General features: G+C 46.1%; 2 protein-coding genes and 1 pseudogene across 4 annotated transcripts; 1 reads left to right on the forward strand and 2 right to left on the reverse strand.

Moving 5' to 3' along the window:
- The first annotated feature begins 19,799 nt into the window (after positions 1-19,799).
- CMTR1 (cap methyltransferase 1) lies at positions 19,800-72,206 on the forward strand. 2 transcript variants are annotated; one of them, XM_044250308.1, is made up of 25 exons: positions 19,800-19,931; positions 21,906-22,043; positions 30,187-30,338; positions 32,160-32,318; positions 34,988-35,080; positions 36,482-36,553; positions 37,709-37,803; positions 37,912-37,984; positions 42,720-42,918; positions 43,936-44,054; positions 46,053-46,149; positions 46,458-46,590; positions 47,259-47,438; positions 58,168-58,224; positions 58,989-59,046; positions 59,544-59,612; positions 60,595-60,726; positions 61,809-61,931; positions 62,578-62,669; positions 63,483-63,551; positions 64,766-64,813; positions 65,651-65,763; positions 66,367-66,475; positions 70,567-70,728; positions 72,022-72,206. In XM_044250308.1, the coding sequence occupies exons 2-24, from the start codon at positions 21,911-21,913 to the stop codon at positions 70,712-70,714; spliced, it is 2,523 nt and encodes an 840-aa protein (XP_044106243.1). In that variant the 5' UTR covers positions 19,800-19,931; positions 21,906-21,910; the 3' UTR covers positions 70,715-70,728; positions 72,022-72,206. The 2 variants fall into 2 exon arrangements, with proteins under 2 accessions (XP_044106243.1, XP_044106245.1); XM_044250310.1 differs by lacking the exons at positions 70,567-70,728; positions 72,022-72,206 and adding an exon at positions 67,266-68,681.
- On the reverse strand, positions 27,965-28,293 carry LOC122907525 (annotated as a pseudogene).
- On the reverse strand, positions 68,678-87,937 carry CCDC167 (coiled-coil domain containing 167). 2 transcript variants are annotated; one of them, XM_044250345.1, is made up of 4 exons: positions 87,846-87,937; positions 72,232-72,326; positions 71,976-72,028; positions 68,678-68,787 (listed from the first exon to the last, which is right to left on the reverse strand). In XM_044250345.1, the coding sequence occupies exons 1-4, from the start codon at positions 87,885-87,887 to the stop codon at positions 68,678-68,680; spliced, it is 300 nt and encodes a 99-aa protein (XP_044106280.1). In that variant the 5' UTR covers positions 87,888-87,937. The 2 variants fall into 2 exon arrangements, with proteins under 2 accessions (XP_044106280.1, XP_044106286.1); XM_044250351.1 differs by lacking the exon at positions 68,678-68,787 and adding an exon at positions 70,050-70,399.
- Between the last annotated feature and the right edge of the window lie 54,862 nt (positions 87,938-142,799).

Here is a 142,799-nt window from a genome sequence, read left to right on the forward strand (position 1 = left end):
TTCCTCATCTGTAAAGTGGGGATAATAATACCTACCTTGTGGGGGGTGTTATGAAGATTAAGTGAAATGGTAAGTATGTAGCCTGTAGCATAATGCCTGGTGTGAGCTCTTGCTATTATTGTCATTTATTGTTACTATAAAGGACTTATATTGCTCGTGTTGCAAAACAACCACGTGCTCTGGAGGTCATGAGCCCTTGCTAAGGAGTCAGACACACCTGGGTTTTAATTCCAACTCTAACACCTTTACCACCCAGATGAATTCAGGTAAGTAAACTAATCTATCTTCTGATTTTCTTTCCATAAAATGAGCATAATAAAATATTTCCTCCCAGGGTTTTTGTGAGGGTGAAGTGAGATTACATAACCCTATCAGAATTAGGTTAGGCTACTCCAGGGCCCTAAATGATCCATTTGCCCTCGATAGAAAGGGAGCTAAAGGGAAACTCTATTGTTATTAAGGAATCAGGCTCTTTCTTTTTCCTTCACTGTCTTTAGTGGTTGCTTGATAGTCCAGGACAGCAAATACCTGGGAAGTTTTGAGACTTCTCAGAGGTTCCACTCAACAACTTCTACTTACACATCATTGGTTAGAACCTAGTCATAGTCATACCTAGCTGCATAGGAAGCTAGCATTATGATTTTTTTCAGCTGGACAGATTGCCACCCAGAATGACATAGTGTTCATAGGGGAAGTGAGGCTTGGACCAACAGCTACATGAGTGAGCTTGGACATGGATCTTTCAGCCCAGTCAAGCCTTTATATGGCTGTAATCTTGGCCAGTTGCTCGATTTCAACCTCATGAGAAACTCCAAGCCATACCCACTGAGCTAAACTGCTCCCAGATTCCTAACCCCTAGACACAGTTTGAGATAATCAGTGTTGTTTTAAGCTACTAAATTTGGGGGGCAATTTGTTATGCAGCAGTGGGGAAACTAATGCAATAGGTAACAAACCTATTAATAATAGCGTAATAGCATAATAGCTTAATAGCGATTATCTAGGACTTTATCACCAATAGAAACCACAACTATTTTCCTTTTTTTGGTTTTTGCTTTCTTTTTGTTTCTTTGTTTAAGTTCTTATTTTAAAAGTAGTTAGTTAACATATAGTGTAATTTTGTTTCACGTGTACAGCATAGTGATTCAACACGTCCACCCATCACCCATTGTCTGTTTCTCCCATCCCCTCACCTTACTCCCCTCTGGTAGCCATCTGTTTGTCCTCTGTAGTTAAGAATCTGTTACTTAGGGGCGCCTGGGTGGCTCATTCGTTGGGCATCTGCCTTCGGGTTGAGTTAGGATCCCGGAGTCCTGGGATCGAGCCTCACATTGGACTCCTTGCTCAGTGGAAGGCCTGCTTCTCCCTCACCCACTCCTTCGGCTTATGTTCTCAATCTCACTGTCTCTCTCTCTGTCAAGTAAATAAATAAAACTCTTTAAAAAAGAATCTGTTCCTTAAAAACAAAGAAGTCTGTTTCTTGAAACCATAACTATATTCATATCACATCAAAGTTGCTGTAGACATTTCAAAATATTATTTCTACTTATCTCAACTTCAGAAGTGCAGTATCATTAGATCTGCCACTAGATAATACATGATTACAGTCTTCCATCTACTTACATTTGTCTGCTGGTGCTGGCCAGCCATTGTGCAACTCTGCCTCTAGAACACAGTCTAGAAATGTGGATGAGCCACTTGAACACATGTCTAATAGTTTAGGTAACAGTTACAGAATATTCTTTGAGATTATTATTGTGAACACATGATACAGGTGTATACAGTAACAAATTCTGAGGTAGCAGAGGTTTTTTTCTTTTTCTTTTCTTTTTCTTTTTTTTTAAACTCCCTTTTTGTATATTGTTTATGTTTTGAAATAAAGGCATGAACACACAGTATGTTGTACAGGTGGTATTTGTATACTGTTCTCCTTAGAAGATACTGAACATTTAAAATAAGAAAACTGGAGGGTCCCTGTGTGGCTCAGTCAGTTAAGCTCCTGCCTTTGGTTAAGCATCTGCTTTCTGCTCAGGTCATGATCTCAGGGTCCTGGGATTGAGTGCCATGTTGGGTTCCCTGCTGTGGGGATTCTGCTTCTCCCTCTCCCTCAGCCCCTCCACCAGCTTGTGCTCTCTCTGTTGCGCTCTCTCTCACTCTCAAGGAAATAAATAAAATCTTTTTTTAAAAATGACCTAATCTGAAGATTGGAAAAAAATGGAAGAAAAAAAATAAATAGTGCTCTGAGACCTGTGGGGCAACATCAAGATTGCCAACATACACCGAATGTTTGTGTCCAAAGAAGGAAAGGAGGGGAGAGGGCTAAAAGGGAAGGCTTTTTATTTATTTTTAAATTTTATTTATTTTTAAGATTTTTATTTATTTATTTGACAGAGAAAGAGAGACATAGTGAGAGAGGGAACACAAGCAGGGGGAGCTGCAGAGAGAGGGAAAAGCAGACTTCCCACCGAGCAGAGAGCCCTACGGGGCCCGATCCCAGGACCCTGGGATCATAACCCAAGCTGAAGGCAGACACTTAATGACTGAGCCACCCAGGTCCCCCAAGGGAAGACTTTTTAAAAGAAATACTTGTCAAAAACTTTCCAAATCTGATGAAAACATGAATCTATATATGCAAGAATATAGCAAACCTCAAGTAAGATTAATGCAAAGAGATCCATTCTGAGACGCATCATAGTCTAACTGTTGAAATACAAAGGAAAAAATCTGAAAGCAGAAAGGGAAAAATTATCACATACAGAGAGCATCAGTACCACTGTTGGCTGACTTCTCTTCCAAAACAATGGGGGCCAGAAGACTGCGGGATGACATATTCAATGGGCTGAATGAAAAATTCTCTACCTGGCAAAACTCCCCTTCAAAAAGGAAAGTCACATAAAGACATTTCTAGATAAAGACAGAAAATTTATTGCTAGCAGAGCTGCCTTTAAGTTACACTAAGGGAATTTGTTCTGACCGAAAAGAAATGACACCAAAAATGACTCGAATCCACAAGAAGAAATTAGGAGCACCAGAAATGGTTAGTATGTGGGTTAATGTAAAAGATGAGAAACAGATTTTCCTCATTTCCTAACTATCATAAAAAACAGATGATAAAAAACAATTATTAAAACACTGTATTACTGTTGATGTGACATATATGATAATAAAAATCTTATAAAAAGCTGAATGATATAAAAAACAAGAACCATTATTTCTAGGAAGTCACAGAGAGCTATTCAACACCATGTGGAACAAAAACCAGATTCTTGGGAGGATAGAATTCTTGACCTTTGTTGCTATAATCCATATGCCTCTCTGAGACTTAAAAGTCCATAAAGGTGATAAAACCAGATCAAGTAGAAAATGTGCCTTGTTTTATAACTTATACAAATCTCTTGAACATCATTTTACTTAACATACAAATTACTTATTTCTCCCTAGTTCATGAAAAACAATTTACTTAAAAATCATACAAAAACTGAGTTTCAAAAATGTCACTTGGAGCCTTAAAATAAATAACAGTAGTGCATAATAACTGAATTCAATTATAACCACATACATACATACATACATACATACATACATACAGAAGGAAAACTTCTTACAATAGAATACCAGCCATTAAAGTCAGAAGGAATGATGTAGTTAGAAAGTCACCATTTAGGGGTGCCTGGGTGGCTCAGTCTGTTAAGCACCTGCCTTCGGCTCAGTTCTTGATCTCAGGGTCCTGGGATTGAGCCCTGCATCTGGCTCCTTGCTCAGTAGGGAGTCTGCTTCTCCCTCTCCCTTCACCCCTCTTTCTGCTCATGCTCTCTCTCTCTCTCTCTCCTCCCAAATAAATAAATAAAATCATTAAAAAAAGGAAAGTTACCATTTAGTAGCTATCATAGTAAAAGTTGATTTAACCGAGTCATCATCAGATGCTAGAACTGGTTAGTAAAAGTTTGATGAGAACACGGATATAGTTTCCAAATACTTGTTAATTGCAAAGGGAAAAATAGTAACTTTACAGTGGAGAAACTTGACAGACACCCTCTTAAACAGGCGATCAAAGTTACCATCACTAGTAATGATACAAATTGACATCATGTTCCGCACCATTCCATACCATTTCTACCGTATTCTTGTCGGAAGTATATAACTCCAATTCCGTCATAAAGAAACATTAGACAAATTCCAACTGAGAAGTATTCCACAAAATGACTTTTTAAAAATGTCAAGATTATGAATGACAAAGATTTAGGAACTGTTCCAGATTAAAGAGGACTAAAGTGACATCATATAATTTGACAAATGATCCTGGATAGGACCAGAAAGGTTTTTTTTTCTAACTTTCCTGAGGTATGATTGACAAATAAAATCACAAGATATTTAAAGTATGTGATGTGATGATTAGATATAAATATACATTGTGAATGGATTCCCCCATAATTAACACATCCATCACCTCACATATTTACCTTTTATTTTGTGAGAACATTTAAGTTCTATTCTTTTAGTAATTCCAATTATACGATACAATATTATCCAGTATAGTCACCATGCTATACATTAGATCATCAGAACTTATCCATCTTATAACTGACAATTTCTATCATTTTAACAACCTCTCCCTCTCGCTCCCACCTCCCAGGCCCTGACAATCACTTTTCTACTCCCCGTTTTTATGAGCTTTTTTTTTTTTCCCCTTTCTTTCAGAGTTCCCACATAAGTGATAACCTGTAGTATTTGTCTTTCTCTGCCTGGCTTCCTTCTTTCTTAATTTCTTTCTTTCTTTCTTTCTTTCTTTCTTTCTTTCTTTCTTTCTTTCTTTCTTTCTTTCTTTCTTTCCTAAGATTTTATTCATTTATTTGAGAGAGGGAGAAAAAGAGAGAGAGAGCATGAGAAGGGTGATTCAATCCTGGGACTCCAGGACCATGCCGGAGTGGGAGGTAGTTGCTTAACCAACTGAGCCATCCAGGCAATCCCCTGGCTTATTTCATTTAGCATAATGCCCTCCAGGTTCATCCATGTTGTTGTAAATGACAGGATTTCCTCATTCCATCGTGTGTGTGTGTGTGTGTGTGTGTGTGTATGTGTGTGTGTGTGTGTATGTAGAGCGCATTTTTTTTATTCACTCCCCAAAATTATTATTTACTATAAAGGATTATGGGACAATTGGTGAAATATAAATAAGGTCTGTAGATTAAAGTAGCATATCAATGGTAACTTACTGATTTTGATCATTATACTCCAGTTAAGTAAAAGATTACCCATATTCTTTTTTTTTTTAAGATTTTATTTATTTATTTGACAGACAGAGATCACAAGCAGGCAGAGAGGCAGGCAGAGAGAGAGAGGAGGAAGCAGGCTCCCCGCGGAGCAGAGAGCCTGATGTGGGTGGGGCTCAATCCCAGGACCCCAGGATCATGACCTGAGCTGAAGGCAGAGGCTTTAACCCACTGAGCCACCCAGGCGCCCCCAGATTACCCGTATTCTTATGAAATAAATACTTCAATATTTAGGGATAAAGAGGTAATGTGTCTGCAACTTGCTTTCAAATGGTTCAAAAAATACTTATTTCCATAGATATAAATGTGTATGTATTTTTGTATGAAATGATGAAAGAGAAAACTACATATGTATGAAGAGAAGTATAGGTGTCAAAAATATATAGAGAGAATGATAAACTAAACGTGGTAAAATGTGAACAATTGGGGGATATAGTCCAAGGTCTATGGCAATTCTTTGTATCATTCTTGAAAGTTTCCTATAAGTCTTAGATTATTTCAAAAATTAAAAAGAGGAAGCAAAGTAGATCAAATTTTTTATTTTAGCTTTATTTTTGTTATTGACAAACCCAATTTAAAATGAAATGTCAAAGAAAAGGACAGATGATGAAGACCATGTATTGTATTTCTTACTTGTATTTTGAATGTGTTGGAACACAAAGGCCAGAGTGGGGCATGTATATGCATACAAGTTAATGTGAATTGAGGTAGAATGTCAGCAAAATTCAAAGAGCATCTCACATGCGTCCAGCCTGGAAGGGCATATAAATGAGTTGGTGTCTCTCCACAGATATTTCTCAGTACAGCCAGCTCCCTCTCTGTTTACTGTACACATGCGGGTACCATCAAGGAAGAATTCTTATTTTGTGAGTCCTTCTGGAAGCTCTAAAGGCTTTGGACATTTTGAGAATGGTAAAAATATTTTTTGCCAAATAAAACTTGGGAAAGAAAACCTTCACTTTCTGCACAGATGGAGGCCCTGAGATGCTTGGTAATGCATCTAATTTTGCTACTCTCAGGAGAAAGGAAACTTTTCACATCCCTCATTGTCTTTTTTATGCAGACATACACTGACAACAAGATTTTTCTCACAACCCTGAAAAAGAAGGTTTATCCGTAGCCCTAAATGTCACCAACTTGGTCAGAGGCAGATCTTTGAGTCAAATGCATTTTAAAATTTGCCATAAAGATGAGAGCGAAAGATGAATTCTTTCTCTACCAGAGAGAAATTCACTGGCCTTCATGAGAATATGCCGCTCAAGTGCTTTTTTCAACTAAGAGCAGAAGTTTTTTGTTTTTGGTTTTTTTAAATTTTGATTTAAATTTTAGTTAACATACAGTGCAATATTGGTTTCAGTAGAATTTGGTGATTCGTCATTTACATACAATACCCAGAGCCCATCACAAGTGCCCTCTTTAATACCCATCCCCCATCTCGCCCATCCCCCACCCACCTTCCTCCATCAACCCTGTTTGTTCTGGATCCTTAAGAGTCTTTTATGGTTTCTTTCCCTCTCTCCTTTTTCTTTCCCCCCTTCTAAGGGCAGAAGTTTTAATTTAACTGAAATTGTAAAAAGAGAGGAAAAAAAATCTACCCTTGGAACTTGAGAAAAGGAATTTTATCTATGTATTGGCTTACCTGGCATCTACTTTTAACCGCGTGAATGAAACCTTTCAATTCAATGCTATGAAGTCAACAATACAGATGCTTCCTAAAAAATTTAAAACATACCTGGTTAAGTAATTGCTAAAGAAGAAACTAGAGGACGTGCTTGTCTAAGATGGAGTTGTGATACAAAATTCTGGCAATTTCTTTGGAAAGAGAAATCTGCAAATTTCTGGAACACCTCAGAAGTCCTTCAAAGTTATTTCTACCTTGATGGCTCCTAAATTGAACCATAGATATGCAATCCATTTCTTTCTTATATAAGCTGAATCAAAGATGTTAAGATGTTGACCTAACTGAAGATGAATTCATTGATCTTAGACCAAAAAAAATAATTGAAATTTAACTCAAACACACTTGAAGAACTCTAGTATTCCTTGAGATAGGATTATTCTTGCCTTGATTTTAAAAAACACTCTAGAAGCTTTAATTCCATTTGTAGCAATACATCTTTATGAATCTGCAAGTGGGGATTTTCAACACTTCTGACTATCAAAAACAAAAATTAAAAATTGATTAAATGTTCAACAAAACATGAGTGTAAAGACCGGCTTGCAATTCAGTTTTCTTATTTAAGCTGGATAACAGCTTTCTCACTGACTTACAAATATATGTTGTGTATGATATATATGGTAATTTTTTATAGAGATAAATTTTATATCCAGTTAAATCACAGCACTAAGTGTGAACAGTTTACGAATTTTGACAATGTATGTCCCTGTGTGACCATCAGTTCAATCAAAATGTAAAATATTTCTAGCACCTTAGAAAGTTCCTTCACACCCCTTTTCAGTCAGTTCTTCTGTTCCAGAGCCAATCACTGTTCTGATATCACCATTGATTAGTTTCAACTCTCTTGAACTTCAACTGCTTGGTTTCTTTTGCATAGTATTTTATGTTTGAGGTGATTACCAATACAGCTGCTATGCACATTCATATACAAGTCTTTTCATGTGCATATCTTTTTATTTCTCTTGTAATACCTAGAGGTGAAATGGTTGGGTCATAGAATAAGTTATGTCTAACTTCATGAGAAATTGCCACAGTGATTTCCAAGCAATGTACAAGAGTCCTGGTTGCTCCATATCCTTGTCAACATTTGCTTCTGTCTGTGCCATGTATTTTTTAGCCATTCTAGTGGCTTTAAAGTGGGTGTAAAGGGGTGTTTCATTATGGGTTTTTTGGTTGTTTTTTAAAGATTTTATTTATTTATCAGAGAGAGAGAGAGAGTGAGCACAAACAGGGGAAGTGGCAGGCAGAGGGAGAAGTAGCCACCCCAGCGAGCAAGGAGCCCAAAGCGGGACTCAGTCTCAGGATCCTGGGATCATGACCTGAGCCAAAGACTGACACTTAACCAACCAAGCCACCCAGGCATCTCAGTTTTTGTTTTGTTTTTGCTTTTTTAGAGAGGGAGAGGCAGAAGGCGAGGGAGAGAGAGAATCTTTTTTTTTTTTAAGATTGTATGTATTTGAGAGAGTTCACGAGTGGGGGAGGGGCAGAGGGTGAGAGAGAGGGGAAGCAGACTCCCTGCTGAGTGTGGAGCCCATCAGGAGCTCTATCTGACGATCCTGAGATCACGACCTCGCCAAAACCAAAAGTCAGATACCCAACTGACTGATCCACCCAGGCACCCCTCATTATGGTTTGAATTTGTGCGTTCTTGATAACTAACAACATATAGTCAAATTGGGTCTTTGGTGTATGGTCCTATTAAGTTTTAACCCATGTAGATCTGCATAACCACCACCACAATCAGCATATAAAATAGTTTCATCATCCTAAATAGTCCCTCGTGGATCCCATTTTGTTTTATGATCAAACCTTGCTCCCCATCCCCTTCCATTCCTAACTCCTAACAATCACCTATCTATTCTTTATCCCTATAGTTTTGTCTTTTCCAGAAGTTTATGTAGATGGAATCATACAGTATGTAATCACTGGAGTCTGGGTTCTTTTACTCAGCATTTAAAATTCTTTCATGTTATTCCCTACATCAATAGTTCTTTTTTATTGCTTGCATGGCATTCTATTATATTGGTATATCATAGATTGTTTACCCATCCTCCTTGAAGAACACCTCAGTTCTTTCCAGATTTTAACAATCATGAATAGAGCTACTCACTATATAAACATTTGTATTTGGTTTTTGTGTGAACATAAGATTCCTTTATACAGGGGTGCCTTGCTGGCTCAGTCGGAAGAGTATGTGACTCTTGATCCTGGGGTTGTAAGTTCAGGTCCCAGGTAGGATGTAGAGGTTACTTAAACATAAAGTCTTACAAAGAAAGATTCATTTATATAGGGTAAATAGATAAGTGTGACTGCTGGGTAATAAGGTGTGTATATATATTAAATTTATAAGATTCTGCCAAACTGCCAAATGAAACTTATTGAGATTGCTTGTGCCATTTTATACACCCACCAGCAACATATAAAAGAGTTTCAGTTGCTTTGTATCTTCACCACACTTAGTATTATGAGATTTTTTTTTTAAATTGTAGGCATTCTAATAGGTGTGGATCTAACTGTGGTTTTAATCTGCATTTCCCTAATGGCTAATGATGTTGAGTATCGTTTCAGGTGTTTATTTGTGATCCATATTTTTTTATTAACATATAATGTATTATTAGGCCCAGAGGTGCAGGTCTGTGAATCAACAGGCTTACACACTTCACAGCACTCACCATAGGACATACCCTCCCCAATGCCCATAACCCAACCACCCTCTCCCTACCCCCCTCCCCCCAGAAAGCCTGTTTGTTTTGTGATATTGAGTCCTTTATGGTTTGTCTCCCTCCTGATCCCATCTTGTTTCATTTTTTCCTTCCCTACCCCCCAAAGCCCCCACTTTACCTTTCAAATTCCTCATATCAGGGAGACCATATGATAATTGTCTTTCTCTGGTTGACTTATTTCGCTCAGCATAATACCCTCTAGTTCCATCCACGTTGTTACAAATGACAAGATTTCACTTCTTTTGATGGCTGCATAGTATTCCATTGTGTGTGTGTATGTGTGTGTGTGTATCACATCTTCTTTATCCATTCATCCGGTGATGGACATCCAGGTTCTTTCCATCGTTTGACTATTGTGGACACTGCTGCTATAAACATTCGGATGCATGTGCCCCTTCTATGGATCATCATGATTTGGTGCCATTATCTATGAACTCATTGCCTAAACTAACATTATGAAGATTTCCTCCTATTTTTTTTCTAAAAGTTTTATAGCATTAGAGTTTATGTTTAGATCAGTGATCGGTTTGAGTTTAATTTTTTTTAAAAAAAGATTTTATTCAGGGGCGCCTGGGTGGCTCGGGGTTAAAGCCTTTGCCTTCGGCTCAGGTCATAATCTCGGGGTCCTGGGATCGAGCCCCGCATTGGGCTCTCTGATCAGCAGGGAGCCTGCTTCCCCACCCCCTCTTTCTCTGCCTGCCTCTCTACCTACTTGTGATCTCTGTCAAATAAATAAACAAAATCTTTAAAAAAAAGATTTTATTCATTCGTTTGATAGACAGAGATCTCTGTCAAATAAATAAATAAAATCTTTTAAAAAAAGATTTTATTCATTCGTTTGATAGACAGAGATCACAAGTAGGCAGAGAGGCAGGCAGAGAAAGAGGGAGTGGGGAAGCAGGCTCCCTGCTGAGCAGAGCGCCCAATGCGGGGCTCGATCCCAGGACCCCGAGATCATGACCTGAGCCGAAGGCAAAGGCTTTAACCCACTGAGCCACCCAGGTGCCCCGAGTTTAATTTTTGTATTAAGTTGCAGTTTAGTTCAAGATGATGATAATGATGATTCTACATATGGTATTTAATTGGTGTTCTAACACCATCTCTTGAAAAGACAACCTTCTTTCCATTGAGCTGCCTCTGTCAAAAATCAATTGGCTTGTTTGTATGAGTTCATTTATTATCTTTATATTCTGTTCCATTGATTATGTGTCTATTTCTATATCATTGCTACCCTGCCTTGATCACTAAAGCTTTTTAGTAAGTCTTAAAATCATGGAGTATGAACTCTCCACCTTCTTCTTTTTGAGATTGTTTTTGTCTACCCAATTTCTTTGCTTTTGCACATAAATTTAAAAATCAATGTGTCTATATCTAGAAATTTTTCTGCTGGAATTTTTATCAGAATTGCTCTATATTGATAGATCATTTAAGGATAATTGATATCTTAATTACAGAGAGTCATCCAGCTCATGAATGTGGCATTTCTCTCTACATAAATTCTTTGATTTATTGCATCAGTACTTAATATTTGTTTGTTTGTTTTTGTTTTTGTTTTAGTAGACATACCTTGAACAAGGTTTGTTAGAATATTTCATTTTCTTGAAACTTTTGTAGATGGTGTTTTTAAAAATTTGATATCCAATTGTTAATTGCTAGTACCTAGGAATGCCAATTTATATCTGTTGACACTGAATTCTGCAAACTTACAAAACTCACTTATTAATTTAGGAAGTGTTTTGTAGATCCCTTGGAATTATCTGTGTAGATATTGTGTTGTGTGTGATTAAGATCCTCTTATTCCTTCCTTTCCAATTATGTCTTTTTTCTCTTGCCTTATTACACTGGCTAGGACTTCCAGTATGATTTGAATATGTGTGTTTTCCTTGTCTTGTTTTTGACCTTAGGTAAAAAGCATTCAGACTTTTAAATTGTTAATTAGGATACTTAATATACATAATAAGTAATATATAATAATATATCACTACGTTATATTATGATAATTGATATATGGTATATATTTACATATATATGTATATCATTTTAAAATTAGATTTTAGTAATAAATGAGTGCTGAATTTTGTTAAATACTTTTTGCACCAATTATTATCATGTGGTTTGATTTTTAAGTCTGTTAATATGATGGATTACATTGACTTTTTTTTAAAGATTTTTTTGTTTATTTGACAGACAGAGATCACAAGTAGATAGAGAGGCAGGCAGAAAGAGAGAGAGGGAAGCAGGCTCCCTGCTGAGCAGAGAGCCCGATGCAGGACTTGATCCCAGGACCCTGAGATCATGACCTGAGCCGAAGGCAGCGGCTTAACCCACTGAGCCACCCAGGCACCCTACCTTGACCTTTTTAATATTTAATTATTGTTGCATTCTTGGAATAAACCCTACTTGCCATGGTGTAGGATTTTTTTTAATACATTGGTAGGGGTGCAATAAAATGCAATAAAATTTACCTAGATGCATGGTTTAACTGCATCTTGGAAATTATTTTATGTTGCATTTTTATTTTGTTATTTTGTTCAAAATATTCTCTAATTCCACTTGCAATTTCTTTTTGATCCATAGATCACTTGGAATAATTAAAATAACTACCAAGTATTTGGAGATTTTTAAGTTACCTTTCTGTTATTGATTTCTACTTTAATATTACATAGAGAGCTTACTTTGTATGATTTCAATTATTTTAAATTTATTAAGGTTTGTTTAATGATCCAGAATATGGTCTATCTCAGTGCACATGTGTACTTGAAATGTATTCTGCTGTCGTTGGATGAAGTGTTCTCTAAGTGTTTGTTAGATCCAGTTGGTTGATGAAGCTGTTCAGTTTTTCTATATCTTTGCTGATTTCTGTCTCCTGTCCCACTGATTACTGAGAAATGAAGTCACCAACCATAATTGAGGAGCTGTCCATTTTCCCTTTCATTTCCATCTGTCTTCACTTTTATTTTGAAGCTCTGGTACATACATACATGTTTAAGATTGTTATGTCTTCTTGATGAATTTGCCCCTTTATCATTATAAAAAGTCTTTATTTATTTATTTAGATAGTGTGTATGTGTGTGTGTGTGTGTGTGTGAGCATGGGGAGGGGCAGAGGGAGAGACAGAGAATCTCAAGCACTCCATGCTCAGCACAGAGCATGATGTGGGTCTCAGTCTCAGGACCCTGAGGTCATGACCTGAGCAGAAATCAAGAGTCATATCCTTAACCAACTGAGCTATCCAGGTGCCCCATGCAATGTCTTTCCTTATTCCTGATAATTTTCCTCACTCGGAAGTCTACTTTGACAGATATTATTCTAGATCTTTCAGCTTTCTTTTGGTCAGTGTTTGCTTGGTATATTATTTCTTGATTCTTTTAATTTTAACTGACTCTTTAGTGAATTTTTATAAATAGTGTCTAAGTTGGTTCTTGATTATTTTATCCTCTATAATTGATGTATTTAGACCATTGAGACTAAATACAATTATGATTTGTTTAGCTCTAGGTCTGCCATTTTGTTATTTATATTCTGTTTGTTCTATTTTCCATCCCTCTGTCTCACCTCTCCTGACTTTTTGGATTATTTGATTATTTGAAATTTTGAAAGATTCCATTTTGTGAGAATAATAAGTCAATCAGAGAAAGACAATAATCATATGGTTTCACTTATATGTGGAATTTAAGAAATAAAACGGATGATCATAGAGGAAGGAAGGAAAAATAAAATAACACGAAATCAGAGAAGGAGACAAATAATAAGAGACTTTTAACTCTAGGAAACAAGCAGAATTGCTGGAGGGGAGGTGGGTGGGGGATGGTGTACTGGGTGATAGGCATTATGGAAGGCACTGGGTGTTATGTAATGGATAAATAACTGAACTCTTCATCTGAAACTAATGATACACCATGTTAATACATTGAATTTAAATTATAAATTTGAATTTATTTGAATTAAATTATAAAATTGAATTTAAATTATAAAAATTTTAAAAGTTTCCATTGTAATTGATACAGTGACTTTTTAAACTTTAGCTCTGTGTATACTTTAAAAATTCATATTATAGGGGGCACCTGGGTGGCTCAATCATTGAGCGTCTGCCTTCAGCTCGGGTCATGATCCTGGGATCGTGGGATAGAGCCCCACATCGGGCTCCCTGTGTGGCGGGAAGCCTGCTTCTCCCTCTCCCACTCCCTCTGCTTGTGTTCTCTCTCTCGCTGTGTGTCTCTCTCAAATAAATACATAAAATTTAAAAAAAAATGCATATTATATATTTTTTAAGTAAGAAATAAAAGTACATCCTCTCAAGTTACTTCTGACTTTGTTTTCTGATTAAGTGACAGTTATAAATACAGTAGGAAATATAAGACAGAGAACTCTGAATGTAATTTATTTACTGTTTTTTTTTTGAAAATTTTTTTTAAAGATTTTATTTATTTATTTGTCAGAGGGAGAGCGAGAAAGCAAGCACAGGCAGGCAGAGGCAGAGGGAGCAGCAGGCTCCCTGCTGAGCAAGGAGCCCGATGTGGGACTCGATCCCAGGACGCTGGGATCATGACCTGAGCTGAAGGCAGCTGCTTAACCAAATGAGCCACCCAGGCATCCCTATTTACTGTTTTTCATTTGTCTACTCCCAAAATGGGTTTGAGGTAAACTTTACTGGTGTTATACATTTCTTTGCATGCATTCAACTTCTATCTAGTGTCCTTTCTTTCAGCTTAAAGAATTCATTTCAGTATTTCTTGCAAGGCAGGTCTGATAATAATAAATTCTGCTTTTGTTTATCTTGGAATGTCTACATTTCTTCTTTATGACCCCCAACCCCCCAGTTTGGTTTTTTTTTGCTATTTTTTTAAAAGTTTTGCTGGGTATAGAATTCTTGGTTGACCGTCTTTTTCTTTAAACATTTTGAATATGTCATCCTACTGCCTTCTGGCCTCCATGATTTCTGATGCAAAGTCAGCTGTTAATATTATTGAGGCTCCCTTATGATCCCAGTTAACCTTAGTTACCTCATAAAAGCCCTATTTCCAGATGCAGTCACATTGGGAGTTAGAGCTTCAACATATAAATTTTATAGGAGACACAATTCAGTCCATATTATTATGGCAACAGTGAAATTGTCATGTCAGTTGTTGTACTTTTCAGTGCTGGAATTTCTACTTTATTCTTTATTAATGTTCTCTATTTGGTGAGACACTTTCCTCATAGTTTCATTTAATTCTTTGGACATAATTTCCTTTAATTCTTTGAACATATTAGAATAGATGATTTAAAGTCATTGTCTACTGGGTTCACTTCTGGGCACTCACTGGTATAGTTTCTATTGGCTGCTTCTCCTCCCCCTTGAAGGAGTCATACTTTACCATTTCTTTGTGTGTTGAAAACTGAATTTTGAAAATAATGTGACACCCCACCCAACTAATTTGGTTTTGTTGCTATTTTTTGGCGGTTTCCCTGAATTAATTCTGTAAAGTTTGCACTCTTTGTCATGGCCACTAAAGTCTCTGCATGGTTAGTTTAATTGTCAGCTAATGATTGGACAGATTTCCTTAAATGCCTTGAACCAATAAATCTAGCCTTTGTTGAGGTCTGTGTGTGCATGGCTTCAGTGCTCTGACAGGCAGTTTACAACTAAGTCTCCCTTTATCTTCACTTCCTGCTGTGAAGAACCTCAACAGTAGGTCAGAGGTGAGGACTAGGGCTTTCTCAGGTCTTTCCTAGGCAAGTGAACAGGCCTGCATATCCCTGTAGCCTTCTAGATACCTAGGAATATTCTAGGGCTTTTTATTTATCTTATATATTTTTATTTTTTAAATATTTTACCTCTTTATTTGACAGAGAGATAGAGAGCACAAGTAGGCAGAGCAGCAGACAGAGGGAGAGGGAGAAGCAGGCTCTCTGCTGAGCAGGGAACCCAATGTGGGGCCAGATCCCAGGACCCTGGGATCATGACCTGAGCTGAAGGCAGCTGCTCAACCAACTGAGCCACTCAGGTGCCCCATTTTAGGGCTTTTTAGAGATCCCTTTGGGTAACTCATTCCCAGATATTTTATTTTTAGATTTTGTTAGCTCCAACTGGTAATGCTGCCTCAGGTAATAGTTGTTGCTTATTATTTTTGATAATGCTTTGCAAACAGAATTGTTCACAGAGTAAGCTCTGGATCAGATAAAATAAAGACATGCTCTGAGAAAGGAATTTTTGGCAAACTGCCAGACAGTTAAAATAGAGATAATTTTCTGGGGGGTGGGGCTTTGAAGGAGTTCCAAACCTGTTTTGTACTGCTACTTGCTGTTAGATTTGTGGTTTTCATAGCTACCATAGTGGTGATGTTGTTGGTTTTCAAGTCTACCATGGAGTTGGTGATAGGGAAGTAGGAATGGGGCAAGTTAAAATGTCACAAATCTCATTGTTCTTACTGAAATCTTTTTTTCCTGAGGAAAGCCTCCTTCAATTGTTCTAAGACTTTGGTTAATTTCCAGAGTTCTGAAAAAATTGATTTTGACAAGTCTGCCTGTGTTTTCTTTGCTTTTATGAAGACTGTATTTTTAGAAGTCCTTATTATGCCATTCCAGAAATTGGAATTCCTAAATCTTTTTGAAGGGGTTGTTCTAGGGATTACAATATGTGTACTTAACTTTTCATAGTCTATTTATAATTAATATATTACAACTTTCAGTGAAATATAGAAACCTTATAGGTTACATTGCCCTCCCCCATTTATGTTATAATTGTGATACATAGAGTACACCTACATCCCTTGAAAACTCCACCAGACAATGTCATATATTTTGCTTTCAACTCTCATGTGAATTTTAAAGAACTTAAAAAGAGAGTTTCTATTATTTATCTAAATATTTGCCATTTTTATCATTCTTCCTTCATTCCTGACATTTCTGATGTGAAATTCACAGTTACTCTAATTGTCCTTTCTCTATGTGTGATACTCAGTTTTTCTCTGACTGTTTTCAAGATGTTTTCTTTGCCTTTGGTTTTCAGCAGTTCGATTATGATGCGTTTGGGAATAGATTCCTTTGAGTTTTTCTTGTTTGGAGGGTGAGCTTCTGGAATCTGTAAGCTTATGGGTTTTCCCCCATCTTTTGGAAGTTTTCAGCCATTATTTCTTCAAATATCTTTTCAGCACCAAATATTTTTTTGAAGATTTTATTTAATTGTTTGAGAGAGAGTGTGTGTGAGCGTGTGAGCATGTACGAGTGATGCAGAGGTAGAAGGAGAAGACAACTCCCCACTGAGCAGGGAGCCTGTGGTGGGGTTTGGTCATAGAACCCCAGGATCATGACTTGAGCTGGAAGCAGATGCTTACCTGACTAAGACACCCAGGTGCCCCTGTTTTTCTTTTATTATTGAGTATTATATATTTTTTGGGTGTAAGTCTTTTGTCAGATGTACATATTGTGAATGTTTTTCTCTCAGTCTGTGGCTTGCCTATTCAATTTCTTAATGGTGTCTCCTGATAAGCAAAGCCTTTTATTTTGGTGAAGCCTATTTTAACAATTTTCTCTTCTGATTAATGCTCTTTGGGTCTTTTGTGAAAAAATCTTTGTCTACTCCAAGTCTGCAAGGATATTCTCCTATGTTTTCTTTTTTAAACTTCCTTTTTCCCCTGTTAGTGGAGATATAATTGACATACAGTATCAGTTTAAAGTGTATAACATAATGACTTAATATATGTGTATACTGTGAAATGATTACCATAAATATGTTAATATCTATCACCTCACACCTCTATAATTTTTTCTTGTGATGAGAACTTTTAATATTTACCTGTAACTCTCAAATATACAATTATTATTGTTCACTATAGTTGCCTAATTTTTTTATTACAAGCTTTATCATTTTTGCTCTTATGTTTAGGTTTGATCTATTTGATTTAATTTTGCATATGATGTAAGGTAGAAATCAAGGTTCACCTTTTCTCTATAAATTTATCTAGTTGTTCCAGCACTATTCATTGATTTTACTCTTATGTATTAAAAACTAGTTTTATTTTTAATTTTTCTATTTTTAAATGCATTATTTAATGCTTTACATTAAAATTACCAAAAAAATCACAAAATTTGTTAAATAATTCTTTTTCAATATAATTGATTTCCTTTGTAATTCTATATATTGTATTTTATGCCCTTCAAATTATTATTTTGAGAATGGGGCCATAAGCTTTAAGATTACCAAAGTTTTCCAAAAGATACATATTTTAAGAGCCCCTGGTGAGGTAGAAAAACGTTTAGCTTTAGAATCAAAGAGACCTAGGTTTAAATGCTCATTTGCTGCTTCCTAGTTCTGTGACCTTGGGCACATCATTTAGCCTTAATTCACTTTCTTTTTTTTTTTTTTTTTTTAAAGATTTTATTTATTTATTTGACAGAGAGAGATCACAAGTAGGCAGAGAGGCAGGCAGAGAGAGAGAGGAGGAGGAAGCAGGCTCCCTGCCGAGCAGAGAGCCTGATGCGGGACTCGATCCCAGGACCCTGAGATCATGACCTGAGCCGAAGGCAGCAGCTTAACCCACTGAGCCACCCAGGCGCCCCCTTAATTCACTTTCTATACTTCCACAGATTCCATAAAGATTCCATAAATGTCTATTGAACACCTACTACTAGCCACTGTATTAAATCTTGTGAATCTTATGGATTTAATACAAACAGATGGAGATAACCTTTCTTGTATAAAGTTTACAGCTGATGGGGCACCTGAGTGGCTTAGTGGTTTAAGCCTCTGCCTTCAGCTGGGGTCATGATCCCATGGTCCTGGGATGGAGCCCTGCACTGGGCTCTCTGCTCAGCAAGGGGCTACTTCCCCCCTCCCCCTACTTGTGATCTCTCTGTCACATAAATAAATAAAATCTTAAAAAAAATAAAGTTTACAACTGAGTGGGGGAAACAAATGAGTCAAGGGGTCATTACACAACACTGAGATAAGTACTTTGATAGCAGAAGGACAGAACTATGGGAACTCAGGCATGGGATTCCCAACTCAGACTTACAGAGTCAGGAAAGATTTCCAGATAAGGTTGCTAAACACATCTCACAGTTAAGTGGGGATTAGCCAAGCAAAAGGGAAGAAGAGCTATCCAGGTTGGGGGTGGGGAAGGGTGAACCCTTAAGAGTCATGGGGATGGGGAGAAAGTACCAGTAACACAAGGCAAGGACTGCAGACCTTGTCCCCATCTTAGAGACAACCTAAGAGAAATGGGAAGTCATTGATGGGTTTTAATCATTGACAGGTTGTGAAAGAATCAGAATAAATTTTTAAAAAAATTTTACACTACAGGCATCACCACTGGAGACAGGAACAATGATTTGGAGATTATTGGGGAAATCCTGTCGAGAGAAGGCGAGTGCATGGGTTGTGGCAATGGGGATGGAAAAGAATGTATACATTTGACAGACAATTAGGCGGTAAACTCAATGAAGTGTATATTGGAGGCTCTAGGAAATGAGGGAGATGGGGCCATCTCAGATTTCCGGTTGGACCAATGTATTAACGGTGGTGCCATTCACTGGAAAAAGAGCAGGCTTACAGGAAAACATAAAATCAGATTTTAATTTATCGGTGTGAGTGACTAAGTGAGGATGTTCAGCAGACTTTTGGCCATATTGGCCAGAAAATTTGGGATGGGAAGCCATCTGTTTCCATATGGTAAGATGGCAAAGGCAGCATTCCTTCTCTCCTCCCGACCTTCGTTCAACATCTGTTGAGGATGTACTATACGCACGATGTTGGGGATACAGCAGTGAACAAGGGGACTGGGTTTCTGACCTTAACCAGTTCACCAGTTACCTCTCTCAACTTGCTCTTAATCTGTAAAATGAAAATAATAATGAGATCAGGTGAAACGTGACGACACCCGCTTTTTAAAATTTTTTTCTCGTGCCTAGAGCGGGAAAGAAGATAACTCGGTTACTTTTGCTTTTGTACCCTTCCTCCTAGGCTCTTGCGCGCAGGCGCCCTGGACGGCCCTGGCTGGGGGTGGGGCGGGCCCGAACCCGTGTCTTCTTCCCTGGGGCCGGGACCCGGCCGCGCAGAAGGTGCGGGCTGCCCGTGACGTCATCAAGCTGCGCAGGCCGCAGGGCGGGACCCGAGCGCGACTGCGCGGCCGGCGGACCGGGCTAGCGGTGGGGAAACGAAACTGAGGGAGTAGGCGGCGGCTCTGGCAGCGGCAGGGCCAGGCCTGGTGGCGGCGGCGGCAACGGCAGGCTGAGCCCCCCCCCTCTCCGCTCCCAGGCAGCTCACCCTCTCCCCTCAGCGTGAGTGCCGACGCGCGGCCTGGGGGGAGCGAGTGGGAGGGCGGGCGCGCGGGCGAAGCATCCCTCTCCCCTCCACCGCCGCCTCGGCCGCGCACTGGCGGTGGTGACCCTCGCCGCCCCTACTCTCTCCCCGGCTTCCTTCAACCCTCCTCCGCCCCCGACCTGCCCCTCCAGCTCCTAGCAGCTTGAGTTGCCGCTGACAAACGTCTCTGCACACACATTCACACACTCACGTTGTTTTCAAATGAAAAGACTGGCCGGGAGAGAGAGGTGCTCATCTCCCTCAGTGAATAAGGGTGGCGAAACCGACACCCTGGGAGAGAAGACTGGAGAGGGGATTTGAACCCTTTCCTTGGGGAGCAGCAGATACAACCAGGCCTTTTGCCTTACATGTAGAAGTTCCCTGCCTAGGCGCATTCTTCTGGCCTGTGTCGTTCTCTTGAGCGGGGCACTGGTTAAGGTGTGCGGCCTTCCCTCTCGGGCGTCGGTTCTATCCAGTGGAAAATGAGAGGGTTGGAGTAGATGATTCGGAAGGCCTGAATCTAAGGTGGTTTGGGGAGGAGCATCAGTATCTCCTGCCTTTCACACAACTATCCACTCTCCTTCTTTTGCATCCACCCCAACGCAGTCCACATTGAGTTTCCCGTGCTTGCAGTCTCCCAGAGTCGCTAAGAATCAGATGGCCCTTTTTGCTGACGTTATGGGCATTTTTGGGGGGCATTTAAGAAGGTGGTTTAAAGTGAAACGTGGTTTTGCTTTCTCTTTGTTCAAGGTTCCCCGTTCTAACTTCCCCAGGATAGCCCCGGCCTGTGGCTAGTAAGAGGCTGCCTCCTTAGGATAAGATAATGCATTGGGTTGACAGGCTCAACCTTGAGCTGCAGAGAAGTGAAACATGTGATTCAGGGTTTTGTGCGGTTGAGGGGATCAGTGGTATCGTTGCATTCATTGCTCTTGCAGCTGTGATCCAGTTAAAAGTGTTTTGTACCTCTGCACCTCCCCTTCCTCAGGGAATTGCAGCTCAGCTGGCCACCCACCTGTTTGCTTATATGTTTTGAGTTCTCTTTTCTGAGTTTCCTTATAGCCCATCAGTTGTGTGTAAACCACATTGTATTCACTACTACTCTCTCTTGTTCTTTAACTGGATCATTTCTTAAGGTTTCAGGATGGCATAATCACTTCATTCCATCTCATTTCCCGCTGGCCCCAATCATGCTTACCTCTCCTATACCTACCAGTGGGCATGGATGATGGTGACATGGTGCCTAATCATCTCCATTCTTTTTTCATGGAGATGTATTGGTGTTGTTAAAATTATTTTTACACCAGCGTTCATGATGTGGCTATCCCCAGTTTGAATAATTTTCCCACTCTTCTATTTCCTTGGTCCTGAGTCAACCACTGCTTCCATTCCTTATTCTCATTAAAATTTTTCCCAGTTCTTTCATGGTTTCAAACATCCTGAAATAAACCAAAACCAGCATTTGTATCACATTATGTAATCTCCGAATTGGTAAAATAATGATGGTGATGGAGCTATAATTCTGGGCTGGCCCCTTCACCTTGCAAATATTGGTTGATATTCACTAGGTTTCATAATGTCCAGTGTACACTGTTGTCACACATGGCCAGTGTTGCATGAAAATTATAGAATAATAAGTACCTAAGGCTTTTTCTCCCCTGTGGCTTGTAGAGTTGATCCATGACGTTTTGGTATGTGAAATCAAGGCCCTGAGGTCTCTGGGTCTGTGAGCACCACACATTTTCCAGTAAAACTAACAGCTATTATTGAAGACTAGAGGCTGGCTAGCATCCTTCCTGGACCTCAATTTGAGAAAAAGGCTATTCAAGTGCTGGCATTGGAAGCTGTTTGGAATTGCCAAATCCCATCCCATTGATGATTTACATTTTGGAATCCCTGCTCTGATCCTAGTGGCTCTAACAGGGGCAGCTGACTATCTGGATTTATGGTTGCAGTAACAATGAAGAGGAGAAATGATCCAGAATGCACTGCCCCTATCAAGAAACAGAAGAAAAGAGTTGCAGAGCTTGCCCTGAGCCTCAGTTCTACATCTGATGATGAACCTCCCTCTTCCGTCAATCATGCAGCAAAAGGTATGCTTGCCCACATGATGTGAGGCCGCTGGCCATCTGGTTGTTTGACTCCCTGGTGCCTGAATTGGGCAGAACACAGGCATCTGCCCCCTAAGGGAAGTTAGGCAAGTTCTACAGAGAGATGTTGACTATAGCCTCTTTTTCCTTCAGCCCATTCTACTAGGAATGGGCAACTTGTTTTAAATAATTGGAATTTTTACAGTAGTACCTTAATTCTTTGGCTGGTCTTTCAGTAGGTGGCACTCTTTTGCTGCCTTAAACCAATTGGATGTAGTGGTGAGTGCTGAGTGCCCTGTGCTCTTAATTGCTGTTAATGATCCTGGGGCTCTTTCACAGGGGATAGGCTCTTTGCTGCAGTGATCTGGCCTAATTCCCCTCAGGTTTTTGCATTCTGATTTTTCAATTCCCTCAACTGTTGTGATCAGAAACACCCATATGAATTGGAGCATCTCTGTGTTCACTGTTGACATTAAGCTCTAAAGAGTTCACTGATCTGGTTGAAACTAACGTTTTGCTTTCCCTGTTTTTTAGGGTTATGGACATATGCAGTGTCCATAGATGGCTTTCTGTGAAAGAAATTGTAGAGTGCCTAGAAGCTTGCCTCAAATATCAAGCAGCTTCATTTGCATTTACCTTGACTTGCCAGCTGTATTCAATTCCTAGGGGTGCTGCAACAAAGTACCACAAACTGGGTGGCTTAAAACAACAGAAGTCTGTTTTCCATAGTTCTGGAGGCTACATATCTGAAATCCAGCTGTCAGCAGGGCCATGCTTCCTTTGAAGGCTCTTGGAAAGATTCCTTCCTTGCTTCTTCTAGCTTCTGGTGGTTGCTGGCAATCCTTGGTGTTCTTGGTTTATAACAGCATAACTCCAGTCTTTGCCTCTGTCTTTCCTGTGTATGTGTCTGTTGCAAATATTCCTTTTCTTAAAAGGGCATGAGTCATTGAATCAGGGCCCACTGTAATCTAATATGACGTTTTAAAAATTTGATTACATCTGCAAAGACCATATTTCCAAACATCATATTCCCTGGTGCAGAATGGACATAGCTTTTTAGAGGGACACTATTCAACCTGGTATGCCAGCAGTCTTGCCTTTTGGAGCCTTTGCTGGATCACTGATCAATTAGAATGAAGTTTGGTAATAGATTGGTGACTGAAAGGGTGTAAAGCATCCTTTGAGAGTGGTAGGAAATAAAATTTACAAGTGGTAGGCAGTTGTAATTGAAGGGCAGTTACTCATCAGTTGTACTGAGAAGCTGGTTCAGAAAGGAGAAGGCAGTACAGCTGAAGGGTTTGGTGCAGCTGTGGTCTGGTTCAGTAAGAGACTGTCTTATAACCTTGTGTGTGGAGATATGAGTCTCTTTAAAGTTGTCACAGTGGATTACAGAATAGCTGAGAAAGGCTATCTGTAATTGAGGTACTAAGTAGGAAGGCAAAAACATAGTGGGTGTACTGGTTCTAGGGACTATGGAAGAAAGGGAGTTTTGCTTTTCACCTGGGATTTGAGCAGCTTGGTGAAGGTAGAGTCTCCTTCGGTAGAGCTCTGGATTATTGGGAGAGATGGCCTATAAGGAAAAAAAAGGGAGAGCATGTCTGGGAGTATAAATGTACTCAGGGGCTGGAGGTATCTAGTTCTAAGTGGATCTCAGGGGGCGTATTCTTGTGGTAAAGAGAGGGCAGCTGACAGGTAGAGGGAGTCATATGGTTAAGGGTCTTTTAAGGGAACCAGTCTGATTTAAATTTCAAGCTTTTAAAATTGACTGAATTGAGATTGTCCACCGCCCCCTGCATTTCCCTTAATTGTACCAAATAGCTTTAACCTTTTCTGGAAGTAGCACCATGTGATTCAGTTAGGATTGACTTTCTATTGTGTGTACAGAATGGAAATCTAAATGGCCAGTACCTTATATGCGTTTGGCAATAGGCCATGTGGTACTTTTTTTTTGTTTTTTTAGAATGTGAAAGGGAGAGGGGCAGAGGGAAAGAGACTCTTAAGCAGGCTCCACGCGGAGCCTGACATGGGGCTCAGTCTCATGACCCTGGGATCATGACTGGAGCTGAAATCAGGAGTTGGACACTAAGCCTGCTGAGCCACCCAGGTGCCCCTCGTCCTTTTTATTTTTCCGAAAATGAGGCAAGAGGCAGAGGCAAATAAACAATGCTAGATTTCCCTGTTTTAGCTTACTTTAGCTTTTTGTTGTCATAAAAACTGAGGACTGGAGTCTGATGTCTTTATCAGCAAGATTGCTCTCTGTGCCACTCCCCCTCACCCCATACCTGGCATAGAATAAATACTCGATAGAAGGCAACAGTAGTATCTTTTCCAAGAAGCTTAAAATGCTTTACCTCTTTGATTTTGCCTATCCCTCCTCCATTCTATAGAAGATCATTTCATTAAGTAATTAGCATTTATATCATCTCTGTTCTGAATTGGCTTTTCTTTCTTTCTTTTTTTAAAATTTTATTTATTTGAGAGCGAGAGAACACGAGCTGGGGTTGAGGGGAAGGGCAGAGGGGCAGAGGGAGAGGGAGAAGCAGACTTCCCGCTGAGCAGGGAGCCAGACAAGGGGCCTGATTTCAGGATCCTGGAATCATGACCTGAGCCAAGGGCGCCCCTGGAATTGGCTTTTCTTAGGTGTCCCCTGGACAGTGTGCCCTGGTAATTTACTGTCTCACCAGAAGATATATATCTGCTGAGATTTATATGCAGCTTTCCTAGTCAAGTCATTGCAGTAAAGCAAATGTGTTCCCTTTTGCTTCAACCACTTCTACTGTTGAATAAGTGATTGAAAAACGCTCTTTAGGGAGTGCAAATAGAAAAACAAAAAAAATAGTAATTACTATTTCTGTCTTTCTGAGCCTTATTTGTGCTTTCTCTGCTAGATCAGTGTGATGCCTCATTAATAGATCTATTTAGTTTAATCAGTTTGTTTGTTTTACTTTATCGACAAGGTAAGTGCGGTGCCAGGTCAGAGATTGACATCTGACCAGAGTAACGAAAAAAAGGGATGTTGTTGTGATGGCCACTGTGGGATCATGTGTTCTTTTGAGTATTTTAAGAGGAGTTTAAAGGCATTTTTAAGCCTAAATAAACTCTTAGAAATTTGCTATTAAGTAACAACCTTTTGAAGTAAAAAGAGGCAGATGGGGTCATTTTTTTCTTTTTGGTTGTTTCTCTCAGGAAAACTGTGATCTAGTTTCCAAGACAATTTTCTTTTCTCCTTTTCTCTTTTCTTTCTTTCTTTTCTTTTCTCCAGTGTGGGCTCCTGGCCCTCCTATAGCGTGTTGCTTTGGAAGTTGCCAGGCCCTTTTGCAGGTACCACACTAGTAGTGCCTTTCCCTCTACCAGGTTTAATTCTTTGCTAAATAGGCTATTCTCCCTGAAACACCATTGCTTTACTGTCAGCCCAGATTCATGACCTTAATCAAAAACTTCCTTTATCGGTATCTGTTTAAATTGCTCTAACGAGTTACCATTTGTCTGGCATGAAGGAGAAATTGAGTCTTTAAACAGGAATGAGTATATTCCACAGCAGTTGTTAGGCAGGTTGTGATATTTATTAAAACCCATAATGTATTCCTCCGTATCTGTGTGCTGCTTACCTTGGCCATTAGTGGTTGGAGCTGCCTCTCCGTATGTGTTGTCACTGTCATTTTTAATGTTGGCATGTTTGCCCTACTGTTCTGTTGCCATGTAAAAAATTTTTGCCCTGCTGTTCTGTTCCTATGTGAAAAATTTTGAACTTTTCTTCTTTAAAATGACTTAAGAGTAATGATTTCTATCAGGTAGAGAAGAAGTCTTAAATGAAAACTCTAAATAATGTTTTGGGCTGTCTTAGGTTTTAGAAGGGAAGCTCCTGGGGAGGTAAATGGGAACGCCACCCAGCTTTGGCAAGTTCTTAATGAAACTAATCATTTTAATAGACTGACCTTATTACTCCTGTTAATTTATATCTTCAATACAAAATTGTCTGCTCAGTGTTTGCTGAATTCTTACCAGTCTTTGGAGATGAAATCTCCCCTTTAGTTATTGCTGCAGCCACAACAGTTGTCTTCTTTCCACCTGAAAAGCATGGCCCCAAAGGCCCAGGCGTGAAAATGGGCAGTGGCTGTGGCTGTGTGTGGACATCAGGACTAGTCTAGGCAACTTTGTCTTAATCATCAGACTAAAAACTTGCTTCAAATACCACATGAAATAAAAGACAAATAAGGCTTATCCAGCACACTTCTTGATCTCACAAAGAAATGCTTAGTGGGATGCATTTTAGCTTTCATTTACCTCACTCTCAGAACCTGTACAGACATCTGTATGCTGGGTAACTCCTAGGGAAGGGGATGGAGAGGAAACATCTCTGTCCCGGAGTCTGGTGCTGGTATTTTGCATTTAGGCACCACTGATTTGCCTAATGAGCCCTCCACCCAAATTTGGTTCTCCTTGTCATTTTGCTCCAAGAATGGTATGAAGACAAAGAAAACAAAAGATTTCTCTTTGTACCCTGCATGCGGAGGAATGATGTTCATACCATTGATGAGTGCCCACTACTGTGTCCTTAGGCAAACCTGACAACCTGGCAACTCCACCTAGAGCTGGACCAAGGGCACGCTCTCCTTTGATAAGGATACCAGGTTTTCCTAATCTTTTTGGAGGTTCACCTGTGAATCCCCAGAAAGCCGGTGAAAGGGATAGTTATTGATCTAACATTGTAGCTTCTGGTGAATCAGGACCCCAGGTCCCTGGGCTGCACAGAAAGAAACTTTGGGACTGTGTTCAGGGAACCACCCACATTCTTGGCACCCCCCTTTTTCTGTACCAGTCAATATGGAAGTGACTGAGTGAAGAGAGGCTACATCTTTGGAAGTACGGTTCTTTAGCATGTAGGCCCTCTTTTTAGAACGTGCCTCTTTCTCTTGCATGGGAGGTAAGAGAGGAGAGACCCGGGGATAGTCTCGAGCCACTTAAGAGGTCTTTTCCCTTAGATCTGCTGTCCTCTCAAGCTTGGTCTGGAAGGGAACCAAATTCTTCTCAAGGAATGGTACTTTATTTCTTTATAGCTGTATTTTTTTTTACTCTAATTTTCAAATGAATATATTCTTCTCACACAGAAAATGAAGAAAAGTGCAAAACAGAAAATAAATATAACCTCACCTCACAGTTTCCATGGTTACTCATTATTAATGTTCTGGGTCTTTCCTTCTGAGTGGCATTCTCTGGCACTCTGTGACATGTGCTGCGTTGGTCTGTGTAAGTAAGTCAGCTCCTTAGGGAACTGGATAGCTTTCTAAGAGGAAAGGGGTAGGGGTGCCTGGGCGGCTCAGTCAGTTAAGCATCTGCCTTCTGCTCATGTCATGATCCCTGCATCAAGCCCCACGTTGGGCTCCCTGCTCAGTGGAGAGTCTGCTTGTCTGCCCCTCCCTGCTTCTCATGCACGCATGCTCTCTCTCTCTCAAATAAGTAAATAAATAAATACCATCTCTATAAAAAGAAAAAGAGGAAGGGGTAGATTTGGTTCCTCTCATATGAGGTTATTCTCAACCAAAATTTCTCCTTGCTAACTGTTTGGGAGCCAGAATGTTGGTTTTAAGTTTATTCTAGTTTTTTCAAATATGTTTGTAAGCCTTTTCTTTCTTCTGCAAAATGTTATATCACTAAAAGGAAAAAAAATGTTTATTTTAGCTGTCTGATTATTGTGTTTTTAAAAAATTTTTATTATTTTAATACTTTCTTCATGGACCAATCTAAGTTATTTATTTAAGCCATCTCCTGCCATAAACAAAAGGATGGAAGATCAGTATTCTGGTCATCATTTGACACAAGTAAGGAAGGTGAGCTTGAGGTCCCATATACTTTTCTGGTCCTCATGCAGAGTCATGGTCCAAACCAGTGCTGTGGTCCCCGCTGGGTAGTGGTCCAGGTTCTCCTTACTCATTTTCATAGGTGGTTGGAAGTGGATTCATGTGAGAGTTATGGAATAGAGTGTGACTATCATCTCGCCTGGGAAAGGGCTTGGACCTGGTGCAGGAATGAGGTAGGCGACGAACTTGGGGCTCTCCATGCTCTCTGTGATGTGACTTCAGGAAGACGTTTAGCATACTCCCACATCGGGGAGCGCTATGAAGTAGGGGAGGGCCTTCCACATCTGAGCAGAGCCCTCCTCACCGCCATGGGTGCCACTGAACATGGACTGCCCCACATGTGGCCCTGACTGACTTAGCAGCTCAGAAACCCAGGACCCACCAGCCATCACCATTTTCAATCTGGACCTTAGTTATCTGGTTTTTAAACTCTCTGATAGTAGGATTATTTCTGTAGGAGAGAGGCCCATTGTATATACCATGGACCTTTTTATAGAACATGGCCTGTCCTGGGGTGCCTGGGTGGCTCAGTGGGTTAAGCCTCTGCCTTCGGCTCAGGTCATGATCCCAGGGTTTTGGGATAGAGCCCCGCATTGGGGGGGGGGGTCTCTGCTCAGCAGGGAGCCTGTTTCCTTCTCTCTCTCTCTGCCTGCCTCTCTGACCACTTGTGATCTCTGTCTGTCAAATAAATTAAAAAAAAAAAAAGAAGAAGAAAGAAGAAAGAACATGTCCTGGGCAAAAGTTTTCTGATCAATTAAACAATACCAGTGTTTTATTCCCTTTACAGGTCTGACAGATATCGTATTTCAACCTACTGGCTGGAGGCATGGGGGAATGGGAGTTCTTAAATAATAGTCCAAGGAAGGCCCGATTCTCTGTTAAGATACAGGCATTTCATACTCATGCTTAAACTCTTTGTTATTGTTTAACCTTTTTAACAAAAGTTTAAAGACTTAAAATTTCTTTTTAATGGCACCAGGTTATAAAGCTGCTTTATTTAAAACCGTCTTTGTCAAAGTTTTAACACTGGAACAGAGTTAAATGTACCTAAATGAGACTTGAAGCTATTTTTGGTAGTAGTACAAATTTCGTCCAATGGGTATTACTATTTTCAAGTGTTTTCTTGTATATGAAACTGTTGAAAGGAAAATTTATGTTTCAATTCCTAGATTACTTTGTACATGCCTCCCTCTATAAACAAATGTATTAGTAATTAATATATTAAGGCCGTCAATCAAGACTTAAAATTTAAAAAAAAATCACTGTAATGAGTACTTAATTTTTTGTCAAATAGGAAGACTCGATCCAGGTGTTGGAGATGGCAAGTTGAGTGTGACACAGTTCTTGCTCTCCAAGAGTGACCCTGGCCAGTGGGATGGCATTTGTGCTGGATGCTGTGCTGATGGTGCTGCTGCCCCTGGAGCACAGTGTGAAGGAGAATTGGGCCTGGGGGGCTGGGGAGAGCATTTTGCTCTTCTCAAATGCTAACCCTGAACAAGTTTATGTTCTCATGGGGAAGTGGATGAATCAGTGCAGATAGGCTTTAGAATTATGATGCCATTGCAAGTTATGAATACCTGAATAGTGACTTTCATGGATCTTTGAAGAGTTGTTTTACACTGCTGCCTTTCCTCAACACCTCCCACAAGCAGCCAGTCTTTGACTCATCAACACGGAGAGTTTAGTGTGTAGGCAAGGGTGGTGATGAAAAGAGAACAGTTACTTCTATAAAATGTCACAGCTCATCTGCGAGCCAGCTCTTCTCTGGGGCAGACATACCCTCTTACCTGTGACTTTGAAGGACCGTGAAAACAAAGGAATCTAGGAGATTAAACAATGAGACTGTTAGTCCCGTGACAAAATTTTAAAAATGGTACTAAGTATGCATGTTTGGAAGGTGATGTTCAAATAATAAGCAGCAGAAATAACAATCATATCTTTAATAAACACATTTTATATTTGACAGTGTTCTTTCAGACACATTATTTCATTTATCTTCATATAAGTCCATGCGGTAGGTAGTGTCCTCTCAGTTTTGTAGGGAAAAAATTGAAAGAATGGGAAAGGACACCTGATATTTTGAGCTCCCATCATCTGTCAGGTACCATTAGGAACTTTCAGTGACTTGCCCAAGATAACACAGTAAGAAGTAGAGAATACATTTAACCCTGGCTCATTTATGTGTATAGTGCATATATTGAACACTAGTTGAATAAATGAAACTTGGACTTTTAGAGGCTACTTGGTGCCATAAATTCACCTGAGTGTTTTCTTTTTTTCTTTTCCAGCTTCTACCACGAGCCTTAGTGGGTCTGACAGTGAGACCGAGGGGAAGCAACACAGCTCTGACTCTTTTGACGATGCATTTAAAGCAGACTCCCTTGTGGAGGGAACTTCTTCTCGCTATTCCATGTATAATAGTGTCTCCCAGAAGCTTATGGTATGTCAGTGCTTGGGTTGGGTTTCTAAAGCTTTACCAGTGGAGTAAGAGAAGGGAAATTGTATTGATGTGAAAAGAAGAAAAGCTAGGGCATGAGTTTTTCCTTTGCTTTCTAGTGGAGATTTAGTAGAGAGTGTGGCCCCTTTTTTTAACAGAAGTATCTGTCACATTTGAGTCACCCATGGGAAGTGGCTGTGCAGGCCGCTTGTCCTGTCCTATCCAAAGCTGGATCACCCTTTGGTCTCTTAGTAATGAAAGCTTATTATGAGTACATGTGAATGTACTTCCCTACACATGGACGTGTGTGGTTGGGTAAAGAGGCTTCATCATGTGAGTTTTTGCTCTAGTGAGTGATCTCAAGAGAATGACTAAAATCCTGCTCACTCCATGTGCCCAAAAATAAATGAGAGTAGTACAGTCTTTAATATGACTTTGAAAAGAAGGTCCAGTTTTCCTTCCTAGCTTCTTTACCCCATTGATATACCAGAAGAAGAAAAATGACTAGGAAGACCTGCTGGCTTTCCTGATAAAACTTCAGTATGAGTGCACAAAGGTTAGGGAAATCCAAGTTTTCTTTCTGGCTAGCTTTAGTATTACAGGTATTAACTCCTCCGTTTTCATTTGGATTCATTAAGGAATGGGAACTGCCACTTCTCAGGTCATAGTCAGGATTCTAGTTGGGGGGCTGTAGATTTGGGGAAGTGGACAATGGGGAGGTTTGTGACTGAGTCAGCCTTTTTGTTTTGTTTTTAAAGATTTATTTATTTATTTATTTGAGAGAGAGTGTGGGAAGGGAGAGGGACAAAGGGAGAGGAAGATAGGGTACCCCTCAGTCAACCTTTTTGACCTGGGGAATTCTATAGGCTACTATAGGAATTCTCTCCAGCTCTTGAGTTGGTAATACCCCTTCCAAAGGGAATATAGACCTTCAGGAGGGGATTACATTTTCTTAGGGTTAGAGTTATTTTATTAGACAAGGGTCCTTGGGCTTTGGGATTTAGGTCTCTGATTTTGGGGGTATATATCTGGGCCTAGTGACTCTAGAGTTTATGTGAGCTTATGGAAAGTTGTGACACTTAAAAAAATATTCCCAGGGCACCTGGTTGGCTCAGTCAGTTGAGTGTTTCAGTGCAGGTCATGATCTCAGGGTTGTGAAATTGAGCCCCTCATTGGGCCCTGCACTGGGCATGGAGCCTGCTTGGGATTCTCTCTCTCCCTGCTCTCTCTTTAAGGGAAAAAAAAAAAAAAAAAAAGGCCCTGTCTGGTGTCTTATGGTACTTATGGGTCCATACCTCAGTTTTACATGAAGTGAGTTCAAGTGGGCTCCTGCAAGCCCTCACTGCCTTTACATAATAAGGCTATTTGAGTGGCTGCGGGTAAGGTCGAGTTGCTGCTTGAAGCAGTTCCATTGTAAATTATGTTCTCTTTACCAACTGAACTCTAGATCTACTTTTCACTTAATCAGAGAAATTAGCTGGAAGGGTAGTTGTGCAGATGTCCAGTGAAATTCATTAAGTGCTTTTGGTGCTTTTAATTACAGCTATGAGGTGCCTTCTCATTTATCCAAGTTCTGGTTGCCCTAGACTTTCACCTCCAGAGTAAATAGCCACTGCATGCACAGATAAACTGTAGTTACTTACTTATGCTTATTTTCTTCATTAGGCTAGAAGGAAAACTTTCAGCCTTACTTATCTGTGTTTCTCAGAGTTTAGCATAATGTCTGACACATGGTAGGGGGTGAGTAAATGTCTGTTGGTTTATGCAAGTGCTCTGTTATTATCTCTTTATTTATATTAATGCTCTATTTTGTCTCTTTTTCAGGCCAAGATGGGCTTCAGGGAAGGTGAAGGATTGGGTAAATACAGCCAGGGTCGGAAGGACATCGTTGAGGCCTCTAATCAGAAAGGCCGAAGAGGCTTAGGTCTGACACTGCAGGGCTTTGATCAAGAGCTGAATGTGGACTGGCGAGATGAGCCAGAGGTAACTGGTGAGGGGAGGAGGAGACTGGAAGACCAGCTTGTGTTTTCATGTGCATGGCTCTAAGTAGCCATGTTAACAAACTAGAAGTCTCCAGAGGCAGTGGGAATTGGAACTGAGATTTTACGTGGAAGGTACTGGGGGTGTCCAGAATGGAAACAGAAGAGATCTACTGAGCGAGATATGCTAGGCTGTGGATTTATTTTCTGTTAACGACTGTGAGTAGAAGATTCTGGAAGGCAGAGTTTGGTTCCACAAAGAACTTTAACAGATATGCCTTTCCACTAGTGGCTAAGGTACCTCGTAAGGCAATGAGTTCCCTCTGCTGAAAGGATTCAAAGCAGTTGAGTGAGGACCTGCTCCTCCATTGGGTGAGTGACTGGATTAGGTGCCCTTGAAGGTCCTATACACCTCTACGACTTTATGACACCCGAGCTCTGTGTAGGTGTTTATTTATACTGTGTAGCTTTCCTGGTGTGGCTTTAGTCTGCTTATCTGCTTGGGTACCAGTTTGTTTGGACCTAACTACCAAAAGAGACTCCTGTCCTTTTTCATGGCACAGATGATGTTGAGATTTTACTTTTATTCATTGGTATATGTCCTGTCTTATTTCACAGAGAATTCCAAGTAGGTATAGTCAAACAACTAAAAATAATGATGAAATATTGCCATTATAGAGTTGAAGCTAGAGAGAATAGAACACAAATGTCTAGTCTTCTATGTAGCTGGTGTAGTTGAGCTTCACATGTGGCTGTGAACTCTGGAGAATTGATATTTTATTTGTCTGTCTGATGTTCCAGTTCAGGAAAGAATTCCCGTGAATTGCACATGATAAAATCCTAATAAGGCTTCAGAGTAAGATGCTGACAAGCCAAAAGCTAATGGCTTCTGGGGGTGGTCCTGCTGTGTTGCCTTGTAGTTTTAAGGAGATGAGACCAGCAGAATAGCAGATGAGACAGTGAAGAATAGGGTAAATATTTGTAATTGGGTCTTAGATGTAGGTTTTTACCTCAGAAATTCTTGGTGCTTTTTGGGTCCTCATTTGTATGAAAACCAGTAAAGAGTCCCCATCCTCATAGTGGGGCAGAATTAGAACTTAGCTAAACTCAAAGTCTCAAATTTGCCCGTAAAAATCTCTATTTTTCATGGAGACAGGCTATTGAAATTCCTTTTTGAGACAAGGCTGTCCTAATTGTCATTTACCGGGTATTAATTTTTCTCCAACAAAAGATGCTCTATTTCTTGGCTAAGAGTTTGTCTTAACTATTAGTTGGTATCCACTTCTTCGAGGGAGAGGAATCTGTGTTGCCTCAGGTGACTGTCCAGTCACTGCAGAGGAAGTGCCTGGTGGCTTCTACAGCGCAGGTTTATAGAGGGTAAAGTTTGACCCTTCACAGACAGCACTTTGCAGTCCATTTTTGCTCCTAATGTTCATGCTTCTGTGGAGAAGTTGAGTCTGCTTACTCTCTCCAAAGGGACATACCAAGTTTCCATGAGCTCTTTTTCCCATAGAGTATATAACTTCTAACCATTTATAAATGGTTAAAGGTGATAGATTTGACTGGGGGAGGGGGAGCCATGATTCATTGCCAGATTCATTGACGAAAGGGCTTCTGTAAATTTTCTTTTAAACTTTTTCTGTGTTGTTGATGGTTGGCTTGCCCTCAAGACCTTGCATTGTGTTACCATTTTATGCCTTTCAGAGCATGTAATATTACCTTTAATCACATTGCTTCAGTTTGCAACAGTGAATCTCTTCTCCATACTTGCTTGGGAGGCAGTGGGTAGAGCTGCCATGCAGGTTAGCCACCTGTTTAGGTTTTATAATCTGTGTCTCTAGCTCAATGAACATAGTCCTGGCTGCACATTAGAATCATCTGGGGTCTTCTAAAAAAAAATGTGATTATACCAAGTTTCTGCCTCAGACTGACAGAATCGTATACTCTGAGGGTGAGGCCTTGTTATCAGTATTTTTTAAAGGACTGCGGAGGGGTATTTGGCTTGCTAAGTTGGTGGAGCGTGCAATTCTTGATCTTGGAGTTGTAAGTTCGAGCCCCATATTGGGTGTAGAGATTACTTAAAAATAAATAAAATCTTAAAAAAAAAAAGACTGCAGGTATTTCTTATGTATAATGTAATTCAAAAATTAAGAGAAAGCACCATTGAGATGCCAGTTTCTGCTTTGGGATTGAATAGGCAAGGAATCCTATTTGGGAATAACACTTTAAAGGGCATTGGAGATAAGGCTCCTTGCCATTGGGTCTTCCTGGTATAATTACCTTTTCATAGACTTATATCCTGTGTGTACTTCTCTGTATCCCTAGTAGTCTGATTGTAGGTCCTTTCAATCAAGGATCATATCATTTTAACTGCATTCTGAGTACTTAGCCCATAGTACATATTTATGAAATAATACTGGAACAAATGAAAAAAACTTTGAAGGTTTGGGAAGTTTCTTAAGATTCAAACTAGAATTGTAGCTGGCCTTCTAAAGTTAACCCTCAGTCTCCTGGCTCAGTTCTCAGGTCTGACCAGTACATTTGGCCTCAGCTTCCCAGACCCTTCCATCTGTCTGAATCCCTTTTGATTGTTTTTGGGGAGGCCCTTGCAAGTTGGAGCATAACTCTGATGGGCCATCTTCCTCAACTTACTTTCCTCTTTTCTGTTTGTAGCCCAGTGCCTGTGAGCAGGTGTCATGGTTTCCAGAATGTACCACTGAAATTCCTGACACTCAGGAAATGAGTGATTGGATGGTTGTTGGAAAGGTAGGACTTCAAGAAAATGTACCCTGAATTCTTGACACTTACCTCCTGACTTTTCTCCTTGAGTCCAGTGTGTGTGTATGTATACTCATAGTGTAAGAAAAATGTGAATCTGACATTACTGGCAAGAATAAAGTTTTGTCAAGGTGGTGTGTCAAGGGGTTTATAGGTATGCCCCTGGGAGATGTGACAGCGTTTTTTTTCTCCTAGTCATTTAACTTGCAAGGTAGCACAAAATGCATAACTTCTGTCTTTCTCATGGATGCTTTTTAGAGTAGCTTATTATACATTTGTGTATTTTCTGATCACTGCTGGGCACTGTTCCAGGTAGATGAAAAGACACTGTCCCTGTCCACAGAAAAATAATGAGGGAGTTGTTACAGAGGGAATTTGTTTAATCTCCTTCTGGAAAACTACGAATAAAGTACATAGCTACCAAATCAGTATGGTCTAGAGAGCAATTCTCCAAGTGTAGGGCCCCCTGGGGATCTCCCAAGACCCTTTCAGGGGCTCTACAGGGTCAAAGTTATTTTCATAATGATACTGGAAATTTACGTGCTTTTTTTCACTCATTCTCTCAAGTTCCAGTGGCGTCTTCTAGAGGCTGTATCACAACCAGTTGAACGCAAATGCAGAGAGGAGAGTCTGGCCATCTTACATTAAGCCAAATAGTAAGAGATTTGTAAAAATGAAAAAGAGTGCTGCTCTTCTCATTAAAAGTTTTTTGGGAAATATAGTTATTTTTCATAAAAATATTTATGTTAACATAGTGTGTTCTTTTACACTGAATAAATTGTCTTAGTTTCTAATAATAAATGTTGCTGTGTATATTATCCCCCACATAAACAAAAGCTCTTTGGGGTCCTTAGTGGTTTTGAAATGTGTGAAACCTGAGAACACCCAAGTTTGAGCATCGTTGGTTTAGAGATAGCCTCACTGAACCATGAGGTTTGATTTGACACCCCTGTGAGGATCTCTTGAGCCCTCGTTATCTCTGATGCTACCAGGTCAGTGCAGTTGTACCCCTTACAGATCAAGAGGCTTCCTGGTTGAAGGACGGGCTTCTGTCATTTAAGGGCAGTCCCCATTCTTCTGCCTCCATGCTCTGGGGGCAGACAGCTTGAATGTATCCTTCCTGTGTGCTTTCTCAGCCTCAGCATTCATGAGTCTTGTATCCATATGGTGCTCTAGTCAGAGCGCCCAGGGGGCTGCTTCATCTCCCAGCCGTCTGGAGTACAGCCAGAGGGGTTTAGGATTTTCTCTTTCCTTCCCCTCAAGGATTGATGTTCTTGGCAGAGACTCAAGTCCCTTCTTGCTCTACTCACTTAGAACCCTCATTTCTCCATTCATTCCCCCAACTGCAGTCATATGTAGTCATTATCGATTATTTTCTTCTTTCTGTAGAGAAAGATGATTATTGAAGATGAGACAGAGTTTTGTGGGGAAGAGCTGCTTCACAGTGTGTTGCAGTGTAAGGTAAGGCCTGTGGTGCTGGAATACCTTGTGTGAGGGCATGTGCTGGGCGCTTACAGTTCTTTTGAATTGGTTGGGGGTGGGGGACTGAAGTTTAGCTAAGATTTTTCTTGGAGATGAGATGTGTGGCTTGCCACATTTCTCCAGTGTATCCTTTTCCTGGGGCCTTGTAGTATTGTGCTCTTCCTGTGGTCAGTAGCCAGGAAAGGTTCCACTTAACTTCATTGGGTCGGTCCATCACAGTCCTGAGGGGGTGTGGTGTAGTGAAAAATTTGGAATGATTCTTTAGTGTCAGTAGACCTGAATTCACATCCTTGTGAATTTAGGCCCTTTGCAGCTTTCTTGCTGTGTAACCTTGGGTCAGTTGCTTTAGCTGCTCTGACGTTTCCTCATCTGTAAAATGGGGAGAAAATACTTCCCGGGATTGTTTTGAGAGTTAATTTGGATAGTCAGTGTGAAGCTCCTAACATACTGGGCAAATGTTAGTCTTTCCTTGATAGCTTTCGGTGTGAGTTTGTGTCAGGAAATACATGGCCCAGGGCAGGATGAGCCAGGGAAGCTCTGAGGAAGAAATGGGTTAGAGAAGAAGCCTCAGACCAGCCTCACAAAATTTTTTTGTAGGCAGAGGGTTGGGAATATCCTTAAGGTGACTGGAACTCTGGTGAAGTGAGGCTTTTTTTTCTCAGGGAGAAAATAGAAGAAGGGAGAAGGAATCCCTACGGTGTGGGTAGGTGCCATCACAAAACACTGGTTTTGGTTTGCTTTGCCCTCTGAGTGAGCCTTACTATCAGTACTCTGGTCCCTTGGAAAGTTGCTGCTGGACTGGAGAAACAAATTTGTTCTGAGGATTTGTGATGCCAACAGGTGGCTTTGTGCCTACCCACAGGTGCCATTTATTAACCATTTTGCAGGGATGTATAAATAAATGATAAATACATTTTATTTATCATTTATTTTTTACCACTTCACAGGTGAGGTAGTTGAGGGTCTGAGAGATTGAGCAGTTTGTCTGGGATCACACAACTGGTCATTTCAGAGCTGGGATGCGGCAGTATTGTAGCTCTTCCAAGGGCTGAGATGGGCTCCTTAAGCTCTTAAGTCCCCTATCCCTTCCTGGAGGGTGATGCTCACCTTAAGGTTCTGACTCTCCCTGGGCAGAGTGTGTTCGATGTCCTAGATGGGGAGGAGATGCGGCGAGCTCGGACCCGGGCCAATCCCTACGAGATGATCCGAGGAGTCTTCTTCCTAAACAGGTTTGCTGACATTGCCCCTCTCCCTTCCCCTGACATCCACTGTTCCACCTTTTCATGGCTTTCCATACATCTGGTATATTGAGTTTTGCTTTTCTGTCTTTATTGCAGGGCAGCCATGAAGATGGCTAACATGGATTTTGTGTTTGATCGCATGTTTACAAATCCACGGGACTCTTGTGGGGTGAGAACAAAATTCTTTGTCTGAATTCATAGTGCTAAATGGGCTTATGCTTCAGTGGCCTAGAAATTGCCATTTGTGCAATGTCAGGAGACTATTCCTGCTATGTGAGAGAGATTTTGCTTTGATTTTCTCAAATTAGGTCCCATGGTGCATCCTATGGTCCCAGGGATGCTCCAGTAAGCAGTTGTCTCTAGGGCTTCAGGCTCAGAATTGTAGCCCCCAACTCTGCAGATCCTGCTGCTCACCCCAGGTGGAGGAGGGTAGGGCTTACAGCAGCGGCAAAGGGACATTACTGGGCAAAATCAGCAGTTGTGACATCTGTAGGCCTAGGGAGCAGGGAGGAGGAGGGTAAGAGATAGAGCGTGGGCCCTCCTTCTGCATCCATCAAACATGTATCCAGCTCCTACCATGTGTCGGGCACCAGGAATATAATTTTGAATGAGATAGATGGGATCCCTTCCCCTGTGGCATTTAGGTTCTGGAAGTTCTGGTGGATTCAAGAACTGGCAAGGGTGTGGGGTGGGGATGTTTGTAAAGCCTTTCTGTGGAGGCCAGTTGCTGCCAGGATGAGTATGTAGTCTTTACAGTGAGCTTGTTTTCCAAATTCAAACCTGTGACATCATCTGATTTGTGTGCTGTGGCTGGAATGAGAAGGGAGTGCTTGGGGAAATGTGACGTGAGTATTGAATGAAATGTAAGCATCTGGGTCCTTTCACTGGTCCATTTAAAATCGGTATCCTGTCTGAAAATCTAGGCTGTGTTGTTCAGTGATGGGTTGTGGGGCAGGAAGTATAGCACTTACATTGTAGGTGGTGTCACTTAAGTTCTCCCTTTTTTGGGCTTCAGCTGCCTCATCCCTGAAATTAGCCCTACTATCACGTCAGAGGGTTGAGGTAGCACCAGAGGCCTTTAGGATCTGTTCCAGTTCTAAGATCTGTGATTTCAGATGTGACCACTTTCCCTTTCTGCCATTCTGAACCAGCTTCGTATCGGATCATAATTATTAGATTTTGGCCCTTCTCAAGAAGTGGTGGAGCAAAATGATTTTCTACTGTGCTCCGTCTCATTTCTCTGAACACAGACACACCATAATGATAGAGAAAAAAGGAAATTTCATTCTAGCATTCCCTTCAGGGTTTCAAAGCACTTTCACTCAGTCCTAAAAGTTAGTTCTCTTTGACAGTGACGGGCTAGGAGCCCGCTGTTCCCAAACCTGTTTCTGCTTCACTCTACTTCCACTAGGCCCGTGATTATCCACCCGCTAAAGGAACTTATTTTCCAAGTTCTTTAATGTTTCAGTTCCACCTCCCTTACTGCTTCCCTCCATGCTGGCAAAACTGGCATGTGGACCCCTCCAGCCCATAGTTATTTCTCTCCCCCAGGTCTCCCTCCCTGTTTTTCAGGACCAGCAGGCAGCACAAAAGGCCTCTTGGAGTTAGCATCTTGAGAAAATTAGGTTGATATAATGTTGGTTTAATTTTCTGAGCTCCAAATGATTTCCTTTAAACCCCTGCCTGGCAGAGGAGCTCTGTCAGGCTGCTGGGAAGCCACATCATTTTGGGCTTTTGATTGTAAACGCCTCCAGCAGCTGGGATCTGGTTATTGTCTTTTGCTGTCAGGAAAGCGAAGGAGGCACCAGGGTTGTACCGTTCAGGTCAAGGGTGGACATGTTAGTTACATAGGAAAAGGCAGCTGTGTTTGTAATGCTTCAGGCACCTTCTGGACCTGAACTGATTGTTACTGGCCATGGAGAATTGCCCTTTCAGAGATGTTTCTCTGCACTCCACTATAGGAAGTGATTTCTCTCCAGCCCCTACTCTTTTCTTCTCTCTTTTCATCTCTGTTTTCCCCTGAGGACCAGAGTGTGTTTTTCAGGTGAGCATCGTGCTCTAGCACAGTCACCTGCAGAGACGGGAGTAGCTGAAGGGTTTGCTAGGGTCTCAGTAGTTCTTGGATCAGGCAAGTTTTAGAAGAACATGGAGAACTTGAAGCCTGGGCAGTGTGGGGAGGTGGGAGGTGGGGGACTATGAAGTTTTTCACTGGCATTCTGGTTCTGTGGGTTGTGATAAAAGGAGAGAAGAGACTATGTAGGGAAACGTGTTATAAACAAGAATTGAAAGAGACAAGGGAAAGAAGGGAGTTTAGATTCTTTGGGGGTATGCTAGCCTATAATAAACCATAACATTATGTGTGGGCTTTGTGTGCTTGGGAATGTTGCTGAGGTAAGTAGATGTTGTCCGTGAAGCCTTACAGGAGACGAAAACTGAATGTGGATCTTAGAATTGCAGTGGTATCTTAGAAGAAATTAGACAGCTCTTACAAAGTACCCACTGAGCATGAGTACTGCATGAGGTGATGGAAAGGGACAAGAATTTTGACTCCAAGGAATTTGATATAGTTGAATATTATATCATCTTATGTTTGTTTAGTATTTAATTTTTATAACCATCTTTGACATATGGTATTTTAATCCCTCAGTAGCCTTGAGAACTTACATTAGTCCCAATTTATAGTTGAGGGAGCTCAAGCTTAAAGGTGTAAATTGTATGCTGTCTTTAACTGCACAGCCTGTAAGTGGCAGAGGTGAGAACTCCAGCTGTCCTTTCTATGAAAAGACCTTCTGATCATGACCTGTGAGGGCCACATGTCTTGAAATCAAAGAATGAAATCATACTTCTGCCCTCTTTTTGGAGGTAATATTCTTTCATTGATTCATTTTCCTTCCTTCGCCCAGCCTTCCTGAGCCAGCTGCTCGCTGGGAAAGCCTACAGCCTGGGCTAGGTATGGCCAGTGGTGAGGAATGTTGTTTTTCCTCTTCCCAGTGTGTGCAGGCCTTAAACTTGTGACTCTTGCCTCCTTGGCACTGTGCTGCCTAGAAAATGCTATGTAATGTTCTCAGTAAATGCCGTTAGATCTTTTTTTTTGTGTGCAAATGAATATAATCCAAAAATATGAATAATTGGTGGCTCAGGAACAAAGAATACTGGGCTAGATTGGTGGGAAAGAAGAGCAAGAACTGATATATCTCTGCATGCCTGGGTGGGCTTGTCATAGGATGATGAAGTTTATTTTTAGCTAAAGTCAGTTTCTCCAGAGACTTCTTCACTGTTTTGATGAAGCTGGATAGCTATCATCAGAGGCAGGGCCCTTTTCACCCAGAAAGTGATGAGATTGTGAACATTAGTATTTTCCATTTATTAATTTTTTTTTTTTAAGGATTCTATTTATTTGTTTGACAGACAGAGATCACAAGTAGGCAGAGAGGCAAGCAGAGAGAGAGGGAGATGCAGGCTCCCTGACGAGCAGAGAGCCCGATGCGGGGCTCGATCCCAGGACCCTGAGACCATGACCCGAGCCAAAGGCAGAGGCTCAACCCACTGAGCCATGCAGGCGCCCCTTCCATTTCTTTCTTAAAACCTCCCCCTAAAGCTTTCTGATCTTTATCTAGCAGTTACAGAACTCTGGACAAGTACTCAGCCATGACAAACCTATGGAGAGGGAGGGCTGAGCTGCCTAAGCTCCTTCTCGCTGGATGTTCCTCAGGGTCCTTTTTAGTCATTTGCTCTAGAGCTCAGCCTCTTCTTGTCACCAGTGCAGATGGCATATCCTCTGTGCCTTGGAGCCAGGTTGGGACAAGTAGAATTCACCGTCTACGACCAGGTATATAGAAGGGAAACAGTATGGGCCAGTGCTGGGTTCAACTTAAATTTCAGATTAAGAGTTAAAAGGTACTGGAGTCACCAAACCTGTAATCCAGTAAAAATTTAAGTGATGATTGTAATGTAGTTATTTCTGAGGTGGGCAGGCCCTCTGGGGGCTGCACACCAGTGTCTCCTTCACCCTCTCCCTTGTCGGCCTCCAGCTCTGCACCGCTGCCCCATGCACATGGCCCGCAGAGGGGCAAAGGCAGGAGAAGGGACTGCAAAAAGGAGGAGACTCAGTGCACTGTGGTATCTTGGATTGGATTCTGGGACAAAACAAAGACTAATAAAGCCCGAATCAAGTCGAATTTAGTTAATAGTGTACCAATGTTGGTTTCTTAGTTTTGACAAATGGCCAGGTAAGATGTCAACAGAATTGGAGTCTGGATGAAGAGTATATGAGAACTCTGTCTTTGCAGCTTTTCTGTAACTCTAAAATTATTCCAAAATAAAAAGTTAATTGGAAAAAAGTAGGGAGAGTCGAGAAGGAAGAGAAGGGAAGCAAAGGCTGTGGTTTGGAAAGGTAGGCCCTGTGATTGGGAGGGGGAGATGTTCGAGCCTTTCAGGCTTTTGATGGGAAGACCTGAGTCTAGCAGTCAGGCTCACTGGATTCTGAATAGGCTTTCTTGCATGCAGGCTATGAACAGGTTGCTTTGTGTCTTGGTGTCTTTTTTTCTCTGTAAGTGGGGGATACAGCATCTAGTCTACTCAGTGGGACTCTTGTAAGGCAGGATATGGTAAGGAAAAGACTCTGAGAAATAAAAATGCATGCTCAGATTCCTATTCAGATGCTATTATTAGGAGTCTGAGCTGGGCCCTATGGTTGAGGGCACCAGGGGTATTTTGAAGTAGGGATGGGCAACTCCAGAGGGCAGGGACTGCAGAGGGTACATCTCCTGGGTGTTGCGGCCCTGGCGGGAGCTCTACACTGTACTTGTTGAAAGGCTCATTTTACTCCCCCTGCATTCTCCTTCCTGTTCCCCATTGAGCCAGACTTTTTCCCTTCCTCCCTTGTCCTCCACTTGCCTTTGCAGAAACCACTGGTAAAGGACCGGGAAGCTGAGCTTCTATACTTTGCTGACGTCTGTGCAGGCCCAGGCGGTTTCTCGGAGTATGTGCTATGGAGGAAAAAGTGGCATGCAAAGGGCTTTGGAATGACTCTGAAGGGCCCTAATGACTTCAAACTGGAGGACTTCTACTCAGCCTCCAGTGAGCTCTTCGAACCCTACTACGGTAAGGACACGGAGGAGGAGGTCCTGGGGGCAATGGGAGACTGTCCTCTGTGGGGACTCTAGGTCAGAAGCAGTTATTATCCACTGGGCATGTTTCCTTTACTGGGTCCCTCAGCCTGGGGTTTCCAGTCCATGTCTTGAAGATCTTGGTTCCCTCTAGACGGTCTCTTTTTACCCCAGGCCTGTAGGATGCAGGTTAAACACTCCACAAGGCAAACTCTCATCAAAACCATATTAAATCCTCTTTTCTTCTCTTGTGGTGACAGGAGATAATGAAACTGCCTGATCTCCGGCTGAGAATTGGCAGAGTTATTAACAAATACAAACCCCATGCCCGTCTCCGGCACTGTGCACCGGGTGTGGAACGCACTGGGTAACAGACAGCTCAGCAGCCCCACGCAGTCCCCTCCACTCTTTCTTGATTGCTGTGATTTGGCAGCAAATCCCAAGTTCTTTCGTAACAGTTCTTATTTAAAAATTGATACTTGTTTCTAAATGTCGGTGCTTTATTATTTTATTTATTTATTCATTAATTAAAAGATTTTATTTATTTGACAGACAGAGATCACAAGTAGGCAGAGAGGCAGGCAGAGAGAGAGGAGGAAGCAGGCTCCCTTCTGAGCAGAGAGCCGGATGCCGGGCTCAATCCCAGGACCCTGGGATCATGACCCGAGCTGAAGGCAGAGGCTTAACCCACTGAGCCACCCAGGTGCCCCCATGTTGGTGCTTTAAACACAACTTCAGTCTTGGAAAGGAAGTTCCTCTGTTTCAGTTGGTGACTCTTCACTGGACAACTCTTTTTGAATTCTGTTCTATTATAGCTGAGCCCTGTTTTTGCCTCTTGGTCCGTCACTACAAGGCAGCTTGGCAGGACAGATCCTGCAGTGAGTTGCTCCCCACAGGGCCTTTTCTCCTGGTCCTCAAGAAGAACCTGTGTTCCCAGCCCCAGAGCGCTTATGTCCCAGCTCCTGGGATGCAGGGGGTGGATGAGCTGAATGTGAATCTTGTGCCCTGCCAGGTGAAGGTGGGATCGATGGAGATGGAGATATCACCCGCCCGGAGAATATCACTGCTTTTCGGAATTTTGTCCTGGATAACACAGATCGCAAGGGTGTCCACTTTCTGATGGCCGATGGGGTAGGTGGTCTTTTTTCCATAGGGTGTTGCTTTAGGGATTTATCATGTTAGAGGCTTGTTTTGTTTTATTTGGTCCTTTGCTGCCCCAGAGGGTGGTGGTTCACTATTCAGATAGTAGGGATGTGTGATGTATGTTTTTATTCTTTTTGCACACATTTTCAGTGATTCTTTTGTTAACATTGTAATGTTGTGGACATCTTTGCTTGGAGCAAGTGGATTCTTAGCTCACTTCCTCAGAGGGCCTTGGTTGGCTGTAAGAGATGGTAGGTGAAAGCTGTGACCACAATGGACTAGGCAAAAATGATTGGGAAGAACATTTCCATCATTTGTCACCTGGGTGTGTTTCCTGGTAGAGGCTGTCCTTACACCCCTAAGCCTCTGGATGGCTGACAGATGACCAGAAAACCAAAGGCAGCAGCTCGGGGGAACCCACAGGAGGCTCTGGTTGGAGGTCAGTGGTTGGGCTCAAGTGAATATTCAGGGAGCCTTGTTCTTTGGGCAGCTGCTTGAGGTACAGAGGGCATCCCATTATGATGCTGCTGGAAATCTTTTCTCCAGAGGGCTACTACTTTCTCTAAGAGGAAGGACAGAGAATGTGGCAACTGCTCCAGTGTCACATGGCTAGAATTGAGAAGAACCTCAGAGGTCCTTGGGTGGCCTCTCAAGCAGTAACAATGTGGAAAGGTGAAGGAACGGGCAGGATGCCAGCACAGGATCTGAAGATGCCCTGTCTTACCAAAGCATTATGCATAGCAGGGAACAGCAGAGAGACAGGCTTGGGGGATAAAGGGAAGGGGGGCTGCTGCCGCTGAGCAGATGTGGGGGCCTAATTGTGCTTTTGAGGCCATTAGTGCCATGTGGCTGGCAGCCAGAGTGCAAACTCGAGGGTTGTCTTTCTGCTTAGGCAATATAGACTGGTGACATGGGCTTTTTTTTTTTTTTTTGACCCTACAAATAGACATACATTTTGAGAAAAATTTATAAATCTGGAGGACATGGCTGAACAATTTTGGACTCTGGGTCAGTTAGCTATTACCGTTGTAGGACTGAGTGAGGGAGACCTGGTCTGGCAGGAGCTAGCTTAACAGAGGTCAGCCTCCTTTACTTTTTAAAAAAATTGTGATAAAAAACATACACAGTGTTTCATCTCAGCCATTTTTAAGTATACAGTTTAGTAGTTAAGTATGTCCCCCATTTTTTGAAACAGATTACTCGCTTTTTTTCTTTTTGTGAAATTGAAACTCTGGCCAGTAAACCGCAGCTCTCCTCTCCCCAGCTCCTCCAGCCACTGGCCTCATTTACTTCTGTGTGAGCTTGACTCTCTGCTCCTGTTGGTATCTCACAGGCAGGGAGACCACTCGAGGAACAGGAAGGCACATTCTTTGAACAAACACCCTGGCCAGAGGCCCTGCCAGCTGGAGGGAGAGAGGCTCCATGGTCTTGAGACAGGAAGGGGGTTTTGGTCAGCAGAGAAAGAGAGATTACTGTGACAAGAGTTGAGCTAACTTTTCTTTTGTCACCATACTGGGGCCTGATCGGTGATCAGCACAGTGACTGAGTTAAGCCCAGGCAGAGCTATCACACCACTCCGTGGCTCTTGGGATGAACAGGGTATTCTGTTTCCTAGCTTGTAGTTGGCCTATGACCAGCCAGTATTTTGCCTCCGTCCTCCCTTACTCTTCCCCTGGATTCCCACACGGGTTTTACACTTTTTTGGACCGTCTCCTTGAAAAAGTAGACTTGGTTCTATCCCCTGGGAGAGATGAAGCAGAAGGAAGGCCCTGTTCTAGTAGTCAGGCCTGGGTCCTAGTGCTGACTTCACCCATGAGGTGCCATACAACTGTGCCAAAATAAATTAAACGCTGAGCTGTGTCTGTATCAGTCAGATGGTGGAAGTCAATGAAAACGCTTGAAGACGTCTCAGAGAGGATGGGGTAGGGATGAATGAAGTCCTCATTGTGTCTCTTTCCTACTCCGCTTCTTACCCTCTCATTTCAGGGTTTCTCCGTGGAGGGGCAGGAGAACCTGCAAGAAATCCTCAGCAAGCAGCTGCTGCTCTGTCAGTTCCTCATGGCGCTGTCTGTTGTCCGAACAGGTGACACTTCTCAGCTGTCTCCCTGGCCTAAGATCCATTAGAGGCCCGGTGGGACAAGAGCATGTACAGGGCTTGGGAGTAAAACAAACAAAAAAACCCAGCTTAGCTCAGGTGACTAAATGAGGCTAAATGAGGAATTTAGGGGAGTGCATGCTATAGAAGCCCCAGAAGCCCCTCGAAAGCTGAGTCTTCCCCTTAAATTGCCTCCTTTAATGGGCCCAGGCAGTGGGTCCTTGACTTTGTCATATTTATTCCCTGAGGTTACCTAGAACCCACTGACTGCTGTTGGTGTTTTTGCTCGACTCTAGGAGGCCACTTCATCTGTAAAACCTTTGACCTATTCACACCCTTCAGTGTGGGGCTCATCTACTTGCTCTACTGCTGCTTCGAACGAGTGTGTCTCTTTAAGCCAATTACCAGCCGTCCTGCCAACTCAGAGAGGTGAGGCTTTCCTCTCCCTTCTAATCAGACTAGTTGACTCTCAAGCTTCATTAAAACCCTGATTTTTTAAGGACATATTTAGAACCAGTAGGAGTCCGGATTCTAACCCTTATGGTTCTGTGGTGTGCCACTTCAGCCTCTGCCTCCTTCTCCACAAGCCTGATTCCGCACACTTAGGTGGGTGATCCTGGGCTTGGTCCAGGAAGGAGAAGGTGACCAGAAGAAAGGGCACTTGGAGAGACATGGGCTGGGCAAGGTAAAGCAGGCTGCCAACCAGAGGCACTGCTGTTATCCCAGTGGGGATACAGTACGCAGTGCTCCTGCATGATGGGAGAGAAGTTGTGGCCAGTCGGAACTGCTTGTTAAAAACACAGGTGTCTGGGCTCCATTCCTGGAGAGTCTTTTAAGTAAGTCTGTAATTTAACAGACTCCCTGGTGATGGTGATGCAGCTGGCCTGGCATAGGTCAGGAACCGCTGCTGCAGAGGGTAGAGATACAGCCCAACATAAAAAGGAAAGAATTGAACTGAACTTTTGCAGCAGAGTCTGTGCTGTTCTTTGTGCATGGACTTAAGTCTCTTTAGCTTTATGACTCAGCAGGGAGTTTGGGGAGGAGGAATGTGGGGGAGAAGCCCTTGCTCAGTGGACTGACAGGGTCTCTTCCTCCAGATATGTGGTGTGCAAGGGCCTGAAGGTGGGCATAGATGACGTGCGGGATTACCTCTTCTCAGTCAATATTAAACTCAACCAGTTGCAGAACACCGATTCTGACGTCAACCTTGTGGTCCCCTTGGAGGTGATCAAGGGAGACCATGAATTTACTGACTACATGATACGATCCAACGAGAGGTAAGCAAGACCGGGTGTTTTTTGCTGACACCACTGGGGTATCAAGGAAGACCAAGAACGAAGGACTGAATGACTGGCTCTTAGTATCACTTGGTCAGTCCTAAAAAATTGGTAACTAGGATAGGTCTGCTTGTTCCAGAGCTCCTTGGACTTTGAGGAGTTGGGGGACCCTCATCCTGCTCCCATGCCCTGTTCCAGTGTGGCCAGTGGGAACCTGGTTGGTACAGCCCTGCCCATGGGAGCCTGAGGATGACAGTGAAACCTGACAGAGCAGCCTTGTCCTGTGTCCCTGGAGACAGGAGCGACTGCTCTTGAATTGCTTCTGTTTGTGAAAGGCTGTCATGGTTGTTGCCTTGTGAAGCTCCCTGTTTGGAGACAGGAGGTGGCTAGGAAGCAAGGATGCAGCATGCTTTGGAAGTTTCTGGTATTAAAGCTTTTTTGCCAGTTCATGAATTCCCCAGTTGGGTGATCTGAATGTTGTTCTGCTTTGTTTTTTTTAAACATTCTTTGATTCCCACTCTCCGTCCCTGCTTCTTGTTACTGGTAGTAATTTAAAGTAGTGACAGTTGGCTCAGTCTTCTAAGTGGGCAAGCTTGAGAGAAAAATTTTTGGAGGTATGTTGGAGAGTTGTATAGTAGCAGTGAATCAGTACAGGTGCTTTCTCACAGAGCAGACAGGTGTTGGAAAGGTCATTTCTAAGGGTACAGTCCCTTCTCCCAGAGAAGTCTAAAGCTGTGGGTGGCCTTGGAGAATCACAAAAGAGGAAGTCTTTACCCATTTATCCATCATCCTGCAGTATTTTAACTCTCCACAGTACTGCCACCAAAGTGCTCTCATCTTGATGGTAATGAGGTACCAAGGTGGAGCAGATGCTGAGCTTCAGCATGTTATATATGAGGAAGCAGGCTGAACTGGTCTAGAGTCAGCAAAACCACGGCTTTGTAACATTTCTGGACTTCTTTTTGCTGAGCTGTGTTGTCGTCTGCTATGAGCGCATGTGGACGCACGGCAGAGTTGGGACTTCTCAGGGGAGCCTGGGAGGCTCTGTCGGTTAAGTGTCTGCCTTCGGCTCAGGTCCTGGGATCATTCCGCTCCCTGCTCAGTGGCAAGTCTGCTTCTCTCTCCCTGCCCCCTCCACTCCACTCATGTTCTCTCTCTTACCCACTCTCTCTTGAATAAATAATCTTTAAAAAAAAAAAAAAAAGGAACTGGACTTCTCAGTGCTCCCAAAAGTTCAGTGTTTAAGCAATCCAATATCAAATCTGTTCTCTTTTCTTTCTTTCTTTCTTTTTTAAAAAATTTTATTTATTTAGTTGACAGAGAGAGACAGTGAGAGGGAACACAAGCAGGGGGAGTAGGACAGGGAGAAGCAGGCTTCCTGTTGAGTGGAGAGCCTGAAGCAGGGCTTGATTGCAAGACCCTGGGATCATGACCTGAGCCAAAGGCAGCTACTTAACAACTGAGCCATCCAGGTGCCCCAGTTCTCTTTCTTTTCTTAAAAAGATTGATGTATACTTCCATAATTGAAATGTAGATCTTTATGTGGACACTTCAGTCATTTTTGACAAATGCATATATTAATGTAGCCTACATTTCTATTAAGATTAAAAAAAAAACCAACATTACTGTAACCTCAGGAAATTCCTTTGTGTTCCTGTCCATCAATCCTGAAGTAACCACTCTTATTTTTATCATCATAGGTTAGTTTTGGCGTTCTAGAACTTTGTATAAATGGAATCATACATAGACACTTTTGTGTCCATATTTTTTTCTCCCTACCATTGTGTTTCTGAGATTCTTTCTTGTAATGTTTGTTCCTTTTCATTGCTGAGTAGTATTCAATTGTATGGACTAACCAAATTTATTCTCTCTTGATGGACACATACTATATTTCTAGTTTGGGGCTGTTATGAATAAAGCTGCTAAAACACTTGCGAAGGGCTTTTGATGGACAAATGTTTTCATTTCTCTTAGATAAATATCCAAGAACAGAAATTCTAGATCATAAGTTAGATGTGTATTTAACTTTTTAATAATACCATGCAGTTTTCTAAAGTGCTTATACCAGTTTGTACACCCTCCAGCAGAGTGTGAAATTCTGATTGCTCTACGTCTTTGCCAACATTTGGTATTGTTAGTCTTTTTCATTTTTGCCATTCTGGTAGAGGTGTAGTGTTTGACTGTTGCAGTTTTTTTAAAAAATATATTTTTAAAATTGAATAGTGTATTAGTTTCAGGTGTACAACATAGTGATTCAGTGTTTATATACATATATGAAATGGCCACTACAGTAAGTCTAGTTACCATATGTCACCATACAAAGTTGTTACAGTATTATTAGCTGTATTCCTTATGCTGTACTTTATATTCCTATGTGTTATTTATTTAACTGGAAGATTGTACCTCTTAATCCCCTTCACCTATTTTGTTCATTCCCCCCCCAATTCCTTTCCCTCTTTCAACCATCAGAGTGTTGTCTATATCTGTAAGTCCGTTTCTGTTTTGCTTTTTTGTTCATGTTTTTTCAATTCCACATATAAGTAAAGTCATATGGTTTTTGTCTTTCTGTGTCTGACTATTCACTTATTTTACTTATTATAGCATGATAGCCTCTAGGTCCATCCATATGGTTGTAGATGGTAAGATTTTGTTCTTTTTTTCATGATCAAGTAACATTCTGTTATATATATTCATCTTCTTTATCCATTCATCTATTGATGGACATTCAGCTTGCTTCCATATTTTGGCTATTGTAAGTAATAGTGTGATGAACATAGGAGCACCTATGGGCTTTTCAAATTAGTGTTTTTGTTTTCTTTGGTTAAATACCTAGAAGTAGAATTGCTGGACTATGGTAGTAGTGTTCTGTATTTTTAATATTTTGAGAAAATTCTATACTGTTTTCCATAGTGTGCACCAATTTACATTCCTACCAACACTGCATAAGGATTCCCTTTTCTCCACATCCTCCCTAGCATGTGTTATTTCTTTTCTTTTTCATAGTAATCATTATGTGAGGTGGTATCTCTTGTGGTTTTGATTTGCATTTCTGTGATGACTAATGATGTTGAGGCTCTTTTCATTTGTTTATTGGCTGTTTGTATATTTCTTTTATGATGTGTCACTTTAAGTCTTTAGACCATTTAAAAATTGATTTGTCTTTTTCTTAAATTGTAGGAACTCTTTCTATGTTTTGAATACAAGTCTAGTTTCAAATATGTGTGTTGTGAATATTTTGTCCTAATGTGTGACTTAACCTATTTATTTTCTTAATGATATCTTTTCATAAGCAGAAGTTTAAAAATTTTTATCTTTTTAAAATTGTGGTTACATATACTTAAAGTTTACCATTTTGATCCTTTTAAAAATGTATAATTCAGTGGCATTAAATATAGTCATTCACATTGTTGTCACAACCATCATCACTGTATATTTCCAGAACGTTAATCATCCAAAACAGAAACTCTGTATCTGTTAAACAATAACTCCCCATTTCCCCATTTCTGTCCCAAGCCTCTGGTAATCTCTATTATACTTTCTAGCTTTATGAATATACCTAGTCTAGGTACCTCATATAAGGGGAAATCATACAATATTTGTTTTTCTGTGTCTGGCTTATTTTACTTAGCATGTTTTCATGATTCATCATGTAGCACGTGTCAGAATTTCAGTCTTTTGGGGCTAAATAATATATTCCATATGTATATACCACATTTTGTTTATCCATTCATCTGTTGTTGGACATTTGGATCATTCCCACATTTTAGCTATTGTGAATAATACTGCTCTGAATATTAGTGTGCGAGTAACTGAACCCCCCCTTTTAGTTCTTTTCTGTATATACCAAAAAGTGGAATTGTTGGATCATGTAGTGATTCTGCTTAAATGGCACAGCTACTGAAGAACTGCAATACTATTTTTTACAGCATCTGCCCCATTTCACATTCCCACCAGATTTCTCCACATCTTGATCAACATCTGTTATTGTCTGTCTCTCTTTTTTTGTTGTTGTTTTTTGGATAATAGCCATCCTAATGGGTATGAAATTGTATCTTACTGTAGTTTTGACTTGCATTTCCTAATCACTAATGATATGTACATATTTTTATATTGGGCTATTTCTGTATCTTCTTTGGAGGAATGTCTGTTCTAGTCCTTTGCCTATTTTTAAATTGCTTTGTTTTCATTGTTGAGTTGTAGAAGTTCTTTATATATTCTGGATATTAATCCCTCATCAGATGTATGATTTGAAAATATTTTCTTTCCTTCTTTGCCTTTTTCCCTTGTATTGATTTTGTCCTTCAGTGTATAGTTTTTAATTTGATGTAGTCAATTTACTTTTTTTTTTAAATTGCTTACGCTTTTGATGTAATATTCAGGAAGTCATTACTGAATCCAACATCTTAAGCATTTTGCTCTGTTTTCTTCTAAGAGTTTTATAGTTTTAGCTTTTTTATTTAGGTCTTTGATCCATTTTGAGTTAATTTTTGTAGATGTAAGATAAGGGACCAACTTCATTCTTTTGCATGTAGATATCCAGTTTCCCCAACCCACTTGTTGAAATGACTGTTCTTTCCTCATTGAATGGTCTTGGTACCCTTGTTGAAAATCATTTGATCATATATGCAAGGATTTATTTCTGGGTTCTTTGCGCTGTTCTTTTGGTCTATGTTTCTGTCTTTAAGCCAGTACCACAGCTTTTTTGGTTTTTTTTTTTTAAGATTTTATTTATTTATTTGACAGACAGAGATCACAAGTAGGCAGAGAGGCAGGCAGAGAGAGAGAGAAGGGAAGCAGGCTCCCCACTGAGCAAGGAGCCTGATGCGGGGCTCGATTCCAGGACCCTGAGATCATGACCTGAGCCAAAGGCAGAGGCTTAACCCACTGAGCCACCCAGGCGCCCCAGTACCACAGTTTTGGTTACTCTAGCTTTGTAGTAAGTTTTGAAAGGAGGAGGAGCTGTGAGTCCTTCAATTTGTTTTTCTTTTTCAAGATTATTTTGGCTTTGGGGTCCCTTGAAATGCCATATGAATTTTAGGATAGGTTTTCCTGTTTTTGCAAAAATTGCTGTTGGGATTTTGATAGGGATTGCATTGCATCTGTAGATTGCTTTGGATAGTATTATCATGTTAACAATATTGAGTCTTCCAATCTATGATCACAGGATGTTTTCCCATTCATTTATGTCTTTTTCCATTTTTGTCAGCAGTGTTTTGTAACTCTCAGTGTACAAGTCTTACAGTTCTTTAATTTATTCCTATTTTATTTTTTTTTTTTTGACACTGTTGTAAATGGAGTTGTTTTCTTAATCCTTTTCAGATTGTTCATTATTAGTGTATAGAAATGACTGGTTTTTGTGTGTTGATTTTTGTATTCTGTAGGTTGGCCAAATTTGCTTATTAGTTATAATTGGTTTTGGTGGAGTTTTTAGGGTATTTTGCATAAAAGGTCATGTTATCTGTGAACTGAAGTAATTTTACTTATTTTTCTTTCCGTTTAGATGCCTAGAATTTTTAAATTTTGATGATAAAATCTAATTTATCATTTTTTTCTTTTTGTTAGTGATTTGAATTTTTTCCTTATACAGTCTTGGCCTACACTAAAGTCATGAAAATATTGTCCTGTTTTCATCTAGAAGTTTCATTTAGGTCTGTAGTCCACCTGAAATTAATTTTTGCATGTGGTATGATGGTAGGAGTCAAAGTTCTTTTTTTTTCCCCCTATAGATGCCCGTTCTAGCACATTTGTTAAAAATACATTCCTCTTTCCATTTAATTGCTTTGGTACTCTTTTTGAAAAAATTTTTCTTTTTGAAAATTATATGTGTGATTGATTATATTTAGAGCATTCTGTTCTATTCTATGAATCTGTTTGTCTGTCCTTTGTCATATTCTCTTGATGACTCTACCTTGAAACAAATTACCTTGAGATCAGGTAGTGTATGTTCTCCAGCATTGATCTTTTTCAAGACTGTTAGCTAGTCTTTGTTTTGTTTTGTTTGTTTGTTTTGCAGTTCTATGTAATTTTAGAATCACTTTGTCAGTTCCTACAAAAAGCCTCTTGGAGTTTTGATGGAGATTACACTGAATTTATGAATTAATTTGGTGAGAATGGACATCTTAATAAAATTGAATCTTCCCATCCATAAATTAAAAAATGGCCATTTATTTAGTTTCTTTAACATCTCTTAGCAGAGTTTTACAATTTTCAGTATAGAGATCTTACATATTTTTTGCTAAATTTCCTTAAGAATTTTGTGCATTTGGATATATTGTAAGTAGTATGTTTAAAATTATATTTTCTAGTTCATTGCTAGTATGAGGAAATACAGTTGATTTCTGTATACTGACTGTATCCTATGAGAATATTTCATTTACTTCCTGGTTCTATGAATTTGACTATTTCAAATACCCTATATAATTGGAATCATGTAGCATTGATCTTTCTATGACTAGTTTATTCCACGTAGCATGATGTCCCCAAGATTCATTCATGTTGTCTCATGTTGCTAAATTTTCTTTGTTTTTAAAATTGGAATAATACTCCAGTTTATATGTAAAGGAGGCCTTGTTGGCTCAGTCAGTGAGTATGTTGACTCTTGATCTTGGAGTTGTGAGTTTGAACCTTACATGTGGTGTGAAGTTTACTTGAAATAAAAAATTTTAAAAAATACTCCATCATGGGGCGCCTGGGTGGCTCAGAGGGTTAAGCCTCTGACTTCGGCTCAGGTCATGATCCCAGGATCCTGGGATCAAGCCCCACGACCTGCTCTCTGCTCTGCGGGGAGCATGCTTCCCCCTTTCTTTCTGCCTACTTGTGATCTTTCTCTCTCTCTGTGAAATAAATAAATAAATAAAATACTCCATCATAGGTATATTACCACATTTTATTTATTCATCTGTCAGTGGACATTTAAGTTGTTTCTACATCTTAGCTATTGTGCATAGTGCTACAATGAACATGGGGGTACTGAATCTTTTTAAGATCCTGATTTCAGTTCTTATTGATAAATACTCACAAGTGGAATTTCTAGATCATATGGTAGCTCTGTTTTTTTTTTTTTCTGGTCTTATTGCACTGACTAGTCCTCCAATTTGATGTTGAATTGAAGTGATAAAAGCACATAGCCTTGCCTTATTCTTGATTTTAAGGATAAAGTGTTTAATCATTCATTATGTATGATGTTTCTGGTTTTTTTAGAGTCCTTTATCAGGTTGAAGAGTTTTATTCTATTTTGAGTTTGTTGAGAGTTTTTATCATGAATGGATGTTTAATTCTGCCAAATAATTTTTGTGTCTATAGAAATTATGTTATTTTTCTTTATTCCCTCAATACAGTTACATTGAGTGATTTTCAAATGGTAAACAAATCTGCATTTTTGAATGCAGTTTGGTTATGAGTATCACTCAAATATTGCTATATTTGATTACGAATATTTTATTGAATCTATATTCATGAGGTACATTAGTCTCTAAATCTGTATTCTCTGTTATTCTTAATGAATTAACCTTTTGTTATTATGAAATATCCTTCTTTATCTCTAGTAATACTCTTTGTCTTGAAGTTTATCTTGTTTGGTATTAATACAGCCACATCAGCTTTCTTTTGCTTAGTATTTATTTGGTTTGTCTTCTTATGTTCTTTTATTTTCAACCTGTCTTTGTCTTTGTAAATAACATATGCTTGGATTTTACCTTCTTATCCAGTGTGACAGTCTCTGCCTTTAAAAAATTTTTCTAATTATTTTTATTAACATATAATGTATCAGTCTCTGCCTTTTAATTAGAGTGTTTAGTACAGTTACATGGAATGTAATTATTGAAATGTTTGGGTTTAAATCCTCTATCTTGGTGGTTTGATTTCTGTTTATCATGTCTTCTTCTTTTTTTTTTTTTTTGTTCCTTCTTTCCTTTTTAGGGGTGGAGGGCGAAAGCTTGGTGTTTTCCAATAGTCCTTTATATCTCCTTGGGTTTTTTCTTTTATATACCTTTTGTGTTATGTTTTAGCTGTTTCAGAGATTACAGTATGCATCTGTAACTTACTATGGTTTACCTTAAAAAATTATTCTATCTCATGAACAATGTAAGAACCTTACCATAGTAAATATACATTTACTTGCATGTGCATCTTCTTATTTCATATAAACCCTACTTTACTTTGCTGTTATTTTCATTTTAAATTATAAAGTCCATATCATCTTTTTAAAGAGATTTAAAGGTACACATGCCTGTACAGGCATATTTCGGAGATAATGCGGGTTTGGTTCTAGACTACCTCAATAAGGTGAATATTGCAATACAGCAAGACAAATGAATTTTTTTGTTTCTCAGTGCATATAAAGTTTTGTTTACACTATACTGTAGTCTGTTAAGTGTACAGTAGCACTATGTTCAAAAAACAATGTACAAATCTTAATTTAAAAACACTTTATTGCTGGGGCGCCTGGGTGGCTCAGCAGGTTAAAGCCTCTGCCTTCGGCTCAGGTCATGATCCCAGAGTTCTGGGATTGAGCCCCGCATCGGGCTCTCCGCTCAGCGGGGAGCCTGCTTCCCCCCCACCTCTCTGCCTGCCTCTCCGCCTACTTGTGATTTCTGTCAAATAAATAAATAAAATCTAAAAAAAAAAACCACTTTATTGCTAAAAAATGTTAAGCATTTGTCTGTGCTTTCAGTGAGTTGTAATCTTTTTGCTGGTGCACAGTCTTGCCTTGGTGCTGATAGCTGCTGACTGAGCAGGGTGGTGGTTACTGAAGGTAGGGGTGGTTGTGGCAATTTCTAAAAATAAGACATTTGCCACACTGAATGACTCTTCCTTTCATGAACAGTTTCTCTGTGCATGGAGTGTTGTTTGATAACATTTTACCAACAGAACTTCTTTCAAAATTGGAGTCGTTCCTCTTAGACCCTACCACTGCTTTATCAACTAAGTTTAAGTACTTTTCTAAATCCTTTGTTGTCATCTCAGTAGTCTTCATAACATTGTCACTGGCAGTAGATTCCATCTCAAGAAACTACTTTCTTTGCTTATCCATAAGAAACAGCTCCTTATCTGTTAAGGTTTTATAGCATTTCAGATTCATCTTCAGGCTCCAAAGTTTGCTGATCACAGATCACCATGACAAATATAAAATGATGATGATAATAATAATAATAATAATAATGAGTTTGAAATATTGTGAGAATTATCAAAATGTGACACGGAGACATGAAGTGAGCAAATGCTGCTGGGAAAATGGCATCAATAGGTCTGCTCGACATAGGGCTGCCAAAAACCTGCAATTCGTAAAAAAATGCATTATCTGTGAAGTGTGGGCATCTGAAGCACAATAAAACAAGGTATGCCTGTATTTGTACAATTGTTTTTTTAAAGGTCCTTCATATTGACGGACCTAATTACCTGTTTTGGTGTTTTTCATTTCTTTCTGCAGACCCAGGTTTCTATTTGGAATCATTTCCCTCTGGCCCAAAGAATTTCTTTTAGCCTATTTTTGTTGGGCAAGTGTGCTGGAGTGATTTCTTCAGCTTTTTTCTTTTGATAATGTATTTATTTCCCTTTCATCTTTGAAGGATATTTTCACTGGATATAGAATTTCAGGTTGGCTATGTTTCTATTTCAGCACTTGAAAGATAATGTTCCATTGTTCTCTGCCATCCTTGTTTCTGATGAGATTTCGTCATTATTCTTAACTGTTTTTGTGCATGTCCTGTGTCCTTTTTCCTCTGACTGCTTTCAAGATTTTCCCTTTATCTTTGTTTTTAGCATGTTGACTATGATGTGTTTATGTATGGTTTTCTTTATATTGATTCTGCTTGGGGTTCTCTGACATTGGATCTGTGGATTGATTTCATTTATCAGTTTTGGAAAGTTCTTGGCTATTAGCAGTATTTTTGTCCTATTCTTTTTTCTGCTTCTGAGACTCTATTTATGTTGAACTGTTTGCTGCTGTCCTATAGAGCTTCAGTGCTGGTGGGTTTTTTCACTTTTTTCTCTCTTTATTTTTCAGTCCCCAGGTTTACTGATCCTTTCCTCTATTTTCAGTCTGCTGTTAAGCACATCAAAATCATTCTTCATCTATAATATTATATATTTTATCTTTAGAATCTTTGTTTTTTAGAAGTGTGGTTTCTATATCTCTGCTGAAATTCTCTGTTTTACATGCACATTTTACATCTTTTCTGCTAGATCCTTTAACATGTTTTTCAGTTATTTTAGGGGCCCTGTCTGATAATTCCAACATTCAGACCCTTTTCTGGATTTTGTGCTGTCAGATTATTTTTCTTCTTGCTAGTTGGTCACATTTTCTTGCTTTATCACATGTCACATACTTTTTTATTTAATGTCAGACATTGTGTGTAAAAGAACACTGGGGATTAAAGTAGAAAGGGCAGTTGTTAGTATAGGGTTTAGTCTGTAGTTGAACTGGGTCTGGATTTTGTTGTTGCTTTATTTAGAATTAGTTCACTACTGCTATCAAATTTTTAAGGATGGGATCAGAACTTGCCTTTTAGCAGGACTTGGGAGCTGAGTGTCTGCAGGGTTTGACTCAATTCTGCTTTATTATAAGCAGGCCCCATGTAACTCTACCTTGGGGTTTGGTCAAGGGAGTTCTCTTTCAGATCTCCAGCTTCTGCCCCAAAATAGATAGCACTGCTCTGGCTGAACGTCTCTTTTTTGGTAATCCTTCTGAAATTAAATCTTTTTTTTTTTTTCTCCCTGTCTCTCTCTCTAGTCACTGTAGTCTGCAGATCAAAGCTCTGGCCAAAATCCATGCCTTTGTTCAAGACACGTAAGTGTTGCCCACTCCCCAGAATTCACCTATTTCAAGGGAAGATCTTTTCATTTTGCTCTATGCTCTTTGTTTATTTCATTTCAACAAATGTTTTAAAACATCTACTCTTTTATCTTATACTCTGCTGTGGTCTGTGAAGCATGCTAGAGAAGTATATAGCATGAACCTTGCCCTCAAAGACTTGGTGTTTGTGTTTGGGTAGAGAAGAGTAACCCAGGAAAAGGATACAGCACGAGTTATTAATAGTGTGTCAGAGGAGGTAGAGTGGCACAGTATGAATAGCATATATGATGTTCAGGGGACATGGAGTAAAGAGTGGTCCAGAGAGGGGAGACAGGACTCGGGTCAAGAAAAACTAGCCCTCTGGTAGGGGGTGAGCAGAAGCTGATCCAGCATTCTGGGACATAGTGACATCCACTGGGATGGACTTACTGTGGCCTCTCTCAGCAGAGGAGGAGCCAGAACATGCTGATGGGTCATTGAGAGAAGGCTGCGTGGGGAATTCCGGCATCCAGGGTGATCAGGGAGATAGATAGTCTCCCTTCCCTTTGTGGTGGAAAGGGGAGGTCATTCCATTTTGTGTACCTCTGAGTGCCCATTTTTAACGGGCAGAGCTGTGTAAGTGTTGTTAGTACCCTGAGCTGATGGCATTGTGCCTCAGTGTGTCCACACACGTTTACTCATGTGGGCTCCCTATCTCTGGGGTCCTGAGGGTTACACCTCTTGGAGGTTTTAATCACTTATTGGCTTCATTTTCCCAGGACCCTGAGTGAGCCTCGGCAGGCAGAGATCCGGAAAGAGTGCCTTCGACTTTGGGGGGTGAGCATCTCCCCAGCCCATTGTTGCTCCAGGGCAGGGAAGCTGTAGACAAGAATGAATTGACCAACCCTGTCACCTTAGGCTCTCCTCTTGTGTGAAAACGTCTGCCTACCCTCATTGCATTTCAGAGCTGGCTGTCTCAGCACTGACAGGAGTTACCTTCTTCAGCCTTTCACTGTCAGGGTGGTCCTACAATTGGGTCAGAAAGGACAAGAGTGGTGGGTGACCAGGCCTCATTTTGCTTCTGGGGCCCTGTACAGCAGCACTGGCCACAGTGAGCCCCAGAGAGAGGGAAGTGGCCTTTGTGGTGTACAACTACAAGGCCTGAAATTGGGCAGAGGCTGGATTACCCATCTCCACCTCCTGCTTTCTAGCCCCCTTTGTTAGGTGCCATTGTCTTTTCCCCTCTGGACCTGTCTCCTCACCTGCATAAGCTCACACACAGCCTTTGCCCAAAGTGCATTTGAAAATCAAAGCTGGTTGCTGTCTCCTTTCAGATCCCAGACCAGGCTCGAGTTGCTCCTTCTTCCTCAGACCCCAAATCTAAGTTCTTTGAGCTAATCCAGGTAAGCTTAGTATCTGGTGAAAATAAAGTTGGAGAGGCCTAACTTTAGATGTGGAAGTATCACTGAGATGCTCCAGGCGTTGCCTCCAGAGGGTTTGTGCAAGTACCTTCCAGGCTCTGAGGGGCTAGGCTGAGGCCACCATAGGTGGTATCTTCGGTGTCGGGTGATGCCTGAAGATGCTTGTCCAGAGATGTGATGTGCTTAGCATTCCCATTTGCCCGAAGGGTGGGGCTGGCTATCACTCCTTGGCAAGTTCAGGGTCACATGAGATTTGCCTGCTGGAGAGACAGTGAAGTGTGGGATGATCTCAGGCCGGGGAGCTAGGTAGAGGGCCGGGGGAGGCTGTCAGGGGAGCTCCACAGTGGGGCTGGCCTAACCCTGGACTCCTTGTTCTGTTTCTGGTGAGCTGGTCCTAGAATTCTTCCGCCCTGTTTTTTTTCTACCACCTGACTTCCAGCTTTTCTCTGGGCTTCATTTAAATCTGGCCCAGATCATGGGCCATTGTGCTGGTTTTATGGGATCAAGGACTGGGGAATGTGGTTCAAGATGACCTCGAAAGAGTAGCATGTGTACATTTTTCTAAATGGGGTGGAGAGGTCACTTAACTGCTCTCAGACTAACTACAGATGAGCCCTCGCCTTCAGTTTTATTGAAGGGTTGGCTTTTATATTCTGGTGACATTTCCTTATGGCTCTGGTAAATTGATCTGTACTCAGGGACTCGGTGTTCTTTCCCTTCCCAGCCTGTCCTAATAGGTCCTAAAGGAACACTTCAAGCAGATGGAATTAGATCCCAGTTAGTGCCTGGTTAGTGCCAAGGATCTGGTTAGGTAGAGCAGGGGTGCAGGCGAGTATATTTTAGAGAGCCAGTGCTTCCTGTCCCTCACCCTTCCCAGCCTGCCCCTGCCACCATACAGTCACCCCTACTGAGCGCCTGTCTGTTCCCCCAACCCAGCCGTGTTTTCTCTGACCCGGGGCTGCAGGGCACGGAGATTGACATCTTCAGCTATAAGCCCACGCTGCTCACCTCCAAAACCCTGGAGAAGATCCGCCCAGTGCTCGACTACCGCTGCATGGTGTCTGGCAGCGAGCAGAAGTTCCTCATTGGCCTGGGGGTAAGTCTGCCGCTGGCTTCCCATCTAGTAGTTGGGGGTGTGGAACCTTGGTGTAGGTCTGTGGGTCGAGACAGCTGCCGGCCACGCTTGATGTATGTTCTCTTGGCACCAAGGAGCTGGGGCTTTGACCCCAGGGAAGATATTTCTTAGAGCTTCATTTTCTTTCTCTGAGTTAGCCAGGTGTCATTCAGCCATATTCAGTTTTTCATCCTTTCAGTTCACACATTTGCTTACTCATCACTGTGCATTGCTAAAGGGGACACTGCTTCTTTTCTTGTGAGATTAAGCTTCCTAGCCTAGCAGAATGGTCAGCAGGCTAATATGGTTCACATTTCTTTGCAACACCATCCCTTGTCATCCTGTTTTGCTCTGGAGCCCTTGGAGTCTAAGATAAGGGAAAGCCTTGGCAATTATTATTATTATTATTATTTATTTTTTTTTTTTTTTGAGAGAGAGAGCATGTGTATGAGTGAAGGGGAGTGGGGGAGAGGGAGAGAGAGAATCTTAAGCAGGCTCCATGCCTAGGACTAAGCCCAAGGATCTTAAGGCCCTGAGATTATGACCTGAGTCAGAACAGAGTTGGATCCTTAACTGACTTGAGCCTGCAGGGGCCCCAAGCCTTGGCAATTCTGTATCTTAATTGGATTAAGTCATCATTGCTTTCTTTCCACTCTGCCTTGTATCTTTGTGTAACTTTATCTCTGCTCCCTCACATACTTTGTGTTCTCTCACACTTGATCTTTTTCTCTTTTTACTTTCTGTACCCCCACCCCCTGCCCCCCGTTTACTGGATCTTTCTGCAAGCTCACCTTAGAGATATATACACTAAGCTTGATCTTTTTTGACGGTCACTCATTGTGGACCTAAGCCTTTTGAATGGTGCCCTGAGCCTATTCTGTCCCACCAGAACCACCAGATCCCTATCGCTGAAGTATAATGGCTAATCTCTCCTAGACATTTTCTTCTGACATTTCCCAGCCCCATCAGCTTATAGCTGCAAACTGAAAGCCATTTTGAGAACTGAGTCTCTCACGCCTTGATCTCCATGCCTGCTTGAATGGGCCCTTTCTCTCTGCCCATAGAAGTCCCAGATTTACACATGGGATGGCCGCCAGTCAGACCGCTGGGTCAAGCTGGACCTGAAGACAGAGCTACCCCGGGATACTCTGCTGTCTGTGGAGATCGTCCATGAGCTGAAAGGGGAGGTCAGAGGTGGTTCTGCTCACGGGTTCTGGTCCTGCCAGCAAAGCTGTATAGCTAAGCTCCCCGAGTTAACTGGGTTATGTTGTATGTGGTGCTTGATGGGGCCCAGGGCTGGAGGAAGGCTTTGTCATGATTCTTCTTCCTCAAGTAGTTGCTGTAAACTAGGCTATGTTCAGGTAGGAAAGACCACAGTCCCCATGTTTATAAGAGGGGATCTAGATTATTTTTAGGCAGTGAGGGCCCTAGTGGGCTTGCTGGTATTTTTTAAGCTGCTGATTTTGTTTTTACCAGGGATCCCTTGAGCTTTGGCCATTACAGCCATACAGATGACTTTCAGAACTCTCAATGAAAATGACAAGATTGGGAAGCTAGGCCCTGGATGGAGGGCCATGGTGGTCTCCTCTCCCTGGGTCCTAGAGTGCTCATCAGCCAAAGCCTCAGATCTGTGCCTGCTCAGAAGTCTGGGCCAGTGTGGTGCTGAGAATGAGCTAGGAAGCATGGGGAGGGGGAGGGGGCAAGAGAAATATCCTGTGTTTGGCATCCTTCCCTTCTCTGGCTCTAGGTAGAATGGAGGCCAGAGTGCTGGGGTGGGCCGAGTGGGTCCCAGGCCAGTTCCTGGCAAGGTGGGCAGTGTACTTGTCCTTCTAGGGTAAGGCCCAGCGGAAGATTAGTGCCATCCACATCCTTGATGTCCTCGTGCTGAATGGCAGCGACGTGCGGGAGCAGCACTTCAACCAGCGGTTTGACTTGGGCCCTGGGGAGGGAGGGCTGGGTAGGCCAGGGCAACCCTGTGGCAGCAGCCTCGGGCTTAGCCCCTCCTCTGGGCCTTCCTTGCTGAAAGATAGCCTTAGTTTCCCTTCCCACTGGCCGGTTCCAGGGGCAGGGAGAGGAATTACTGTGGGCACTGCACAGGTTGCTAGGGCATGGGCCTTGATGGCTGTAGATACCAGCACACCCTGTTTTGCCATAGCTGTTCAGATCAGAAGTGATGTTTGTGTTAAGGCTGAGCAAGGTGATGTTAATCTTACAGAGAGAGGAAGGGTCTCTACAGAACATGTCTTAAGCATGGGTGGTCCCATTTCAATCTGTTCATCTGGATCCCTTTTGTTTGGATGGGTGCCTGATCAGTTGTAGGCAGGGGTCAAAAAGGAGGGACAGCTGACACTGCTGTGTTGCTGACGTCACTCCTAAGGTGGTTCTTCTGTGTGGTATGCGGTGGTATCAGTGGCTTGGGGTGAGTGGACACATACAAGAAAGATGATACTTGAGGTTATAGTGGGCGGGGGGGACCAAGCGCACCTCAAGGCACACTGCAGGAAAGCCTCCCAGGGTGGAGCAGAACCGGGTGTGGGAATCCAGAGAGAGGGCAGGCCTGCGTAAGGATGGCAGTGCAGGGTGGGGTGGGCTCCCTGGGGGTGGGAGGGCTGCATCTCAGAGCAATTGTGCTGCACACTTGGAAGTGTTCCTTCATGGCTGCCATGGAAATGCTCTGGGGGCTGGGTGCTAGTGGAGGTGCCTTTGCTTGCCTCTGACAGCCTCTGTTTGAACTGTAGAATTCAGCTTGCTGAGAAATTTGTGAAAGCGGTTTCCAAGCCCAGTCGGCCTGACATGAATCCCATCAGGTGAGCATGTGGTCTCTCCCTCCCAAACCCGTTCCCCATTGCTGCTTTGTGGCCAGTGCTGGCTTCCCCATCCTGTGGGTGATGGGAGAGCTCAGTAGAGGGGACCAGGCAAGGTTGGCTTTAGATAAGACTACTCTTGGTGAGTGTGAATTGTTTGGGGGGGGAGGTTTGCTAGGATAGGTGTCTCCTTCGCCCCCGAGTCTCTCCCCATCCTGCCTGTCCCTGTGGGCCAACCTCCAGAGGAGAGCTTCATTCCTAGGGGGTAAGGTGTCTGCATTTAAGATGCACATGCTCCTGAGGGTGCTCACGAACCTTGTGAATCGCACGTTCACGCGCAAATGTCATTAGCATATCACCTGGCCTTTTCAATTTTTTTCAGGTAAGAAAAGGTGCTAAGGAAATGGGAGATTTTGAACATGAAAAAGAGAAAGTTTGTTGCCACATTAGGTAGTGTGAAAGTTCCAGGCCCCTGAGGGAGGAGAGGAGGATGAGGACAGTCAGGGATTCAATGGATGGAGAACAGATTTTCAGGCTGTGTCCAGGTCAGAGGTTATTACCTTCGGGGCTTACGTGACTAGAGACTGAGGTGCTGTTTACACTTCATTTAGAATCTCCTGTTTGCCAGGTCCTGAGGGTCACCTTCCAGGGACCCTCTCTGTGTTGCTGGTGGTCTGGTTCCTGGGCTCCCTGGGGACCTTACCTAGTAGCAGTTCCAAAGATACATTCAAGGGCCCCCAGAGGTGGAGGAGCCCTGTGCCTTGGGTAGGGACCCCCTACCCCATATGGTAAAAGGCCCGTTAGAACTGTTTGGAAGTAACTGCTGCAAGAAGCCCTAAAATCCATGGTGACAGATCTGGGGATGAGCGTTGACCTTGGTGCTTCTGCCCATGGCAACAGGGAAGATGACTTGGGTTGGGAATGCTGGCAGGGACAGCTTTGTCTGCCTCACCTTGCCCTCTCGCCCTTCTTCCATAACTGTAGTTGTGCTTCCCAGTGGCCCGGGGCAGGCTGAGGGTGGTGTTTGGTAGCTCTGAGCTAGCGGCATGGCTGTGAGGGACAGCACTGAGCCAGACTGGGGTCCTCATTCTGGTGGGTCGGGAGTACAGGGGCCTGAAGCAGAGGACGAGGACAGGCACCACTTCCTGCCTCCTGCCAGACAAGAATGTCTGTCCCCCAGCCCCCAGGATCTTTGTCCTCTGTCCCTCTACACACAGGGTGAAGGAGGTGTACAGGCTGGAGGAGATGGAGAAGATTTTTGTCAGGTGAGTGACTCTCCCTTCGCTCAGGATTTGAGAGGAGTTGGGGCGGGGGATGCAGTGTTCTTTTTTTGCAGAGATGGGTTGCGGGGGAGGCAGTGAGTTGGGCCTGGCAGGCTGCCTCTGACCCTGCGGCTGCAGTCAAGAGCCCCCCAGCTGAGAGCTGATTCAGCACCCTGTCAGGAGGGGAGCAGGACGGGGGTGTGTCAGGCAGAAATACGGGCTCACTGATGCTGTAATAGTTACGATTGTCCCTGTGAGGGGCAAAGCGGCAAGCTGCTCGAAATGCTATAAATCCCCGTTCCTGGTGCTGACAGAGATTGAGCCTGGAGTGGGGGGTACAGAACTGCTTCCTCTGATCCTTAGTGGTGTGTGGGCTGCTGCAGTCTGTGGCTCTCATCCTGGGCCTGTGCCCACCGTGGCCATGGGAGCTGGGCCAGGCCTCCGTGGTCTTGTTAACTCTTTAGTGGCCACCGCAGTGCCTTAGGTGGTGGACTGAAGGCCCAGTGGCACCTCTGATCTCAGACTCTACCCTACTGGTATCACCCTGAAACCTCCAACAGCAGCAACAGAGCAGGGCCATCTGTCACTTTCCTGCCTCCACTGCTTAATCGAGAGTTCAGAGCTCGAGTCCTCCATCCAGCTCTGCACAAACTTCTTTGCTGTGTGGCCTGGAACCACTCCTGTCTCTACCTCAGTTTCTTATGTTGAGCTGAGATAAAATGCCATGGATGGTGAGATTTTGGTATTAGCCAGAGGCTAATGTGAGGGCGCCCTCACTCTCTCCTACTCTCCCTTCACTACGGACTCATACTTCCTGTTTACTTACCTTGGGGAAATCAGGTTAGAAATGAAGATCATCAAGGGCTCCAGTGGCACCCCGAAGCTCAGCTACACAGGGCGGGATGACCGGCACTTTGTGCCCACCGGCCTCTACATCGTCAGGACAGTGAATGGTAGGTGATGAGGGGTAGTTCCCTGTCTGCTTCCTGCAGCCAGGATGACTGGCCCAGACCCTGACTGAGCCAGAGCCGAAAGCTGCCTGCTGAGGTGCACAGCAGCCAGGCTGGCATTTCCTGGAGGTGATTTTAGGAGGGGTGGGGACTGCTTTTCCTCCCTGGGGATTGGGTTGGGGCTAGGGAGAGAGAAGCCCATTTGGTCTGTGCACAGATGGGTGTCCTCATGGCAGGAAAAGGGCCTTCTCAGGGGGCAGCAGCAGATCCAGAAAGTCAAGTTTGGCCATTTGCATCTTTGGTACAGTCCCTTTTTCCTCAGTGCCCTCTGGCTAACAGAGCCCTCTCTTTGCCAGGGTCGTAGAGTTGTTGCCCTGGTGGCAGGTTGGTAGGACTGGGGTGGGGTTGCTGAGAAGTAATTACCTAGTTGTTCTTGAGCCTCTTTGGACTGGTGATCAAGGCTGCATCCTCACAGGCTATTCTCTGCCTACGTTTTGGGAGGGGAATGGAAGAACAGGAGTGCAAGACACACCCTTATGTTGGTCTACCCCTGTCCCCCATGAATAATGGATGTTCTTTATAACCTTTCCTTCTTCCTTCTGCCAGAGCCATGGACTATGGGATTCAGCAAAAGCTTCAAGAGGAAATTCTTCTACAACAAGAAAACCAAGATCTCTACCTTTGACCTCCCTGCAGACTCCATTGCCCCCTTTCAGTAAGTGGCCCTCCTCTGTGCCTTCCCCTTTTGCAGCTTCAGGTGCTCCTGCCAGGTTGCCAGCCTTCTTGGGGCACATCCCAAGTCCTGAGAAAGATGGCTGCCCAAGCAGGGGCTCCCCTGTGCTTGGGCCAGGCTCCTCCCAAGGGTAGGGATGTGGCCCCCTTTTGCGTAGAGAGGCTCAGTGCGAGGCGAGGGATGCTAGGAACTGCTGTAATGGTTGGGGGTCCTCGGTGGGTGGGGCCTCACCAGGCAGGGCATCTGCTCCTTGGAGCAGCCACTGTTTACATTACTTTCCAGTACTGGCCTGCTGGTGGGAACATACAGAGGGCCTGCAGCCCAGCCTCTTGGGACGCAGGGTCCTAGTCGTCCATCACAAGGACCCAGTGTCCATTTGCCAGATTGTTTGCTGACAGTAGCCAGCAGCCCTAATGTGCCTATAATTAGCAATTGACACTAGTTTCTGTGGCCACACTGTTTAATAAAGCAGCACAGACAGATAAACCAGGAATACCAGTAATTGTAGGAATCCAGTTGGACACAATTAGCAGCCTCTTTTTGTTGGGAAAAGCTGATTCTGAAAGTCAGGGAGGAGTTGGGGCCTACTGGGTACCTTCTGGCCACCAAAGGGAAGACCCTAACCTGGAGTTCAATGACCCGCCCCCGCCCCACCAGACCCAACTCTTAAGAACCAACCTTCTAAATCATGGTTGCCAGGGCTGGGGTGGTCTCTTGGTCCTGCACCACCTCAGTACAGCCCTCTGACTTCCTTTCTCTTCCTTCTCCCCAGCATCTGCTACTATGGCAGGCTCTTCTGGGAGTGGGGGGATGGCATCCGTGTGCATGACTCCCAGAAGCCCCAGGAGCCAGACAAGCTGTCCAAGGAAGATGTCCTGTCGTTCATCCAGACACACAGCGCTTGAGGGCGTGGGGATGCCCATCCCTGCCGATTGACCTGTCGTTCTCTGAGTCAGGGCGCTCTTCAAGGAGAGGGACTGGGGAGCGCAGTCACTGCAGCCTGCCCATAAGGGCTGGGTGGTCTCCTCTCCATTCTCCCTGAAGAACTCAGTCAGGGGCCTTCAGAAGACTCTGTCCCAGAGGCATTCCTTCTGGGACACCTTTTGAACTTCCCTCCCTGGAGACCTGCCTGCCAGGGCTCAGCCTGAGGATGCTGCTCCGACGGCGGGTTGGAGGTCAGGGCCCAGGGAACGTGCGGCCGGTGGAGGACCTGTCAGAGAACAGCAGGGCGTTGGCTCTGCCATTCTCTCCTGTATCCTGTAGACTCACTTTTCTGAGTTTCTTGCACTGCCCTGAGGGCGGCCATGCTTCTGCTCTGCCCAGCTTTTTATTGGGCTGACCCCAAGTGGGTGTAGGCCAGGGGCAGCTGCTGTACAAATCAATGTTTTGTTTCTTTGAACTTGCTCTGTTTTGATGCCAAGTTGGAGAAGATTTGGTCTCCTCCCCTGACCTCTGTCCTGGTCTTCCCTGGAGTTCTTCTCAGCCGGACCTCTGATAGTCTCACAGGCCAGGAAGGGAGGCTTATGGGCCTCACATCCCTGACACTGCATCACGACACAGGTAGTGTCTTGGCAGTGGGTGTGACTGCCTTCCTGGCCCCCACCCCCCTTTCAGTCTGAACCTTGGGCAGCTCTAGAGGAAGCAGCCTTGAAGACCTGCCTTTTTCTGTGCCCCAGAGCACTGGCCCCCTGGCAACACGGGGTACCTCTGGGGTTGGGTTACACCTGGCCTTTTGGCAATCATGGCACCGCCATTTGCCACAGCCACCTTGCTAACCCCTCCCTTCGTTTTTCTTGCCCAGTAGGAAGTACAGTCACTTTTGTTTGTCCTTTTGTGGTCACTCCATTTCCTCTGTTTTGGCAGAGGGGGAAGAGGGGAAGCTGGGCAGTAGCTCTGGGTGGGGGAGGGCACCTATGGTTGTTTTTAATGGGAAATACCTCTCAGAGATGCTCCTATGGACTTCCTAGAGCAGCATCCCAGTGCTGGGCTGGTTTCCATGGAGATAAGGCACTGAGACTTCCCCGGAGGTTGGAACTATACCTGGGGAAGGGGGCTCTCCAGCTAGCATCCAGCCTTTCCCTCCCAGGTTGGTGGCAGCACCGCTGAGAAAGCTGTATTTCCACCCAGTTCTGGGTATATCGGTGTGTCTTGCAGAATCTTGGATCATTAAAGATAAACATATTTTTAATTCCTGTGTGGCTCTGTGCTGGGGCTGTTGCTCTTTGTCCTTGGTGCTGTGTGGTCTGGGATTGGCTTGGATGGAACTGCTTGGGCTGGAGAAGGGGGGAAGCTCTCTGCTTAAGAAGAGGGGGAAAAGCAGGTTGGTTTACTCAGAGCCTGTGCAAGTTCCTGGGCCCTGCAGGCCCTGCTGCTTGCTTCTGGAGAGGGCCCCAGAAGAGTCCAGAAATTACGCAGCTCCTGTTGGAAGCAGCGACTAGAGAACTGAATGAACCTAAAGCCCAGCGGGGCAGGGAGGCACCTTCCCCCCCTCCACATAAATCACACGGCTCACTCCACGGTGGCACTGTGACAATCCAGGATCAGTCTGTGTGACTAAAATAACAGAGGCGTCAGACCAATTAGTGTCACTAGACCGGAGGAAAAGGGAAGGAGAGAGGATTTCGCTGACCCCTAGCCAGCCTCCCCTCCATTCTGAGTCTGCACTGGGGAGTGCGAGGGGCTGCCCTTGGGGTTAGGCACGCAGATGCTAATGGCACCTCCCTCTCAGCTCAGGGCTAGAGCTTCTCTGCCAGCTCCACAGCTCTGGTGCTGGCCTCCCATAGCTTGCCTCTGCTTGGCTCCTTCCTTCACTCTGGCCATGAGAGTCCTTCCTTGACGTCTCACAGCCTTAGCTCCCAGGGCAGCTCCTTTCCTCGTTTTCACTTTCTTAATTGGTATAGTCTCCAGGTCCAACCCTACTGTGCTCTGCCTTGCCCCAGCCTCACACTTCTGACCCTCTTGGTCCTGGTGTGCTGGGGGTAGAGTTGGGGCAGCAGGGTATGTGTTTGCTGTTCCTGGCCCCTGCTCCGATCAGCCCTGCCATGACTGCTTCTCCCAGCGAGCCCTGCCTGATTTACTGGTCACTGTCACCATAAGTCTGTCCGGTCATTATCATGGCTCTTGCTGCCCATTCCCTCTGCCAGGCCTCACCAGCCCTGCTTGCCTCTTGAAGATGGATTAACTCCATACCCCTGTGGGACCTCCATCTGACCACTTCAAGTCCCCAGTCACCCCCTGTGCACAGGCTGCTTTTTTTCTGCCATAATTAGAGGCAGTGGCAGACTGGAGGGCAAGACAGCATGTTTGGTGGGTGCGGTGGACAGGTGGTGCCATGCCTAAGCCTTGGAAATGGCTCCCAGAATAGTTTTGGCTTTACAAATGCTTTCCATGGTCTTATTCCCCACTTGAAGCTGGGGACTCACCTTTGCAATGCCCCTTTCCCCCACTCCTGAGTTCTAAGCTAAGCACTTTCCCTTGAACATCTTTTCTTCCTTGATTCCCGAGTGCCACCCCCACTGCCCTCCAGCTGCAGTCAGACTATGACATTTACTCAGCAGACGGGAGAAGCCTGGCTGTTCTTTATTGCCTTTCCCTTGGGCTGAGAGAGGAACCAGCACACAATCCTTCTGGAGACGAGGCCCCACAGCAGGCCCAGGGGCTGGACCGACAGGAAGCCCTGCTCCACAGTCTGGGTTGGAGAGAAATTCTCCTGTGCCTTGATTGTCTTGAGGCTTGGAAGGGCCTGGCTAGTAGTGACCAGGGGGCCAAGGTGAGGCTTGTGCTGACTGGTGAAATCTTTGGCTCACATGGTCCAGTAGGTGTAGATGAGTGTCAGGAGGAGGAAGATGGCCACAGAGAGCAGCATGTTTTTCCGGTTCTCCTGTCGAAGCAACTTTAGCTCTTTCTCTGGGAGAAAACAGGGTGGTGAACAGATAGTCTGGGCCCATCTGCTACTCGCCTCTGCCTCTGCTCTCTGGCAAATGCGTGTACACACTGTTGAGAGCAGAGGTGTTCCCACCCAGCTTCTCTACTTCTTTATCCACAAAAATGACTATCCTCCTTGGTCTGCCCAGATTCTCACCACCTTTGGCTGCAGATCCTGGCCCAAAGGCACCCCAGCACCCAGGGCTGCTCAACCATTCTTCAAATGCAGTGGAAGTGGAGGATGGAGTGTATAAGGTCATCAAAAAGGCCACATCTGATAGCCAAGCTAGGTGCTGACCTGGCATTACCAGGTGAGTGCTCCGGCCTGCCACTGCTGGCAGGGCATGGGCGTGGGGTGCTTTGTGGTGCTCCTCCTTGCAGGGGGTCTCATCTGGCCAACTAGAAGCTCAGGGTGGCTGGGACTTTTGGGGCCTGACACTGGAGTAGATACAGGGTGGGGGCCACACCATCAGTGCTTCCAGTCCTGTCCCTGCTGCATGCCCAGATAAGCAAGAACCAGGGATGCTAGAAAAAGGCAGAGTGTGCCCACAAGGTGGTTGGGCTCGCCTCTAGAGGAAGCCAGTCCTATTCTAGAGGAAAGGGCATCCATTCATCCCCTTGTGTGACATGCAGGTGGGTGGTACCGTGCTACCTCTCAGGTAAATTGAGGGCTGAGGCTACGATTATAAAAATTGCTAGGCTGGAGGCAGAATGGGTATCCCTCCCCCACTTGTGTGAAAGAGTGGGTAGGTACCTGGAAATCAACTCTGGGCAGGCCAGACTGAGACTGGGGCCTAGGTAGGGGGTGTGTGTGCACACACGTGTGCTATGCTTACAATGTTGATTCAAACTGGTCTCTCTGAGAGAGTCCCTGTCATCTGGACTCTTCTGGGGCTGATTCTTGGCAAGTCTGGTCTCTCAAGGGGAGAACCAATCCAAGAGGTCTGAGGAACCTCTGCAGACCATCTTCCTCTCAGGCTGGATGGGGTAGGGTTGGGGCCAGGAGGGGGGTGGGGGGTGGGGCAGTAGTCGTGCTCCTGCCCTGCCCCCTCCTGGCTCTACCTGACTCTGCCCCCAACCCCCAGAAGGTGGCAGCATTGCTACACCCACAGTAAGCCCTTCCTTCACCTCTAGGGTTTTCCTGGGATGAGGTGGGAGGCGAGAGGGGGGCGAGAGGGGGGAGCGGTACTGATCTCACTCAGTCTGGGTGGATGTGAGAGTCTCTTCTGGACCTACTACCATTCCCCTTCATCACAAAGAGGAAGAACAGACCCATAAGCTTCTCCATCTCCCCTGGAACAAAGGAACAAACCTGCTTTCCTTCCAGGCTGCCAGGCTTAGGGAGGATTCCTAGAGCCTTGGTAGAGGGGTGGGGAGCTGGGGGGTGGGGGGCAGAGAGGAAGGGTGGGGGTGGTTCACGGGGTGGTGTGGGAGAGGGTGCGCTCCCTCCCAAAGAACCCTCTGGATCCCCATGACCTGATGGGCTCCCTGGGCTATCTGTCCCCTCATGACCCTGGGACTGGAGGATGAAGCTGGTAAAGGAAGGGAACTTTCTTACCGTAGTTGGAGGCTTTGTTCATCAGGCTGTTTTTCTCCTTCTCCAGAGACTTCCTGTGAGGAAAGAAGGAGTTTTATGGCTCAAGTCCTTTTCTTCCCATCTGAAGGGCAGCTGACACACGGGGGCAGGATGGACCAGGTGAACAGGGGCCCAGATCCCTAGTGGCAAGGGGCAGGGTGAAGGAAGCTCGAGGCCAGAACCTCAGGATAAATATGAGAGTGTGGGGGAAGGTGGGAGTCCAAGGCAGATGTGTTACCTGGCCTCTGGGCTCAGCTCTGCCCCACAGAGCCTGGAGTTCACAGCCTCCAGGTCTCTCCGACACTGTGACAGCTTCTCCTCCAGTCCATCGATCTGAAACACACAACACACCCAATAACTAGAGATGGGTGCTAGAGCCTTAAAACTTTCAAAAACAGGATCTTGGAATGGAAAGGAAGGAGCCTCTGGGAGTCTTCTTGGACAGTGCCCTGCGTCCCCTGACCCTGGCCCCCTAGCCTGTTTTGTTGTCTCCTGCTTCCACACAGTGGGGCCCCACCGGAAGCAGCTCTGGGTGGGGTGCGGTTTTCACAGCGGCCCTGCCCCTCTGGACCAAGCCTGGGTTGGGGACAGACAGGACCAGTCCCTTAGTCAGCTCTGTCTCCCCAGCACACAGCCCAGCTGTGCAGACCACAGGGCTGGGGAATGCAGCAGGCACCGGGGACACAGGCCTAGCCTAGAATGCAGTGAGGTGCTGCCTTCCCCCAGCGCTCCACACTAGTGAGGGATGGGGGGATTAGACATCTAAGGGACAAAAAGCAGAGGTGTTTTTTGCACTGACACACTTAAGGTGGCCTTAAGTTGTTAATAATATGTATTTTCCCATGAGAATCAATAAAATCCACTGAGTGTAAAAACAACAACAACCACACAGCTCAAAAACTTGTTTCTTTCTGACTTGGTTCTTGTGCAAAATCATTATCAAGGCAGCTGTAGCTTGTAGGGCAAAACAGCTAAGCTCCTCAAAGGCTGGCTGCCAAAGGTATAAGTTTTCCCATTTGTTTTGATTATAGTTTCAAAGCCGTGTTCTTGGGCAAATAATGTGAGTTGTGGGGAAATATTTTGTAAAATACTGGACTGGATCATCCAAGCCTAGTTCCTGGTATGATACATGTAGCTTTGGAAGTTCATCTGTGTCTGTCTGTCTCCAGGTGTCTTCATGTCTTTCTGGCCACCTCTCTAGGCCCAGGTATGTTCCATTACCTCTGCCCTGCTGGCGGAAGCCCAGGTTTCAGTGGGTGGGAAGGTTCAGAGGGCCCTGTGTCCCTTAAGGCAGCTGACAGAATAGTGCCTTGGGTGCCAAGGATGCTCAATTTTCCATCTGACTTCACTCACTCTCACCACATCCCTGGGAGGGATAGCAAATATGATCTCTATTTCACAAATGGGAGACTGGGATCCCCAAAGAGAATGACTTTTCTGAGACAGACGGGAGTCCCCCCTCTCCTTACTGGCCTCAGCCAGTTCTTTAGCCAGTCCCTTCCAGAAAGGCCCCTGTGGAGACGGTAATCAATGATTACACGTATGGATCCCAGTGTTTCAAGTGGGTGTTTTGGGGCCCATGTCAGAAGAGATGCACTTGAAACCTTCTGCCCCTCTCACTGGCCAGCACCTACCCAGTCACTTCTGGGTCAGCCACCTTGCCTTATCCTAAGGCCTGCCCCAAATGACACACCATCTAGGCCCTTCCCTACAGCCTCAGCTGGCTACCAACTCCAGCTCCAGAAGCTGGGCCCTGTGGGAGGGAGCAACTGAAGAGCCCTGAGTTGACTGCTTGGTTAACTGTATCATTTTTCTGCTAATTGGCACCAAACGTAGGATTGTCCTGGGGAACAGCCTTAGCAAGGAGCTGCGGCCTGGACCTGGGGAGGCTAAAGGCCATCCAGGAACCTCTACCGCAGGGAAATAGGCACCAGGCAGCCAGGCTCAGGGAACAGTAACAGCCTAATGTAATGGTCACTGGGGCTGGATGAGAAGAGCAGGTGCTTCAGGCCACCACGTGACCCACTTGCCATAGTAGGACCCTCAATCCAGCCCCTGGGGACCCTACCATCCCATGGTAGAGAAACCACAGTCAGGGCACCAAATTCCACACTAGATCCCAAAGCTTTATTCTTGAAGCACTACCTACTCCACAAGGCCTTCTCTGCTGCCCTTGGCTGGAGAGACCACATCCTTCCCTTGGCAAATGAATTAGGCCTTCTTTCATAAGGCTGACAGCACATTAGGTCATCCCAGCTATGAGCATCCAACCTCACCTTACCAGACTCTGGGAAACCCTAGGCCTATGGTGTAAACTTGTGGCCCAGGGATCAAGTGTTGCCCAGTGCAGCCCATTCCACTTGTGTATATGACTGCCTGGCTCCTAAGGATGCCTGATTTTGTAGCTCCTATCCTAGAATGGTGGCCACCAGTCTCTACTTTGTGGTCTCCAAAAAGGCCTGGCCTACTTCAGTCTTTGTGTTTGTAGCCTTGGAGGAATGACTCGGGTTGGACATGGATGAGCCAAGGAGCTAGGGACAGATCTAGACCTCATGTAGCAACTCGAGCCTGAAACCCTTCCCTAGTGCCCACAGAAACCTGAAGAAGCTAGGAGAAGCAACTATACTCACACACAGATTATGTACTTTGTGGATAACCCACTGCAAATCTTTAGCCTAGGTTAGATTTCTTCCTGCTGCCCCTTGGGCCAAGTCCTAGTTCACATGTCATTCTGGGGAGAAAGAAGCAGCTTGGGGGATTTCCGTCCCTAAACACCTTTGGAAGGCTACCAGGTGCCCATACAAGTGGTAATTGGGCCCAGAACAAGGCTGGGAACTCATGCTAAGCAAAATCTTTAAATTGAGGTTGGCAAACCACAAGTGGCCAAGCCAATCCGCCGTCGTGCTCTGGGCAGGGCCTGTGGAGCTGGCAGTTGGAGGCCTTTATCTGAACAAGCCCAATTTATCTGCAGTTCCACTGAATATCCCCACTTTCATTTACCACTTTTTAATGAGGCTTAAACGGACGAACACAAATCAAGGTTTTAGGGACTCAAGTTCTAACCTCCCTCTATGAATATTTATGTCCTGCTGACAGCTCTCTCTGATTCCCTTCTAAATAGCAAGTCCCCCCCCCCTTTTTTTTTTAATAACCCAGCTGCTTGATGTGGGCTGAGTGAGGGGAGGCTGAGACTGTCAGGAAGCTCTTCAGCATGCCACAAACCCGTGCTCAGAAGGTGACCCCGCTGGCAGTCAAACACCCTGCAGCATTTGCTGAAGCAGAAGCTGGCTCTCAAGCAGCTATAATAATGGGTGCAAGGACTTAAGAGTGACCCAGCTACAAGAAGGTAGGGAGAGAAGGTCAGTATGCACCTTTTAGTTGTGCCTGGGGTCAGGAGTGGTGCCTACAGAGTGGGGCTGACTCAAATGGACCAGAAATGGGAGAGAGGACCCAGGAAGTGGGCCTTAAAGGAAGCCACTCCTTGGGTTTTCAGTCAATTCTTGATGGCATTTATGTGAATTATGCACTTCGCAGATTCCCCAGTGCAAATCTAGAGGCCTTGGGTAGCTTTTTCTCCGATGCCAGGCTAAAGGCAACAGAGGACAATATAGCCAGCACAGGAGAGAGGCCACAAGGTTAGGGCCAGAATAAGAAGACAAATGTCAGGAACATTTTAAAAACACAGGGTCAAAGCTGGCCAAGCAACTGTGAGCCCAAGTGCGCAGAAGCCTGAAACTGCAGGTCCTGAGAAGTATTGTAGTGAGGAGGGTGGGCTGTAATCGGGTGCCTCAGCTTGCTGCTCACTTGCCCTCTAAAGGACTTCCTTAATTCTGTGCCTCATTTTATTCATGTGTAAAACGAAGTTAATGGTTCATATTGCAAAAAGGTTTTGTGAGGATGCTATGAGCCAACACATGTAAGGTGCTTAAAACAGTAAGAGTTAAATAAGTGTATGCTGTCATTATTAGCTGAGAATGGTTTTCACTGGATCTTTGGGGAACAGAAAGAAAAAAAGTGAGTTAACGTGACAAAGAGGAGACAGAGTGTGGGTGTGTGATGGAAAGGAATCTCCACTCATCACTGTCTGGCACCAGTGGCAAAGGGAGGCCATCTAGCTGGGATATGGCTCTCCTCTGAGTCTACAGAGGGGTTTAGCAATGGGGTGAGGGGAGAGGGGGCCTGCAGGGTAGCCTATCAGAACAGCACCACCTCTAAAGGCTAGCCCATCCAGCTGGCTTGGAACACAGCATGCTGGAACCTCATGTCCCTGCCTGGGGCTAAAACCAGGCTGGGCTCTTTAGCCAGCACCAACTTGCTGAGGATGGGCCTGGTAGCACCTGACAATGAGGCCCAGAGCAGTGTCCAAGGGCAGACAGACTCAGGTGTGGTCTGGGCATGAATGGGCATCTGAGGAGACGTGGAATGGCAGGCAGGGCCTGGCAGAGGGAGCCACACCATGGCTTTACAGGGAATAGAAATGTGAAGCCCCAGGACTACAGCAGAAAGAAGCCCCATCAAAGAGATTGGACCAACTCTAGCAGGAAGAAGTTACACTCGAGGCCACAGAGGCTCCCAGGACTCCTGCCCAGCAGGATGGATACAGGCAGAAAGAGTGTGGCCGGCCGAAAAGTGCCTCAGGTACTGAGACTTTTCTGGAGCTACGGGGGCAGCAAGGCTGGCTGTAACTGACTGTCATAAGCAAAGTGGTAACGGCCGAGGTGGGGACTGGGATGAGGCACTGATTCAGGCACAGTGTGGGAGTGAGAATGGATACCCTCAATGTAAAATTATATTATATATGATTATTAAATTAGTAATAAAATTACATTACACACACACATAGTATTCAGAAGATCATGTGTCCCATTTTTATACAGGGACAAAGAACACTGTATCTCTCTGAGATGATGATGAGCAGGTGAAGCACAGCTACAAAGGGACACAAGAAGTCTGAAAGGTGGTGGGGGGAGCTTAGCAAACTCTGCCTTCTAGCATTACACACAGAGCTGGGGAGTTGGTAGTTGTGAAAACTTATGTGCTGCAGTTCAGGGGACTGAGAGGTAGGCAGTAAATGTGCAGGGTGTCCTGGTAGGACAGTTGATTCACCCCAAGACCACACCATGGGGACTGCTGGTCTGAGCACAGAAAGATGCAGAGTGGAAGGGAAAAAGTATATATGGCAGGGAGTGGGAGGGAGCTGAAGGTCCCAGAGGAGGCCCTGGAATGGGGATCCAGGAAGTCTGCACTCTATCAGGAAAGGCCCACAAGTGATTCTACTGCAGGCAGACTGAGAGCCACTGCCTTTCTGACCCAAGCACGGACTAGGGAATCAGAGTCTGGAGCCTGGGTGGTGTTGGGGGGGGGGGGTGTTTCCTACATAAGAATGTGAAGATCTGAGGTCAGCAGGGCAGGCAGTCAAGATCAGCAGAGGCCCCACCCCAGCCAAATGGGACCGCTGATCCTGCTGGCAGGTGCCAAGAGAAGTGAGGGCTTTTTCAATTCCAGTCACCAGGGGCAGAGACTTCCCGCAGCCTTCCCCCTGTGCCCTTCGGATGTGGCTCTGAGTGCTGTGTGCTCCATGTGCTGTACCTGCCAGTCATGAGCCCTGAGCCAGCTAAGCAAAATCCCCTCTGCCACCTGAGTTGGGGAATAACACCTTATTCTCAGAGCTTTAGGGAAGTCTCCCTGGGGTCCTATAACGCCATAAAACCACTGTGTTAAGAGAAACTGTAAAATTCATCTGAAATCCCCGTGAGGCATCTTTTCAGGAGTGTGGAGCCTCCTGGAATTGAAACCCCAAATGAGGCCTCTTTGGAGACAGAGAACCCTAGTGCCAGCTCAAGCATGGATAACTGCCCAGCACACTGGTCAGATCAGGTCCCCTTGGGGTGTAGGGGGGCCACCCCAGGTCCGGCAGCTGCCGGGCCCTCGTGCACAGCTCATATCCTGCTGACAGGTGTAAGCCACAGGCTGCCACTACCCTGTTGCAGGTGCTCCTAGTGAGGGTACCTGAACGGTGCTCCCAAGAGCCTCTCCCCAGCCTGGGAGGCGACTCCCCCACCCACCCCAAGCCACTGTCTAGGGCGAGGCTTTCTTCAGAAAAATGCAGAAAGCACCCTCAGGACTTAGAGCTCTGGGTTACACAGGCCACTCTGCTTTCTGGTTTAGGAAGTTATTTCCGGTTTTCCCAGACTTGCTCTCAGCTTCTGGCCACTGACTGCCAGAAGTTTCTGGAACAGGTTAACCTCAGGAGTCAGGCAATGGTCATGGGGTTATATCCTACAGCTCCCTGGCCAGGTACTTGCTAATAAAGAGCATGGTGCGGGGGTATGTAGATGGCACAGAACAAGTCAAAACAACTTACAGAAGCCGAAATCCACCCAACATTAAATCACACTACCAGCAGTAGCCAACACTTCCATGGCATGTGCTATATGCCAGGCACAGTTCTCAGCACCTCATGCACAGAATGCTCACAATAACCCTATGAGGGGGTAGTAGTAGCATCCGTCAGTGGTCCCCCCCATCTGCTGGGAACAAAACCCCAATGGATGCCTGAAACCACATACAGTACTGAAATAAATAAATAAATATAGTATATGGTATACATTGAACATATATGGTCTGTATGGTGTATATATATGATATATATATGGTTGTGTGTGTGTGTGTGTGTATATATGTTTTTTCCTATACGTACATACCTATGTTAAAGTTTTATTTATGTATTAGGTACAATAAGAGGTTAACAACAATAGCTAATAATAAAACAATTATGGTGGCGCCTGGGTGGCTCAGTTGTTGGGCATCTGGCTTCAGGTCAGGTCATGATCTCAGGGTCCTGGGATCGGGCCCTGCATTGGGCTCCCTGCTCAGCAGGAAGCCTGCTTCTCTCCCTCTCCCACTCCCCCTGCTTGTTTGCTCTCTGTCTCTCTGTGAAATAAATAAGGAAAATTTTTTAAAAATTAAAAATTAAACAATTATGACAAAAGGGGATATATAAAAGTTATGTGAATGTAGTCTCTCTCTCAAAATATCTTACTGTACTATATTCACTCTTCCTGTGCTGAAGGGAGATGAAAAAATGCCTACATGATAAGGTGATATGAGGTGAATGATGTAGGCATTGTGGCAATATGTCAGAAGAGGGATCATCTGCTTCCAGGCTGAGTTGACTGTGTGGGTACCTGAAACCTCAGAAGGTAAAACCATGGGTAAGGGGGAACTCCTGTATTCATCTTTTGCAGATGAGCAAGCTTGGGCTATGGAGATGGAAGTCCTTTGTCCTGGGTCACAGGGCACACATGGTGGGCACTGGGCAGTCCAACTCTGTGCTGTTAGCTGCCACCCAACATACCTACCTACCTAAGCCTCTCAGCTCCTGGGAATAACCCCCAGTCCTTGTACTCCAGGCAAGGCAGTTTGTGCAGCTCGTGTAGGCTACCAATGTCTGCAGCAACTCTGCAAGGAAGGGGCTGTTTCTGTTTTAGAGAGGAGTAAACTCCCAGTGTAGAGATTTTAATCAAGGTCATGTAATTGGGAAGTGGCAGAACTGAGGGTCTGAATCTGAGGTTTTTCTGCTTCAGAGCTTATATTCTTTCCAACACTTCAAGCTCTTTCTCCAAAATCCCTCCTGAAAACATTCATGACAAAGAAGGGTTCTGTGGAACAAAGTCATTCCACATCCCAGTCGAAGCCAATCTAAGCTTGTTGATCTGCTTTCAATAGATTCTCTACTCTGAATAATCTTGTACAAGGGCTTTGCCTGGTCTCTGTCCACGTAACAGATACTCTCTGTGAGGCAAGAACCTGACTGAAATCTGCTTGGAGACAGCGAGATGGGAGCAGGGTGCATATCCTCACGTTGAAGGCACTACCCACCCTCCAACTTCCGGCTTCTCAAAGATCCCTGCCCCCCTACCCCTGCCCCAGATTGCCTAAACTGCCACAGCACCCTCCAAAATTCACACAAAACAGACCCAGTTTTGAGAAGGAGAAAGGTGAGCTAGGGTAGGCTTGATAAGCCCTTCTTTCCCTAGTGGGTAGCAAGGCCTTTCTTTTCACATGCCAATTCACAGCCCTGAGAATGGTGCCAGCTGTTTTATCTCCAGCCCCAGCAGCCTAGGAACTGGATTTCTGGAAATCCACTCATTTTCACATGTCAGGGAGGCCCCAGGACATTTATTATAATGGGTAAAGAGGCCAGAACACCTGCCCAGGTATCTGTGGCAAGAGTGCTGGGGCTTCCCATCTGAGGCCATCAGGCCACACTGCCAAATCACATGAGGGTCATGGGCCTTGATTTCCCAGGTGAACAGCCTCAAACCCCAAAAGGCTTTTTGCCCTGACACTGCTGAAGGGATGTTTTTCTGTGGAGGAGCTCAGGGCTCTGTGGGGATAGAAGACAAAACCTCCATCCATGTCTCCCCAAATCATCAGAAGTTTCTCTCCCAGGGTGAGCAGATGAAGACCGTAAACCTTCCCGGTTTTTAATCAACGAGTTATTTTCAGGAAAAGCAGAGAGCCAAAGGGCTTGTCATTTCTCTGGAGACTCACTGCCCCCTCCTCCACCGCCCCAGGACAGGCACACAAGGGGCCCTGCTGAAACGCTTGCAAGCTCTGAGACCTTGTGAGACCTTCTGGCGTGCTGAGCAGCTTTACAAGGAGAGCCACGGCAGTCCTTGCCTGAAGCCTTCAGCTGTCCCTGGGCCAGAATGTTTGGGGTTTGTTTTCTCCTCTTTCCCCCAATATATATTTTTTGATAAATTAGCAAAAGCTTCTTCATCGCTGAAAGGCTCAAAGCACTATTCAAGAACTGGCATCCACCCCATGCCTTATGAATTCATTAATTAAGATGCTGGCAAACAGCCACTCCACACATGCTGACATCCAGCCGTGTTAGGTAATGAGGTTTTAGTCTCCTGACCCCTGTCAGGGGGTGGAATGGAGCCAGACACAGGCTGTCCAGAGAAATCACCTGCCCAATGGCAACCTGTCGCTTGCGCCTGGCAGCAGGTGAGGCTCATTTAATGGTCAGTGGTCCTTCTCCCGGCCCCTGGCCGGGTGACTCCCCGGCAAGGTGGTGTCCTACTGCCTGCCCCATGCTAGCCTCCTAACCCTGACCAGCGAACCACTCAAGAGGGCCCAGACGGCAAGGGCGAGGGTTCAAGCGCTTCCTCCAGCTACTCAAGCCAATTCAGTAAATATTTATTGATGGTCCACTAAGCTGCTTCTGCCCCTTGTCTCAGAAAATTGGTAGATGCCTCCCAACCTTGTGCACAGCCTGTGACTCCCTTCATCTTGGTGCTGGAGGAGGTAACGAAGTGGATGTGACCACTGGTTGACCTGAGCACGGGACCAGGGCAATTGGAGGCCCCTCATCCCTCCACTGACCTTGGAATGTACGTTCTGCCCACGTTCCCACAGTGGGAGCTAGTCCAAGGACACAGCCTTGAGAGACCATGTGTTGTGAGACCATCTGAACAGTATACATGACTGAACCCAGTTAAGGCCTCTGGACAAACTTTGAAGATTTGGCGGGCGGGTGCGGAGATCTAGTCCTCTTATTCACTACCCAAGACAAGCCTCACCAATAAGTTCCCTTGCTTATTAAACCTGCCACCTATCAACCTGGCGTGGACTGCCTCTTTCTTGGGTCTCTCTGTCCTCCATGGAAGGGGGCCAGTTTGCAAACCAACAACTTGGTGCTTCTGTCTCTCTATGCCCACAGAGAGCTTACAGCAATGGCTTATACTGAGCAAATAATTATAATGTCAAGGTTCTTTCCTCCTGTGCTCATCCTGCCTATGTAATTTTCTACCCTCAATTTATTACCTCTTTTTCTGCTAAGGATTCTTGTGAATTTAAAGACTCCCATTCACTTTTATCTCCTATAGCAAATACTATTAGTTGGCCAACACAACATTGATTCCCAATCCCTCTTCCTTTGCCCACTACAGAGGTTAGAAAAGCTAAAGAGATGCTTTCCCACACTCACTGCAGCCAGGGATGGTCATGATCCAGTTCTGGCCAATGAAATGTTCCAGAAATCAGCTGGAAGACTCCTGGGGCATCTTATGTTTTGCTGATAAAAGGGACATTGGGTGCCTCAGTGGCCCCTTGGTTAAATGTCTGCCTTCGGCTCAAGTCATGATCTCAGGATTCTGGGATCGAGTCCTACATTGGGCTCTCTGCTCAGCAACCAGTCTGCTTCTCCCTCTGCCTCTGCGATCTCTCTCTCTCTCTCTCAAGTAAGTAAAATCTTGTGGGGGGGGGGAGAACAGTGTTGTAGTTCCTTTATCCTTCTTCCTAACTTAAAGTTGGATATGATGACTAAAGCTGTGGTAACTATCTTGAGAATATGAGGAAACAGCTGAGAGAATGTAGAAGTACCAGCCTTGACCTAGCTTTTGAACCAATGCCAGTAGCCATTTACCTCCAAATTTGTTATGGGGAAGAAAGTATATTTCTATTTACTTGGGTCAGTTTCTGTGCCTCATAGCCAAACATTTCAAACTGATAGATTTTTGTACTAGGGACCAGATCTAACCTAGTTATCCCCTTAAGATGTCAGCTAAGACAACACACATCTGTGAGGACACACTGGCTGTTGAAACATCTAAAGACACGAAGCTGAATGGTCTAACTGTGAAAGAAAATACAATGACCAAGTAACAGCTCATTACTATCAGAGTCACAAAAACAGAAACAGGAATTTACATCAGTCAAAATCTATCAGTTTAGACTGAAATGCAACTTTCCCTCCTTCCACACATTGAAATCAGTAGCAAAGCTGGTGACTTCTCATCTGAATGCTCTCATTATTCATAACTCTCAGAAGCTAAACTCATAGCCAGTCTTTTCTAACTTTGAGATCTTACAGGGTGGCAAATGAGTTGGATAAACATAGGAATGGAGGCTGCTAGGGGGTGCCTTGGTTGACCTGGGAGGTGACTGCCCAGTACAGCTGGCCCAAGCCAGCCCTCAGGGTGAGTGCTGCCTGCTTGGTAATTGCTTCATTACAACAAGTGGAGACTGTTTGCAGGTGCTGAGATTACTCACTTGTGGGGGTTTTACTGCACTCCTCAGATTAACAAACATTTTGATTAAATCACCACTTCATTGGCTCTGGGCACATGACTTTTAATAAGAGGACAATATCCACTGCTACTGAGCATCAGTGCACATTCAATACTTAGATCTGCTGGGGGGCAACGGAAGAACACATGGGGAGACAGCCAGATGCCAAGCTTTTCCTAAGGTGCACAGTTATAGATCTCGAATCTTTTTTTTTTGAAAGATTTTATTTATTTATTTGAGAGAGAGAGACAGTGAGAGAGACCATGAGCGAGGAGAAGGTCAGAGAGCGAAGCAGACTCCCCATGGAGCTGGGAGCCTGATGTGGGACTCGATCCTGGGACTCCAGGATCACGCCCTGAGCTGAAGGCAGTCGTCCAACCAACTGAGCCACCCAGGCGTCCCTAGATCTCGAATCTTAAAATATCAAAGCAAAAAGTAACCTTAGAGTTTTTTTGTTTGTTTGTTTTTTGTTTTAAAAAAAAAAAACTCTAGATAGTTACAAACGTAAATATCCACACTGGTACTGACAGGACTTTAAAAAAAGGGGTGAATGTGAACATACTAGGAGCGCACAGGCCCACCAAATTTAAAACATTTTAGAAACCTGTGTCAGCCAAACAAGACTTCTGTGACCTGTATTTGGATCATAATCAATGAACTTATAACCCCTGATGAAACTGAAGGTCATCATATATCAGAAAAAGAAACTAAGTCTGAACAAAGGGGCTGGACTTAACCATGATGGAATACTGCAAAAGAACTATAAAGACTACTAATAAGGGCACTGTATGTTCATTATCTCCATCTTGAGCCTTGCGTGTGCTACATATTTCACACATATGGGCCTCTCAAAACCATACTTGAGTCTGGGAAAGCATCTCTTGAGCTTTTCTAACTTCTGCAGTGGAGGTGGGCAAAGGAAGAGGAGTTGGTATACCACTGGCTGGTATTTCAGACATATCGTCTCCCCAAAACCACACTTGAGGTTACAAATCAAAACCACAATGAGATATCACCTCACACCAGTCAGAATGGCTAAAATCAACAACTCAGGAAACAACAGGTACTGGCAAGGATGCAGAGAAAGGGGAACCCTCTTATATTGTTGGTGGGATTATAAGCTGGTAGACACTCTGGAAAACAGTATGGAGGTTCCTCAAAGGTTAAAAATAGAATTATCCTACAACTTAGCAAATGCACTACCCAAAGGGTACAAATATTGTGATCTGAATGGGAACCTGCACCCCAATGTTTACAGCAGCAATGTCCACAATAGCCAAAATATTGAAAAAGCCCGTATGTCTATCAACGGATGAATGGATAAAGATGTGGTGTGCATGTATGTATGTATGTGTGTACACACACACACAGAGAGAGAGATGAATATTATTCAGTCATCAAAAAGAATGAAATCTTGCCATCAGCAATGACGTGGATGGAACTGGAGGGTATAATTCTAAGTGAAATAAATCAGGGAAAGAAAAATACCCTATGATTTCACTCATGTGGAACTTAAGAAACAGATGAACATAAGGGAAAGGAAGGAAAAATAAAATGAGATAAATATAGAGAGGCAAACCATAAGAGACGCTGAACTATAGGAAACAAACTAAGGGTTGCTGGAGGGGAGCTGGGTAGGGGGATGGGGTAACTGGGTGATGGGCATTAAGGAGGGCACATGATATGATGACACTGGGTGTTACATGCAACTGATGAATCACTAAATTCTACCCCTGAAACTAATAATACAGTATATGTTAATGAAATTGAATTTAAATAAAGAATTAAAAAAAAAAACATTTGAGGTAAATTGCAATCTGCAGTAGAGACTACAGGCTGTCCACTAAACATGCTAGGCCCTTCTTCCATAGCCATCAAGCTGTAGCTGGGCATGTGGCCTCCTAGCCAATGAATGCATTTGGCATTCTTGCAGTTGGCTCCTTGCGTTGGGTGAGGTCTCGAGTCTTAGCTCACATCTTTGCCAATGGAAAGTGGGCACTCTGGGCCCATTGTTATTATTAAGATTTACTTATTTGAAGAGAGAGAGTGCACATGCAAGGGAGCATCTGAGTGGGGGGAGGGGCAGAGGGTGAGAGAGAATCTCAGGGAGATTCTCCACTAAGGGAGGAGCCCAAGGCGGGGCTCGATCCCACAACCCATGAGATCATAACTTGAGCTGAAATCATGAGTAGGATACTTAACCAACTGAGCCACCCAGGTGCCCCTGCGCCCATGACTCTTAAGACAATGATGCTTATGCTTCTTCCACTCTTTCCTTGCCAGTGGACACATCAATGGGATGTAACTTAATTTCATTCATGAGGTGACATTAAGGCACTGAGGGATGGCAGGTCACAAGATGAGGGGACTATAGCAGAACCACTCTAGACCACGGATTGGCAAACTACGGCCTGGGGGCCAAATACAGTCCCCTGTAAAGTTTTATTGGAACACAGCTACACCCATTAATTCACATATTGTCTATGGCTGCCATTGTGCTAAGATAGCCTATCTAAGCATAGTTGATGCTGCTTATTTATGGTAGCTATGTTCTATAAAGTTGCTGCCAACAATGAATTACCAAATACTGAACCAGGTTAGATTCCTATGAGCCTCTGGTCACAACAGTTTTATCAAGTGATCAATACAGAACCTGTGTTTTGTGTGTTTTTCTGTTCAGAAACTTTATTTAATATGTATTACTGATTCATTAACAGTGAACTCACAGCCAAAAGCACTGTAACTCAACTCTGAACAAAACCGATCTAACATATATTTTCTCTGTAAGGCAAATACAGCCTTCTAGCACATTAGGAAAACTAGACAGCACTTTAGCACTACACTTGAGGGCCATTTTAAGCAACAAAATCACCAACAAAAAGCACACAAACACAAAAAACATGGCACTAAATAGACCACCAAAAGGACACCTGTTCATAGTATAAGCTGAAATAAGACGGTAGAGTGTTACTTTGTTCGACCTTAGCTGTGCCTCAGGAGACTCAAATTTTTCACTGGTTTGTTTGTGAATTACTGCAAAAGCACTGCAAGTACTGATCTGGGGGTTACAAATACATTTTTAGCAGGAAGGCAAATTCACAGATACAGAATCCGTGAATAATTAGGATCAACTGTAGTTACAACAGAGACCATATGGCCCACATAGCCTAGAAATGTACTATCTGGCCATTTATAGGCAACATCTGTCAATCCCTGCTCTACCCTACTAGAAAAAATAAACTTGCTGAAGCCACTGAATTTTAGGGTTTCTCTACTTCAGCAATTATTGTGTCCTAATCTAATAAAGTCTATGCTTTTTCCACCACACAGTGCACCTCATTTTACCACTCATATTCTCTTTTAGAGGGAGGTTCATATTTCCACCAATCTTTTTTTTGTACCAAGTAGGACAATATTTCTTAAGGCGTGGTATTAAAACCTCCCGCATCAACATGGGTACATGTAGCTGGTTAAAAATGCAGATTCCTGGGAGTGCTCGGCTGGCTCAGTCCGTAGAGCACGGGACTCTCCATCTCAGGTTTCTAAGTTCAAGCCCCACGCTGGCCATGGAGCCTACTTAAAAAATGCAGATTCCTTGTTGAAAATGTATACCCAGGTCTTATTGAATTACTTGGGGTGGGAGACAGTTCAAGTCTCCATTTTCAACAAGCTCTGCAAATTATCCTTAATGCATTCTAAAATTTGAGAACTACTGAACTGGCAGTAAACTCCCAAAGAATATTACCCCGTATCTCTCTGGTAACTCTTGGGACAGTATTTGAAGGAACTGTATGTAACGCTGAAGAAATAAGATGCCCTAGAGGGCAAATCACCTGTGCTGCGTCTCAGCTCCTCCACTGCTTTGGCCTGGGCTCTGCCTGAAACCTCAGTTTCCCCATTGGTTTAAAACTCTCACAGACTTGGGGTGCCTGGGCGGCTCAGTCGGCTAAACCGCTGTCTTCTGTCTTCGGCTGGGGTCATGATCCCAAGGTCCTGGGATCTGAGCCCCACATGGGGCACCCTGCTGGGGCGGGGGGGGTCTGCTTCTCCCTCTCTCAAATAAATAAATAAAATTTAAAAAACAAAACAAAACAAAACTCTCACAGGCTTGAGAGTGAGTACTGACTAGTGAGAATGCAAATGAAGTAGGACATAGCAGCTGCTCAATATGCCTCAATTTTCTTTCCCTTCCATATGCAGTACATTATTTTTAAGCTCTTTGGGAACTTCATCATTCCAGAATTCTCCATAAATTCCCATAAGTCCCATAGTAATTTTCAGGCCACGAGCTTCAGTACCCCAGGGGAAAAATTTCCCATCTCAGGGGATGTTTAAGTCATTTAGTAATACACTAAACAGTTTGGGCTCTCTCACTTTTGGGGGGCCCTCATCCACAGGTATCTATCCTTTTGGAGCGCTCTGTTCCCCAAGGTCCCGTCGTCTTCAGTCACATGTCTCCCCTCAGGGCCTCCTCATTTCCGGGGCCAATCCTCTTCGGGGCCTCCCCTTCATCTCCATGTCTCCTCCCAGTAAAGGTCCCTTCACCTCCGGTGCCCCCTCGGGCTCTCCAAACTCCATTTCACCCATCCCGCCCCTTATCTTCGGGTCCCTCATCCGATGCTCTCACGCCCCTCGCGTCCCTCTCTCAAATCCGCGTCGCTCTCACTTCCTCCCCTCAGCCACTCCTCCAACCGGCAGCCGGGCCGTCCCACTGTACCCCGCTGCAGGGAGAAGGCAGCTAACGATGCGGCCCACCCCTGCTTGTCCCCTCACCTCCAGAGCGACGCCCAGATTCTCCCGCTTCTTTTTGGTCATGTTACTCTCCTCGATCCCCCAGTCATTATTGGACGCACCCTCTGGTGGCACCACGCATGCACCAACACCCCTACTTCCCTCTCATTGGCCGCAGAGACGGCGGGAGGCGGGGCTACTGGTGGTCACGTCCCTATTGAGGGGGCGTGGCCATCTTGGCGCGGCCATGTTTATGAGGGGCAACCTGTAGTTTAAAATCTCAGATGAGGGCCGGGAGGGGATGGCTAGATTGGCCCCGGAGGAGTAGTCGCCCATCCTCCAGAGATGGAGGCGCTCCTTTCCTTCCTAGATGAAACCGTTTTACATCACGGAGGCATTTTTTCACCCCATTTATCCTTCTGTATCTTTTCGTCCTTTTAGTAAACACCCTACTTATTTAGAAGCCATCCCCCGTGCCCCGTTCAAATTGTCCCATGTTCAAGGCTCTTTCTGAAGCTCTGCTCCTCCATGAAGCCCCACCTTGAGCCCTTTGGCCCCCTGGGCTCTCATAATGACAAATTGGTATTCCTTTGTTTTGTTTTGGTTTTGGGCCATGTGTTTCTACTCATTTTTATTGTTTTATTGTTAAGAACCACCTACAGGGGCTCCTGGCTGGCTCAGGAGGTGGAGCATGTGACTCTTGATCTTGGGGTTGTGAGTTCAAGTCCCACCTGGGGTGTAGACATTGCTTAAAAATTAAATTAAAAAACAAAAACAAGGGACGCCTGGGTGGCTCAGTGGGTTAAAAACCTCTGCCTTCTGCTGGGGTCATGATCCTGGTGTCCTGGGATCGAGCCCCAGGTCAGGCTCTCTGCTCCACGGAGAGCCTGCTTTCTCCTCTCTCTCTCCCTGCCTGCCTCTCTGACTACTTCTGATCTCTGTCTGTCAAATAAATAAATAAAATCTTAAAAAAACAAAAACAAAAAACAAACCTGCCTACAAACATCACAGAAAACTTGTAAATGAAAAACAACACCCTTTATCCTATCATTCTTTTTTTTTAAAGATTTTATTTATTTATTTGACAGAGAGAGATCATAAGTAGGCAGAGAAGTAGGCAGAGAGGCAGGCAGAGAGAGAGGGGGAAGCAGGCTCCCTTCTGAGCAGAGAGCCCAATGCGGTGCTCGATCCCAGGACACTGAGATCATGACCTGAGCCGAAGGCAGATGCTTAACCCACTGAACCACCTAGGCACCCCTATCCTACCATTCTTAATACAGTTCTTACCTTTGTTCCTGTGTATTCCCTTCTAGGCTTTATCTCAGATAGAGTGTTTTACACTCTTGTAATCCTATTGTACAGTACACTGTAGACTTATGTCCTTGGAGATTTTGGGAATTTTTGTTGTTGTTGTTTTGTTTTTAATTGACAGGGGATAGAGAGAGACCACAAGCTGGGGAGCGGGATAGGGAGAAGCAAGCTCCCTGCTGATCCGGGAGCTGGATGTGGGGCTCGATCCCAGGAACCCTGAGATCATGATCGGAGCCAGAGACAGATGCTAAGTGACTGAGACACCCAGACACCCCCTTCAGAGATGTTTTAATTGTGACCATATGATACAAAAATACTATGGGTATTTTGGCCCAGTTATCCACATACCCTAAACTGGTTTCCTGATGAACACCTTTACCACCTGTGATATACTCTATTTTCTATTCCAGTCTATTTCATTTTAAAAAAGAGTTGGTGGCGGGAGACCTATTAAGTTTATTTCATGACCCATTAATGGATACTGAACTGCAATTTGAAAGCCAGTCATAGGGGCGCCTGGGTGACTCAGTTGGTTAAGCATCTGCCTTTGGCTCAGATCATGATCTTAGGGGGGTCTTGGGATTGAGCCCTGCATCAGGCTCCCTGCTCAGTGGGGAGCCTGCTTCTCTCACCCCCTCTGCTGCTGCCCCTGCTTGTGTGCATGCTCTCTCTTTCTCTGTCAAATAAATAAATAAATAAATAAAATCTTAAAAAAAAAAAGTAGTCATAGACATTCTCTCATGTCTTTCAAATAATCTTTTGTGATAGCTGTATATGCTGCTGGTTGAGTCACACCATTCTGGTATTGGACATTATTCTATGGGACATTACTTGCAAATAATGCCAAAGCAAACATCTTTGTGTACATAGTTCTTTAAGATAAAATCACAAATAAGTGGAATTATTAGGCCAAATGATATGATACCAGAATGAATGCCTTATTTTCTGATCAGTTACCTTTCTACTGGAGCTTGTGTTTCTGTGTGTGAATGATTAACCCTGACTCAATGTTTGGGGGGTGGAGGAGGACTGTTTACAGATCTGTGTTCTCTTCTTGATAGAGTCATTGAGTAATGGAGCTGGAGGGGACCTGAGATAGCATCTCGCCTGGCCACCTGACTGAGGCCCATAGAGGGAAAGTGTAGTAAATTCTGTCTGAATAGGAAGCAGGCTGTTGAGTAGTTGTTTAGAGCAGTTCTCAGCTTAACACACCTGGCACAGGAAACACTTGCTCAAGAACATTGTCCATCAACTGTCAATCAACAGCATTTATTGTCAGAACACTCTTCACAGCATTGGTTCCAATCCCAGAAAAACCAGACTTTGTACTTCCCAATTATCACAGGCACAGGCCCAGGGGAGGTGAGAAGAGAGGGGAAAACACTGTGTTCTTTTAGAAAGTGGCTTCTCATGCGTTTGTTTGGCACCAAGAAAAAGCCACGAAGATCTAAGTGGGCTTCAGTCCCTTTTCTCCCCCTGCTCCAATTCCCTTGTGAAATATTGGGCAAGCTGTTATCTTTTTCTGGAAGAGCCTCGGATTTTCCACCCAAACCTTGTCCCATGGTTCTGATAAGAGGACAAATAACTTGAAATGGGGCTGGTAGAAATGCACATGTGGGTTGTAGCGTAAGGGGAGTGAGGGAGACCGACCAGGACTCCCGTCCCCAGCTCTGCCACTTAGCAGTGGTGTGATGTGGGACATGACACTTACATTTCCTGAACCATAATTTCCCAGGCCTGCAAAACGAAACGAGCTCATGAGACCAGGCTCATAGGGTCATCGTGAGCATTACGAAGCCACTGGTGCCGTGCTTTGTGAATGACCAGCAGGGACTCGGCAGGACTGATGCTTCTGCTGCCAGCTTTCTGGTATAAGGTTTGCTTAGCAACTGTTGCCACTTGTATTTTTTTTGTTATTATTTTGATATTGGTTTTGATCAGCTTTGACACTGTTGTAAAATACCTATTGTTAGGAGTTTGGGGCAAATACTTCTTGCTATCAAGTGGGTTCACTGCAAAAGGCAGCCCCCAAACTACATAAGTGTCTCTCTGTGACGTCTCTCCACCTATCTTCTTGTCCTTCCTGCTGAGACCATCAATCATGGGTTTTATCTGCCCAGACATTACAGATGGCGTGATCCTGTGGTGCTGGGGAGGCTGAAAAGCTCCAGGTGATCCACTGAGGTCCTTTCGTCCCCCTGCTACATACAAAGACCAGCTTTGATTACCATGGGGGCCGTCTGACGAGCCTACTGCAGCTTGGCCTGGCTTTGTGCTAGAAACTCTGGCCACATGCAGATCGATTACTGTGGGCTGTCTGTCTGTCTGTCTTTGTTCTCCAGTGGGCTGTGATTATGAACTGTCTGTGAGTTTTAGAGCTAAGTGTTTAAGGGATATAGGACACTGCCTTGGCAGACAGGAGAACAGGTTCATTCCTGGCTGGGCCGGGTTCTCACTGCATGACCTTGGGCAGATAAAGCCTCCTCTTTGGTTTTTAATTTCCTCATCTGTGAAATGGGCATGGGGACGGGGAGGAGGAACTAGACTACTTAGACACCCTAAGATTCTGTTTTAATGACCTTGTTATATGTAAAGCATCTAGACACAAGGCGCCCTCCTTGGCTGTAAGGTAGACATATCAAATAAAAACCGATCATTACCCTCAAGATAGATTCGATCTAGTTAGAGAGACAGACTGACAACATGAAATAGTGAACACCAGACATCATATAATTAAATGCCAGCTGTCTGGTACGTACTGTTGATGCATTAGAAACTCAGAAAAAAAGAGAATGCTGTGGGCTTTGTGGAGATTATGGGTCTGGGAGGGTAGATGAGATTAGATTAGGTGAAGATGGGGAAGAGGACACCCCAGGTGGGACCCCAAGGGACTTCCTATGCCTACAGGGTAACCCTTTCAACTTTACACAAAATCACTGTGTAGGCTAGCTACAACCCTGGCTTATTTGTTACAGAGACCCTTAGTCGAATTTTCCACCCCTTTGTGCATACTGGACTTGCCTGACCCGAGGGGTCCGGACCTGGACCCCAGCCTTCCCCTTCCCACCACTGCCTCGAGGGCACCTTCTCAGAGCAGAAGTGGGGGAGAATGGATTCATTCACTGTCAGAAGCATTTCAGTCAGGAAATGAAGAATTTCGTAGGTGGTTAAAAATACAGTGGAGGCTGATTTATGTTTGAATTTTCTTCCAGGACAGCAGATTATAGCCCAAGTTCTGAGGCAAAGGCAGCAGTGTCTTTATGGCCTGCTTGGATCAGTTTTATGTCTTGGTGATTTTTATGTTTCAGCGAAACCAAAATGCTCGAACTTTTTTGTCCTGTACTTCACTGGGGAACTCATGTACCATTCTGTGCATCTGATCTCATTTTCCCAGAAAAAGAAAGCCAGAAGAGATGAAAGGGATGTTTTTGCTTGCTATTTTATTGGTATCTGGTTTTTAGCTAAATGAAATTAAATCATAAATGATGACTCCACATGAGACTCTGAAGTAGATGTCAAGTGACAGCATGAAAATGGAAGGACAGAGATCTAAATTTTGTTGAATATGCATATTCATAATATATTGATATCCACAATATCATCTTGATCAGATATGAGTGTCAAGATAAGCTATGAAAACTTTCCTGGTATGCTGTTGTGTTTTTACTTTAATGGCTGCTATACATTTTGATCGTGCTTCCCATGTTTTTGTTCATGAGGAAGCTCAGATCTGAACTTGTTCAGGGATTTGGAGCATGGATTTCCATGTAGCAGCATCTTCCCTGGCTTTATTTTATTCTTCTACCCTTGTTTTCCCTTTGCTCTATCACTTTATCTATTTTTATCCCACTGTATTGTGTGCATTTTAGTAAACTACCTCAAATCCTTTTTTGGAACACAAAGGAGCATAAATAAATCAATAAATACATCCTGTGTTTGTAAATATGGCACTTTGTTCCTTCTAAAGCAATTTTCACATCCATTAGCTCTGTGGGTCCCCACACATCCCTGTAAGGAAGTTGGGCGGATGCTGGATCATCCCTATTTTGCAGGCAAGGAAGCTAAGGTACATTTGTGAATGAAGTGGCTTGCAGAAAAGGACAGATCCACTCCCCCAACTCTCTAGAAGACCACCTGAACACCTCTGAAGAAAAAGACAAGAAAATGAAACTAACAGCCCTCCAGGTGACTTTTATTAGTACATGTGGATTAAGAAGTTTGGAGCCACCAGCTGAAGAGTACACAAACTGGGGTGACCACTGGCTTCAGAGCTCTGCCCCACCCCACCCAGAGTCCATATCTTTGTTGCCATCTCCACTGTCCCCCACTACCACACAGGTGTGGCACATGACCCAAGCTGGGCAGCCAATCATAGAACCACATGCTCCTAGCTGTCCTGATTGGCTCAAAGGAGAGGACACATGACTGAACTGGGCCAATGGAGTGCTTCAGTGAGATTCTTCATCTCTAGCTGGGAAATGAAATCCCATCTCAGCTCTAGTTATAGAGCTATTGAGATATGATCCTGGAAGTGCTGTTGGCTGATCACTCTTCCAGGAGAAGCAGCTCATGTGAATTATGAGAGAAGGCAGGCTGCGAGCACAAAGAAACACCTATGAGAGTCAGAGAGAGAAAGTGCCCTGAGCTGGGAGGTTCCTCACCCTCACCCCCTCCCAAGAGGGAGGCTGATAAATCTCCTTTTTTGAGGAAGCTAGTTTGAGCTGAGTTTCTTTCATTCACAGCCTAGAGATTTCTTAATTCATATATTTTCTAGACTTTTTTTCCCTTTTTACTGAGGGAAGATACCCTGAAGTTCTGTTTCTCTGGAGTCCAAGTTTTGGTTTCGAAGGTCCCATGTCAGGAAACTCAAAGTTAATTTTGACCAAGGGGGCTTTGGCTCTGGTAATAATAATTACCACCACACTGTCATGCATTTGTCTATAGCTGGGCCACTGACAAAGGCCATGGAGCTTTGTGGTTCAGAATGGCTCTGAACCTGGCTCTGTTGCTCATCAACTATGTGAACTTGGGCAAGTTACTTAACCTCTGAGCCTCAGTTTCCTCATTTATAAGAAATGGGGATAATCTTAGTAGGTACCTCCTAAAATTCTTGTGAGGATTATGTGAAATACTCCATTTTAGCATATAATGCTATGCCTAGCATCGAATCAGCACTTCGTAAATGTAGTTCAGTCATTTTGGATAATTTTACATGCAATATCCCTCAAACACTCCTGTGAGTGAGGCAGAACAAATATTCTCATATCTGTGTGGCTGATGAAGACTTTGATGTACCAAGTGGTTAAGTGACCCACCCAAGTCACATAGTAACTGGAACAGTCTGGGTTCTAGACCTTGGAATCACATCCAGGGTTGAAAAGAAAAAGAAAAAAAAAAAAAAACCCAGGGTCATCTCTTTAAGACCATGTTTACCAAAGGACACTGTGCTGGCTATTGTCAGGAAGCCAATTTAACTCATAAAGGGCACTAACTCTCCAGGGACAAAGTCCATTAGAGAAACCAAATTCTGTCCAGAAGGCTGCTTGGTGAGGACAGAGGATTGACACTGGAAAGATGCCCAGAGAAAGGACTGCTTAAATTGGCTTCCCTGGACACCTCCAGTCAGTGTCTGTCCACCTTCCTCTCCCTCTTCTTCCTCACTGTCTCTCATAACCCCCACAGCTCACATATAAGCATTCTAGAAGACACACTATCAGAGTCAGAAGGTAATACAGAGATGACTTGATCTCACTCAGTCATTGAACAAATATCTGTTAAATATCTATTATGTGCAAGACATAGCAAATATAATGGTAAACAAGATACAAATAAGAAAACTGAGTCCCAGGGCAGGGGGTGAGGGGAGATGGCTTCGCTAAGGTCTATAGTGAATTTGCAACTTTATTAGATACCTTCCAGAGATATCCACCCACCTCACAATGATCTCCCTTGTCTGGGATTTAAGTGATCTTACTTCCTCCCCACGATTGATTGGACCTGAGGGAAAACACCTGACTGAAGCTAAACCAATCAGATTTCATCACCCAAGAATGTGACCCTGGAATGAGATGCTGGTCTTAAGCCCAGAGAGAAAGGCACAGAAGGTGTCCTGTCAATGCGTCCCTTCTTAGATCAACACTTGGGCCTCCCACCAGCACAATCCATCCCTTATAATACAGCCTTTTTCTTCATCTTGGGAATTTTGGAGTTATTTTTTTTCTTCATGTAACAAAAATAACCTAAACTAAGACTGTGGCCAAGAGTGGATTAAAACCCAAGTCTCCCTGCTCCCAGATCTGTGTTCTTTCCATCGCTCTGACTGGCAGCAGAGATGCATTTTCAAGGATCGCTCAGAACTCTGACCTTTGAATATAATCTTAGATACATCAAACACAACCATGCCATCCAAATGGGTTCTCAGCGTTTCAGGGAAGGGATCTCTGGGAAGTGCCAGCTTCCATGATCTCTAAAGCAATTGCCTTGGGGTTATGTGTGGTTTCCAGAACAGCAGCAGAGAATGGTGATTAAAAGCTCAGGCTCTGAAGCCGGACTGCCTGAGTTCAAACCAGTCAAGGTCCTTCACTCACCAGCTGTGTACCTTGGGCGAGTTGCTTTTCTTGGTTTCCTCCTCTGATATTACCCCCATAGGGTTGTTGTAAGCCTCCATATATGTATAAAATGTTTAGAATATCGTGCAACAATAGTAAATTCTAACTATTTGCCATTATCTGCTTTTCTTAAGATCACATTTTCCCACAAAATGTTGGGTTTAGCTTTCACTCACTTCTGTAGCTGCTGCTAGTCTCCTGAGATCCACATTGGTCTGATCACATTTTCAGCTAAAAATCAGCAGCATTCAAAGCCCAAATCAGATACCCACATGAAAAGCAACTGGTCTCTGACATTTTACACACCTTGTACCTGTGATGAATCAGTTGCCTCAACTCGTACATTCAGGAGCTGACCAGCTTCATTAAAGTTTCTCATCAAATATTCATTCAACAATTATTTACTGAGTGCCTACTAAGTGCTGATCTCTATAATGGGACTGGGATACAGGGGCTCTGTCTGGTGATAGACTAAAAGAGAAACACAATGCCATATTACTAGAAGTGTGAGAGGCAAGCATAAGGAGCCAGGAATGTGTTGAGAATGCAGACCTAGTTCTGACTAAGGAGTTAGGGAAGGAGGCTCAGAGGAAGGGACGAATGAGTAAGAGTTAGACAGACAATGCAATTTCACACCCATCAAATCAGCAGACATCTGACAAAACCAAGTGTTGACAAGAACGTGGAGCCATGGAAACTCTGATACATTGCTAGTGGGGTGTAAATTAGTACAAAATTTTGGAAAACAAATCAGCAATAACTAGAAAAGTTGAAGATACACGGGTGCACGAGGTGACCTGTTACAAGCAGGTGCCTTGTTGTACTAGCCAAGAGCTGGAAACAAACTGAATGCCCATTATATTGGTCAGCTACTGTTGCAATAATGTTGTGTAACAAATAATCTTAAAAAATCTCAGTGACTACAGGAACAGGTATGCCCTTCTTGCTCATAGGATTTTAGGATAGCTGGGTGATTCTGCTTAGATTCATATCTGCTCCATGTCTCTCTCATTTGGGGACTCAGGCTGAAGGGATAACAGCTTGCAGGGAATTTTTTCTTCTCACAGCAAATGGCAAGACTTCAAGAGGCCAAGCTAAACCACAGAGCTCTGTTTGCATCACATTCTCTAGTAACGTAATGCTAATGCAATATATTACTGGTGCGCCTGTTGGCACACTGCAAGCATGTAATTCTGTCTTGGGCTAGTGGATGGTGTTGCCATTTGCTGGGACAGGAGAGCCAGGCAGAGATGTTAATTTAGGAAGAACGACAATGAGTTCAGTGGAATGATAACCCTAAAGGCTGGGCTCCAGGGTATAGGTGAAGGGATCACAGATGGGGTGGGAGGGCAGGTGGATGGTTGAGGGGACCTGAGATGGACATAGTAGACAGTACCCATCACCTACCCCATAGCTTTCCTCCTCCCTTGCAAAAAAAGCCCCAATTTTCTCCACCAGTCAATGTGTCCAGGTCCAAGATGAATCATAATTGGTACAAATCAATGAAGACCATCTATTCCCTTCCACAGTGATTGGCTGAGGAGTAGACATGTGACCCCATTCTGGCCAATGAAACAAAAGGTCTGTTGGGTCTTCTGGGAAACTCTTTCCTCCATGACAAGAGACATATGGAAGAAGAAAATCTTCCTGTTTTCTCACTAAACACATGCATTTTTCTTTGTCCAAGACTTTCATTTCTACTTGGGAAGCTGTTGGGAGGGGGTGTGAGGCTTAAAATTGTAGCAGCCATCCTGTCACCATAAGGAGACACGCTGAGGGTGACAGAATGAAAAAGACAGGAAGACGCTGGGGCCTTGGTGACATCTGTGAACTGTGAAACTAGTTGTGGAACCCACTACCTTTAGACACTTGTCCAGGACACAATATATATCCTTATGATCTATCTGAGGCACTGACCGTTGGGTTTTCAAATGCAACCTAAATGCACCCTAATTGATACAGGGGATTTGAAATTTTGAAATAACTCAAGTGTGGCTTGAACGAGGGAAACCAAATGCCACATTAAGGGCCTGATTGAGGGGAAGATCTTAAAACAAGATGGGCTCCAAGGCCCTCCACAGCTTGATCCTCCCATGAGCTCTGATGTCACCTATTACTCTCCCTTGTGCACTCTACCCCAGCTACGCTGGCCTTTTGCTTTTGCTCAAATATGTCAGGCACTCCCACCTCAATGTCTGTGTACCTGCTGTTCATACTGCTTGGAATGCTCTCCCTCCAGATGCCTACATGGCTTCCTCTCTTCTTCCCTCAGGTCTTTACTCCAAAGGCGCTTTCCTGATGAGATACCCTCTGGCACTTTCTTTAAATTGACCTCCCTCCCACATCCTCTTATTCTCCTTCCTTTTCCTCCATAACACCTCCTATATATTTTGCTTATTTTTGTTTGTTTGTTGTCTCTCTACCTTAGGACATGGCTCCATTTCATTCACTGATGTATCCCCCAGGGCCTAAAATAGTGAACATAAGTAATAGATGTTCAATAAATATTTGTTGAATGTGTGAGTCAATGAATGAGTGAATGAATTTGTAGGGACTCCAGGCTAACAAGAAGGAATCACTTTCTCTGGCAGACACCAGCAGTCTGGACTGATTAAGGCATGGGGCTTTGCTCAGAGGAAGGAGCAGAAAGATAGTAAGAGGGACAAAGATTTGGAAGGGCTTCTCTGGGGTAGAGTCTCTACCTCTGTGGTTATCAAGATACATGCTGTGGTGGGGCACCTGGGCGGCTCAGTTGGTGAAGCATCTGACATGGGGCACCTGGGTGGCTCAGTCATTTAGGCATCTGCCCAGGGTCCTGGGATCAAGTCCTGCATCAGGCTCTGCTCAGCGGGGAGCCTCTCTCCATCTGCCTCTCCTCCCCTTGCCCCCTCCTTCCCTGCTTATGCTCTCTAATAAATACAATATTTTTTAAAAGAGGGTGTCTGACTCTTAGTTTCAGCTTAGGTAGTGACCTCAAGGTTGTGAGATCGAGCCCAGGGTTGGTATTGGGGTCTGTGCTCAACTAGAAGTCTGCTTGAAGATTCTCTCCCTCTGCCCCTCCCCCCCTCAAATAAATAAATAAATAAATCTCCACCAGAAAACAAACAAACAAACAAACAACACACATGGTGTGGTGTTTGAGAACGCGGACTATCCCAGGACCTGTATGTGGCCCTTCTGGCCAATTCCTCCTAGTACCTTCCCTCCTGGGTGCTGCTCCTGCTCCAAGCTCCTCCTCCTACCTGGGAGGCTTCTCTCACCCAGAATGCTGACCCTGCCACTGCTTAGGCACACTCCTCGCGCCCCCTGGCCCAATTTCCCCCTTCCCAGAATTGCCATACACCGGACTTGTGTCCTCCCACCTCCAGAGTTCCCACACTTGATGTCTGTGTGTGTCTGATCTCTGGCTCAGCTGCCGGCCTCCCATCCTCTCCCCTGCTCCAGGGCAGCCCACAAAGAGGGGTGAGGGATGGGGGTATGAAGACACTCAGTAAACCAGCAGGGGGCGGGGGAAAGGTCCTGTTATTTCAACAAGACATATTTAGAGATAAGTATTCCTTTTGGGTATTCCATAAAATGGCACTTGCCCACCATCCTCCGTTTCTTCTGGTGAGGGACATATGCTTGCACACGTGTTGTCGCATTTACTCCTCCAAGAACCCTGGGAAGAGGGTGCTATGATTGCCACTTTCCAGATGAGGACACTGTGGCCCAGAGAAACGCAGGAAACTGCCCAGAGCTACACAGAAAAGAAACAAGCGGAGCTGGGTTTAAGGGGATCTGAGTTTTCCCAGGGATGAGAGGGAGAGAGAAATCCCTTCCCCCTTTTCCGCCAGCTGCCTCTCCCCTCTCCTTCCCAGCCATAAATACCAGAACCTTCGCTCCAGGGGAAGCGAGAGAACCAGTTCTGTGTATTTGCAGTGAACAAAGGCTCAGGAGCTCTTCCTAAATGGCTTGCTGGAGGCAGCGGCGTTTTTATCTGTGGCTTCCCCTCTCCCTCGCCTCCTCTCTTTGAGGCTATGAGGAATCAGAGATTCTGTCCATCTGTGCTGGATGCCGGCTTAGGCCTCGAATCAGCCAGATCACTGCTTAGCTGCCTCCACTCCCTGCTGGGAAGGTTCAGACTTCTTCCTCCAAATTTCCACTCACTCCTCCAGCCTCACCTTGGGATAAGAGTCCCTCCCGCTCTGTACCTGGAGAGCTGTATGGAGCTGTGCTGTGGTCACCCTGAGCACCTGGGGGACAAGGGGCCCTGGGGGGTAGCAGCAAAGCATTTTGGGAACAGAAGTCATTTCTGGTGCTGGGCAGGAAGTCTTCCCATTGTCCCTCCAGATCTGAGTCCCACCTTTCCACACCCTGCTGCCTGGCTGGGAAAGCTGTTGTTTCTGGACACATCCAAGGGCTCCCCTGACCTCTGGCTTCCTATTGGGTTTGGAGGAAAAAGGGAGGACAGGGAGGTTAGGAACCCAGATCCCCCCAGTGAGGTTAACATGAGCTGGTCGCATCCCTGTATCCACAGTTACCCAGGCCAGGCAGCCCCCTCCATACTGCTCCTCTCCTAGGGGCTCTCCAATTTTGCCAGCCCGAGAGTACAACAGTATGCCTTGTGGGTTTCCCTACCCCGCTTGCACCTTTGCAAGCAAACTATCAAACTCCCCTCACCAGCAGGAAATAGGGGCTGCAAGGCAGCTGAATGAACCAGAGGGTGCTTCCGGGCCAATCCCAATGGAGGAACCCTTGGTGACCACAAGTGTGGGCTGGGCCACTCCATCTCCAAAGTGGACTGGACACCTACTGCTGGGAGGGGGCAGCAAATGCTGGAAACGGCTACCTTCACATCTCCTCTGGGAATAGGAAGACTGCCCTGATGGGTCCAGATTTCTGGACAAACTGACTACGCAGTGAACAGTGATCTTCAAATGTTTTGAGCACATATCCCTGTGGATAAGACGTTTATTAGGATGTGCCTGTATATCAGCCAGGGTCCCAGCAGGAAAGAGATGTCATATTCAAATTAGAGTGATCCAAGAAAGTTTATATACAAAGGAATCACTACGGACAGTGTGGTAAGGAGAGCAAAAGCCATCCTTCAGTCTGCTGGGGAGGGGAGGGAATGACTGTCAAAATTTGGAGGGAGAGAGCCAACCTGTGAGGAGCTGCCCAGTGAGGGACACAGCCATCTGAGGTGGCCCCACAGGGAGAGAAGCCTGAAAATAAATTCCTTCAATGGCCTGTCCTCCTGTCAGCCCTTGCACTAGCCAGATCTTACCAGAAACCCCAGGGCAGGGTGGAGGAGGAAGGCCAAGGGAACAAGCAGGAGAGACATTCAGCTAGTCACCAAGTGCCTAGGGGACAAGCAGGAGAGACATTCAGCTCATATCCCCAGCAAATGTATGTTTACCTATTAATTCTAAACATGCACGCCTGTGCTAATGTATTACATGCATTATAAAGTACACGCACAAAGCCAAATTGAAAAGGATGAGATAAAATAGAAGTGGCACCCAGTAGATTCATGCCTCGTTTTTGGGGTGTGAGCTCCCTGCTTCAATGAAGACTGTGTCTTCACTGTCCACTGTCCACTCCACTGTCCCCGTAGGAACATTCTGGGATGATGGAAATATTATCCTGACCTGCATAGTGATTTTACAAGTGTACACATATGTAAAAACTGACTACACAGTACACTTAAGATCAGTGCATTCAACGGTACAAAAAATCTCTCTCTTACACACATATATATGTGCATACATGCACACATGTCAGAGCCTAGTGGGTTCCCACTTGTGTGCCATGTTTCTTCTAAAAGCCTGGGGCCTTTAGTTGTCAGGCTTCTACAACACTCAGCAAACACAGTGCGGGCCTGAGCTCGCTGCAGCAGCCTGTGGTTCCAGGCCTACTTGTCCCCCTTTCTTCTTTCTTTTTCATTCCTTTGCCTACACTGCTGAAGTGGCTGGGCCCAGGACACCTTCCTTGTGAGGAGGTCCAGCTGCCTTGTTTCCTCAGAGTAAAAGTCATAGCGCTTACTGGGCCCTGGAAGCTGCTCTAGGTGCTACATGTACTTGAACTCACCTAATTCCCACAACAACCTATGAACATTGATACTGTTTTTACCTTCATTTTACAAATGAGAGACTGAGGCACAGAGAAGGGAAGTGACTCACACAAGGCCACACAGCTAGTAAGACGCAGAGCTAGGATTTGGCCTGTGGGTCTGCATTCCCCAGCCATGTACCTTCTGTTGGCTTCTCTGGGGCCAGCAAGGTAGCTGTCTTGGCCCTGATCTCTTTTTCCTCTGGCATTTCCTCCAAACCCTGTTCTCTTCCTCTCATGTGGCGATTGGTGTGGGATGAGTGCGGGCCTGAGCTTGCTGGGCAGTGGTATGCCAATTAATGAGGCAAGTGGCTCTGGAGGCAGGAGGCAGGCTCCGGGTCTGGGCTCTCTGTCTTTCCCCCTGGCCTGGAAGCGGGACAGATTTCTGTTTGCCTCACACCCTCACCCTCTGGGCAGGATGGCTTCCTCTTCTCCCTGACTGGCTGATCCTGGCCTCTGCCTTTTGCCAGCCTCCTCTCCACCCTCTGCGATGCATTCTGCTCCCAACCTAGCCCAGCCTGCCTCTAAGTCCTGTTGAAACCCCAGCTTCCCTCTGGAGAGTACCCTGCCCACCCCAGCCCACCTTTTGAATCTGGAAGCCAGGCATCTTCTTACTGCACGCTCATGCGAGGTAGGAACCATGTCTGTCTCACTCACTGTCACCACCTGGACACCTTCCTCAACGGGACAGAGTGGGCACCCTATGACTGAGTCCGCAGAGGAATACTGGAATGTTCGCGAGTCTTGACGTGGTTCTGTGAGCCAAGGGCAGATCACCGGAGGTTGGTCAGCACGTGGACTGCATGATCAGAATTTTCCCTGTGTCCTGGGGTGTTTGGGGCTGGCATCTTCCCTCCCTTCTGAAGAGTGTTTGCTGAGTGTTGTAGCAGCTTGACAAGACCCCTCCCCAATGGCGGCAGAAGAAATGGTGGGCCCAGGCTCATTAACAGCATGAGCCATAGGCAACCAGGCAGCGCAGTGCTTACAAGGCCCGTTTTGCCGGCTGTGGGCAGGATTAGTGCCCACCCGGTGGGGGAGAGCCTGCCCACAGGGGCCTCCTTGCAACAGCCTCACGTCAGAAGGCCTCGGGCAGACTGAACTCTGTCACTTCACAAGACAGGTCATTTCCCTCCCCAGCTTCCAAGCCTTTACAGGAGCTGTTTTCTTGTCCCTTAGCTCTGTTGGTATTGAAGTCTGGGCGGCCTGACAGCCCTGGCAGACAGCCCAGAGGCCAGCGCCCCAGGCAGACACTCTCTCTGCCTTATTATTCAGCTTCAGTGGCCTCGCAGCGATTGGGTGGCATTTGTGAGCACAAAAGAGAAGACACGAGCATTCTGGAGGGCCTTTCAGAAAAGGGCGCTGCAGGCTTCCTGGCTGGAGTTCTCTGGAGGTCCGGTTGAGTCTATTTTCAGCTGTCCAGGCCCGTCTGTTTGCATCCTGACCCTGGCCCCTCGGCACTTTCCGGGTGGGGGATGGGGGTGTGGATGCTCGGCTGCCTGGGGAGGGGGCTAGCTCCGAGATTTGTGCCAGAGCTGGAGTTCCGGTCTTCCCCAGGCACCGGCACCCCTACTTGCACACCTTCTCACAAAAGGGGTCATGGGGGTGGCGTCCACGGGGGTCACCCGGCTTCCCTCTGGCTGCCAGCCCCTCCTCCTTCCTGCGCACGCGGCTCCAGGAACAGAAGCCCCTCTGCAGCCACTACGGCGAGGAGCGCCAGCCGGCAATAAGGGGCCAACTCCCGTAATTGGTGCCTTCTGTGATTCAAGGCTCCTTTGTCACCCACGTCATCATCTTCCGTGGGACCAGATCAAAGCTGCCGCCAGCTGTGCCCGAGCGTCTCTTTCGGCCGGAGACAGCGGGCCCATGGGAGCAACTGGGGATGAAGGTGAACTCAGGCTGCAACGGGGGCTTTCCTCCGTAGCAGCCTCTGTCCGGCTGAGCTCTCGGCCGGCTGCCGCCCCCAGCCTTTCTTCGAGTCCTGGGGGCCAGGGCGGGGAACTTTGAAATTTCCACCCCGAAAGATGCCCCGGTTCCCCGCATGCCCTGTGGCCGTCTGGCGTTGATTTGAAATCTGTTCGCCCGGGAGTCCCAGTTCGGCTCGGCAGACAGCAGTATTTGCTTATTAATTTGTTTATTGATTTACTGGGCTGTACTTGGGGCTTCTCCCGGGAAGAACTCCAGACGTGTGGGCCGCCCAGCAGCCAGCCATCAGTCAGCTTCAAGTTGGGGCTTAAAATGCCACAAGGTCTGGAGCAGGCGGTCCGGGAGCAGTTGCGGAGCCCTGGAAGCCGGGCCGGCCGGGCAGTGGGGCACCGAGGGACCTGGGAACCTGGGACTGGGGGACGGGGGGGGGGGGGGGCGGGGAGGGAGGGGCGAGGCCAGCGGGCGAGGGGGTGGGCCCGCCGCCCGCCACGCCCGAGACGGAGGCACGCGGCGTGGTGAGTGAGGGGCGCGCTCTGCACGGGCGTGAGGTCGCACCCCTGCACTTGCGTGGCGTCGCACCCCTGCCCTGGGCCTCTCCCCGCCGAGAGGTTATTACAAATCCGTGGCCAGAGCCGGGAAGCGCGCGTCTCCATCAGTTCCAGAGGGGCCCTTCCCCGGCTCAGCGCGGATTTAAGAGGCCTCCTTACCTAAGGCGGGGTGGGGGGGGGGGGCGGATGGAGGAGGACCAGTCCAAGGTCTTCGGTGCCCGAAGGCACTCAGATTCCTGTTTTAGGACGGGTTTTCCAAACGTGCCGGGACTGAGTAAGGCAAAGGGTGTTTGTAGCAATGATTCTCTCAGCTCTTGCATAATAATACTACATTTTTTTTTAAACCTCTGAGGACGTCTGTGGCTTTGTCGCCTTTTCGAGGCATATGTTGACTACAGATTGTGGGAGCAGGATGGGAGGGGGAAGGGAGGGAGGGAAGAGGCAGCAGCATCTGAACGGAATTCTATCACGGATAAAAAGATCTCTGACAGAGAACTCAGTAAGAGCCAGGCGACTACGAGTGGTCTCGGGGGTCACGCAGACCGGCTCCATCATTTATGAGCCGGGCAACCTCAGGCAAGTTACTTCCCATCTCTGTGCCTCAGATTGTCTGTAAAATGACGGTGAGATTGGAAACTTCATAGAGTTGACCTGCCGGGGTAAATGGAAACACCTAAGAAAAGCATTAATGTATAAATGGTCATTACATCCCTATTGTACAAACGAGATTAGGTACTGGAAGTTTCCTTTTGGAAATCTCCCCCCTAAAATGAAAGGAGGACCCTGTCTGAATAAATCCAGGTTCCCCTTTTCAGATGTGCCTTTCCTTCTGGCTGCTCTGGATTTTGCTGCCCCTCTCCCTAAAGAGACCCTTCCCTCCCTTTCCCTTTAGGACCAAGATCAAAATCTCCTGGAATTGCCATAAGTAGGATGGGTGCCAGTATGAGCCTGCAGAGGATGCCAGGTGTGGATAGGCAGGGGTGTGCCAGTGCAGGTGGAGAGTGCAAGAGTACCAATCCCTGTGAAGTCTGCAGCTGAGAGAATGCATAGGGTCTCGGGGAAGCACATAGGCTGAGGAGTCCCACTGCCCAGACTCCAATCTGAACCCTGTCATTCACTGCTATACAGTCTGGAGCAAGGGATTTAAATCTTCCTTCACCTAATTTCTGCATTTGCAAAGGAGATTCTAAGAGTGCTTGCCTCATCAGGTTATAGTGAGGCTGAGGGAGTTTATATATATCACATACTTGAAACACTAGCCACTTGGTACAGAGCTCCAGTCTTACTCCAACCAGGGTTTAAAACACTCATAATTCATCTGTCATGATTCCTACCCCATCGCTATGCACACACGGTGCTCAAATGACTCCAGACCATCCCTGTCCATCAGCCATCGTCCCTTTGCCTTTGCACTTGCTGTTCCTCAGCTAGGAATGTCCTTCCTCCCAGCCTTGGCCTGACATAGTCCCTCTCATCACAGTCTGACTCCACTCATTCTGGAAAACCTTCTTTGGTCTCTTGGGACAAAATCCCTTCCCCTCCCAGAGCTTTCCCCACTGTCCCCACCTCCCACCATCTTGAAAACTCTTCCCCATTCTTTGAGAGCCTTTCCCCCCACGCCCTCCTCCCAGCTGGATTGTGGTCCCCCATCCTCTGTGTACCCCCTATAGTAAGTAACCTGTGCATGTCTCTTACTACCTCACTCAGCAGAGTTGGTCTGTTTCCTTTGGTGCCTCCCCTAGTTGACTATGAGCTGCCAGTGATGGGGGAGTCATTAGTTAGGATTGAGATGGGCTGCAGATAATAGCAAACCCTAAAAATACTGGTTTATACAATTTAGAGGTTTTAGCTCTTTCTTTCTTGAAAGTCTGGCATCCAGGGCTGATATGGTGGCTCTGCTCCATTGGGTCCTCTGAGATCTAGGCTTCTACCATCTTGTTGCTCTGTGACAGATGGCTTTCATGACCAATGTCCCCTCATAGTCTAACATAGCTGCTCCAATTACAGTCATTTTGTTCACTTTCCAGTCAACCAGGGGAAGAGTGAGTGCCACCTGGCTGTTAAGGAAGCTCTCATTTGACACATCCCTTTTAAATATTAGTGGTCAGAATTGAGTCATGTGAGTATGTCTAACTGCAAGGGCAGCTGGGAAGCGTAGTCTTTTTTTTCTATTTAGCCCTATGACCTGCCAAAAGCTCCAGGAGTAGGGTAGAAGAGGAGAAAGGAAAGAAAATAGTTATCAGTCTCTACCATAGGGCCCTGGCTTCTTTCATCCCTATGTGGTACCCCTGCCACCCCATAGCACATTGCCAGGCAGAGAGTGAAGGCTCAGTGTTTGTGGAAAGCCAGACTCACATACATAGTCACAGAATTGTGTTTGCTTTCCCTGAGAGTGGGCATGTGGCAGCCTCTGATTGATCTGTGTGTCTCCCCTCCCACCAACATTCATTCATTCATTCATACATAATTTGTTGATGTTTCCATGTGCTAGGTGGTATTCTAGGTTCAGGGATAAAACAGGAAATCAAAGAGATAAAAGTCTGCACCATTTTGAGCTTCCATCCCAGTGGCTTCTACAGTGATATGAAGCACTGGGCTAAGTGCTTTCTGAAGATTAACTCACTGCGGGGTGTGGAGGGGATGCCTATTTTACAGATGAGGAAACTGAAGCACAGAAAGGTCAATACTTGGTCAAGGTCATGCAGCCTGGAAGAGACAGAGCTGGGCTTATCCTCTGCTAAACCCAGGCTTATCGTCTGCTGGCTACCACTTCTCAACACCTTTTACCCTATGGTACTCTCACTGCATATATTGTGCTGTGTCCTGATTTCTGCACTTAACTCTGCCACATATATTTTCCCATCATTTTCGTAATCACCATTTGTGGTGATTCTTCTCCCACGTGACTACCTGGGAGAAGGTGGGGCCGAACAGCTGTGGTCTGCGTGTAGGGAGAAGGGAGGTGTTGTGGTCCCTGTGTGGGGCCAAGAAGGATCTATGTACATCTGATTGGGAGGGGCCAGTGACTAATAGGACTAGGGCTCTGCTGGTTTGGGAGACCTCTGCTCTCTACCCCTCTTTGATCCTCCAACTAAGGTCTGTCTTCTCAGCCCTTCTCCACTTGACCTTGCTCCTCAGGGAGGCCACTGGGCCTTCAGACTTCCCTAACTCCCTTGACTTGTCCCATGACTGACTTCCAGGCCTCAGAGTTATCTACCCCCTTCAGCCAGTGAAGGCCCAAGTGCTCCCATCACCCCTGCCTTATGGACCCTGTAGAGCACATCTGTCTTCCCAAACTCTTCCTTAGCCCAAGGAGAGGTGAGGGGGAATAAGAGAACTCTGGGGGGTGCCTGGGTGGCTCAGTCAGTTAAACATCTGACTCTTGAGTTCAGCTCAGGTCATGACCTCAGGGTTTTGAAATTGATCCCCATGATAGGCTCCACACTGTGTGTGGATCCTGCTTAAGATGATCTCTCTCTCTTTTGCCCCTTCCCCGCCTCCCTTTCAATAACAACAACCAAACAGAGAGAGAGAAAACTCTAGCATAAGGCAAGTGATACCAAACTTAGGAGGCTGGGCCCCACATCTCTCCCACCTCCCCCTTCCTCCCCAATTACTCTCCACTGTGTTTCAGGGAGTAGGACCAAGGAGAAGGGAGCAAACCCTTTTTGAACACCGTTCTCCTTTGAGAATGTTTCAGGAAGGACCCTGGGGCTCAGAGAGGCCTGGTCTCCTGCGCTGTGATTTTGGCTTGATGGTGGCAGAGGGGAAATTGAAACTCTGCCCCTTGCCTTGTGGGCAGGTTGGAAGGGGGCAAAAAGTGGCTACCTATTTTGCAGATGACACTTCAAGGCCCAGAAACTGAGCTAAGCTGTGCCCAAGCCACAGGTAGCACAGTGAGTAAAGGATGGAATCTGGGTCAAGAGAACTCCCATTCCAAGGTAGGCCCCTCTGACTCCATCTTTGGCCCCACAATTTCGGTTTCTAAGACCCTAGAGGTCTCAAAGCACTTGTTGAAGCCTGTAGAAGTCCTCTTCTGGGTCCTGGGTCTTGACCAGATTGTGTGAAGTGCTTTGGGGGTGTGCAAAAAGAAATTAAGATGTGATTCTTATTTGGAATGATGGTGGGGGGAAGGTTTCAATCATGCTGGGGAGATGAGACTTAGAAATAGGAAAAATGCCAAAGACGTAGATATTTCAATATGCGGTAGTATCCTTCAGTGCCTTGAGACCCAGCACAGACTGAAGCAGATAAGAAAGCTGTTTGGGGGAGGGGGAATTGAACTGGGCCGTAGGAAGAAGTAGGATTCAAACTCATAGACAACGAATAGAGAGATGACAGGAGGATGTGGGTACAGAGGTCACCCATGCCAGTAGACTGTGAAGCCTCATGTGAGAGGGGTGACCTTGTTAGAGAGAAGGAGGTGACAACACTAGAGAGCGGCCAGTAGTGGAGGGATTTGAAAGAGCAGCAGAGGTATTTGGACTTAATTCTGGAATCCAGGGAAGACAGCTCTTTGGCATCTGTGCTTCCTATCTCCCAGCTCCATCCATGGCAGACCCTGCCAGTCAATCACTATACTCTCCCTGCCGAGCCCCACTGGGCCTTGGATCTCCATCCCTGCCTATGGGTTGCGACTGAGAAGCTTAGTTGCTCTGGGTAACTGGGAGCCACTGCAGGTTCTTGAGCAAGAGAATGAGTGTCAGAAAGGGTTTTGCATTCCTGGAGCCTGTGTGGGACGGCTTGACCTGATCCTAATCAACCTTGAGTCATAACTGGGGTGGGGTCGAAGCCTCTGAAGATCACAGGGCAGTGGGGCTTCTGCCTTTACCCGCATAAACCCACCTGGTGCAGGCTTGCGCCCTGAGGAGAGGGCCCAGCTTCTCTCATTATAGAAACAGAGAGAGAAGCAGTCACACCACTCAGGAGAGATTGAATTTTGAAAGAAGCCCTGGTTGGCTGCCCCCCGCTGAGGGAGAGAGGAGGCCAGGCCAGGGCTGGGTGGGTGCCACCACCGACCCAGATTCTAATTTAGTGAGTTTAAATGCACCATTAAAATGCATAGAGGTCCGAGCAAAACCCATCTGTCATGGTTTTCAGGGTGCGAGGGATCCATCCATCCACCATAGCTATGTATATGGGTGTGTTTGTGTGTGTGTGTGTGTTTCTTTCCCAAAAGTAAGTATTGATTCTCAGTGACTGTAAACAGGCCATAAGAATGCTCTCATGCATCTCATCCTCTGATTTCAACCATGCAGATATGACTCTGAGATGACATTCCTCCTGTGGTTCTGGTTTGTTTGTCATTGCGGGGGTGTGTGTGTGTGTGTGTGTGTGTGTGTGTGTGTAGGGGCTGGGGAGAAGCACAAGGACTACAAAGGCAGGGATAAAAAGGGAGCCATTCTGTGTGCACGGAACTGCTGTGGACATCGAGTGCAGGTGTCTGTCATGAGTCTGGAAGCCGGTGGGTGGGAGGGGATCTCCGACACACCTAGAGCAGGGAGCTGAAGGTCCCCTGCTTTGTAGGCCCCTAGACCCCCACTGCACCTCCAGGCTGCGACTTCATCCTTGGCTGGGGAGGCTTGCTGATAACCCAGTTCCCTGGTGAGTGCCAGGTCCGTGAGCAGCTGAGAGATATGTTTATTTCCTTTTAATGTTGTTCAGGGTTCAATTTACCCAGTGGCACGCTAGTAAATAAATAAGAAAACCAAACCTTTGACAAGGGGAAATATGGAGTTTTCCTCCTACATTCCTGAGTAATATCTCAAAACTTTTGTGACTCACGAGGGCCTGCAGTATTTGGCTAAAGGAGGGGAAAAAAAGAAGGAAAAGAAAACCGTCTTGTTTCTTATATATTTGTCAACAGCTTTACAGCAAGTGGAGAATGTTCTATATGATGTGGCCCCATGCACCGTACGTGCTGACACCAGTTTCCCTGAGGTCCATAGCTGTGTCTGAAGCCAGGGAAGTGTAACCTGCATAATTGTATCTCTGAAAAGGGGGCCGTTTGCTACTGCCCAGAACCCATTACCCACCAAATCTCCTGACACTAATCTCCCAGGCCTCCAAGATCCGGGCGTTGGGGGTGGGGAGTTATTGCACAAAAATCGTTCAAATGCTCCAGCTCGGAACACAGCGGCAGTTAAGGAGGAAAAAAAAAAGGCAAATGAGGGAGAAGCTGTTACAGGCGAATGAGGCAGTAGGAGGCGAGACTATCGAGGTGAGAACGACAACTCTGCATTCTGTTATGTGTTTACCTGGAAGGCTTTGAGACCCTATGTGCCAAGTACCGGGCAAGGCACAAGGAAGGGAGGGTACAATAACACTTAATAATGCAATCATGGGGACGCCTGGGTGGCTCAGTTGGTTGGACGACTGCCTTCGGCTCAGGGCGTGATCCTGGAGTCCCGGGATCGAGTCCCACATCGGGCTCCCAGCTCCATGGGGAGTCTGCTTCGCTCTCTGACCTTCTCCTCGCTCATGCTCTCTCTCACTGTCTCTCTCTCTCAAATAAATAAATAAAATCTTTAAAAAAAAATAATGCAATCATGACACTGGTAATAATAAAGGGGCCATTTACTGAGCAGGGGCTAGGTGCTAGACACTGTGGGGAGCATATTATCTCAATGTTGAGTAGCGAAGCTCCTTGTTCTCAGAGTTTATAATCTGGTGGAGGAGAGGGGAGTGGATCTGTTGCCCACTGAAACTCCAAGGATATTTCTGGTCTTGGAGGATAGTTGGGAAAACCCCAAATTGGAGAATTCTTGTTAATTTTGAAATTTGGGCTCTGGTTGATGTTGGAAACCTCAGCCCCACCTTTTTGAGGGACTCAGGGCCAAGGTAACTAGGAATCCTGGTAATTTCGTTTTCATGGGAGAGCTGACCAAATTTAGCATGAAGGGTATGGGCAAAGGGGTGAGGAGGGGAGGGAACTAGGGAAAAATACTAGGGAGAGAAGGGGACACTCAGGGCACAGAAAAAGGCAGGGGGCAGGAAGAGGGGAAGAGGGGAAGACGGTGAGATGTCTGACCATTAGGGTGGTGAAATGAATAAAGCCTATGACATGCAGATGAAGGCTGGGTGAAGGCTGGGGGACTTGGAATCCCCCAGCCCTAGGCACAGTTTTGAGAAGGAGGGAGATGTGGGCTGTCAGCTGGCTGAATGGAAACTGTGTTCAGTGGTGGCCGAGGTCTTTTGCATCCTGAAAGGAATCAATGAAAGCGACTGAGAGTGAAATTGCTCCTTCAGTTGCAGGACAGAGTTTGAAGATGTGCCTCCCAGGGAGGGAGAGGGGGAGAGGAAGGGGTTGTGAGTGGAATTCAAGGGGAAGCTGATGGAGGTAGATGGTGGTGAAATCACCATCCTCACCTGTTCTCAGCAGACTACCCTGTCTCACACCTGGGGTGGAAGAGAAACACTGAAGGGGGATGCCGGGAACTGTCCAAGACCCCAGGTGCTGAAATGGATTCCCAGAACTAGATATTTTGGTTCATAGAAGCTGAGAGCCTCCTACCCAGTGGTTCTCAAAGTGTACTCCTTGGATCAGCAGCATGAACGTCACCTGGAAACTAGCTAGAAATGCAAATTCCCAGGTCCCAGTCCAGATTGGACAAATCAGAATCTGTGTGGGGAGAGTGTGTGCAATAGCAATCTATTTTTAGCAATCCCTTCAGGGTATTCTGAAGCACTCAATTTGGAGAACAACTGCTCTAACCGATAGCTTTTCCTGTTCCCAATCTCAGGCCCCTGGCCTTTCCTCCACAGTCAAATCCTGTACACAGTTTTACCATGGCACTTGCCACCCTGCTTTTAAGCCATCTCTATGTCTGCTTCTTCATCAGTGCTGAGGTTTATTTAGGAGGGGAGAGTAATGTTCTACTCCACTCTGAACTGCCAGTTCTGGGCACAGACTGGCACACAATAGGTGCATGGTAATTCTTGTCAATGAATGGATGGAAGGATGAATGAATGAATTCTAGAGAGGTAGTTAAGGTTATCTTTTTTAGAAAGATCTTTTTTATTTGAGAGAGAGAGTGAGCACACAAGTAGGGGGAGGGGCAGAGGGAGAGGGACAAGTGGACTGAGTGGAGAGCCCGACATTGGACTCTATCCCAGGACCTTGAGATCATGACCTGAGCTGTAAGTCAGCCACTTAACCGACTGAGTCACCCAGGTGCCCCTAAGGTGACCTTTAAAAACAAAGCAATTGGGTTAATTTCTTGCTTAAAACTTTTCAGTGGCTCCCAGTGCATTTAGAATGAAATCCAGCTCCTTACCATGACCTGTGAGACCCTTTTGTCTGGACCTGGTGGCCTTATGACTCTGATTTATCCTTCTGTCCCCCTCAGCCACTGCTCTCAGTCTTCCAGATATCCCAGGTTCATTCCTATCTCAGGGTCTTGCATGGCTGTGCCTCTATCTGGAGTGCTCATCACCCTGCTGGCAATGCAACAGGCTTTCTCTCATTTCTTAGACATTGGCTCACATGACACCTTCTCAAAAAGACCTTCCTTGACTACCCATCTAAAGCATCACTTCCTTTCCCATTCCATTACCATCTTGGTTGTTGATTCAGTAGATTTTCCTCTTCATGGCACTAGTACAAATTCGTATTGAGGGAGATTCTCCTCCATCATTTCCATATGTCCCTTTCAATGTCCCTTTGTATAAAGGAAAATCATCATTCATATAGAGAATCAACACTGCTTCACTTAAAAAGAGACTTTCCTATATTTATTTAGATTTTAAGTAAAATCATTGTGAATACTTAGCAAACTCAGTTTCAAGATGAGTTCCCTTCTAGTCATCTTGCTGCCTCTAAGTCTCTTTGGACGGGACTTCTGGAATAGCCATGGATCCAGCCCCTTTAATCCCATCAGTGGGAATTGTAGACTTAGGGCAAGTTGGGTCTTGTAATCTGGGGTGTTCTGTTGAGCAGGAAGCAAAAATGGGCCACCCAAAGAGGACATAGAGATTATGGCTGAAGAGTTCAGTGCATTCAAAGAAATGAGGGAAGGATGGGTGCTTTGGGACCAGGGCGCAAGTTTTGTCATGGTTAATCAGAGGCTTCCTGCCTAACTGGACATTGTGTTGCACCAGGAAGATTTCAGAGGGATGAAGGTGACTAAGATAACTATAATAATAGTAATTTTTTTTAGTGCTTGACCCCATGCCAAGCACTGTTCTAAAAACTCACATTCAGGGGGCCTGGATGGTTCATTCAGTTAAGCATCCAACTCTTTATTTCAGCTCAGGTCTTGATGTCAGGATTGTGAGTTGAAGCCCCATGTTGGGCCCCACAGTGGGTGAAGAGTGTTCTTTTAAAAAAAAAAAAGAAAGAAAAAATAAACAAATAAAATTAAATTAAAAAAGAAAGAAAAGTAAAAACACATATTCAGTTAATCCTTATAAGAATTCTTATAAGGTGGGTGTTCTCCCCACTCCCATTTTCCAGGTGTGGAAACTGAGGTACTAAGAACCCTTCCAAAGGTACTCAGGTAGTTAGAAGTTGAGGCAGAAAATCTAGTTTGAGTCTTAACCATCATGCTCTATCGCTCTCTAATACTGATGCCAGCAGCACTTTGTTTCTATATAATCTCCCAAGCCTGTCCCCAGACTCTAGCTGGTTCTGAGAGCCCATGAAGTAGCCAGGGCAGGCACTTCGCCTCCATTTTCCAGGTGAGGGTGCTGAAGTTGGTGAGGGTAAGCAAACCACCAGAGGAGCCACAAAAAAAAAAAAAAAAAAAAAAAAGGAGAGGCAGAAGTGGCACTCACATCCCTGCCACCAAGCCTGCCTGCAAGAAAGCCGTGGGGGTGTTTGTCTTCCTACCACCCTCCGTCCATAAGCGCTGGCCCCAAGCAAGCAGAGGGCATTTGGGAGATGACACTGAAAGGCAGTAGGCAGACAGTGTTCCCGCTCCTTTCCCCAGCCCACCCCCTCCCAGACGTAAGATATATATAGCGCCAACGGAGAAATGAATCGTGTGTTTGTCTGCAGCCCCTTCTGCAGATCCATCACGGAGCAGCGCTCAGTGCAGATTTTGCAAACAGCTTGAGATTACTGAATTAATTAGAATAAAATTAATCAAAACACCCACCACAAAGGAACCTGAGCGTGTGGAGTGTGACTTGGGTGAAGGAGGAGGTGCAGCAGAGAGATGGCACTGCAGCCTGCACTGGCGGGGTGCCCAGAGCCCACTGGGGCAGGCCGAAAGCCACTGGGGTGGGCTCTGATCCCTGCCGCCACTTCCACGTGCTCCCCAGCCCCCGTTTCCACACCGGCTCTAGAAAGGGAGAGGACACTGCCCCTTCTGGCCAGGCTGTACATTTGGAAGGGGCTGAAGCTTGAGTCCTGGGAGAGGGTTCGAGATGATAAATGGGAGGGATATGTTAAAGCAGGGGTAATGCAACAGATCAGAGATCAGAAGAGCTGGGGTTTCTGGGCATCATGATTCCAGTTGCCCAGAAGGCACAGTTTTGACTTTACTTGCCTGGGTTCAAAGCTTAGTTCCACCACTTACTAGCTATGTGACCTCAAGCTCTTCCTGCCTATATAATTTCTCTGAGCCCTAGTGTCCTCCTCTGTCAAATGGGGATAATAATAACAACTCTATTATGGTGTCTGGTATATAGTAAGTGCTATGAAAGTGTAAGCTGTTATTATTCTATCTAACTAGTGAAGAGGCCCTGTCCATCTTCTTTCAATCTGGCTTCATATATCCTTTTTCTTCCTGCTGCCACTATCTCTCCCATTCATTCATTCATTCATTCATTCCATAAACATTTATGGGGTTCCCCCTATGTACCTGACATTGGACCAGAGCCTGAGGATGCAAAGATAAGACCCAGCCACTGCTTTGGGGGTTCCCCATCTAACAAAGGGGGTGTGGATGCACCTGATCAGACTCCTAGGGGTGTCAGAAAATGCTTCATAGAGAACTTTCAGCTATAATCCTATAGGTGTATAAGGGAGGAAAGGCAATCTGAGCAGGGGGAACAGCATGTGCAAAGCCTTGCCACCAGAGTGAGTAGACTAAAATACACATTTGATGAAGTCATGTTCTCGTTCAAGAACCTCTAATCAGCCCTGTTAACTCACTGCTGTCCACATCGTCAGTGGCATGCCTTCTGTATGGGTTTCAGCCTTCTCTCCAAATCTACCTCCACTTAATGTATCGCTGTGTTCTCCAATTCCTAGTGCTCCCCCTGAGCTGGGGATGTACATGATAAGATTACTGTGGAACTTAGATGATTATGTGTATGCAGCAGGTGCTTCATAAATAAGCACCCCCCCCACACACACACTAAACTGCTGAGTCTGGTTCTCTTTATGCAAGCGTGTGCAGGAAGTGGCTCCATGGAACCTAGCGTTTAGAGCACTGGGCTCTAGCCTGGAGCTCAGTGGCGCAATTTCTAGTCTTGGTTTTGCCTCTAATCGTATTCTTGTTCCTGCCCCCAAATGAATCCTCCCATTACTTCCTCATTCGCTGAATAAAACGTTCCAGGGTTTCTTAATAGAGGAGCTACAGGCATTTTGGGGGGAACAATTCTTTGTGAGATCCTCCCCTGAAGGGCAGGACAGTTGTTTATTATTTATTTATTTATTTATTTGACACAGAGAGAGAGAGATCACAAGTAGATGGGGGGATCTACTTGTGATCACCCGGAGGGGTGTTGAGAAGCAGGCTCCCTGCTGAGCAGGGAGCCCGATGCGGGGCTTGATCCCAGGACCCTGAGATCATGACCTGAGCCAAAGGCAGAGGCTTAACCCTGAGCCACCCAGGTGTCCCCAGGGCAGGACAGTTTAGATCCTAGTAGTACCCCAGGCATTGAAGCAACCAGAAACCACTCTTTATGGCCACATTATCAACCCATCCCTTCCTGCCCCAGGGCAGAGATCCCCCTTTGAAAAGCATTTTCATGGTCCTTTCCAGCCCTGTCTATCTCTCTAATGCCTAGAGAAACTCTGCTTGTGCACCCACATGGTGCCTAGAGGAGTTCAGGGCACATGATAAGACAGCAAATAGGGAGTCTGTGAGCGCCTCCGGGAGCAGCTGTGGACCAGGCTCTGGAACCACACCGAGAAATTTCAACTCTGGTTCTGCCACTTACTGGCTGTGTGATGCTGGGAAAACTAAACCTCTGAGCCCCAACACTTGGTTCATCTGTAAAGTGAAGGATGATAGTAAGAGGAAGTACCTCATAGTATTATTGGGAGTGTTAAATACGATAATGAATGTAAAGCACTTAGCCCAGAGCCTGGCGTGCAATTAAATGCTCAATAAAAGGTTTATTGGGTCATCTTAGGCAAAGTTGAATCTCTGTCACTTTTCTCATCAAACAAGCATAGTAATGCCGCCCTCCCAGGGCTGTTGTGAGATCAAAGTCAGCAAGGCACATGCATGCTAGGCACAGTTGGCCCTCAGCAGGGCACATGGCTGATTCACCATGATTTGGAGATCAGTCTGACAGCATCTTTCAAAATTACAAATGCACTTATCTCCTGGCCCAGCAATTCCATCTTTAGCTAATTTTCCTATATATTCCCAAGTGTGCAAAATTACATATGTAAAAAGTCTGTGTTAGCAAAAGATCGGAAACGGATGGCCATATCCATCCATTGGGGATTGGTCAAATCAATTATGGGACATAAATACACTGGGATACTAACAGCTATAAGGGGAACGAGGAAGTTCTTTATGTACTCATATGGAAAGATCTCCAAGATATATTGTTCTGGAGAAAAAAGAACGAGGTGCTATAATGCCTCCATTTGTGTGCTTGTCTATCCGTAGAATATCTCTGAGAGGAATTCACAGTAAATCAGCAACAGCGGCTGTTGTCTTCAGGGAGGGAAAGTGGAGTGCCAAGAAGGGAGGGAGTCTTTTTGAGTTTGGAACCATGTGCATATAAAAGCTATTGATAAGTATAAAACCTGACTTAGAACATCAGGGACTGTAATGAGCCCAAATCTGTCGTGAGGTCTTCTACTGGGGGATGGCTGTGAAGCTCGGTTCCTCCCATTTTGGGCATATGGCCCATTGCTCTTGCCTCCAGCAGGCACTTCTGAGGCCAAGAAGGAGGCCCAGCTGGGGGCCAGGAAACATGGCATCCCCTCTGGGCAGGCAGCTGCTTGGTTGGTCCCCTGCACCCTGGGAGGCCACTTCTTTTCCCCCAAGGGTCTCCACGTGTTTGCACTTAAACTGGGGCTTTGGTACCAAGCGCCTGATGGCTCTGCCCAGGATTGTGCCACCCAAGGGCTCTGTGGGTGTCCGTGTGATTAGAAAAGGAGTCTTTAGGTGGCCTCTCAGTGGCTGCCAGGGAGGAAACTTCACAGATGGCTCTGGCCCTGTGCCCCTTTTCCCTGCCGGGAGCAAAGGAGCAGCGCAGCCGCTGTAGCTCTGAAAGAATGAGGTGTCTGTCCCTGGAGCAGGATTCAGAGGCAGGCAGGTGGAAATGCAGGGGCGATGGAGTCTGACACACCTGGGTTCAAATCACTCATGTGATTTGGGGCAGGGTGTTTAACTTTTGTGGGCCTCGGTTTCCACATCTGTAACAGAACGATCACACTCACTTCACAGAGTTGTCGCAACACGTGAAGGTCATGTCTGTTAAGTGCCTTATCTCAGAATTATAATTGAGGGAACGATTTGTGTGCAAGTAGCTTATCCAGAGGGTGATTCTGGGAAGCACCGGGAGGGAGGCAGAGGAAGGAAGAAAGCCAGGAAAGGGTGCATGGAAGAGCAGATCCCACCCAGGATCCTGGGTTCAGTCCTGCTGGGTCTCTGGGGAACCGTGTGCAACAAGCCTCAGAGTTGCCCCAGTGAGGGACAAGGCTGCTGGGGTATTTATACGCCGGCTCCTATGGTCTGGTGGGCAAGTGCTGCTCTGGGACACTTAAAGTCCTCACACTTCCAGCCTGCCTGGAGCTCAGGGCAAGCAGTCTGGGGATGGGAGGAGGGGAATCAAAGAAAGCTCTCAGGCAGAGGAACACAGGTCCTTGGAGCAGGAGCAAGTCCAAGGGCTACACATGGGATGAGTGAGTGCGGAGGGCATATGGTCGGGGCACAGATATCTGTCATGAGTGCTTTAGTATATGCTTGGCACTGCTTTAAGGACTTTACAAATATTACCACACTTAACCCTTACTACAATCCAGTGAGACAGATAGATGAAGATACTGAGGCACAGAAAGGTTAAGTAACTTGCCCAAGTTCACCCACCAAGAAGGGGAAGCCAGGATTTTAGGTCAGCAAGTTTGGTTTATTAGGCCTATAGGGACTTTAGAAACTGCCTAGGTCAACCCTTTATTTTGTGGATGAGAAAACTGAAGACCAGAGAGGGGAAGCAATTTGTCCAAAGTCACACAGCTAGTTAGTGACAGAACAAGACCTGACCTTGGATCTCCCATTTCTTCTCTGATAGCCCTTTGCTTAAACTTGCCCTTTTCTCCTCTGGCTTATCAGTCTCAAGGAGGGCCCAAGGCTCGTGGGGGTGGGATGGGGGCAGGGTGTGGAAGGTGGCGTTCTGGAGAACTCTGGGTGCTGCAACACGGAAGCCAGAGTGCCATTAATCGGCTGGGAAGGCGAGCATGGCAAAATCAGATTATGATCTGTAAGAGGCATGCTTTGAATCTCAAAATCAGCCAAGGAATCAGGACCCAGAGGAGGTGTGTGTTGCCTGTCCCTGCTTTTTAACCCCAGGCTGGCATCAAGAAGGAAAAGACGAGCTGGGCTCACTAGGGTGTGAAATTTCCTTTTTGTCTCCGGAGGTGGGGAGGGAGAGATGAGAAATTGCAATGCACCCGTGTGTAATTAAAGACTCTGGAATTTCTTGAGGATTATGCTGCTCAGAGACACGTGGAGGCTCTGGGTGGTCTAGCTGGGCCCTGGTTGATGTGCCAATGGACAGACTAAAGGAAGGAAGGAGGGGTTCTGTGTACGTGTGTGCACACACACCTGCGTGCATGTGCTTGAACTGAAGGGAAATCACAACTGACAAGGCATAAATTCACTCTTACAGCTTTGTACATCTCAGAAAAGCCAGAGCAGATGCTGGCTGTCCTTGCCTGGAGATAACCTAGAATCTTCACCTTTGGGCTGTCAAGGGGTGTCCTGGCCGAACTCTCATGGGTTGCTGCACAAGGTGTCCATGTCCTGGTTTGCCTAGAATGGACTCAATTTTAGCTCTGAAAGGCCTACCTTCTGAGAACCCTCTGGTTCTGGACAGTTCTGGACAAGTCAAGAGAGTTGGACCCCCTAAGTTCAGTTCCCATCCTTGCTAAGGCTGGACTAAGAGAAGCCAGCTGGGTCAGAAGACTGGGTCTATGGGGGCTGGATGAAAGCAAGGCCATAGGCAAGCATCCAAATCTGTCACCACCCTGGATAAGTGTCCAAGTATGTCTCTAAATCTTGTCTTTGGTTCTCCTTGCCTTTATCTCGCTGCTCCCTCCAATCAGGTCACACTCCTGTCAGAGGCCATTACTGCTCTGGGAAAGGAGTCCCATCATTCCCTTGAGGGCCCCCTGAGCCTCACTGGTGGTTGGGTGTGCCTGGGAAGGAGCCTGGTGTGGGAACAGGATAGGACAGCACAACTTGAGATTGTCACTTTCCCTCTCTGGGCCCCAGTTTCAAATGAGGAGATTAGGATGAAAGATTTCATTCTCCTTTTTTTCTTGTTCTTTCTTTCTTTGTTTCTCTTTCTCTCTCTTTTTTTTTTTGAGATTTATGTTTAAATTATGAAAGCATTGCAATTGTTTGTTGAAAAAAATTGAACAGTACAAAAATCTAAAAGTAAGAGGTTAAAGTCCTTTCTCCATATCCCATGGGACAACCACTGTTAACAGTCTTTTTTATCTTCTCAGACATTTTCTATGCATATGCAAGCATGTGAGTATATATAGCCTTTATTTAAAATGTAACACCAATGAGATCGTTCTCTACATGCTATTCTGCAACTTGCTTTTTTTCTGTTTAACATATAGCCTGGACATCTTTACACACACACACACACACACACACACACACACACACACACACACACATCTCCTTCATTGTTTTTTATTAAATATTTTAATTGAAGTGTAATAAACATACAGCGTTAGATTAGTTTCAGGGGTACGATGTATTGATTCTTGCCGACTGTAGAATATTCTGCTGTAAGGGTAACCACTGCTTGTTTAACGAGAACTGCTGGTTTGTAAGGGCCCTACCAGCTCCCAGGCTCACTGCCAATGTGAAAGAGAGAAAAGGGGAGCGTGGAAACGGATGTGGGTTTTGGGGGGGGGTGGACATTAGCAGATTGTCAGCCAGGAAAGCTTGGTGTATGTCACATCTCTTCACGAAGAGATGAAAATGATTTGGAGAGGGCTGGGAAGGGAAGAGAACTCCTGAATCCAGACAATTAGGTGTGGGGTGGGGGGTTTTTGAAGAGACACGAAACAGCCCCTCCAGCACCTAAGCCGAGCAGGGCCACATACACAGGCTCTCTGCTAATGCAATGTGACAGGGCTGCAGGGCCTGATAAGTTTTTCCATTTCTTTGTCTTTCCTGAGAGAAGCTCATGATTATCACCTTCTAGGTCACCAGAAGCGGAGCGCAGAGGGACAGCGCGGCTCGGGCGCTTCCAGCTGGCTCCCATCAAGAAGTTCGAAGGGAGCCTGCAAATACATTTCCTATTATCATCTTTCCACCCCACGATGACTTTCCCCGGCTGGGCTGGGGGAGGGGAGGCGGGCAGCAGACCCCTCAGGAGGACCTGGGCAGGAATATTAATGCCCGACGACTTCCTAGCTCAGGGAGGAGGAGCGGCCGCGCGGCCCAGCCGGATCCTAGTCGAAGCCGGTTGCTGAGCAGCCCGTGGGAGGGACGGAGCCGCCAGCAGGCTGCAGGGGCCGCCCAAGTCCTAATGAAAACATCTCCGGGCTCCTGGCAGGGTGCCCCGGGCACACCGCTCCGGCCTCTCGGCCCACCTGGGAGGGGACGAGCGCAGCGCGCGGGCGACCAACGTGTCTGGATGTGCGCGCACAGCGACAGCGTTTTCCTCCCGGCCCCGCATCCGTCTCGCTGGGTCTAGATAGACAATGCCATCTCTCTGCCCACACCCCATTTGCTGGGAGACAGCCTGGGCTTCTGAATTTTTTATGGCTTCACTTAGCTTGGAGGAAATCCAGAGGTCAAAGCCGACGCAGACGCTCCAGTCACCTTGCCCGTCCGGGCGCGCAGCCTTTCCGAAACGGGCTCACCCATGGGGCCCTAAATTACGGCGATTACACTGCAATTCTCAGCGCGATATTACTTTGATACACTACCTGCTGCAGCCGGGACCGAGAGGCGTGCATTATTTACCACGGAGGCTGCCAGCGCTGCGCACCAGAGCAGCCAGCGCTCCGCGGGGGTCCCTCCTGCCCCGCCCGCAGGGTGCGGGGTCTTGACGAGGAGGGACTGGAGCAACCACCCTCTCGCGGAATGACCCTTTCCTGACTGCAGTAGACCGACCAGGAGAGGAACGAGTGACAGAAGTGGCAACTTGCGATGAGGTTGGGGTGGGCGGGTGGGTGGGGATAGGTGCTGAGCCCCCGGCTCCTCCCGCTCTTAAGGGCACGTCTGGTCCCCTTCAGCCAGCTTATAGGCGTCTTTGTCGCTCGCGCCTCGGGAACCGCCCGGGGGCGCCCCCAGTGCGCACTGCTGGCTCCCGGACCCTGGCTAAGGGCTAGCCGCGCATTAACCCCTCACCCACGCTCGGCGGCTCCGCCCGTCGCGGCGGGTGACAAGACGCAGGGAGACTGGGCTACCCCCTTTCTCTAGGTCGGTGGGAGCTGAGTTGGCCGCCGCGGAAGCCTGGTTCCATCCTCGCTGCGGGCTGGGGACCGGAGTGGGGCAGCTGGCCTCTCTCCGGCTCCCCCATTATGACTTGGCATCAGCATCTAGATTGCAGGTTACTTCTGCTTTTATCCAAAGCGGTCCTTAAGGGAGATGGATTTCTGATTGAAATCCAGTCAATTGGCGCTGAGGCTCGAAGGGCGCAGCGTGAGCACACTTCTGGGGAAATTGCCCTGGGTCTGAGAGGAGGGGTGGGGGAGGGATCAGGAGCTCCGGGCTCTGCTCAGGCCCTGCTCTGGAGCCCGTGAACAAGCTTCCTTTTAGTGCACTATCCCTAGGAGTTGCTCCTTCTCCCAGTGCCCTAGGATTGATGGAGCTAGAAACCTCCAGCAGGGACTGCTCCTCCTCCCCCCGGGAGTTGGGGGTGTGTGTGTCACTGCATCCAGTCTTAAGCATGCAGACAGTGTGTGATTAATGAGGTCCAAGAGGAAATAAAAATAAATAAATAATTTAAAATGAGGTCCAAGAGGGGACCCAAGTCACTGAGATGGGAGTGTCTGTTTTGGGGGCCGGGGGAGGGGTGGTGAAGGAGGATGGTCTGCAGTGGGTCCTGGTGGTTGGTTGGTTCAGATGTGGGTTAGTGTTGAATATTCTAATTCCTGTTCTCCAGGATTCATCAACAAACAGGGAGAGGTAATTGATCTCTACAGGACAAGGCTAGCTGGGGACAGCCCTGCCATTGGTGCCTCGTGGAGAGGGCTGCCCCCAACACTGAGTGATGTGCCCAGGTCCTTGTTATCGGCCTTCCCTCCTGGATAGTGCCCCCACCTCTACCTCAGGCTTCCCTCCCTATCCAAGAGTAGCTGTAGAGCCCTGGGAAGGCATCTTTGATCCCCCACATCTCTCCCTCTCGTCCTGAAAGTCCTTGTTGTCCAGGTTCTGGACACTTTATTAAGCCTTCCTCTCTAGCAGAGGCTGATTAAAATGTAAGTTCTCCTGGGAGGGGCAACTCTTTGAGTCTTCAAGATCTTCTAGTGGAGGGGTTTATTTTCCCATTAGCCACTGGAGAATGTAGGTGTGGAAGGGCTCCTGGAAGGAAGCAAAAGGCGCAAGAATTGTCCCATGCTTCCCAATTGCCATGGCTTGGGGTGGAAACAAGGAGACTGAGCATAACACATTCCTGGATGTCCCAGAAATATCAGGAGCTCCTTCTGCCTGCTCTTCCTGGGTCGGCAAAGAACACATGTATCATCTCTCTGTCCACTTTGGGACTTGCCTGAGATGAACATATTTTTCAAAAGGAATCCCAGCCGCTGCTGGAGCAGATGGCTCTGTGGGAGCAGCCAAGAGTGGGGGAAAGAGCACTGGCTTGCAAGTAAGGAGCCCCAGGGCTGTGCCCTGCCCCTGCCCCTTGCGAGCCAGTGGCCATGTGACTGTGGGCAAGTCACTCCCTGGCTCTGGCCCAGGTTCCCTTGTGAAGAACGAGCAGGGGCCCTGTGCTAGGTGAGCAGAGGCCTCGCTCCCCTGCAGCAGAGAGGATGGAGCACCGTCCTGGCCAGCAAGGAAGGTTTATTTCCCTATTTATTTGTCTGTTCAGCTGCAGATGGCAGGGCCATCTTCCAGGCCCGCAGCAGTTACCGCTGCTTTCGTGCTTCTCTGCTGTAGCTGTTTGCCTGACTAATGGATTTAGTGGCCTCCTTGGCTGGGTCCTGGTCCCTGTGTCCTCTTGCCCATTTACCTCTGGTCCATCCCTGGGGTTATTAGGAGGAGCAGCCCTAGGGGTGGGGGGTGGATGAGACTAGAATATCCACCATTACTGACTGACCCTTGGGTTTGGAAAGGATCTTAAAGGCTTGGTCCAGCTGCCAACTGATGCTTCGGACCCCTCCTCAGAAGCTCTGCCTTTCATAGGGGGAGGCTCACTACCTCTCCCCTGTCCAACTCTCTTAGAGAGTTGATCTTTTTCTGGAAACAAAGTCCAGTCCCCAGTACCTTCTCCCCTTAATTCTAGCCTTCTTGGGGGACAGGACTTGGAAGGAGTGAATTCTGGAGGATGCACAGGACAGCCCTTCCGGGACGATGGAGTGGCCATCTTGTCCAACCCCACCCCCACTGTCCTCTCCCGGCTCAACCTGCCCAGCAGTGCCTAACACACGGCTGCAGTCCTCACACCCTTGCTTCCAAGTCCCCTCACGATCTTAGCCCTGACAAGAATTAATTGAGCTTCCAGGCTGATGGCAGAGGCCCTGGTCTTCAGGGAGCTCCCAGTCTGGGAGGTAGTATTCCTAGGACCAAAAACTGACTAACGAAATTACACAGGTATTTGGGACTGTCGAATTTCCAGGTGAGGTGGCTGCTGGTCCAGAAACCTCCTCAGAGGTGAGTGGGTTTAGTTATCTTCCAGGGAGAAGAAATTTCCAGCTCTCTCTGTCCTGCCCTTTCTCTGGGATCAGCAGATGATCTGAGGGGCGGTGCTGGGGCCTGCTCCGGTGCCCCCACTGTCCACCAAGAGGGAGAAAGAGATCCATGAGAGAGAATGTGCTTCAATTCTTCCATTCCCCACCCAGCCATCCTCGGTGGGGAGGATAGGGGACCCACTAGGTTTGGTACCACAAAGGTCTGGCATCCAGTGGCCATGTGACCTTGGGGAAGCCATCTGGGCATCTCAGATCCCAGAGATTCCATTATTTCTCCTGACTCCTAGAAGATGTTCCCGGAGGAGCCAGTCTACACTGGCAGGGAGTGGGCCTTCCACATCTAGTCCCCTTCCACCCGCCCCCAGCTCTTAATTTATTATTAACTCTGGAACTGACTTTGAAATTATGGAAGACCATGTTGTTTCTTTCCTCAGCGTCTCTTATGGTCCCCAAGGGGAGGCGAGCTGAGAGTGCCAGATACACAAATATGCTGTGAAAACCCTGTGGATTTGTGGTTCTAGCAAGGGGAAGGAAATTAGCTGTAATAAGCTGCTGTCGCCTCACACAAAAGCCTCCAACACAGACCCATGGAGGGGCTCCTGGCCCCCTTCCTCAGCTCTGCCAGCTTCCCAGCCACTTGACTGGAGTATTCTGTGGTTATGTCATCTGCAGGACAGTGGCCTCCCCCCCACCTAGTCCTGTGACATCACTGATGGAGGTTATGGATATCCCTGGGCCAGTGAGGAGAAGGAGAAGGAGGAGACCACAGGCACACAGAGAAGCTGCCCTGCCTCTCCCTGAGCGATTAGCTTGAATGGTGGTAGGAGAAGCAGGTGGGAGTCAATTTTCATTCTCCTAGAATTACTGGACGGGAGAGTGTTATTTGGAAGTTTCTGAGAGGTGAGAAGGATTCATTGGGCCCCAAATAAAAGGAGCAGTAGGCGTCTGGCCTTTCCTTTTTCCTGTCCTGGGGAGAACCAAGGTTTAAAACCTTTAAGTGACTACCCCATAGTGGCAGCTGTGTGGCAGGCAGAAAATAGCCCCAGGCTCACAAGTTGGCCTACTATGATCTGGCCTTCACCTTCCTCTTTGGCTTCTAGTTCAAAGAACATAATCACATAGCAGGTGTTATATAAACATTCATTGAACTGAGTAGGTTAGGTTCTCCAACTCACTTGCTGTGTGACCTCTGGCAAATCACTTAACCTCTCTGGGCTTTGGGTTTCTTACCTGTAAAACAAGTACGGAGTGAGATGTGTGTGCCATCCTGGGATGCAGGAGTGGTAGTTAATAGTGTTTTATAATTGTGACCCAAACTCACTTTCTGCCACATCCACGAGCCAACGGGATGCTCTCTCTCTTCCAGCCTGGCTCACAGATGATGTATTTATAAGGAATGTCTTACACCCAGTGTGATAATCATGATTTTTCACTACTAGCCATTATCTTTGTGATTTAAAACCTTGGCAATAAACTGATTTTTACCAATATTGCTGTATCTTTTTACTTCTTTAAAATTTACTAAGATTTTTTTTTTCCCCTTGGAGAGAGAACAGGATTCAGTGGTGAAGAGCATGATTTCAGGAGCCTTAATATGTGGATATGAATCCTGGTTCTGCGACTTACCAGCTGTGTGATCTTGAGCATGTTCCTTAACATCTCTGTACCTCGGTTTTTTCCTCTATAAAGTGGGGAAATGATACATCTTAAGGTTGTGACCTGAAGGGCTTAGAACAGTGCCTAGAACATAGTAAGTACATACTTGGGTTCTTTTTTTTTTAAGATTTTATTTATTTATTTGACAGAGAGAGAGTGAGTGAGCAGGAATGGGGGAGGGGCAGAGGGAGAAGCAGGCTCCCCACTGAGCAGAGAGTCTGATGTGGGGGTTCTATTCCAGGACACTGGGACCATGACCTGAGCAGAAAGCAGGTGCTTAACTGACTGAGCCACCCAGATGCCCTTGGTTGGGTATTTTTATTGTAATTAGAGAATGCCTTTAAATGTTTCTCAGGAAAGGTGGACTTTTTGTTTTTACCATACTGGGTGAATCTTTGCTAGAATGATCAATTAGAAATGTATAATTTCTGGGGCACCTGGGGGGCTCAGTTGGTTAAGCATCTGCCTTTGGCTCAGGTCATGATCTTGGGGTCCTGGGATCAAGCCCCATGTCAGGCTCCCTGCTTAGCCGGGAGTCTGCTTCTCCCTTTCCCTTTCCCTCTTCCCTTCCTCCCCAATGCTCTCTCTCAATAAATAAATAAAATATTTTAAAAAAAGAAAAGAAATATATAATTTCTGAAATCCTAGAAACATTTAACGGGATGATCTTTAAGGTATGTTTCCAGCTAGAGTGTTGAGGTCTGAGGGGAGGGGTTGTGTTCCTGGTTAATCAAATATTCTGGTTGCTGAGAGTAGCCCATTCCTTTCAGTTTCATTCTCTTTGTAGTTGAAAATTTGTTTGAGGGCCCCTGGGTAGCTCAGTGGGTTAATCCTCTGCCTTTGGCTCAGGTCATGATCCCAGGGTCCTGGGATGGAGCCCTGCATCAGGCTCTCTGCTCAGAAGGGAGCCACAGTCTGAGGGGTTTGAAGTGGCAGGGGGGTGGGAGGTTGGGGTACCAGGTGGTGGGTATTATAGAGGGCACAGCTTGCATGGAGCACTGGGTGTGGTGAAAAAATAATGAATACTGTTTTTCTGAAAATAAATAAATTGGGAAAAAAAAAAAAGAAGGGAGCCTGCTTCCCACGCCCACCCCACCCTGCCTGCCTCTCTGCCTACTTGTGATCTCAGTTTGTCAAATAAATAAATAAAATCTTAAAAAAAAAATTTATTTGAAACGCACCAACTCCTTCCTATGCCTTAGTCAGCAGGGTAATTAACATTCCTTTCTGCTGAGGCCTCAGTATATCACTGGAAAGTGCCCTGGTTAGGCTGTCTTGCCTCCACATCTGGCTTCTGCATCTATAAAATGGGGGTTGTGATCCCCAAGGAGAATCAGGTGGGATGAGGACTCTAAGAGAACTTTCTAAACTGTAAAGCCCCGGGCATCCGAGGGGGTGTATCCTCCTCCAGGAGCCTCAGCTGGGGACCCATTTCCAGGACAAGGAGTTACTGCAAGGAGTGGGGGCCCAGGTGATGGTTCAAGGCTGCTCGGTCTGGGACTTCCTCCCAAGTAATAGGATGTGCTCTTCCCCATGGTTTTCTGATCTTGCTTTATCCTAAAAGTCAAAACACAAGTCCAACTAATGGACAGTTCCATGAACTGGGATCTCGGAGGCTAGCTGTGTGCGTAGAAAACACTGAGTCCACATCTGTGGCATCCAGGTGGGGCCCGATCTTGACCAGTGGTTTCCAGAGTTCATGCTCCGGTCCGGTCACCATCACAGGCACGGCGCAGGCACCGCATGTTCATTCCCTGGATGAGAACTTGTGGAGAACTACAAGTTAGATGCCATTCTAGGCGCTGGGAACACAACCACAAATAAGACTGAAAAGGTCCATGCCCTCGTGCAGCCCATCCTGAGGTGGAGAGAGACCGACATAAACAGAAAGCTAAATAAGAAGGGGGGTTTAGGTTGTGATGTGCATCTCAAGGGAAATAAATCTGTGGGGGCGAGGCCACTTCCTTGGTCATGGTCAGGACAGGACAGGCTCTGTTGAATGGACAATTCATGAAACAGAGATTGCCTACGTCCTTTCTCTTGAACACAAATACTACTACCACACATAAGATAATGACAGTTGTTAATAATCAGCCCTGCTCTGGGAAGGGCTTTGCATACTTTGCAAGAGTCATCTCATCTAGCCTCCACAATGGCCCCATTTTTACCCCCTCTTCATGGAGGAGCAAACTGAGGCACAGAGAGGTGAAGGAACTTATCTGACATCACACAGCTACTAACGAGTGAAACTGGGATTGGAGGGTTCTAGTGGATTTACAAATATTGTTGCTTTCGGGGACTGCAGTGTAAGTATTTGTAACTGTTGCTTGAATAGTTAACGCTCCATTAAGTATTCTTCATTCAATTTGACCCATTTTCAAAATGCATTTGTTAATTTGTAGTTTTATTTCATCTTAGTGAAGTGGGCCTCCCCTGGGAATCGGTTCAGGGAGGTTTGTAGCTCCTAGGGTGGGAGAGAATTCACAAAGCCCTGGGATAGGAAAGCTGCAAAGGCTGTGGAGACCATCTGGCCCAGGGCTCTTACTGTGAAGATCAAGAAGGTGAGTCCAGAGTGGGACACAAGTCCCCGAAAGACACACACACACACACACGCACACACCACACCACACCCACCAAACATTTTGTGTCCCCCTCCCTGCAGCCTCCCGCACGTTTTGAGGATCATGTCAGATTCTATTAAGAGTAACCAAGCACAGTGTTCAAACACGGTTTCAGCCTATTTATCCAGGGACACGGCAGCTTTGGAGGCAGCAAACATGCCCATTTGTTACTATTTGCAAAGATGGTGTACACCAAACATGGGCTTTCTGTAAACAAATTAAAAAGTAATAAAGTGGCCCCATCTGCATACTAGAACACCATGCTTCCATTTTAATGAAGCTTGCTATTGCAAAGCCATTTTGATGGCTTGTCAAACATGCAGAAGCCCACGGCTGAACACGGAAAGGTGCTATCATTCCTTCCTGAGGTCCTTTCTCCCTCCAGTGTGTGCGGGGCCCCTGCTGTGTGCAGAAGGGACAGCTAAGGAGCTGGGCCCAGCCCCCAGACCATCCGCTAATGCTAGGGAGACCTGACGTGTGCCTATGATACAATTAAATTGTCCAAGTCAGATGTCACAAAACGGTCCACAGGAGCCCCTTGAACAGTAATGAGAGCAGTACTATTTAATCAGTGTTTACCATATGGCAAGGCGCTGGGTATTTTCTGTCTGTTCCTTTGAACCCCCCCTTCTCTGCCCTCTTTCTCCCCGCCTGGGGCCCCTGGGAGGCTGAGCTCAATGGGTTGCTTCCCCTGGGATCTGGGAGATCCCTCCCCCTGCTTGGTGTTGTCCAATAGGAGGTCGCACTAAGATATGGAGGAGGAAGGGGAGGAAGGGGGTGTTCGGTGTTTGGGGCGAGATGCGGTGGCCGCTTCCTCTCAGCCCCTCTCCCACAGCATAGCTTTGTCTCCTGTTCCCCATGACCCCTTTCTCCCCAACTTCCTCTAGGCCTAGGGGGTGCTAATAGCTCCCCAGTGGTGCCAGCCCTGGGGTTCTTTCTGTGACATCCTTCACTGTTTTCCTCAACTCTGCCCACATCTTTGCAAGCAACCCCTCTGATAGACTCTCCTTAGTGGTTTGAATGAACCTTCTGCTTCCCGCCAGGACCCGGATTAACACAGACAGCCTGAGCTAAGCCTTTGCAGATGTGCTCTCCATCCCCATCAGAACAACTCCGGGAGGTAGCTGGCTCTTATTAGCCCCATTTACAGGTGAGGAGACTGAGGCTCCACTTGCCTGGCTGAGGAAATGGCCGAATTTGAATCGAGTCTGTCAGTCAACAGAGATAAGCTCTTCATCACAGTCTCCCCTCCAGGAAGGGGATCAGCCCATCTGGCATGAAATCGTTTATTAGCAAACTTTGATTGAGCATCTGCTTGTGCCAAGCATGGTGTTAGGCACTGGGATTTAGTGATAATCAAGGGCTCCCTCTTCCTCTGGAGGACACCACAGCCTGGTCTCTTGATCCTGTGGTTCTCAACCTTGTAGGAGGTTAGCATCACCTGGGGAATTAACAGAATCAGTGTCCTGTGGTCCCACACCCAGGCAATGAAATCAGAATCCCTGGTGCGGTGGAGCCCAGGCATGTGTTTTAGGAAACTCCCTTGGTTCCCCCTGCCAAGGTTGAGCAGTGGAGGGAGGGCCACGTTTGAATATAGTGGGGGGCCGGGATGCGATTGAGAAGGTTGAGAGAATCTGTGCCTGGGAGGATTTGGACAGGTAGAGGCTGGTAGACATGAGCCAACCAGGCTGGGGGAATAACTGTTGGCAATTATTCATTCAACAAACACTAGATGGGCAGTCACTCAAACTGAAGCAATCTGTGTGGTGTGTGTGTAGAGATGGGCCTTCTGGCTCTCATAGCACAGGTGCTTCCCTCTGGTGCTCTGGAGATGGCTGGGCACTGGGGAGCTGACCGCATTACCCCCTGCCCCTGAAGCCAGACCCAGGTCTGTGAAAACTGCTGGCTGCAACTGGGGCTGGGGCAGGGAAGGTGGGGTGCATCCTGGACGGAACCCCCACCAGCCCTCCACTGCTGAAACAGGGACTCCACGGCTCTCGCTGGTCTTTCCACTTTCTGCCGGGACCTTTAATTCTCTATCTCACTGCCCACCTACCTAGATAGGATGACAGGATTTTTTTTTTTTAAGATTTATTTATTTATTTATTTATTTAAGAAAGAGAAAGCAAGCACAAGCAGGAGAAAGGGCAGAGAGCGAGGGAGAGTTTCAATCAGACTCCTCTCTGGGGGCGGACCCTGACATGGGGCTTGATCCCATGACCCTGAGATCATGTTCTGAGCCAAAACCAAGAGTTGGATGCTAGCCCACTGAGCCACCCTAGAGGCCCAGGAGGAAGGGAATTGTGAGGTAAAGGGAACATCCATCATTCCCTCCCTAGAACACCCATGAGTCTTGTTCCAGAAGATACATGAGGTGGTATCCACCTGCCCTCAAGGATCCCCACTCTGAAGGGGAGACAGGCCCTGCCTCAGGGAGTCCTAGTCTGAAGAGTGACAAGCCCTGCCTCAGGGAGTCCCAGTCTGAGGGAAGAAATAACCCTGCCTCAGGGACCCCCATTCTGAGGGGAGACACAGCCCTGCTCTCAGGAAGCCCCAGTCTGAGGAGAGACACAGTCCTGCCTTCAAGAATCCCAGTCTGAGGGGGAAAACCAGTCCTGCCTCAGAGAGTCCAGATCTGAGGGGGAAGACAGAGTTCTGCGCTCAGGGATCCCAGTCTGGGGGGGAAAACACAGCCGTGTCCTCAGTGAGACTCAGTCTTAAGGGGGGACAAAACCCTGCCCTCAGGGAGCCCCTAAACAAGGGAACAGAACAGTGACTGTTTCTTCAGAGAGTTGGATGTCTGAGTGGAGGAGATACCACACGTGAGGGAGCCTCTTTTGAATGTATAGTTGAAACAAAATGCCTTCTTGTTGGGGCCCTCGCTGGACTATTCCCAAAGACAACAGAGCTTCCTGGTTCCTGGTCAACAATCTGCTTTCCCCTTTAGTGAGGACCACGCTGATCTGTTGGAGTCCTGGGCCAACCCAGGGGCAGAGATCCTAAAGGACTGCTTAGTAGCCTGAGGCCAGCCTGGTGATGGCGGGGGAATGACCAACAACAGATGTTCTTTCTGTTTTTCCCTTAGAAGTGGCTCGGAAAGTGAAGAAAAGTGAAGAATGAAGGAGGGAAAGGCATGAGCCAGGCAGGATAGCCTCAACCCAGACTTCCAGGGACACCCTCCACTTTCCCCCTTCTCCCTCCACTGTGTGGCCCTTCTTCAATTATCCAACCTGTTACTCATTAAATGCCCCCCTCAGCCCCAGAGAGGCCATGAGACACGTCAGCCTCCTTATTATGTCTAGGCCCCCCAGTGCCCACGGTGACACCAGACAGACCAGCTGATGATAATGATGGTTGAACATTCACCATGTGCCTGTGATTGTTGGAAATCTTTTTTTTTTTTTAAGATTTTATTTATTTGTCAGATCGAGAGAGGGAGAGAGAGTGAGCACAGGTAGACAGAATGGCAGGCAGAGGCAGAGGGAGAAGCAGGCTCCCTGCCGAGCAAGGAGCCCGATGTGGGACTCGATCCCAGGACGCCGGGATCATGACCTGAGCCGAAGGCAGCTGCTTAACCAACTGAGCCATCCAGGCGTCCCTGATTGTTGGAAATCTTTATCGGTATTATCGTTTAATCCTTACAACAGCACCGGGAGGTGGCTTCTGGTGGTGTCTCCAGCTTCTAGATGAGGAAACGGAGGCCCAGAGAGCAGAAACAACTTGTCCAAGGTCGCAGAGCTGATAAGCACGGGGGCTGGATGCAAGCGGGGGAGCCGCAGAGCCCCTGCCCCCACAGGCTCACCCCTGCTTCTGCTTCTCGAGGAAGTGTGCAGATTAATGAGGTGTGGACATGAGACCACGGCTTTGATAGATGGAGTCAAAGGAAGGAGGCCTCACCTCCATGCCCCTTTGTCTACCTGTCTGTCCCTGGGAGGAAAGGAATTCAGGCTGGAACTTCTTCCCGATTCTGCTCTCCTCTCCATCTCCTGCTGAGAGTCTGAGGGTTCAGGGCTTTCGGCCCTTCTGGCTCAGTGTAAATGGGTAGCCGGGTGGGTTATAAATGAACAGCCCTCTGACACCTGCAGGTCTGTCCAGCCCTGCACAGATGGCAGCCCGGGGCGGGGGCAGGGAACTCTATTAGCAGCGCGGCTGCATCGGGATCCAACTAGGCCTCCTTTCTGCTCCCCTCCTGGAGAGGAAGGGGAGTCCTGCTGGCTTCAAGGTGGCCTCAGGCAGTTTCCGGTGGTACACCCAGTTACTGCTGGAGGTTGGGGGCAGTGATTCAGAGCTGGGTCTGTAGGAGGCTAAGCCACCACCCATCCAGGGACCCCAGGAGCTAGGATGTGTGCATCTGCTCACTTACTCCTCAAACGGCCCTGTGTGGTAGGGCTGGTTTTTATCCAGTTGTAGTTTTTTAAAATAGATTAAAAGAGGTCAAATCACTTGCCCAAGGTCACACAGTCCCTGCTAACTGCAGAGCCAGTGTCCTTCACCATGAGAAACTTGCCCTGCTGCCTTGCTGAGCCCGTCCGCACAGCTGAGCCTATGTGCTTCGCCTCAGTTTCTTCTCTGAACCTCCAGCCCGCAGTGGAAATACAACCCTGCCTGGAAGGCCTGCCTCTGAGTTTGGGGTCCTGACCCTTTTTTTCCAGCTCTGGCCCCTGTCCGTGATCTTGCTCCCCCAAGGGAATGGTTGTGGCTTCCTCAAATGCCTGCACCTGGGTCTGAGACAGAGTCTGGCACTGTGGTTCAGGGCTTGAGCCCTGAAGTTCCATTCCAGCTCTGCTGTGTGGTCCTGAGCAAGTTACCTAGCCTCTCTGAGCCTTAGTTTCCACACTCGCCAACTGGGGATGATAATTACCTATGGGGTGGCCAAGGGGGTCTGATTTTTAAATTAGCTTCCCAGGTGGATGCGATGTCCACTAACATTTGAAGCCTCTTTGAGGGGAACGGTCGGGTTATAGACTTGTTTGGGTGAATGTCAGTCAAGGGAGATCAGATCAGCTAACCTTAAAGTTCTCCGGCCTCTCACCCTTCCACACAGAACTCCTGCTGAGGAAAACTCTGGAAGTTCCCCTCCCTTCATTATGGTGCTGCCTGTGAGCGGTACCTTCCATGTTCATCTAAATTTCTCTCATATGACAAGGGGCCCCCAGGCATCCCTGGCACAGTGTTTCCCTCTGGCATGGCTTTGCAGGGACCTAGCCCCTGTCTGATACCAGCTGCGTGACGTTGGGGCAGGTGGCCAGCTAATCGCTCTGAGTTTCAATGTCATTATACTTTAAATGGGGCAACAGAAACTAGGTCACGAGGTTGTTACTAGGACATGAGAAGTCTGGAGCCCATGGTCCAGTTGGGGAGACAGACTCATCATCAAATTATAATATAATATGGTAAGGGCCAAACTGGTCTTAATAATAATTTAAAAATGCATTTATTGAGCGCTTACACGGGGTGAAAGTCTGGGCTAAGCACATCACAAGACTCATTTAATCACCACATTGATCCCAAGAAGTGGTTTCTGTTATTAGGCCCATTTCGCAGATGATGGTGCTGAAGCCCAGAGAGGTGAAGTGACTTGCCCAAGGTTACACAGCCAGTAAGTGGCAGCCCTAGCACCAGGAAAAACAGAAGATGGGGGGAATTGCTCTACCTGGATAGGCAGGGAGGAGGATGGCAGAGGTCAGGAAGCCTGTTCTGGCTTCTGCTGCTGGTATAGAGTAGGGACAGGTCTCCAGAAAAACAAAGATGGGGAGCAAAATCTCTACTGATTCTGATTCATCTCCCCACCTGTGAGCCGAGGTTGATAGAGGGTCACAGGCCCAGAGCTCGGTGAGGTGGGCTCTGTCTTCTGTCATCAGGTTGGGAGTCCCAGCTCTGAGTATCCCTCTTTGCTAAAGGCAATAAACCTGCCTTCTTATCCGCCTCCCACCCTTGCTAAGAGGTCCTTTCGTTACTCCTCATCTCTTCTGTCACCATCGCGCCAATAATCTGCGTCTTTATGACCAACAGCAGGCACATTATGCTGGTTAGGGATGCTCCCTTGCCTGGTGTTTGCCCAGCTTCTAAGAGGAGACCTGGGCCTCGTTCCCACTCCTCTGTTGCAGAGCTGAGTGACTTCTTTCTTTTTTTAATAGTTCCACTCCAGGAGTCAAGTCCCCTAATCTCTTTTCCAATCTTTGGTTACAACACTTTATTAATTCCATAGCCATATGGTGTGCAATAGGTCTCCTGGTTCCTGGGAGTCTTGGCTGTGATGAGAGGTTCCTAGAAGGTAGTGACTAGATTGGGCCTGGGCGTGGGGATGCTGATACTCACTGAATGTTGCTGAGTGATGTTTCCCGAGCTCACTGGCATATGCAGCGAACATTGAACCCTTCCCAGTGACAAGCTCAAGAGAAGTACATGACCTTAGGCAACTTACTTGACCTCTGTGGGCCTCAGTTGTCTCATCTACAAATTGGAGATAATAACAAGACTCACCTCCCAGCATTGTTGTCAGGAACAAATGAGTTCATCCAGGTAAAGCAGCTTAGAAAAAAAAGGGTCTCCACACAGCAAGCCTGTAGAGGGAGAGCTGCATTGGCTATAGTAGTAAGGGATGGGAAAGGACAAGGCTCAGGGACTGATGTTACTTGCCCAGGTGACACAGCAAGGATAAATTCACACTGATTTCTCCATGCTGTTTTGTCATCCCTTCCTTCTACATGGATGGAAACGCCAAGTGTGGAGTGTGCAGCAGTTTCCCCAAGAGCACATGGCAGCCAGCCTGGGGCAGGGGGTGGGGGAGCGGTGTGTGTGGGAACATGTCATGCATGGGACACGTGACAGCCTGGCTCAGAGTACCACCCCCCCCCCCCGCCTTGCATACAACTCACAAGGCACTTCCCCTCCCTGGGCCTCCAGTTCCTCATCTGTAAAATGGGTGAGGGAGTTGGCCGGACACAATGGGCTCCAAGGTACCTTCTAGTTCTATATCTGAGGGCTAGAGGTTGGATCTAAATCATAGATTTTTAGTGCTAGAAGGGACCCTAAATCTCAGCCCAGTGGTTCCAGGTTGTCCCAGAGCTATGAGCAGACCACAGACCCATTTTGGTTTTTTCAGTTTACATTTAAATTTGTCATACCTGTCTCTATACATTCTTATCTCTCTGGTCCCTGAGCTGGTCTAAACCCCTCCTGACTCAGAAAATAATAAACTGTTATTATGGCTAAATTAATTGCCCTCTTCTGTGTGTCAGTTTCTGTTCTAAGCCCATGTATATGAGCTCACAACACCCTTGGACTGTAGAGGTCATTATGAGACCCATTTTACAGATGAGGAACATGAAGGCCAACACCCCCGGCAAGATTGAGACCTGTATATGGAGTAGAATTTAACCAAAGGCAAAACGGAATTCTCCTGATTTATTGTTCTATGCTCTTTACACAAGACTGTGCCTCAGCCAAGGCAGGGGGTTATTTTGGGGGGACTCCTCTGGCCCTGACCTTTAAGAGGGTGGTAGGAGGGAGAAAAAGGGGCATGTCCTGAGCTCCACTCTCGTTTTTTCCACCAGACAAGCAGCCCTCCTACACCCCAGTCTCTCCAGGGGTCCTGCATTCTAGTGGCTGCAAAGGATCAAAACAGCAAGTTAAAAGCGAAAACCCACAGCATTTTCTTCACAATTCCCTCTGCTGCTGAGGAAGGAGGCACGCGTGTTCGCGGAGCTTTCAAGTTGTCGGGAACAGAAAACGGGACCCTTTCATGGCTCTTCCTCTGTGTTTGAGGCACTCGGTGCAAAGTGCTATTATTAGCATTGCCTTCGCTATCTGCCAAACAGGCTTCCTCTGGAAGAAGTAATTAAATGCATTATTTGGTGTAAAATAAAAGCACATACCCACATTTGCAGCTTCAGACACCATCCCATATTCATTTTTGCAATTTTTACAGCTAAGCCTCGTGGCTACATCTAAATAAGGCAATTAGCTCTGGGAAAGGATGGGATGGAAGGCAGAGGGCAGACCCTGGCGAGGTTTTAGCAGTCGGATGGGGTGGTTTGGCTCTTAAGGCTGGAAATGGGCAGTCTACCGGAGAGCGGGAAGGACTGGGGTGTCTGGGTTGGAGCCAGGCAGGCCGGGGCAAAACCCTGTGGCTAGTTGGAAATCAGAGGGTGTGGCCACTGGCCTTCAGATGACCTAGAACCCTCAGGGGACTTGGCCTTGGCCTTCAGGGGATCTGCCTCCTCTGAGCCCAGTGATCCCCAGCAAGAAAACCCTCTTCTCTGAATCTTATCTACTGGAGCCAGAAACTGGGCTTCTTTTAGCCTCCATATAAAATCTGTTTCCTGGCCCTGCCGGTTTGATTTACAAAATAGTCTCAAATCCATCTGCTTCTTCCACCGGGCGCCAGGGCCTTAGCGCAGATCCCGGTAGAGCAGAGGCGAGCTGGGGTTTGAACCGGACTCCACCATTACTTGCTGGGTGACCTTGGACTAGGGTTGGCAGATTGAGGAAACCAGAAAGAAACAGGATGCCCATGTGAATTTGATATGCAACATTTGGGCCATATTTATACTTTAAAAAATTCCTTGTTTATCTGAAATTCAAATTTAACTGCTCATTCTGTATTATATCTGGCAACTCTACCTTGGACCAGCTCCTTAACTTCTCAGCTCCCTCCTTATCAACGGAGGCGGATAATAAATGTACCTGCTGCAGAGGTGGTACTCAGGGTTGAATGAATTAAAAATGTCAAATGCTGGGGCACCTGCGTGGCTTCGTCGTCAAGCATCTGCCTTCTGCTCAGGTCATGATCCCAGAGTCCTGGAATCAAGCCCCGCATTGGGCTCCCTCCTCAACGGAAGCCTCCTTCTCCCTCTCCCACTACGTCTGCTTGTGTTCCCTCTCTTGATGTCTCTCTCTGTGTCAAATAAATAAATAAAATCTTTTAAAAATGTCAAATGCTTGGAACAGGGTGGTAGGCACTGTCCACATTCAGTTAGTGTATTAGCAAGTGCTTCCTACATTACAAAGCCACAGATGTGTTATTTGCTGTGCCTCCCCTCCTCCTTGACTTCATTAGAACCAGCAGAGCAGCAAAGTCAGAGGTGGGGAAGGTGAGGGGAATGGAGGTTAGACCCAAGGGAACTTCCAGGCAGGAAGGGCTGGGGAGACCCACAACATGACCAGGAGCAGTCCTTCTAGTTCCTTTTTGAGCCCAGGAGCAGGCAGTTAATCTCACGGAGAGGGAAAGAAGGAGGGAGGTTTTGAGTCTGGGAGAATTCCACCGACCCACAGGGTCTCAGAGAGAGAGAGAGAGATGCTAGTTCCAAGAGCCAGTGTGATTGGCAGCTGGGAGGAAGACAGAAGGGCTGGCCACCTGGAACCCTGGTTTGAGGGATCCTGGGGGGGGGTCATTCATTCACTCAGTAAACATCTGCCAGGCAACAATAGGCAAATGCTATTTCAGGTTCTCTCCCCAGCTCCTGCCTTGGACGCCACCATTAGAACTTATCTCTATGGGTGCCAATGTCTCCCTGGACTCCCTGTTAGCAGCCAGCACTCACAGGAGGGTGGGAGAGCTTGGGTGCAGGGCCCAGACACTGGGGTTTGTTCACTTTGGCCCCAGCACTCCTCCCTGTACAATGTGGACATGCCTGTCTACAGGGGCTGCAGAGGACTCTGGATGGCTGCTGCAAGGGCCAGCCCTGTCCCCAGCATGCAGGTGGCCAGGAGTGCTAAGGTGTTGCAGCTGGTGACTCCTGGGCAGGGCAGACGGGTGGTGGGTCTAGGGCCCAGAGACAGCAACATTCTAGGATAGAGAACAAATGAACTGTGACTACACCAACCATGCGGCCCAGGCGCACAAACACCACCAGCTTGGTTGAATAAAGCCAGACACAAAAGAAGACGTAACATACGAGTCTATTTATGTAAAGTTCAGAAATAGGCAAAACAATACCGGCTGGCTGAGGGAGCACACAAACTAGAAAGAGATGCCAGAGTGATTGCCTGGGGACCATCCCGGGGAAGAGGGACTGGGAAGGGCTCCACACGGTTGCTAGAGCTGGCAACATTCTGGTCTCAGCTGACTGGGGTGGGGATTACCCTGGTGTTTGTTTTAAAATAATTTATTGGGGAACCTGGCTGGCTCAGTCACTTAAGTGGTTGCCTTTGGCTCAGGTCATGATCCCAGGGTCCTGGGATCAAGCCCCACAACCGGCTTCCTGCTTGGTGGGGAGCCTGCTTCTCTCTCTCCCTCTGCCTGCTGCTCAGCTTACTTGTACTTTCCATCTCTCTGTCAAATCAATTAATTAATTAATTAAATCTTTTAAAAAATAAAAGTAATTTATTAAGTGGAAACTTTGTTTCATGCCCTTTTCTGGATTGAGGTTTATTTTTCTTTCTTTTTTTTTTTTTAGAATAATTATTTTTTTTTTTAAAGATTTTATTTTATTTATTTGAGAGAGAGAGACAGTGAGAGAGAGCATGAGCGAGGAGAAGGTCAGAGAGCGAAGCAGACTCCCCATGAAGCTGGGAGCCTGATGTGGGACTCGATCCCGGGACTCCAGGATCACGCCCTGAGCCGGAGGCAGTCGTCCAACCAACTGCGCCACCCAGGCGTCTCTGAGGTTTATTTTTCAACGGAAAAAAAAAAAAAGTTATGGGACAGAGAGGACATTCGAAGGGTTCTTGCTGGGAGGACCTGAGACTCATGGTCGAACTTCTTCCAGAGAAGAGCCTCCAAGGAAAAAGCTAAAAGCTGACTTCTCCATGGCCCCAAAGTTAGACAGAGAAGCTGGCATGACACCCCTGACCACAGTCCTCTGGCCTGGGTCAGACTCATTACAGTTCCTCCCCAACTCTATGCTTAGAGTCTACTAGGGCAAAGAGAAACCCAGAAACCATGCAGACCTCTGTGGGGCGGCGGGGGTGGGCGGCAGAGCTAGGAAAGTAGGGGTCAGGCAAGGGAGGGATAAAGAAGGAGGGGGAGAGAGACAAAGGAACAGAGAGAGAGAGGGGAGGCAGGTGGGCACGAGGACCCCAGGTCCAAGGTGCCTATTGTATATTCTTAGCCCATCCAGTCTAATGACAGCTTTTCAAGCCCTACCCCCACTCCCTACCCCCACTCACCCCCCCCACCTCTGCCACCAAGCAGGGATAGCTATTGGAGATAATGATCACCCAGGGGGATGGGGGCACTTTTCATTAACCCCAGATCTAGCGTCTGACTGCGTTTCCCGAGGAGGCTGACCCCCCACCCTGTCAGCCCCCACGTTGGGCCGTGCCAACGCAGGTCCCTCTGTCCATCTTTACCTTATTCCCAGTAAGTGACATTTAAGGGTGAGTTCTTCACTGGGCCATAACAGTTTATAAGCTGTGCAGCGGCAGGCTGTTCTGGGGCCTGCGATGGGGGAGCAGGACCCCGCATCATCCGCGAAGGTGAAGGGTCAAGGGACGCTCGATCCCTCACTGAAGGCCTCGAATCGACAGTGAGGGTGCAGCCAGGGAAGTAAAACATTTTAGCGACCCATTCACTTTTTCATTTCCTGAGTCACCGTCCCTGTCAGGAAAGGTGCTCCTGACCTCAGGCAGCCTGGAAACACAGGGGCCACCAAATGCCTTATTTCCATCTTCCCCTCCATCCCGCACCGGCCAGGGCAGGGAGCCAGCAGAGCCTCATGCTTCCCCAGTCTCCAGGCTGCTCCCCAAGTTGTCACTCTTCCAGGCACACACCCCTCAAAGCAGGCCCCATGCCCCCAGGGACCAATTCTTGTTGGTGTTTATAAAGCACTTCAATCCGCCGTGTTTTCATGGAGCCCTCAACCCTTCAAGCCCCGCGTGCTAGCATCTGCAGAGGTGGGATTCAAATTCAGGCCTGTGGGGGACGGCTAAAGCCAGATACTTCCTCTAAGGGCTGAGGTCAGACAGAGAAGCTCACAGATCTCGTCCTTTTCCTTGACTCCTCCTCACTGCCCTCCCCGCTTCCCTCCTGTTTGTCCCTCTCCAGCTCTCAGGCGTTTTCCAGAGAAACCGTTTGGTGAGTTGGGAAAACCAAATGCCACAGACCCTGACATCCAAGTCCTGGGGTTCAAATCCAAACTCCCCCACCAAGGGCTAAGCCTCTTTACTTCTCTAAGCTTTGGTTTCTCCGTGTATAAAGGGATTAACAGTCTTCTTTTTCAAGGCTTGTTGTGAAGACCAGGATAAATTGTACTTTATAGGAGCCCTGGCCCAGCATAAATGCCCAATAAATGCTAGCGACACAGGCAGAGCTGGCCTGCAGTCCGCCACAGTTTAGGACCCCCTTTTCAGACCATAGAGGGTGGAGTCTTTGGCTGAGAAGCAGCCACCCAGCCAGGGACCCCATTCTTTTGACCCCTTTCCCTCTAGGTGGGGCCACATTCCTAGTTCCTGCCAAGGGAATGTGGGCAGGGTATTGTTGCCTGTCACTTCCAGGCAGAAGGATCAACACTCCAGGATGTCTGTCCCACTCTGCTGACTGAACAGGGAGGAGTCAGAGATCTTTAAGGGGGCAGAGACACAAGAGAAAGCAGCCTGGGCCCTGACAGGCCACATGGCAGGCCACCCTAACACTCGCGTTGGGCTTTGACTGAGGAAGTGAACTTTTATGACTCATCAGGCCATTGAGCTATGGGGTGTTACCCACCGTTACAGCAACATTCCTCCATTCCCCACGCCCTCCAGTCCTGTGTCTGTCCCTAAATGTCTTTCTGTCTGGGCCAACGGTCGGCAGTCTGTGTCCCCTGCCCTGTGGCTACCACACGTCTCCAGGCCAGGCTGCTCCATTCAGGCCTTGTGACCCACTCCAGGCCGACCACCCCGCTGTCCAAGAGGGCCCAGATGCAAGTGTCTTTGTTGTCTGGCTCTGAGCAGAGTGGGGCCAAGTGCAGTCCCAGCCTCGGTAGGCGCTGACGGGATAGTCCGGCCATCCGGGCATCTCACTTAGTTGTATGGTCCCCTGGGACGGTTTATGAGAATCCAAATCACGTTGGACTTTAGAAATCTCCCCTTCCTCCTAGTAGTGCTCAGGGAGAGAGGAACCAATAGCCATGGGAGCAGTTAGCCTTGGCCTTCAAACTTTGCTCCCTAGTTTTCCATCTTTCAGGGGCAGGCCCTCTATGGGGCCTCCTCCTGCTGCCTTCCTAGTGGTGGGCTGGGGGCCCGGTGAATTTGTACCATTTTCTGTGACAGTTCCTTCTCCCCAGGCTCTCTGGCTCCTGCCTGGCTTCTCCTGACCTCTCGCCACCTTTCCCTGACTTGTTAGCTCTATCCCTCCCAAGAGGAGCCACATAGTGGCTCAGACACATATGTCCTCCTTGAAATAGAAGCATGGCAAGAGTCTTGGAGAGATCATTTCTGGGGGACAAGCTTTCTCTCTGCCTCTGTCCTGGCGGCACACGAAGTCCCTGGAGGACACAATGGCAAATTGGATAAGCATCTTCTCGTGGCAGATGTACTTACCTGGGGTTAGGCAGACTTACCTGGGGTTTCACACCGGCACTCCCGGAAGCCGTCCTGAGTCATGAGCGCCTAACAGCAGAGATGGAGAACATCTCCCCTTCCCGAACTTCTCCCTGGATCTCTGCTTCAATTACCCAGAATCCTCAGCACACCCCTGCCACTTGGCCCACTCCCTCTCCCAGCTCGGAGCCCCTCGCCCCCACGGCCAAACCACAACTCTGCCTTTTCTCCTGAACTCAGACCCACACTCATTGTCTTAAAAAAAAAAAAAAGAAATCTTTTTTTAAAGTTTTAAAAATCTTACAAATAAAGAGCTACCACTATTTCAGTTGTTGGCAAGAAGTCTTGAATGATCCGTTCAGGGAAGGTCACAGGTCCAGCTTAGTGAAACCTGTGTCCCTTGTGTTAAGGGACACATGAGCAGCACTTACTGAGGCCATCTTTCCAGATCAGACCACAGGTTTGAGCTGATGTGGCGAGAGCAAGAAGTCCAGCCGCCTTCGCCCAGATGGCTCTGGCTTTCACGGATGCACTGA

This window comes from Neovison vison, chromosome 1 (assembly GCF_020171115.1).
Source record: "Neovison vison isolate M4711 chromosome 1, ASM_NN_V1, whole genome shotgun sequence".
In the NCBI taxonomy this organism is placed as follows: Eukaryota; Metazoa; Chordata; class Mammalia; order Carnivora; family Mustelidae; genus Neogale; species Neogale vison.

Excerpts from the sequence above, each read along its gene's own strand:
- CCDC167 (XM_044250345.1), bottom strand. The coding sequence starts at position 87,887 with ATGACCAAAAAGAAGCGGGAGAATCTGGGCGTCGCTCTGGAG. Across the intron at positions 72,327-87,845 it reads ATCTGGGCGTCGCTCTGGAG|ATCGATGGACTGGAGGAGAA; the intron begins GTGAGGGGACAA and ends TGTGTGTTTCAG. Across the intron at positions 68,788-71,975 it reads GAACAAAGCCTCCAACTACG|AGAGCTTCCCCCCTTCTCCA; the intron begins GTAAGAAAGTTC and ends CTTCTTAAGCAG.
- CMTR1 (XM_044250308.1), top strand. The coding sequence starts at position 21,911 with ATGAAGAGGAGAAATGATCCAGAATGCACTGCCCCTATCAAGAAACAG. Across the intron at positions 32,319-34,987 it reads ACTGGCGAGATGAGCCAGAG|CCCAGTGCCTGTGAGCAGGT; the intron begins GTAACTGGTGAG and ends TTCTGTTTGTAG. Across the intron at positions 61,932-62,577 it reads TCCATGAGCTGAAAGGGGAG|GGTAAGGCCCAGCGGAAGAT; the intron begins GTCAGAGGTGGT and ends TTGTCCTTCTAG.